Source organism: Salmo trutta, chromosome 18 (assembly GCF_901001165.1).
Source record: "Salmo trutta chromosome 18, fSalTru1.1, whole genome shotgun sequence".
NCBI classification, from domain to species: domain Eukaryota; kingdom Metazoa; phylum Chordata; class Actinopteri; order Salmoniformes; family Salmonidae; genus Salmo; species Salmo trutta.
Window position 1 is genome coordinate 27470674 of NC_042974.1, and position 130469 is coordinate 27601142.

At 42.9% G+C, this 130469-nt stretch overlaps 3 protein-coding genes and 2 long non-coding RNA genes across 8 annotated transcripts; 2 read left to right on the plus strand and 3 right to left on the minus strand.

The window, feature by feature from the left end:
• Positions 1–11933: 11933 nt before the first annotated feature.
• LOC115153100 (protein delta homolog 2) lies at positions 11934–42868 on the plus strand. Of its 3 annotated transcripts, XM_029698164.1 has the most exons (7): positions 19357–19513; positions 19660–19814; positions 23914–24006; positions 39039–39096; positions 39684–39814; positions 39913–40060; positions 40784–42868. In XM_029698164.1, the coding sequence occupies exons 2-7, from the start codon at positions 19724–19726 to the stop codon at positions 41604–41606; spliced, it is 1344 nt and encodes a 447-aa protein (XP_029554024.1). In that variant the 5' UTR covers positions 19357–19513; positions 19660–19723; the 3' UTR covers positions 41607–42868. The 3 variants fall into 3 exon arrangements, with proteins under 3 accessions (XP_029554025.1, XP_029554024.1, XP_029554023.1); XM_029698165.1 differs by lacking the exons at positions 19357–19513; positions 19660–19814 and adding an exon at positions 11934–12395; XM_029698163.1 differs by having other exon boundaries at positions 19357–19814.
• A 2571-nt stretch (positions 42869–45439) lies between these two features.
• LOC115153102 (uncharacterized) lies at positions 45440–46923 on the minus strand. The gene is made up of 2 exons (XR_003867639.1): positions 46762–46923; positions 45440–46640 (listed from the first exon to the last, which is right to left on the minus strand). It is a non-coding gene; the product is annotated as an uncharacterized LOC115153102 (long non-coding RNA).
• A 2325-nt stretch (positions 46924–49248) lies between these two features.
• LOC115153105 (uncharacterized) lies at positions 49249–57221 on the minus strand. Of its 2 annotated transcripts, XR_003867640.1 has the most exons (5): positions 57164–57198; positions 51661–51838; positions 51008–51107; positions 50761–50846; positions 49249–50585 (listed from the first exon to the last, which is right to left on the minus strand). It is a non-coding gene; the product is annotated as an uncharacterized LOC115153105 (long non-coding RNA). The 2 variants fall into 2 exon arrangements; XR_003867641.1 differs by lacking the exons at positions 51008–51107; positions 51661–51838 and having other exon boundaries at positions 57164–57221.
• A 6637-nt stretch (positions 57222–63858) lies between these two features.
• On the plus strand, positions 63859–66027 carry LOC115153104 (male-enhanced antigen 1-like). The gene is made up of 4 exons (XM_029698167.1): positions 63859–64029; positions 64605–64914; positions 65059–65155; positions 65314–66027. Exons 2-4 carry the CDS (start codon positions 64633–64635, stop codon positions 65475–65477), a joined length of 543 nt encoding a protein of 180 aa, XP_029554027.1. The 5' UTR covers positions 63859–64029; positions 64605–64632; the 3' UTR covers positions 65478–66027.
• Positions 66028–66858: 831 nt separating this feature from the next.
• LOC115153103 (serine/threonine-protein phosphatase 2A 56 kDa regulatory subunit delta isoform) lies at positions 66859–116348 on the minus strand. The gene is made up of 17 exons (XM_029698166.1): positions 116080–116348; positions 114108–114191; positions 97295–97472; positions 82304–82503; positions 76989–77099; positions 76773–76865; positions 74446–74576; positions 74037–74096; positions 73834–73942; positions 73662–73715; positions 73401–73571; positions 73000–73127; positions 72595–72696; positions 72346–72418; positions 70909–70947; positions 70666–70782; positions 66859–70266 (listed from the first exon to the last, which is right to left on the minus strand). The coding sequence occupies exons 1-17, from the start codon at positions 116104–116106 to the stop codon at positions 70129–70131; spliced, it is 1815 nt and encodes a 604-aa protein (XP_029554026.1). The 5' UTR covers positions 116107–116348; the 3' UTR covers positions 66859–70128.
• Between the last annotated feature and the right edge of the window lie 14121 nt (positions 116349–130469).

The following is a 130469-nucleotide window of genomic DNA, read 5'->3' on the forward strand; positions in this document are numbered from 1 at the left end:
CCCGTGTGCTGACGCTGTTCCTGTCTTGTTCTATGTCTGTTTCCGAATAAATGTCTGACTCCCTGTACCTGATTCTCCACATGTGTGGACAGCTCTACCATCAAGGGAAAATGTATCCCCCAGTTCTCTCAGAAACTGTTCACATTTGTGTGGGGGTGCATATGTCCACCATTGACACATCACATACTCACTTTGATACCATTTCTTGATGACCATCATTAGATTTGCATGAAATTTCTGTTTAGTGATCTTGACGATTCTTCATCTTAACACCATTCTCTTGAGTGTGCCAAAGGGCCATACCCTCAGAGCGCCAAACCAAACCATAAAAAGCCAAAAAGAGGTCACCCCTAAACCCCACAGACAGTGCAATCACATCGTTGATTGCCCTGAGGACACAATCCCCCTTAATAACTCATTATCCTTGCCTCAATTACCCACACTGCAATGGTGGGGGGGAGTAATTAGTAATCATTACACAACTGTTTGCCTGTTATCAGAACCCACTGCTAATCAGCAATCTGCTCCTAATTTGCCCTATATTGTCCCGTCTGATTAAGGTTCTGCTGCTGTGAGGCAGCTGGTTTTTGAGGACCCCTGGATTGGGTGTGATGCTCTATTTTTATAAATGACGATGACAAGGACCTTACAGTACCCTACCACCCCACCCCTGACCTGGTGGGCTGTAGATTATGTCCACTATCCTGGTATGGAAAGAAAGACAATGCCCAGCCCCAGCCTTACCCCAGCTGCTTTAGAAACAATGTGAAGCCCATCTCCACTCTCTGGAGCAATGGGAGCAATGGCAAGTATGTGCATTAGTTTAGTGAATCACTCCTGATTTTAGCAGCTGCTCTTGTCATTATGGTTTCTACGACACCGTTATTTTAGATTGTCTGCAGTGCTGTTTTCTGTCTAATGCTCATGTTATTGATGGAATAGCACTCTAGGGAGTAGACTACACGGAGTATTGGTGTAGTACAGGCCAGGGTGCTGCATGTGTCACAGCGTGTGTAGTGGTGGAAGATGACAGCGCGGGTAGAAGTGTAATCTCAGGGAAGTTCAGACTTCAAAGGCAGTGTCCCACGTCTGACTTGAAATAGCGACACATTTCAGCACCTCCTGCTACCACTGACTGAGCGGGTGCCTCCCCTGCTGTAGAGTGCAGCTGACCCATGAGACAGCGTCAGGAGCAAAAGAGCCAGAGAACTCTATGTCAAGAAAACACAACTCCAGTCCCACGTCTACGGGACAAATATAAAGGTCTCAAAAGTGTTTACGATTGAATCACATTTTTCACTGAGAGAATATTATTCAATACACACCCCATTATCCAGCTCTGTTTAATGTTTTTTTAACCCCATGACTTCCGAGATATTTGGTGGTACATGTATGCTTTGTGGTTGTGTTGTTTTTCACACATCAGGTGTTTATAGGAGTGGAGACGGAAATTGGTTTTCTCACTAGAGGATGTAGTGACAGTTAATTCTCAGTGTGTGATGAACACTGACTGAGTCACACCTGCTTCATCGTTCATTGGAGGCAACAACAGACCCTAACATCAAGACTATGATATCATCAGATCAATCAAGAACTGTCTTTTTTTTGGACATGTTTATGTTAAAAGGGAAATGTTGTATTTGTGTGGGTAAGCAGCTATGAGGAATAACTTGGCTGAATTTATTTATTAGGATTCAATGTCCTCAATTCATAGTATTATCAGTGTGAGAGATGATCAAGTGTAACGCCCTGGCCATAGAGAGGGGTTTTTTGTTCTTTATTTTGGTTAGGCCAGAGTGTTACATTGGGCGTGCGTTCTATGTTCCTTTTTCTATGTTTTTGTATTTCTTTGTTTTGGGCCGTGTGTGGCTCCCAATCAGGCACAGCTGAAGCTCATTGTTGCTGATTGGGAGTCACACATAAGGAGCATGTTTTTCCTTTGGGTTTTGTGGGTAATTGTTTCTGTTCGTGTTACTGTGTTAAACGTGACAGGACTGTTTTGGTTGTCTGTTTGTTGTTTTGTATTGTATAGTGTTCTTGCCGTAATTAAATATATGACGAACACTAACTCCACTGCATTTTGGTCTTCTTCCGACGACAGCCCTTACATCAAGCTGTCTACTGTATATGGTTTTGAGGGACCTGGAGAGTTCACTCGGTTGATGTTCTGTGTATCAACAGTGTCACCCTGCCCTTGTTCCAAACCTTTACCATCTGCATGACTGATACCCAGTCTTACAGGCGATCTTTGCCCCCTCCTTCAGAAGTCGTGTATCAGGTGTCCAGTTATTAAAGGAACTCATCGTCTGATGGTGACGCAGGCTTCTTGCTGCGGTGTCAATGGGGAGAAAACACGCATGAGAAGCACAGCAGCACCTCTCACCAGCCTGTCCACCTTGAAATCTGGCACCTCTTTTAAATAGCTGGAGGGGTATTTATAAAGAGAAACATCAGAGGTCTGACATGTGAACTGGCTGACAAGTGCATCTCCATGAAAAATGGCCTTGGTTTAATGTCTGAGGTAATGGTGGCTGGGCAGGAGGGTGATAGTGGCTCATCCTATACTGCACATGGCTGAAGGAAGGTAAAAGAATCAAGCAATATTGTATGTCACTTTAAACATACTCTTTTGGTGCTATGCGAAATCAATACCTCAGTAACTACAATACCGTAGACCATCAATTCATAAGCTGATCATAAATTAATATTAGGCTGATGCTATCTGTTCCAGGCCAGGGAGCATATGAAAGTAAACCCATGTCTAAGAGGTGAGTTACAGTACCCATTATATAGAAACAACACACTACGACCCTTACTAAAATGGTATTTTGTATGGTTTTAGAAGGTACATGCCTTGTACTATCATGTCAAACTATGGTGTTCTATGTCACACACTCTCTTTCAGACAGTCCCTGGATCCTCTTCCCAGTCACATTTAAAGCCCTCAGCTCTCTCTTGTTTGAAGTGGCCAGCACTCGGCAGTGTATGAAACCATACACTTGATGTATATCCTGTCGCTCTCCTGCTCCTTCGCCTATATCAGGTCTAACACATTCTCCAGTCCAATCAGTTTAGTAGGCTATTGTTCCCTGCTATAATGGGAACAGTGAGTTAAGGACAGGGATAGGGGTAACGACTAACTATTGTCATGTCCCAGTCATGGGATTGTACTGTATATTAGATTATTGACCACCTGTTGTCACAACCTTCCCCTCATAACCTTCCTAACCTAACCAACACAGTGCTAATCCCTGACCTACGCTATCAATTAATACGATTTGGAGGGCAAGAGCTGAGTAATGAAGGATTAGTCATTAGGCCTCAGGAGAAACCTGTTTCCACTTCTAAGCAGTGCATTGAATAGTTGTATGGAAAGCTGTCAATAAGCAACACTTCCTAATTGGTTTTCAGCTCTATATACAGTGCCTCATGTAACATTGATGTGCAATATCTCAAAAATATATATAATGAAGACCTCCCATATATACAATTGCACATGACTGAAAGTAAACGCTTGTCACGCCCTGACCTGAGAGAGACGGTTTATTTCTCTATTTTGTTAGGTCAGGGTGTGGGGTGGGCATTCTATGTTTTGTATTTCTTTGTGTTGGGCCGAGTGTGGTTCCTAATCAGAGGCAGCTGTCTATCGTTGTCTCTGATTAGGAATCATACTTAGGCAGCCCTTTTTTCCACCTTTAGTTGTGAGATCTTGTTTTTGTGTTGTGCCTGTGAGCACACCATTACTTCATGTTTCGTTTGCGTCTGTATTTGTTTTGGAGAGTTTCATTTATTAAAACATGTGGAACTCTATGCACGCTGCGCCTTGGTCTACTCATTTTGAAGATCGTGACAGAAGATCCCACCACCAAAGGACCAAGCAGCGTGGGCCGGATGACTGGACCTGGGAAGAAATCCTGGATGGGGCAGGACCCTGGACAAGGCCTGGGGAGTATCGTCGTCCGCAAGAGGAGATAGAGGCAGCAAAAGTGGAACGGCGATACTGGGAGGAACAGACAAGGAAACAACGGAAGCCCGAGAGGCAGCGGCAAAACATTTTTTTGGGGGGGCACACGGCGAGATTGGTGAAGTCGGGGTTGAGACCTGAGCCAACTACCCGTGCTTACCGTGGGGAGCGAGTGACCAAGCAAGCACTGTGTTATGCGGTGATGCGCACTGTGTCGCCAGTGTGCACTCACAGCCTGGTGCGCTCGGTGCAAGCTCCTCACTGTTGCCGTGCTAGACTTGGCCATCAGCCAGGAAGAAGTGTGCCGGCTCAGCGTTCCTGGTCTCCAGTGCGTCTCTTCGGCCCAGGTTATCCTGCGCCAGCTCTACGCACGGTACCCCCCGTTCACCAGCACAGCCCAGTTCATCCTGTGCCAGCGCTCCGCCCTTGCCGGGCTAAATTAAACATCCAGCCAGGATGGGTGGTGCCAGCCCTAAGCTCCAGACCTCCAGTGCGCATCCATGGCCCAGTATACCCTGTGCCTGCTCTGCGCACCCAGTCTCCTGTGCATCTCCCCAGTCCGGTGAGACCAGTTCCAGCTCCATGTAGGAAACCTCCAGTGATGATCTGTGGTCCGAAGCCTCATGTGATAATCCATGGCACGAAGCCTCCAGTGATGACCCATGGCCCGGAGCCTGTAGGGATGATCCATGGCACGAAGCCTCCAGTGATAATCCATAGCCCGGAGCCTGTAGGGATAATCCATGGCAAGAAGCCTGTAGGGATGATCCATGTCCCAGAGCCTGTAGAGCTGATCCATGGCACGAAGCCTCCAGTGATAATCCATGGCTCGGGGCCTCCAGTTATGATCCATGGCACAAAGCCTCCAGTGATGATCCATGGTACGGAGCCTGCAGCGACGGTCCCCAGTCCGGAACCTCCAGCGACGCTCCCCAGTCCGGAGCCTCCAGCGACGCTCCCCAGTCCGGAGCCTCCTGAGATGACCTGCAGCCCGGAGTCTTCAGCGGCGGCCTGCAGCCAGGAGTCTTCAGCGGTGGTCGGCAGTTCAGAGCCTCCGGCGATGATCCACGGTCTGGTTCCTCCGGCGACACAGAAGCGGGGGGGATCAGCGGGCGGTGTGGGGGCTACGCCCCGAACCAGAGCCGCCACCAAGTATAGATGCCCATCCGGACCCTCCCCTATAGGTTCAGGTTTGCGGCCAGGAGTCCGCACCTTTCAGGTCACGCCCTGACCTGAGAGAGATGGTTTATTTCTCTATTTTGTTAGGTCAGGGTGTGGGGTGGGCATTCTATGTTTTATATTTCTTTGTGTTGGGCCGAGTATGGTGTATGGTTCCTAATCAGAGGCAGCTGTCTATCGTTGTCTCTGATTAGGAATCATACTTAGGCAGCCCTTTTTTCCACCTTTAGTTGTGGGATCTTGTTTTTGTGTTGTGCCTGTGAGCACACCATTACTTCACGTTTCGTTTGCGTCTGTATTTGTTTTGGAGAGTTTCATTTATTAAAACATGTGGAACTCTATGCACGCTGCGCCTTGGTCTACTCATTTTGACGATCGTGACAACGTTGTTTTGAAACCTTTATTTCATGGACACTGCAGTTTCACTCCATCTTCTTATTCTCTGCACAGTTGCCTCCTTCTCTGTTAAAAAAAGGGGGACCCATGGCTCTCGACCTTTGCCTCTCTCTCTCGAGTCCATAGGGGATTTGCAGCGATGAGACAAGATTGTAACTACCAAAAGATATCACGAAATTGGGGAGAAAACGGTTAAAAAAGTCAAAAAAATATATATATACTAAATAAAAATAAATAAACATGAGCTGGCGCACACCCAGAAAAATATATTTTGTGTGGAGGTGCTGACTAACGCCGATTATAGCTTACGTAAGCTATAAAGAGAGTCTACTTCTCTGTTGATAACAGTAATTAAATAATGACATGTACATATAGCAAGTCTATAGAGATTTAACTAACAACAAGTAAAGTAACTCTAATATCACCTAACAAATTGAAGCTGGGTTCATAATTTTTTGTACAAACCACAGGCTCCAGCTAAGAGTAAGGCAGCGCTGCTAAATGCCCCTCAGAATTAATAAAAGAGAGTAGACGGATTAGGCCTGGAGATTATTAAAGAGAGAAAGGGTCTACCATCAAATGTAGGGATTAGACTTCTCACTTTATTGATATCGAGCCACTAACGGAAATTCCCATGACACTGCAGATAGTGCTCCGTATAGTGAGGTAAAATGGGACGTTTTCCTTCCAGCTGGAACGAACATAAGGAGGGGATAACCCTTTGATGACAAGAAATGTAGGGTTACTTGCGTAACCCCTGGTCTACGATAATATGAGTGAGATGTCTCATAATGGGATTCGCTCAGCAGATCACTGACAGCTCGAAGAACCAATCACACAACGTCTGTTGGAGACAGACAGGTCGAGCGGCGAATGAGGTGAGCCCCTCTTCTCCTTATAAGGCGCCACTTGCCCACCCACTGGTCATTCTCAAGCATGCCTCTCTTCCTTGCGCTCTTGCGAGCAGGGAAACGCGGTGAGACATCGCACTCATTTATCATAGAACCGGTGTTACGCAAGTAACCCTAAGTCCTATTTCAAATACTAGTTCCGATGTCTCATGATGGAATATGGCCAACTCCCGTATCGCAGACATGCTTTCCGAAGCCAGGGTAGTCCTAACAGCATCACCCCTCAGAGGCCCTGACATTGAGGACAGTATGCGCCAACAAAGGTGCAGTGACATCCAGTCAGGAAAACCTGATTATTATTTGTATGAGGGGTGACCCAACATGCCGCCTCGCAAATCTCTTATCCATACATCTGTTGGAATGAGCCCTCAGGCCCACCAGGGTCTGTAAACCCTTGCTATTATGAGCCAATATACACTGAACAAAAATATAAACAAAACATGGAACAATTTCAAAGATTTACCTGAGTTACAGTTCATATAAGGAAGTCAGTCAATTTAAATCAATTCATTAGGCCCTAATCTATGGATTTCACATGACTGGGAATACAGGTATTCATCTGTTGGTCACAGATACATTAAGAAAAAGGCAGGGGCGTGGATCAGAAAACCAGTCAGTATCTGGTATGACCATCATTTGCCTCATGCAGCGCGACACAGCTTTCCTTTGCATAGAGTTGATCAGGCTGTTTATTGTGGCCTGTGGAATTATGTCCCACTCCTCTTCAATAGATGTGCGAAGTTGCTGGATATTGGCAGGAAATGGAACACGCTGTCGCACACGTCGATCCAGAGCATCCCAAACATGCTCAGTGGGTGACATGTCTGGTGAGTGTGCAGGCCATGGAACAACTGGGACATTTTCAAGCTTCCAGGAATTGTGTACAGATCCTTGCGACATGGGGCTGTGCATTATCATGCTGAAATATGAGATGATGGTGGTGGATGAATGGCACGACAATGGGCCTCAGGATCTCGTCACGGTATCTCTGTATATTCAAATTGCCATTGATAAAATGCAATTCTGTTCATTGTCCGTAGTGTATGCCTGCCCATACAATAACCCCAGCACCATCATGGTGCACGCTGTTCACAACGTTGACATCAGCAAACTGCTCGCCCACGCGAAGCCATACACGTGGTCGGCGGTTGTGAGGCTGGTTGGACATACTGCCAAATTCTCTAAAAGGACATTGGAGGCAGCTTAATGTAGAGAAATAAACATTAAATTATTTGGCAACAGTGAGCTACCAACGGAGACTGAGGAGTAGAAAATTAATTGTACTTGAAGCAAAACTTTAGTTTCGGTCAGTACTCAACACTATCAAGCTGAGGTCCTATGTTCTGCAACGTTAACCTCACAGCTCTATGGAGAACATTCAGTAGAAAGAAAGTGATCTAGTCGTGCTGAGGAGAGCTTAATCTCTTCCACAGTGGGCCCCTTTCCCCTTTCCTTAAAGAGGAAAGGGGTTCACCTCATTCGCCACTCGACCTGTATGTCTTCAACAGACGTTGTGTGATTGGTTCTTCGAGCAGTCAGTGATCCTCTGAGCGAATCCCACATTAAAGTGAGTATTTGAAAAAGAACCAAACTGACCATGTATGTTCTGCATTTGGAATATCTAATGTGGACTTTGATTGCCAACCCAGGATATTTGCTTAGACCAGCAAACAGGAGAACGGCTGCATTTCCAAGAAGCTCAACAATGCACGCACTGCATCATGCTCAAGGCCAGTCTATTATCAATTCATTTCCTTTGTAGGAACAATTAGCCTCTCTGTAGGACTATTAATGAATGGAAATGAGTCCCTAACCTGCAGTGTTCTCTCTTAGTCTCTCCGGTCTCTGTGATGCCTGAATGATCTGGAAGGAGCTGTGTGCATCTTTAGTGAAACAATTCTCAGTAATTGCACACCATTGTAATTATGTTAATAATCGCTAGTGGTCATAGAGCACAGTTGAAAAAACTGTTGCCCTGCATGAGTGATCAGCCTGGTGGCAGCATCACAGACATTTCACCCTTAATAAGCAAGTTAGAGAAATGGTCTGAAATACATGTTCTGTGTATCCTTTAACAATGCCTCATAATAACAGCTAAGATCATTTTGAAATGTATCCAACAAATGAAGGCCTACATACAACTTTTAACTCACAATAATGTTATGGACGCACAATAACATTAACAATCTGCTCAATTTGCAAACCAGTAAATATAATCTCCATTTAAATACGGTTGATATTGGCATGATGCAATCCTGTCACTGTTGTCTCAGCACCCATCTCACTTCATTTGAATTACGCATAATAGGGTACTGAGGCACACATTGCATGTTGAAAGACCTCTGCCCCGCTGGGGAGCAAGGAGGTCCTGTTGCTCCTCCTGTTTGCACCAGCAGTAACCCAGCATGGCGTTTTCTAATCCAGATAAAACGCAGAGTTCTCTCCCACGCACCCGCTCAGCACCGTACAAACCCGGCTTATTGGTTTTATTCCATGAAGCACTTTTCTTATCACCTCTCGGGCAGGTATTAATAATGCAGCTTGGAGTGTGCTCATTGTGGCGTTGGGGGTGGATCGGGTGTCGACTCGAGACCCCTTATAGTAGAGGCCAACAGGGTGCAGGCTGTTCTTCTGTGTGTGTATACATTACTCCCGCTGTGCACTGCCCTAGTGACTATCTGTCCAACGTACACAAGTTATCTGTATTTGATCATGGCTGAAGACTGCATTGAAAGCTGATGTTATTCACTCTTTAGTCGTTATACAGCCCTAGGGGAGAAACAGTAGTATCAGAGAACAGTGAAAGTGAAGTGTTTTCCAAACAAAAGGCTGGCAATCTGTGTTTTACATACCATAGCTTATTGTGGTTTGAGGTACTTGTGAGACAGTTCTTAGCCAAGTGTGCATAGTACTGTTTACGGCATGTAAAGAACATTGAAAATCAAAAGACGGGAGAAGTCAAGATCGATCATTCTGATTTCAAACACAGCATCAGAATGAGTGGTTCTTGAGTGATAAGACTAGTTTGTTCTAATGATTCAGTTTCATTAACTGGATATACTGCTGTTCAGTCTTGTTGTCTCAAGGGAGGGTTTGTGGGCTCAACTGTTGCAGTCTTAAGAGGTCATCATGCAAGGCACTGTTTGTCCTAGGAGTAGAATGGCGCATGTCAAGGTGAAGAGGTCAAACACACGATGATCAGACCGTTTGTCTCCTTGTTTGGGGAGCGGTGTCTCCAGTTACCACGCCGACTGCTCTCTGGCCCGTCACTCAGGGCCCCAAATTATCCTCCTTCATTTTCACACACATACTGTATACAACTATGCATGTTCGTACACACACACTGAACAGAAGCAAACCTTCACCCTCATCTTCGATAACAGGATTTACTCAACAGCCCATCAACATGACTGTGTTTACCTCAGACGGTGCCTTAAAATACCATCCAAATAGCTTGCTTATATATTTTGCACACGTACAGCCTATTGTTCAAATGGCATTCCCACAGCCTCGGACCTCATAACGCAACCTTGCCCATAAAGAGATAGTTTGGTATGTTGGCAACGAAGCCGTTTATCTACGCCCCAAGAGTCAGATGAACTTGTGGATACCAAACGATCCCTTTAACCTCAACGTACCACACAGAGAGGCATGCACGCAAAGCATCCCGACACCCAGACCAAAGACACGCAGGCTCTTCAAAACCCCTCCAACTGGTAATGGTGAAAACTGTAAAGACATAATGCATGAGGCACTTGGGACAAGAGCTTAAGAGGACTTTAGTGCTTTTGGATATATGAGTTGAATCCATACAGTCAAGAGATTCTGGGTTTCTACAGCCATGGCACGTAAACATGCCATGTTAAAAAAAAAAATCGGAATGTATGTCGGCCATCCGGAGACCGAGGGCGGTTAGATGCCTGCTGGCCCTGCAATATTGTTCCCAAGCCCCAGCTGCTCCCAGGTCAAGGCTGCTGCTGGTGTGGAATGTTTGTGGTTTGCTCCTCCCGCCATTCAGCCCCATTCTCATCCCAAGATAAACAGACAAGCGTTTCGGGCCAGGTGGCTTTAGACGGGGGGGGGGGGGGGGGGGGGGCATATCCGTCCCCTCATATTCGGGAGTCATTCAATAGCTCCGCTATCAAGGTCTCTCCATGCTGACAGATAGCCCCTCGCGCCCCGCATTGTGTCCAGATTACTAGCGGTTAAGGGAGAAAGCATCTCACAGCTGCACCGCCTGGTTCAATGTGTTACCTTTCAACCCCCCTTAAATGGGCGGCTATTTCAAAGTCACCACTGGGCATGAGCAAATTTAGCGCTCCTCAGCCAACGTAACAATGAGCCCTGGGATTAGGTTACAACAAACAGGCCACATCCCCTGGGACACCATCCCGCCTCTGTCTCGGGCAGGGGACGGGCAACACATTTGCCAGAATGCAGCAGGGGGACACTGGCACGTCCGGCCCACCTCAAAGTGACAGGAGCGGAGCATCCCAGCAATGGAACGTTAATTCTCGCTCCCTGCTTGTAGCACACAGGGGGATGGAGGGTGTTAATGACTAGAGTGATATCTCCTTTCAAAACAAATATCTGGAAAGAGCAAAGAAGAACGAAAACTGGCCACTCGGACTTGTTGCATCAAAGTTGTTGGCCACTGTGTCTCAAGTGTCTTTCAGACAGTCAGGTGACTACTTCAGGCTGTGCATCTCTCTGAAGAGGACCTTACCTGAGCTCTCTGGGGCAACCGAATGTGAGTTCAGCTGCTCTCTCTCCGTCTATTCGGTTTCAGCTAACAGAGTGGTATGGTTGCACCTATCCAGGAGGGCTTACAGAGGGATCGGGACAAAGCGGATAGTCAGATGTCTGCCAGATTAAGAGGGCTTCGGGACCTCTGCTTTTTTTGGGGGAGTGACCCGTGTAATAAAAAGTGATTCCTGACATCAAGGCCAGTAAGACAAGCTTGAGTCTCTCTGTTGAGGTGATGCTGAGCACCTTTTTCCTTTCCTTGAATGAACACTGGACCTGGCTTTGGAAAATGTGACAGGTTTAAACTGAGGTTTCTCTGTGGTTTGGCGCTGACAGAAAAACACTTGCCGGGTGTTTTATGGACAATAAAATATCCACACAACCAGCTTAGCTATCTGATATTCCATACAGCCGCCAGAGCAGTCTGACACAGAATCAATCTGAGAACGTGGATGGGAAGAGTTTTAGGACTCTGTGCACAGGAAAGGAAGAGTGAGTGAGTGAGTGAGTGAGTGAGTGAGTGAGTGAGTGAGAGTTACAGGAGAGCGAATAGCGGAGTCAGTGAGTGAGCACTTATCGTCCGTCCTCGGGGACAGAAACCTTCCACCAGCGCAATCCAACAACTTCTGTTCAAAGACCCCGAGAGCTGGTGGCTGCTGTCTGTTTTCTCTCTCTCCTTCTCCTCTCAATTTCTTCCACTTGGAGGGGCAATAAATAGCCACAGGTGTGTGGAACTGCTATCTAATCTGAACTTCATTTAACACTGCTACAAACAAGATATCCGGCAAAGGCGATAGAAAAAAAGCTGTGACCCTCCCTCACTCTCTCTCTCGCTCTCTCTCTCTCAGCTCAATGAGGAAGTGAGTGTGTGGCCTGGAGAGTCAGGTCTGCACCCAGAGGAGAGGGTGAGGCGTGGAGCAGCCAGAGAGGGTGTGAAGTGGGGTGGACGTGCGTCTCCTTGTCGTCCAGCTAGAGGGGGAGCAGTGGCTTCTCCAGCCTGTCTGCAGCTCACCACACATTAAAATAACCCAACACCCACCAGAGGGAGGCTGCTGCCCAGTCGGTGTGAGGACTGGACACGCTTCAAGAGAGGAGCCCACCACCAGACTGATAGATTGGAGTGTAGAAGCACACTACAGGAGAGCTTTTCTATACTTTTACAGAGTGAAGGACTGAGAGGAGTTTATTTGCCAAACAAGGTAAGAACTGAAATCCTTTCACATAGAATACGAAGACATATTTAATGTAGATCATTGTGTTTTGCTTGCAAAAGTGTCTGTGGGCAAAAGGTTGAGAGTACTACTAAGTATATTAAAGGGAGAGTTCACCCAAATTACAAAATTGCGTACTGGTTTTCTGTACGCAGTCTATGGACAAGGTATGACAACAATCCAAGTTTATTTTACCTGGCCACTGTGTTAAATGCTAACCTTTTAGCATTTGTGACAACAATCCAATGCATGTCAATGGTACCTACAGTTGAAGTCGGAAGTTTACATACACTTGTATGTTTTTCAACCACTCCACAAACTTCTTGTTAACAAACTATAGTGTTGGTAAGTTGGTTAGGACATCTACTTTGTGCATGACACACGTAATTTTTCCAACAATTGTTTACAGACAGATTATTTCACTTATAATTCACTGTATCACAATTCCAGTGGCTCAGAAGATTACATCCACTAAGTTGACTGTGCCTTTAAACAGCTTGCAAAATTCCAGAAAATGATGCCATGGCTTTAGAAGCTTCTGATAGGCTAATTGACATCATTTGAGTCAATTGGAGGTGTACCTGTGGATGTATTTCAAGGCCTACCGTCAAACTATGTACCTCTTTGCTTGACATCTTGGGAAAATCAAAAGAAATCAGCCAAGACCTCAGAAAGGAAATTGTAGACCTCCACAAGTCTGGTTCATCCTTAGGAGGAATTTCCAAATGCCTGAAAGTACCACGTTCATCTGTACAAACAATAGTACGCAAGTATAAACACCATGGGACCATTCAGCCATCATACCGCTCAGGAAGGAGACGTGTTCTGTCACCTAGAGATGAACGTACTTTGGTGTGAAAAGTGCAAATCAATCCAAGAACAACAGCAAAGGACCTTGTGAAAATGCTGGAGGAAACAGGTACAAAAGTATCCATATCCACAGTAAAATCAGTCCTATATCGACATAACCTGAAAGGCAGCTCAGCAAGGAAGAAGCCACTGCTCCAAAACCGCCATAAAAAAAGCCACACTACGGTTTGCAAATGCACATGGGGACAAAGATCGTACTTTTTGTAGAAATGTCCTCTGGTCTGATGAAACAAAAATAGAACTGTTTGGCCATAATGACCATCCTTATGTTTGGAGGAAAAAGGGGGAGGCTTGCAAGCCGAAGAACACCATCCCAACCGTGAAGCACGGGGGTGGCAGCATCATGTTGTGGGGGTGCTTTGCGGCAGGAGAGACGGTGTACTTCACAAAATAGATGGCATCATGAGCAAGGAAAATTATGTGGATATATTGAAGCAATATCTCAAGACATCAGTCAGGATGTTAAAGCTTGGTCGCAAATGGGTCTTCCAAATGGACAATGACCCCAAGCATACTTCCAAAGTTGTGGCAAAATGGCTTAAGGACAACAAAGTCAAGGTATTGGAGTGGCCATCACAAAGCCCTGACCTCAATCCTATAGAAAATGTGTGGGCAGAACTTAAAAAGCGTGTGCGAGCAAGGAGGCCTACAAACCTGACTCAGTTACACCAGCTCTGTCAGGAAGAATGGGCCAAAATTCATCCAACTTATTTTGGGAAGCTTGTGGAAGGCTACCCGAAATGTTTGACCCAAGTTAAACAATTTAAAGGCAATGTTACCAAATACTAATTAAGTTTATGTAAACTTCTGACCCGCTGGGAATGTGATAAAAGAAATAAAAGCTGAAATAAATAATTCTCTCTATTGTTATTCTGACATTTCACATTCTTAAAATAAAGTGGTGATCCTAACTGACCTAAGACAGGGAATTTTTACGAGGATTAAATGTCAGGAATTGTGAAAAACTGAGTTTAAATGTATTTGGCTAAGGTGTACGTAAACTTCCGACTTCAACTGTATATTAACATGTTTGGCTTTATGTCCAAATCATCCTAAAGTATCTAGAAATTGATTGTGTGACTCAATTAAGATACTTGAAGATGATTTGGATGAAAATACTAATGAAAATACTAAAGTTTCAGGTATTTTACCCTGTTGAGACATGCTTTTTGTTCCTGGGGCCGAGTTATATTTTAAGCTCACTGACTTGCTCTGCTCACTTGGGATTCATTGTCCAGATCGAAAGCCACAGGCAAACAAATGTGGTGTCCATAACAAGGAGACTTCAGTGGCCAGTAAATCAGTTAATAAATACTTCCTAATCAAAAGGCAACAAGAGTCTATAATCTGCTTTCACTGGCCCTCATAATGCATTCTCTGCAACCAGACTAGGAGTCGGGGCGACACGGCTTAGTGTAGACAGGTGTGTGTGTAGCCTACAGATGCGCGTGTCTGTTTGGGTGTTTGTGAGAAGCGCTGGTGAGAGAAATACTTTGTATTTATGAGAAAGTACTTCATAGTTGTCTGCAGCAGCGGTTCCCTTTTCTGTTCCAGGGACAACCAAATCACATCAAAAGCTCCTTTGAGGACCACCATTCGTGGAGTCTCAGAATTCGTTTAACATAAAATACTGTATCTTGGTGATCAAATTTAGTACATTTTTCCAGTGAATGTAACAAATTAAAGGCATATTTTTTATTATTATTATAAACAATTTGCATTGTGAAAAGTATGTAAAACTCCTTATAATACCTACTACCAACTGTTATTATTGTTGGACGATTTTAGTTTATTTATTTTATCAACAAAGAAATGCAGACCACCTGCAGAACCCCCACAGGTTGGTAACCACTGGTCTACAGCATCCGTGAGGTAAGGACAGTTCCTGTTCTCACAGATCTTGCGTCAGCCCACTTGCTTTTGATTTAATGTCCTTTAATTAACAGCAACGTAGACATGCAGGGCACATCAACAGAAATCCTGTATAAGAGACACTCATTTGCCAAGGCTCTATCATGTTATATGCTGGCGGAAACAGTGCAGGGCTGGATATCCTCTATCCTCCTTCACCGTCACACCATCCCATCTCTCTGCCTCCTATGCTCTACAGATGCTTCCTAGTGATTTGTAGGAGCTGACAGAACCCAAGGCAGGGAGTATGTAACACACTTAGGGGTTGTTATTGGTAATATCAGTCCCAAAGGATTCTCGGGCTCAGTCATTGACATGTCAGATTCCAAGTCTGTAGGATATTACTATTACAGCTTTATGAAAATGAAGCAGGTGAAAGCGAAATGACTCATTGTGCACCACATGCCCTGCGATGAGGCAATATGCTGAAGACCCTTGTGGAGATTGGCCAGAAAGCCCTCTCTTTCGCACTGCCTCCCAAATGTTAGCAGCATCGGTCCTCTGTTGCCATAGCAGCCATTGACCCCTGTGAAGATCAACCAGTGTTCTGGTGGGGTTCCTAGTAACTGGATTATTCACTTCCAGGGCTCATAGCATGTGAGAGGCCTTCCAAGGCACTCCTGTTCTGATAAAAGGAGGACGAGCCACACTGCCCAAACAATAAAGACAAATATTCAGTTTACGCAAGAAGCCTTTTCCTCCCTCAGACGCTGTATTCTCTCTCCAAATCCAAAATAAAGGAAAAAAAGGTGGCAGTGCAGTGACTCATACTATAAAGCTGAGTAGAGTTACCTTTCACAACAGACCCGTGTGTAACAGGGCAGGTCTATGGAGTTAGAAATTACAAAGGAGAGGCAAACTCTTCATGTTCTGCCTTGTAGAGGAAATTGGCACTTGGGCCAATGGTAGTGCTCCAAGAGCATGTCACAAAGTATATACAGTTGAAGTCGGAAGTGTATATACACTTAGGTTGGAGTCATTAAAACTTTTGTGATACAGTGAATTATAAGTGAAATAATCTGTCTGTAAACAATTGTCGGAAAAATTACTTGTATCATGCACAAAGTAGATGTCCTAACCGACTTACCAAAACTATAGTTTGTTAACAAGACATTTGTGGAGCAAGGAAAGGAAGAAGCCACTTCCTCAGCAAGGAAGAAGCCACTGCTCCAAAACCGGCATAAAAAAGCCAGACTACGGTTTGCAACTGCACATGGGGACAAGATCGTACTTTTTGGAGAAATGTCCTCTGGTCTGATGAAACAAAAATAGAACTGTTTGGCCATAATGACCATCCTTATGTTTGGAAGAAAAAGGGGGAGGCTTGCAAGCCGAAGAACACCATCCCAACCGTGAAGCACGGGGGTGGCAGCATCATGTTGTGGGGGTGCTTTGCTGCAGGAGGGACTGGTGCACTTCACAAAATAGATGGCACCATGAGGTAGAAAAATGATGTGGATATATTGAAGCAGCATCTCAAGACATCTGTCAGGATGTTAAAGCTTGGTCGCAAATGGGTCTTCCAAATGGACAATGACCCCAAGCATATTTCCAAAGTTGTGGCAAAATGGCTTAAGGACAACAAAGCCAAGGTATTGGAGTGGCCATCACAAAGCCCTGACCTCAATCCTATAGAAAATTTGTGGGCAGACCTGAAAAAGTGTGTGCGAGCAAGGAGGCCTACAAACCTGACTCAGTTACACCAGCTCTGTCAGGAAGAATGGGCCAAAATTCACCCAACTTATTGTGGGAAGCTTGTGGAAGGCTACCCGAAACGTTTGACTCCAGTTAAACAATTTAAAGCCAATGCTACCATATACTAATTGAGTGTATGTAAACTTCTGACCCACTGGGATTGTGATGAAACAAAAAAAAGCTGAAATAAATCATTCTCTCACATTTCACATTCTTAAAATAAAGTGGTGATCCTAACTGACCTTAAACAGGGATTTCTTACTAGGATTAAATGTCAGGAATTGTGAAAAACTGAGTTTAAATGTATTTGGCTAAGGTGTATGTAAACTTCCGACTTCAACTGTAATTCCATAAACATTGATTTGTATTCAGTATTTTGGGGGGGACGTTACTGTTGCTTTTGTAATGCCTAGAGGATTTAGAGGCCTGACAAATTTCTTTCCATTTTCCTGAGCTTGACGCCATGTGTAACCAGAACACATCTTGATTTGAATAGCTCTGGGTACAACTTTAAAAGCCAGAGTAAACCAGAAAGATCAGAAAGATCATTCATCATGTACAAAGAACATATGGGAAAATGTATTCAATAAAGTCAAGTATTCTGGTGAAGTCGAGTTACATAACAGGACAAAAGCATGTGAAGGTCTATTCCAGTTTTCCCACTGGTGTTCTATCAGCCTAGTCTGAATGATTTAATTGTAATTCCAAGACAACTGTGGGAAAAGCACACAGACAGTAGCCGCTCAACTTAACATTTTAACCATTGATGATGTGAAGGTTCGTACTTCTCTCAGTGATACATTTTGTCCCAGAAATTTGCGCAAAACAATGTGATTTCAGTCAGATTCAAAGCGGGTAACAGCACAATATATTGGACACACATAACGCGTGTGTTTTCCTATCTCAGCTGATTAGGAATGACAACAAAATGACCATATTTTCATTTGGAGGCATTACACTGAGAAAAACAAAACAAATGACAACAAACTTTTGTAATCTCTCTTTTTATTGTGTGTAATGCATGCAAGTGTTCATTTAGCACTTTTCTAAATTGCAGTCATTGACATCAAATGTGTCTATTTTGAATCGAGGGGGTTTGGCAGGCTTATTAGAGAATAAAAGACTAACAGAAGCCATATACTCTCTGAAGAGAGCTACAGAGTGAATGCAATTACTTTTGTTTTTCATGTGGAGCAGATGCATCATAATCATGCTGTCTGAAAAGGGAGTCACTCAAATGTAGATATCAAAATGCCTGGTCGGATGGGTACAACAATAGGCATGCCATTATCCCAATATAAACACAATGTAGGCAGGCAGCAGAAAGCAGAACAGTTGAGTGCGCTTCTCCATTCATCTGAATTTGGAGGATATTATTTGTACACGGAGAGGGAGCCAGGACAACACTAACCCACTGAGCACAGATGTCAGTTCAACGTCTTGTTTTGATTTACATTTGGTTGAGTTTTCAACTCACATGAATTCAACAAAAAATGGCAGGTTGTCATTGGATTTAGGTCAAAAGTTGGGTGAAAAAAAGACAACAATTACCTTAAGTTGCTGACTTTTTGCAAATCCAATCAATTTTCGTCATTGCATAGATTTTTTGGGGTTGAAATGATGTGGAAACAACGTTGATTCAACAACTTTTTGCCCAGTGGGAAGGCTGTTTGGGTTGAGTGAAGTGGATGAAATTCATTGATGTGTCACAGGAGCTGTTGTGGGCTCCAGGAGTCAAATTCCATTTACAGCAGATGTGCAAGCTACACACCCAGGGTGACTGGCTTTATAATGTGGTTTATTTCATTTATATACAGGCTTTCAGGGCTTCTTACAAGTGAAATGGGACTGCAGCCACTTGTAAAAACATGCGCCTGTAACCATTGTCTCTTAAAAACAATGATTTGCCGTCGTTAGCTGGACTAAACAAGACAGTAAAGTTAACACGAACGGTGCAACAGAATTCTGATTGACATGGGAGGTAAAATACATATTTTGGCTAAATGTTCTTTCTTTCACAATATGCAGTAAAACACAAGTACAAAGACACACTGTCAACAGGCAGTCACGCATTTACAATAAACACACGCAGACGTACACTACGTGCACACACACACGCACGCACACATACACAGGCAGACGTACACGACATGTGCGCACACGCACGCACGCACGCACGCACGCACACACACACACACACACACACACACACACACACACACACACACACAGGCAGACGTACACTACGTGCGCACGCAAACACACACACATCAGCAGAAGGCAGTCATCCAGGCATGTAGGTGCCTGTTTTCTAAGGCACACAGTCGTGATATTGTGGAGATAATCCTCTGAAAAATGATCCTTTTCTTACTATCACTTGCAGTGGAACGTGTGGGCACAGCAACCGTCCAACCTCAGGAGCCTGATCTGTCGCTACAGCAACAGGCATCCACTGACAAGCTCCCCATTTCTAGGAGGTACAGAATACCAAGAAGCACACACAAGGGAGCTTGCTCGATACTCATCTCAAATGTGTTTCTCCAGTCTAGGAGGTTGAGATTTTGAGAAACAGCGACAGAAATCGATCACTGAATCCATGTTTGTGAGTCCATTGTCGAGTAGAAAGACAGGTGATTATTAGACGTGATGGCTGTCTAATGGATATAGACATTAATGGCGCCTGTCTCTTTAAGAGTTGGTCCTTGGCAGGTCTGTGCTGTTAAGTGGGGAGGTGGATCCCTGCCTGTCTTTATTCTGCCTCTTGTTTCTCTGACAGGCTTTTTGATCAACAAACTCCTCCGTGCTGCCTGCTCCTGAACGTGTGTCTGTGTAGCTCTAACATGTGTTTTTTACTGTTTGTGAGAGCACGTGTACCTACTCGCTCTACCCGAGGACTCTTATTCAGTGGTGAGGTGACCACCTTCAGCACAGGTGTGTAACATACGTACAATGTGTGTGTGTGTGTGTGTGTGTGTGTGTGTGTGTGTGTGTGTGTGTGTGTGTGTGTGTGTGTGTGTGTATACAATTCTAGGTAATTTTAACCTTCTTTAGGCAATATATTGTATCGTTTAGCAAATTAACCAGAATCAGAATTGCTGATTAGGGTTGTGGCATACAGTACATGAAAATGTGTGTAGGCATCTTGGTGAGTTATCTAATCTTGGTTAGATGGTGATTTTATGTTTATGCTAAATTGTGGCCTGCAATTTGCATATTTAAAGAACATTTTATCTTCTTTTTGTCTTAAAACTGAATTAAAAACATGTTTGCCACAAACCTACATGGAAAACGCACATTTCAAGTACAGTAATGTAATAAGTAAGATCGCAATGACTGAATGAAACAAAACCAAGTGCATCCTTATTTTGATTCGACGCCTACACAGTGTGGGTTTGATTGAATTCGACACAAAGTGGTGGAGTAATCAATGACTGTTAGCATTTGAAAATCAGCCTCGATGGTCTTGTTATGATTCAATTTACCATGTACGCAATATGGTCAACAATTATCAGTGTTGGATTACAGTCAGTATTCTGAATACTGCGAGGGATGTTCTTTCTGGATGTTTTATCCTCGACACTCCATTGGTGGTTCAGTGACATAAGGACGTACTTCCAAATAGCCTAACACAAATAGCACTTCCAATAAAGGGTTAATTGTGAAGAAAAAATATGATGGTGCCAAGAATATCACAGGAGATCCTAAACTCCCACCTCGGCTATTTCCTACAGACGCACCGTAACGACAATCAGTCATTTACAGTCGCCACAGTGATAGAGCAACATTTACCTAAGAATACTATATAGTGACAACAGGAGCGGGTGAGGGGAAGTACAGGTAAAGTGTTTTTGATTCCTGTGATCGTAAAAAATAGAATTTAATTCAACAGTTGATCACAAAACATTTATGTTGTAGCCAAAGGAGAAAAGGGACAGAAGGTAGGTCTTAATCAAGATAGCTGCACTCAAGTATCTACTTAAAGCAGGTAACAGAGTAATCTTGTGGAAGGTCTATTGCAGTCGGACCTGTATCTGATTGATGAAGAGCCAGGCTGAGACGTGCTGCCCGCTGTTAGAATGTGTCCCCTGCTCTAGCTGTGAGCCCACAGGAAATACCCTCACATCTCTCTGCCAGTCTCTATCAATGCACTGAGAGAGATGGGCCCTATCCAAATCCCTGTGGGAAACACATAGGGGACATTGAAAATGTATCTTCAGAAAGGAGAACAAGTGAGAAATGGAAGGATCTAATTGTCATAGATGTAGATTTTGTGTCAGAAAGGCCAGTACATTTGACGTACATTCCCGGTCAAAAGTTTTAGAACACCTACTCATTCAAGGGTTTTTCTTTATTTTTTACTATTTTCTACATTGTAGAATAATAGTGAATACATCAAAACTATGAAATAACAAATACGGAATCATGTAGTAACCAAAACAGTGTTAAACAAATCAAAATATATTTTATATTTGAAATTCTTCAAATAGCCACCCTTTTCCTTGATGACTGCTTTGCACACTATTGGCATTCTCTCAACCAGCTTTATGAGGTAGTCACCTAGAATGCATTTAAATTAACAGGTGTGCCTTCTTAAAAGTTAATTTGTGGAATTTATTTTCTTCTTAGTGCGTTTGAGCCAATCAGTTGTGTTGTGACAAGGTATACAGAAGATAGCCCTATTTGGTAAAAGACCAAGTCCATATTATGGCAAGAACAGCTAAAATAAGCAAAGAGAAACGACAGTCCATCATTACTTTAAGACTTGAAGGTCAGTCAATACAGAACATTTCAAGAACTTTGAAAGTTTCTTCAAGTGCAGTTGCAAAACCCATCAAGTGCTATGATGAAACTGGCTCTCATGAGGACTGCCACAAGAAAGGAAGACCCAGAGTTACCTCTGCTGCAGAGGATAAGTTCATTAGAGTTACACTGTCTGTGATTTATTTAGAATTCAAGGCACACTTAAGCAGCATGGCTACCACAGCATTCTGCAGCTATACGGCATCCCATCTGGTTTGGGCTTAGTGGGACTATCATTTGTTTTTCAACAGGACAATAACCCCACACACACACCTCCAGGCTGTGTAAGGGCTATTTGACCAAGAAGGAGAGTGATGGAGTGCTGCATCAGATGACCTGGCTTCCACAATCCCCCAACAACCAAATTGAAATGGTTTGGGATGAGTCTGACCAGAGCTCTAGTGGCTCCTGTGGTGGGCCGAGCGAATGGTGCGGCTGGCTTCCGGGTTAAGCGTGCAGTGCGTCAAGAAGCAGTGTGGCTTGGCAGGGTCATGTTTCAGAGGACGCATGGCTCTCAACCTTCGCCTCTCCCGAGTCCGTACAGGAGTTGCAGTGATGGGCAAGACTGTAACTACCAATTGGATATCTCGAAATTGGGGAGAAAAATGGGTAAAAAATGTAACAAAAAATAATAGGGCCCATGTTGGCTCTCATTAGCAGCTCACAAAGTTCCAATAGGCTATAGCGGGAACAGGGAAGGGGCCAGTTGTTGCCCAGCAGCCACATTCACAACGGCAATTCAATGGAATCCTAGAATGACAATTGGGAGATTACTGAGAAGTATATGAAAACTCCAGCCAAGTGTAAGGCTGAAAGGTATAGCTCCCGACCCCTTGCTCTTAGTTTGCTCCATTCCAGGGAAAGCTGGAAAGGTCAACTTGCCATTGCATAGAAAAGTGAGAACAGCACCTTCATCTGGATAAGACATTTAGATGGACCTGGATAGGGTCGAGTCAGCTGACTGCCAAGTGGATATCAAAAATGTTCAAGTGCTGTGTGGCGGCAATGCAAATGTGATATACCTGAGTCACTGCATACTCTAGCCATTTAAATGGTTTAGCAGACTGCTGTAAGCAAAGAGAACACGGTCACATGTCAGATTGGTAACTAATAGCAATGATACAACACGGTTGGAGGAGCAGGTTTATGCAGTAACCTTGGATGCAGTATCACTGCCATAATCTCAAGAAGACATAATGGTAAGTGGGTAGATTTGTATGTTGGGTAGCGCTGAGAGAGAGAGGTGGCACTGGAGTGGTGTGGTCTTGTTGTAAATGTCCAGTATTAAAGATTCACACAATGTTGTAAATTATTGAGTGAGTGTCAGTTGCCTGTCGAGGTGATCGGGTTTCTTTCAGTTTGATCTTTGGAGGAGTTGGAGGAGTGTTTCAGCACTCCTGACTTAACTCCTGACTAACAGCATGCTTAATTTTGATACTGAGCATGCAAAGACTGAGTAAGCAAAGCCCCTCTTCTGAGTTCTGGAACTACTGAGAAATAAAGCTAAGTAGTATGGGGAAAGAGATGATACTAAGTTTTGTTGGCATCAACCGTTGGAACTGTTTCTCTCCAGGACCAACACTTGTCCTTGAATGCCATCATGTCTGAGCTGATTTATAACTGGGACACCTGGTTAAGTGTCCTTTATCGAAACGATGACAGCAGAATAAGAGTTATGAGCCAAGATGTAATAAACCTGCAGGCCTCCGTGACGGAATGTCTCACTCCTGTTCTGTAACCTTCGGAGACCCCTTTGTGGCCACAAAGCATGTTTACCTTATGGTAGAGTTGGGACGATAAACCGACACCGACCATACTGATCACTTTTTGCAGGCATTTTGCTGATATCGTTCATTACGATAAGTAGCCTATACTAGAGAAATGTGAACTATACTACAGAAATGTGAACTTTGAAAGGAAATAAGGTTGCTAATATGGGTGGTTGTTAATGGGACAATTGATGGCTACAACCATCAAATTAGAAGTAGTAGTTTAAAGGATAAAAACTGTGGTGCACATTAATGTTATAAACGTATCGTTCTATTTATCGTTATCGCATCAATTCATACAATTTATTGTAATATGTATTTTTGTCCATATCGCCCAGCTCTACCTTATGGTAGAGATTTATGTCATGCCAAAGATAGATGTCCCTTCATTCGAGTCCTGTGTATCGGCACAAGGTTAACCTCCTAAAGCCTAAGGAGGAATCTTCTGTGCTCCATTTCAGATCTCCTTTGCACCATGCCTCTGAGAGACTCAGTCACGCTGCTGCTCTGGAGTTGCTGCGTAGTACTGCTTGTCCACCAATGCGAGGGTCAAGGTAAGGCATTTGCTGCATGTCAATCGGTGCCCTACATCCTATAGTACATACAGTGGGTTTCGAAATGATCTATATGCAAATAGACCATTGCCATATATGGATCTGTGCCATTCACTTTGAACTGGACTGTTTTTACAGCATGAGCGGTCATGAGTAGATGCACTTGTTTTGAGATCAAAACGAGAGCTAAATGTAGCGACGTGTGCACATTTGTACACATGTTCATATCCTTTGCTAGTTAGTGAGTTATTAACCCAGTTATAATTTGTAGTCCTCAATGATTGCTTCCAACAAGAGCACAAAACGTGTACATTTCTAGACAGCTTTGAAAAGTGAGTCAGGTAAAGTTGTATTTTTTATTTAGTTTTGTCTTAAAGGGGCATTGTTGCATTTTGAGACAGGCAATACGCAGTAGCCAATACGCAGAGGGTAGCATAATTTGACTGATTCTCTGTAATAATTGTATTGGAATAATGATGCATTTACTTTTTGTAAAGTGGTTTCATGCATCAAACAACACAACATTTTCAGTCACCTCCTTGTCTGAAGGACAAGTGGATAAACAGGTTAATGTCAAGCCCTGCATGTTTTTTTCAAACGTCACATGGGCCTACATTGAACATCACACATTGGCTGCTACTGTAGGCTGAATGAAAGAACAGCTGTTTCCATGTTAAAATATTATGGGATGCATTTTCTCCATTGTTTTTGATGGTAGGCCACTCTGGTAGGCCTACATTATGATCAAATAGTCCCAGTAGCCTACTTGACCACTGTTAAACTAACTTAAAGCAGGTACAACCTCAGTGTTCACAGTAAACGCGCCCGGAAGTTGCACAGAATATTCACAACGTTCAAGTTTGCATTCAGCAGACCTGAAATTAGCTCAGTGACAATTTTTTTTGAGAGAACATTGATTGTATGCTAAATCGATTGTCATTTAGCCACAAAATTACAAAAATATATATCTCAAAAAGATAGGGGTCAAAATGAATCACACCCGTTTTCAATACCTTTCAATACCTCACCTGCGAGGATAACGGCACTGAGCCTTTTTCTAGAATGTTTTATGAGTTTGAGAACACACTGGGAGGGATCTTAGACCATTCCTCCATACAGAATCCTTCCAGATCCTTGATATCCTTCGTCTGGACTGTCCTCTTCAATTCAAACCACAGGTTTTCAATGGGTTTGAAGCCTGGGATGGCCATTGCAAAATGTTGATTTTGTGGCCAATTAACCATTTCTTTAGCATACAATATAGCTCAGTATTTGAATTATTTATTTTATCTAGTAATTTTTTGCTCATCTTTATCAAGGATGTCAATAATTTCGAACCCCACGGAATATGTACTCCTAGACAGAGAGCCCTGGCAACTGTGCATGAGAGTGCATCTGATACTGTATGCTGGGTAACTATCAGGTTTAAGCCAAAGGATCAATACAATTCCTGCTGATAAAAGTAAACAAAACTCTGTTAAAAACATACATCAGAAGTAGTTTGATATAGAATTATTAAATACAACATTTAAATCAAAAGAAACAAGCACACTTTATCATTTAAAAAAAGAAAACCGTTGTGTGTAACAGCGAATGTGTAGACTCAATAAAACATTGTTTAAAGCACGAAGTACAGAGATTCTTAACTGCATTTCAATTTAAACTTTGAACATTTCTGTCTGTGCATGAAGAATCATGTTCTTGAATCAGTCATAATCTGCCCTCAGTACGGAGTGCAATATCACAAACAGAGATGCTTTTTCTCTCCTTCTCCCTTCGCTGTGAAATTCCTGTCTGGTTAAAGAATGTGATTCATTTTTGCGTCGCCCCCTGGGGTGAGAAGGGAAGCCGTGATGTGGTAGGAGGCATTGTGACAAAAGGTGTGACACGTGTGTCAGAAGACAGGAATGCCCTCTGTGTTACAGCAGTAGTCAATAGCCATGGGGTTTGCTTTAAGGATAAAGGGTCATAGAGCCTATCCTGGCCTGTCTACCTCTTCAGGCCTCGCCAAGAGCCTCGGAGCCATGGGATAAGGCAGTTGATGATCCCTGCTCGACCGTCCTACCTAAATATTTTTCTAGCAGCACAAGCAGCTGGAGTGCATACAGAGATTGAATGATCCTTCATTTCTCAAGGATCTGGTTACGATTCTCTCAGCTCCTTCAGACGCTGGTGCCCCCTCGCACATCCCTCCTCACCCCCTTCCTCCTTAATCTGGATTTAGGGCATGCGGGCGCGTGGGCTGGTGGCCGGCACGCGGCCCGTCTTGGGATCAAAATGGAGGAAACCAAAACCTGTGCTGCGTGTATAACTGGCACCAAAGCACTTGCTGAGGCATGGAGCAGGAGAGGATGGGGGGGGGATAAAGTTTCATGGCCAGGAGTAAATTTAGATCCCTCTGGTTTTAACATGAAGAGACTCAGTGAGGCCCGGTGTGTAAAGTACCCCTCCAGAGGAGCACTGGGCAGCTTGCAGGCCCTGAGGGCCAGACTGGGGAAGAAAACAGCACCTGTCCCCCCATGATTAGATGGTAAATCAGAAGCTCTTAAAGAACACTGCTCCAAACAAAGGACAGTGTGTTTAACAGTTGGTGGTCCAGTCATTATTTCCCATGATTATCTGGTGATACATAAGCTAGTGACAAGGCCCTGGTCCAAAGCCTGGATACATACGATATCACCACCCAGCATTCTATGAATGACAAGTTGACAACTGAATAAGTTACTACAATACTACAGTATACTGTATATACACAGTTGTCATTGTTAATATTCTGGCAATGTTTATACTGTATAGAATTTTTTGTTATCTTGCTCAATAATCAGTCAGCTGGGGGACTTCGTACTAATTAGTTTAGGACTATTTTTCCTTATTCCAAGTCTTCCGGGATGTATTCTGTTGCTGATTCTGAGCCCTGGGTCTAGTTGGGGCATGTGTGTCTTCATGGTTCCAGAATTAGCAGAGCTGGAGAGAACCTACTACAAACACACAAAGCCCACCACAGGGACAGGGAATGGGGCTGAACAGACAGGCTTCCCTGGCAGACAGTGCTTGGGACTAGTCTTCTCTGACTTGCTGCAGGGCCAGCAGCAGGAATGAGAGGCAGGCGGGAGGGTTGCTGTACTTTCCTGGACCTCTGAGAGCAGGCTGACTTGTCTCATCTGTCTGTCCACACTCTGCAGTGATCAGACGGCTGTTTGTCCGTCTACCCTGGCATGCTCATTCCCTCCCTACGGACATGTGCATGATATGTGCAGTATGGCTACCCAAGCCTTTAGCGCATGCCCATCCTGCATACTCCTTCTCCTCTCTGTCCCTCTCACTCTTCTCACTCATTGTGATGCTCACTGTGGTCCAACTCAAACTGCAGGCTAGTTCCACTTCCATCCCCTTAAATTCTCAATGTGTCTTTCTTCCTACCAGATATAACACACTTCACACAGCGCTTCAAGAGCCTTTGAAGTTTACTCTAATAAACCATGCAGCAAAAAGTTGTGGAAAAAAGGGCCTCCATGCAACTTTACCACTAGGAATGAGAAATTACAGAAATATTCTCTCATCTAAACCTGAGGTACTGGCAGCATGGGGTAAATGGCACCTGAAGGATTGTTGATGGTGTGTACTGTGACATCCTCCATGCCATTTAATGACACCGTACAGAACAAGCAAATGGCTGGGTCAGGGCTCAATTAAATTGTTCTTGCTTTGCGTACACAGTAGCATTTTAACATATTTCTTTCCGGTGGTCATATAAAATTGCTAAACGTTCCTAGATAGACACGGATATATAATGGCAGGTTTAATTAAATTCAGCCTTAAGTCATATAAGATGCGACAAGTGTGTTGTTATATTCAACGAAACATGCTTTTAAAAGAGCACAGTTTCATTTTTGCATGTCAAAAAACAGAAATTAGGTCTCTGAAAATAACAGCTTACTGCAATATTCCCATTGTCTGTGGGATTTAAAAAAAAAAATGTTTTTATAGCTTCCCTGTTTAGAATACATGAGCTAACGCATTTCATTGTTCAAGGTCCGCTTTGTTGCCACGGACACAGGGCTTACTGCAGCCAACTGTCGTGTTGTTTATGGAAAATGCCTGCAATTCCACATCAATCCAATGACTTTCTGCAGCATTGTATGCATTCACAACTGAAGGATATCTCAATTGTCTTACGGTACATATAACTGCCAAAGCTACACTATTCTAAATGTCGAGATGTGAAGACACAACAATAAGAAATATAGTCAGTTGAGCTGAGAAACTAAAGCTAACAGACTAGGCTATACGAGAAAATGTACTATTGTATATCAAAGAAAGAATTTGTATAAAGTACTGCTCAGGTAACGAAGAGAAGAGCTGTTTTACTGTAAGAACTCTGCTCTACAAATCTCTCTGTATAGTGACAGGGTTCGGGTACAGTACTACAGTGTGGGAGGCGAGACAAGGAGGGATTGTGAATTCCAGTGGTGTTTGGGCAGAGTATATGCGGGCGGAGACATGACCGTACGGCATTCCTCTCCTCCCACCGCACGCGCTCCCCTCGTGCGGCTCACCGCTACCACACGCACCCCACACACCCTACCTGGCAAGCCCCCATTATTTACTACAGCCAAGTACAGACAGTACATAGGTATGCCTAAGGCCGGCCAAATCAACTAGTAACAACAGCTGATGACAATAAGAGATTAATCACATATCCCTTTAGTAGTAAATGCTTGCCAGTTCATGGGGATGTTTAATAACTCAGCAATGCAGCTTAAGTTACCTTTCTGAAACCAATAGCATATAATTCATAGTCAGATACAATCATATAAAACCCCAAGTGAAATCAAAGTGTGTGACTCATCATGTGGGCATTCGTCTATCCGTCCCCACTCCCAAGGTTTCAAGTTTCAAGTTTTATTAGTCGAATGTACAGGATACACATGGTATACAATGTCCAACGAAGTGCTTATTGTAGGTTCCTTCTCGACAATGCAACGACAATAAGAAATAATAAAAGATAAGAATACAAACATGAAGTAAACGGCTCAGTAGAATAGAAGAAACATTTTAGCATAAGTATAATACAGGAAGGCACAGTTTACAGTACAATTGTCACGGCTGTCAGAATGATCGGACCAAAATGCAGCGTCTGTTTCGTTCCACATATTTATTTAGACTGTGAAACTTAATGCAATACAAAAATAAACTGAAGGACAAAACAACAAACCGTGACGCAGGAGAAACAAACACTACTCACAAAATATAATCACCCACAAAAACAGGTGGGACAAACATCAACTTAAATATGACCTCCAATTAGAGACAACGACAACCGGCTGCCTCTAATTGGAGGTCATGCCAAACAAAAACCAACATAGAAATACAAAACTAGAAACTGAACATAGAAATAGAAAAACAGACAAACACCCCCCGTCACGCCCTGACCTACTCTACCATAGAAAATAACAACTTACTATGGTCAGGACGTGACAGTACACCCCCCCCCCAAAGGTGCGGACTCCGACCGCACCTACAAAAAACAACAAACCCCCCCAAACAACAAACGCCCCCCCCCAAAAAAAAAAACACAAAGGGAGGGTAGGGTGGGTGACTAATGTCTATGGCGGCAGCGCTGGTTCCGGGCGTAGTACCGACACCATCCGCTGATCCCCCCGCTTCTGTATGTCCGGAGGAACCAGACCATGGATCATCGCCGGAGGCTTCGGACTGCCAACCGCCGCTGAAGACTCCGGGCTGCAGACCGCCGCTGAAGGCTCCAGGCTGCAGACCGCTGCTGGAGGCTCCGGGCTGAGGAGCGTCGCTGGAGGCTCCGGGCTGAGGAGCGTCGCTGGAGGCTCCGGACTGGGGATGCGCGGGGCTGGCATAGGAGGCGCCAGACTAGTAACACGCACCTCAGGGCGAGTGCGGGGAGCAGGAACAGGACACCCCGGACTGAGCAGGCACACTGGAGGTCTGAAGCGTGGGGCTGGCATAGCAGGCGCCAAACTAGTAACACGCGCCTCAAGGCGAGTGCAGGGAACAGGAACAGGACACCCCGGACTGGGCAGGCGCACTGGAGGCCTGATGGATGAGGCTGGCATAGGAGGCGCCAGACTAATAACACGCACCTCAGGGCGAGTATGGGGAGCAGGAACAGGATACTGGGCCGTGGAGGCGCACTGGAGATCTCGAGCGTAGAGCTGGCAAAACCCGTTCTGGCTGGATGCTCAACCTAGCTCGACTAATGCAAGAGTAAATGAGTGGGTGTGTGCGTGTGTTCTAAGGTGAGGAAAGTCAGTGCAGGTGGTTAGTCCAGTTTAAGTGTTCAGCAGTGATGGTTTGTAGATAGAAACTGTCTCTGAGCCTGTTGATATCAGACCTCATGCTCCAATACCATCTGCCCGACAGCAAGGGAGTGAACAGCTCATATCTACGATGATGATGCAGGACTTCCTCAGGCACTGTTTCAAGCGTATGTCCTGGATGGGTGGGTACACGGCCCCAGTGATGTACTGGGCTGTCTTCACTACCAGCTGGAGGTCCTTGCGGTCGTGACAAAGCAATTCCTGTACCAGGCCGTGATGCAACTGGTGAGGATGCTCTGTATAGTGCAGCGGTAGTATTTGGAGAGGACCCAGGGTGATATTCCGAATTTCTTCAGCAGTCTTAGGGAGCAGAGGCGCTGTTGCGCCCTCTTGACTAGAGTGGTGGTGTTGATGGTCCATGTCAAGTCATCGGTGACGTGGACACCAAGGAACTTAAAACTGCTGACTCTCTCTACTGCAGTCCCGTGGATGTGGATCGGGCGTGTTCCCTCCTCTGCTTCCTGAAGGCAAAAATCTATTCCTTTGTTTTGCTGATGTTGAGGAAGAGGTTGATGTCCTGGCACCACAATGCTAGTTCCCTTACCTCCTCCAGCTCGTCGTTGTTGGTTATCAGGCCTACAACCGTGGTGTCGTCAGCAAACTTGATGATGGAGTTGGCGTCGAGCAAAGCCACACAGCCGTGGGTGAACAGGGAGTACAGCAGAGGACTGAGGACACACCCCTGGAGAGTCAATGAGAAGAAGGTATTGTCTAGATGTCGCCAACGTAGAGAAGGGCGACATCTTACGAGTTCCAACCCATCGTTGCTATTTAGTGACTTTTTTCATGTTAATATTTATGTTTTTTTGTGCAGAAAGTTCATACTATTATCAAATATGACACCATGCACTTCTGGACATCAGATCGACAGTTACTATCCTCGATTTTGACTTCAAATCCGACTTGAGAAATGGGTCCTTGGCGCCCTCCAGCCAGTGTCTACACTCCTCTAATGCCAACTTCAATGCCAGGAGCTCCCAATCGCTAGTTCCCCTCTGCAGGAGACAGTTTCTTTGAGTAATACGCACATGGATACAATTTTTGTGGATTACCTTGTCGTTTGGACAGGAAAGCCCCCAGGCCCACTTCTGAAGCGTCCACCTCCACCACGAATGGCAGCATAGGATCTGGGTGTTTGAGCAACGGGCGGAGGTGAAACGTTCCTTCAGTAGGCGGAAGGCTTCGTTGGCTGCAGAACTCCACCCCAACTTATGGGGACCACCCTTGAGGAGAGAGGTAAGAGGATAGAGCTATAGGCGATAGAGCTAAAGTTATTGATGAAACGGCGGTAGAAGTTGGCAAACCCCAAAAACCGTTGTAACCCATTTATGGTGGTTGGGACTGGCCATGCTCTGACAGCATCTACCTTTTTACCGTCCATCATCACTCCTTGCGGGCTGATCTGGTAACCCACAAAAGAGACAGCTTCCTGATGGAATTGACACTTCTTTGCTTTGACATATAATTGGTTAGTATACCAGCGAGGTCGAGCGCCGGAGTGGGGGAGCGGGAGTAGACGTGACAGTATGGAACATTTCTGTGATCTTTTATTTCAGCTCATGAAACATGATACCAACACTTTACATGTTGAGTTTATATTTTTGTTCAGTGTAAATATATTTATAAACCTGGTGGTTTGAGCCCTGAATGCTGATTGGCTGATATATGGTCTGATATACCATGGCTACCACGGGTAAGACAAAACATTTATTTTTACTGCTCTAATTACATTGGTAACCAGTTTATAATAGCAATAAGACACCACGGAAGTTTGTGGTATATCAAATCAAATTGTATTAGTCACCTGCGCTGAACACAACAGGTGTAGACCTTACTTACTTACAAGCCCCTAACCAACAATACAGTTTTAAAAAATTGCCTTAAGAATAAGAAACAAAAGTAACAAGTAATTAAAGAGTAGCAGTAAAATAACAATAGCGAGACTATATACAGGGGGGTACCGGTACAGAGTCAATGTGCGGGGGCATCGGTTAGTTGAGGTAATATGTACATATAGGTAGAGTTATTAAAGTGACTATGCATAGATGATAACAACAGAGAGTAGCAGCGGTGTGAAAGAGGGGAAGGGGGGGGGCAATGCACATAGTCTGGGTAGCCATTTGATTAGGTGTTCAGGAGTCTTATGGCTTGGGGGTAGAAGCTGTTTAGAAGCCTCTTTACCCGAGACGTGGCACTCCGGTACCGCTTGCCATGCGGTAACAGAGAGAACAGTCTATGACAAGGGTGGCTGGAGTCTTTGACAATTTTTAGGGCCTTCCTCTGACACCGCCTGGTATAGAGGTCCCGGATGGCAGGAAGCTTGGCCCCAGTGATGTACTGGGCCATTCGCTCTACCCTCTGTAGTGCCTTGCGGTCGGAGGCCAAGCAGTTGCCATACCAGGGCAGTGATGCAGCCAGTCAGGATGCTCTCGATGGTGCAGCTTCAGAACCTTTTGAGGATCTGAGAACCCATGTCAAATCCTTTCAGTCTCCTGAGGGGGAATACGTTTTTTCGTGCCCTCTTCACGACTGTCTTGGTGTGCTTGGACCATGTTAGTTTGTTGGTGATGTGGACTCCAAGGAACTTGAAGCTCTCAACCTGCTCCACTGCAGCCCTGTTGATGAGAATGGGGGCGTGCTCGGTCCTCTTTTTCCTGTAATCCACAATCATCTCCTTTGTTCTGATCACGTTCAGGGAGAGGTTGTTGTCCTGGCACCACAACTCCTCCCTTTAGGCTGTCTCGTCGTTGTCGGTGATCAGGCCTACCACTGTTGTGTCTTCGGCAAACTTCATGATGGTGTTGGAGTCATGCCTGGCCGTGCAGTCATGAGTGAACAGGGAGTACAGGAGGGGACTGAGCACGCACCCCTGAGGGGGCCCTGTGTTGAGGATCAGCGTGGCAGATGTGTTGTTACCTACCCTTACCACCTGGGGACGGCCCGTCAGGAAATCCAGGATCCAGTTGCAGAGGGATGTGTTATAGTCCCAGGGTCCTTCGCTTATTGATGAGCTTTGAGGGCACTATGGTGTTGAACGCTGAGCTGTAGTCAATGAATAGCATTCTCACATAGGTGTTCCTTTTGTCCAGGTGGGAAAGGGCAGTGTGGAGTGCAATAGAGATTGCATCATCTGTGGATCTGTCGGGGTGGTATGCAATACGGCCAATATACCACAGCTAAGGGCTGTATCCAGGCACTCCGCGTTGTGTCGTGCATATGAATAGCCCTTAGCCGTGGTATATAGGCCATATAACAAACCCACATGTGTCTTATTGCTTAAATATACACAATATTTTGTTGCACCCTTTTGCCCTCAGAACAGCCTCAATTCGTTGGGGCATGGACTCTAGAAAGTGTCGAAAGCGTTCCACAGGGATGCTGGCCCATGTTGACTCCAATACTTCCGACAGTTGTGTCAAGTTGGCTGGATGTCCTTTTGGTGGTGGACCAGAAACTGTTCATTGTGAAAAACCCAGCAGCGTTGCAGTTCTTGACACACTCAAACTGGTGCACCTGGCACCTACTACCATACATCATTCAAAGGCAAATCTTTTGTCTTGCCCATTCACCCTCTGAATGGCACACATACACAATCCATGTCTCATTTGTCCCAAGTTTAAAAAATCCTTCATTAACCTGTCTCCTCCACTTCATCTACACTGATTGGATTTAAGAAGTGACATCAATAAGGGATCATAGCTTTCACCTGGATTCACCTGGTCAGTCCATGTCACGGAAAAATAGCTGGTATTCCTAATGTTTTGTACACCAGTGTGTGTGTGTATATGTATGTATATGTGTGTGTGTGTATATGTATGTATGTATGTATGTATGTATGTATGTATGTATGTATGTATGTATGTATGTATGTATGTATGTATGTATGTATGTATGTATGTATGTATATACACTGCTCAAAAAAATAAAGGGAACACTTAAACAACACAATGTAACTCCAAGTCAATCACACTTCTGTGAAATCAAACTGTCCACTTAGGAAGCAACACTGATTGACAATAAATTTCACATGCTGTTGTGCAAATGGAATAGACAACAGGTGGAAATTATAGGCAATTATCAAGACACCCCCAATAAAGGAGTGGTTCTGCAGGTGGGGACCACAGACCACTTCTCAGTTCCTATGCTTCCTGGCTGATGTTTTGGTCACTTTTGAATGCTGGCGGTGCTTTCACTCTAGTGGTAGCATGAGACGGAGTCTACAACCCACACAAGTGGCTCAGGTAGTGCAGCTCATCCAGGATGGCACATCAATGCGAGCTGTGGCAAGAAGGTTTGCTGTGTCTGTCAGCGTAGTGTCCAGGGCATGGAGGCGCTACCAGGAGACAGGCCAGTACATCAGGAGACGTGGAGGAGGCCGTAGGAGGGCAACAACCCAGCAGCAGGACCGCTACCTCCACCTTTGTGCAAGGAGGAGCAGGAGGAGCACTGCCAGAGCCCTGCAAAATGACCTCCAGCAGGCCACAAATGTGCATGTGTCTGCTCAAACGGTCAGAAACAGACTCCATGAGGGTGGTATGAAGGCCCGACATCCACAGGTGGGGGTTGTGCTTACAGCCCAACACCGTGCAGGACGTTTGGCATTTGCCAGAGAACACCAAGATTGGCAAATTTGCCACTGGCGCCCTGTGCTCTTCACAGATGAAAGCAGGTTCACCCTGAGCACGTGACAGACGTGACAGAGTCTAGAGACGCCATGGAGAACGTTCTGCTGCCTGCAACATCCTCCAGTATGACCGGTTTGGCGGTGGGTCAGTCATGGTGTGTGGTGGCATTTCTTTGGGGGGCCGCACAGCCCTCCATGTGCTCGCCAGAGGTAGCCTGACTGCCATTAGGTACCGAGATGAGATCCTCAGACCCCTAGTGAGGCCATATGCTGGTGCGGTTGGCCCTGGGTTCCTCCTAATGCAAGACAATGCTAGACCTCATGTGGCTGGAGTGTGTCAGCAGTTCCTGCAAGAGGAAGGCATTGATGCTATGGACTGGCCCGCCCGTTCCCAAGACCTGAATCCAATTGAGCACATCTGGGACATCCTGTCTCGCTCCATCCACCAACGCCACGTTGCACCACAGACTGTCCAGGAGTTGGCGGATGCTTTAGTCCAGGTCTGGGAGGAGATCTCAGGAGACCATCCGCCACCTCATCAGGAGCATGCCCAGGCGTTGTAGGGAGGTCATACAGGCACGTGGAGGCCACACACACTACTGAGCCTCATTTTGACTTGTTTTAAGGACATTACATCAAAGTTGGATCAGCCTGTAGTGTGGTTTTCCACTTTAATTTTGAGTGTGACTCCAAATCCAGACCTCCATGGGTTGATAAATTGGATTTCCATTGATTATTTTTGTGTGATTTTGTTGTCAGCACATTCAACTATGTAAATAAAAAAGTATTTAATAAGATTATTTCTTTCATTCAGATCTAGGATGTGTTGTTTAAGTGTTCCCTTTATTTTTTTGAGCAGTATATATACATACACACACACATACACACATACATACATACATACATACATACATACATACATACATACATACATACATACATACATACATACATACATACATACATACATACATACATACATACACACGCACACACACTACCGTTCAGAAGTTTGGGGTCACTTAGACATGTCCTTGCTTTTGAAAGAAAAACAATTTTTTTGTCCATTAAAATAAGAAATACAGTGTAGACATTGTTAATGTTGCAAATGACTATTGTAGCTGGAAACAGCAGATTTTTTAATGGAATATCTACATAGGCATACAGAGGCCCATTATCAGCAACCATCCCTCCTGTGTTCCAATGGCACGTTGTGCTAGCTAATCCAAGTTTAGCATTTTAAAAGGCTAATTGATCATTAGAAAACCCTTTTGGAATTATGTTAGTGTAACAGTGTAGGTTCCGTCCCTCTCTTCGCCCCAACCCGGGCTCGAATCAGGGACCCTTGCACACATCAACAACTGACACCCACCAAAGCATCGTTACCCATTGCGCCACAAACGGCGCGGCCCTTGCAACGCAAGGGGAAACCTTACTTCAAGTCTCAGAGCGAGTGACGTCACTGATTGAAACGCTATTAGCGCGCACCACCGCTAACTAACTAGCCATTTCACATCACACAAACTGTTTGTGCTGATTAAAGAAGCAATAAAACTGGCCTTCTTTAGACTAGTTGAGTATCTGGAGCATCAGCATTTGTGGGTTCGATTACAGGCTCAAAATGGCTAGAAACAAAGAACTTTCTTCTGAAACTCGTCAGTCTATTCAGTTCTGAGAAATTAAGGCTATTCCATGTGAGAAATTGCCAACAAACTGAAGATCTCGTACAATGCTGTGTACTACTCCATTCACAGAACAGCACAAACTGGCTCTAACCAGAATAGAAAGAGGAGTGGGAGACCCCGGTGCACAACTGAGCAAGAGGACAAGTACATTAGAGTGTCTAGTTTGAGAAACAGACACCCCACAAGTTCTCAACTGGCAGCTTCATTAAATAGTATCCACAAAACACCAGTCTCAACATCAACAGTGAAGAGGTGACTCCGGGATGTTGGCCCTCTAGACAGAGTTCCTCTGTCCAGTGTCTGTGTTCTTTTGCCCATCTTAATCTTTTATTTTTATTGGCGAATCTGAGATATGGACTTTTATTTGCAACTCTGCCTAGAAGGCCAGCATCCTGGAGTCGCCTCTTCACTGTTGAGGTTGAGACTGGTGTTTTGCGGGTACAATTTCCAGCTACAATAGTCATTTACAACATGAACAATGTCTACACTGTATTTCTGATCTATTTTATTTTATTTTAATAGACAAAAAAGTGCTTTTCTTTCATAAACAAGGACATTTCTAAGTGATATATATATATACACACACACACACACACACACACACACACACACACACACACACACACACACACACACACACACACATATACATACCAATCACGGCCGGTGGTAAAGGACCAAGTCCATATTATGGCAAAAACAGCTCAAATAAGCAAAGAGAAACGACAGTCCATCATTACTTTAAGACATGAAGGTCAGTCAATCCGGAACATTTCAAGAACTTTGAAAGTTTCTTCAAGTGCAGTCACGAAAACCATCAAGCACTATGATGAAAATGGCTCTCATGAGGACCGCCACAGGAAAGGAAGACCCAGAGTTACCTCTGCTGCAGAGGATAAGTTCATTAGAGTTACCAGCCTCAGAAATTGCAAGCCAAATAAATGTTTCACTGAGTTTAAGTAACAGACATCTCAACATCAACTGTTCAGAGGAGACTGTGTGAATCAGGCCTTCATGGTCGAATTGCTGCAAAGAAAGCACTACTAAAGGACACCAATAAGAAGAGACTTGTTTGGGACAAGAAACAAGAGTCCTTTGGTCTGGAGTCCAGTTTTGGTTCCAACCAGAATAGGTGAACGGATGATCTCTGCATGTGTGGTTCCCACCGTGAAGCATGGAGGAGGAGGTGTGATGGTGCTTTTCTGGTGACACTGTCAGTGATTTATTTAGAATTCAAGGCACACTTAACCAGCATGGTTATCAGAGCATTCTGCAGCAATACACCATCCCATCTGGTTTGCACTTAGTGGGACTATCATGTTTATTCAACAGGACAATGACCCAACACACCTCCAGGCTGTGTAAGGGCTATTTGACCAAGAAGGAGAGTGATGGAGTGCTGCATCAGATGACCTGGCCTCCACAATAACCCAACCTCAACCCAATTGAGATGGTTTGGGATGAGTTGGACCGCAGAGTGAAGGAAAAGCAACCAAAAAGGGCTCAGCACATGTGGGAACTCCTTCAAGAGTGTTGGAAAAGAATTCCAGGTGAAGCTGGTTGAGAGAATGCCAAGAGTGTGCAAAGCTGTCATCAAGGCAAAGGGTGGCTACTTTGAAGAATCTCACATATAAAATATATTTTGATTTGTTTAACACTTTTTTGGTTACTACCTGATTCCATATGCGTTATTTCATAGTGTTGATGTCTTCACTATTATTCTACAATGTAGAAAATAGTAAAAATAAAGAAAAACCCTTGAATGAGTAGGTGTGTCCAAACTTTTGACTGGTACTGTACATACACACAAAAAAATGTTTTAAAAAATGCTTAGGCGGCCCGGCTAAGGATTTCAACGGCAGACAAATCCATGATATTGTAAGGAAACACCACACACGTGGACAACCGTCCGCCTAGGGTTAGAGGTCATAGTGCCATTAACATCCCATCGAGCCCTGAAATCCCTCAAATACACAACCGGCTGTCATACAGACACGCTTATTCTGACTTGACAATTACTGAACCACCAGTATACTTCTCAGCAATTGTGGTAGAATTGTGAGGAATAAACTCCCTGAATTAAAACATTCTGTTGACCTGCCTATATTACAAATACTGTTGAAATACAGCACTGTCATGATCTCAATTAAGCTTTATAGTGCATAACATTTTGTTGTTTCCAGCTACTGCTGGAGGAATAAAGCTGTGGGGTATATGCTTACAAAAAGTTGAAATATTACAGATAAGAAGCATTCATCTGTTCAATGAATAGGCATATCTAATTAATGACAACTATTAAGTCTGAATGTCGGGGAATTACTGGTAAATCTTGGATCTGTCTCTGAAGCAAGTGTTTGCTTTCTCTTCCAGCTCTAAATTGCACGTGTAATGTGACCAACAGTCGGTGTGACGAGAATGCGGTGTGCAGGTGAGGTAAAACACGATGCTGAACGACATCTGAACAGTGATATGTATCTTACTAAAGCATGTTTCTAAAAATAGATATTTGAATATGTTGACAGGGTAAAAGATGGTACACTGGTAGTGATGACTCCATCGTATTTCAGATATGAATATGCTAACTATGTCAAGCATACAGTATATGACAATACCCTGCTGTAGACAGCTTGGCTGTCGAGACGTTGTTATTCAATTATTGCATCCGAGTTCCTAGAGAGTACGGTTCTCTTTTTCTTTTTCGAGCATATATGACAAACCTATAAAGCCATCGTTCAGGCCCACAATTTTCTGGTGTCATGCCTATGTCCTTATCACTCTCTAGAGAAGGTCACACTCAAAATATGAGTGTTTCTACAAAATAACTGATAAAGTACCGTACAGAGCAGGCCATTGCAGAAGTTATTTTGTTAAGTATGGGCGCCCTCCTGTGTCCATCGTGGAGCGGCTCCGCATTATTTGATAATGCCACTGTATATAAGAGAATATCTCCCTTATCATGAGGCTGTGTCGGCTACAGAGTTGAGACCTGATCTAATTAGCTGTGCTGTATTCCAGCTGTGACCCGGGTTGGGAGGGGCAGCAGTGCGGCGTCTGTGTGAGAATGCCAGGCTGTGTCCATGGATCATGTCACCAACCCTGGCAATGCACATGCGAGCCGGGATGGACGGGACGCTTCTGCGACAAAGGTGACAGAAAACATTTGTATGTATCCGACAATCCTAATCTTATTTGTTAAGTGAGTGGTAGCGCAGTACTTATTCACCACTTCTCTCCTCTGCTTCAGATATCCATGTGTGTACAAATGAGGCACCTTGCCAGAACGGTGCCACTTGTTACACAAACATTTCAGGGGAATACTCCTGCCTCTGCCCCAATGGATTTTACGGGAGGAACTGTGAGCACAAGACAGGACCCTGTCATAAGATCGGCAGGTGAGTTCTATGGAACAATTCTCTCTCTGGCCTACTGCTTCTGTCTTAATCAAAACAAATCACTGTGAACTACAAGTTCAATCCCAACCAGTGGCTCAACATACACGTTTATAGGAATGAGTGGACATTTCAGACTATCATACGGGAAACTAGCTGCACTGTGTGTGAATTTCGATAATCAGTATTTCTCTCAGAGCCTGTTCGATGAGTGTGTTTCAGTGTGTGTGTTAGTGTGTGTGTGTGTGTGTTTTGACTGTGGCATCCCAGCCGGCCCCCTGATGGCAGTCAAACACATGCAGACTGGCACTGGCCGTGTAGCAGCCTGTTCAATTTGTATCCACTGGAGAGCAATCATGTGAGTTAATGGGCTCATTGTCGGCCAAGTGAGTGGCCTCTAGTACTAACAAACACATTGTAGCAAGTTATCTACACTACAGCCTCCATGGAGTCCCCAAATCACTGGCTAAGCGGTTACCAGGGAAACCATGCAGGCCAAAGCGCAGACTCTGGGGTAGATTTGTCTTAACGTGCCAAATCAATGCCTGATTGAAGGTAAACAGTGATTCTCACAGAGCAAGCGCCACACATTTACTTACAAATCAGTTGGAGGCCCAGGTCCATATGAAAAGGCTTGGGTTGAGGAATCAATTCAGCATTGAAAATCTATTCAGTTATTCAGAACATTCCCTCTTGGTTTTTAGTGCTTCTGTTTTTATTTTTCAGGTCTCCATGTAAGAATAGAGGGCAGTGTGAGGACAGTAGTGGCTATGCACCAGAACTCTCCTGCCGCTGCCTGGCAGGCTTCAGTGGGCCGCGTTGCGAGACCAACATGGACGACTGCCTGATGCGTCCCTGTGCCAACGGTGCCACCTGCCTGGATGGCATCAACCGCTTCTCCTGCCTCTGTCCCGAGGGCTTCACGGGCCGGTTCTGCACCATCAACCTGGATGACTGTGCCAGTCAGCCCTGCCTCAACGGAGGGCGCTGCCTGGACCGCGCCAGCACCTTCCACTGCCTCTGCAAAGCTGGGTTCACTGGCAGGACCTGCGAAGTTCCCCTACGGAGCCCAGAGAGCCAGGCACCCATCAGGAGCTCCCATGGCTGGGCTGGGGGAGGAGAGGGCTGGGGCAGGGTGACTCAGGCCAGGCCAGACCAGATCACAACAGGGGGGAACCATTCTCAGGGCAGCAGTAACAGTAATAGTGGAGACAGGCTGCTGAAGATCTCTGTGAAGGAGGTGGTGACCCAGTGGGGGTCGTCTGGCCTGTCGGAGGTGCAGCTCATCACCTTGCTGGTGCTGGGGGGCATGACACTGGGTGTGGTGGCGCTCACAGCTAGCCTGGTGCTGAGGGGGCATTGGCAGGACCGCTGTGCCAGCTGCCAGTGCGGTCCCACCCCTCGCCTGCACCCACTGAGACAAAGAGACTGCCAGCCGACCCCGCAGAGCCACCTAGTCACAGTGGAGCAAGAGTGTAAGATCAGCTTCCTGCACACGCCCACGGCCCCCGAACTGGAGAAGAAGAAACTGAACACTGAGGTGATTTAGGCTAGATATACCATCTCCACAGCCCTGAACACAGGACAGGAGCAGAGAACAGACTGCTTTCAGCAGAGGGAAAGCCATGCTCTAAATCCCAGCCCTGCCTCCATGACTGATTGTCTTCAGTACTGACAGTCAAAATACAGACAACATACCAATCTAGGAATCGATACCTAGAAAGACGCAGGACCAAGAAGAGACCAGTGGGTATGTTCAAGGAGAAATGGTAGGAGAACGTGTTTGACACTCCTAACAAAAAGAGCATGGTCCTAATATGATGGATTATTGCTTGACCACAGGGGTAAGAGGTGCATAACGATAAAGTATACTCAAGTTTTTTGGTGACATTTGTCACGGACAATTAATGTGTAATTTGTCCATTCTCCAATTCTGCTGTTGCGGTTACTTGGCATGAACTGCATGTAAGATAGGCGTACTGACAAGACAGCTTTGGAATGTTAGCCGAGACAATGCCCTTGCCATGTCAACCAAATTGGTGTACCGGTATTTGTCAATGCTGTTGTAGTCACAATATTAGGCCAAAATGTTAGACTTGAATGCAGATGTGCAATCCGCCCATATATTTCCAAATGGGCTCAGACATCACAGCCTCTGAACAAATTCCCTGCTTACAGCTCTGCAGCGTGCAGAATTCAGACAGAAACAAATATTACCTGAGTTCATGTCATGTTTCAACACTGTACTTTTTATATGATTGGCTAAAGAACTGCAGCATATACTTTGTTAAATTATGATTGTATTATTTTGTAAAAAGTAATGTCTATTATGTCAACATTGAAACCTAATTGAGATCTGCTATTGCTGTATGATGGTTACAGATGTAGGATCTTAATTTGAGCCAGTTTGCTACAGTAGGAAAATAATCCTGCAGCATCAAGAAATGTGAATTATTATGTGGATTATAATTAATGGACATTTTTGTAAGGGAAAATGAAGTCTGAAATTACTAAATGGAAATTAAACTTCAGACGCCTATTTAAACTTAAAATACACACGTTTTACATGTCCTGCGTTGCAGCAAAATTCCCCAAAAACAGGGTAATCAAGTTCCCTTCCATTTCCTAAATTAAGATCCTAAATCTGTAATAGCTAATAAGAATATGGATTTGCGCAACTGTATTTTGAAGTTGTAAATGTAATTTATTGTCTGCAATTTATTTGTGGAATGTGTACGTGTTCTTTTTTGCAATGAGTCTTATTTTTTTATACTGGATTGTGTGCAATAAAGTTGTGAACTATTTCCTGTACACAGTGCTGGTATAACTGCCCAAATGCTTCCACTTCAGTGTAGATATGATACAGACAACAGGTAACAGTTACAGAAGATCTAAGAACACGTACCTGTCTTTATCCCTAAATTACATGACCACAGCGTGACAGCTCAATTCAATCAAGCAATTGGAAACCACAAATGTATTGTCCATTTACCTTTGACACAAACCAGGTTTCCATCCAACCCTTTTATGGGAGTAAAGTACATGTAGGATTAAAAAAAATGTCACAACAGGCCTGATGGAAACAGCTCATTTTGTCGGTAAACTTTCCAAATGTCGACAAAACTAAAACGCTAGACAAGGTGGGATGCTGTGTGGTCCTCTCACTACAACTCAGGAAAGCATACAGTTTTTTAGGTTACAGATGAAACAAGTGAAGATGAACTTCACAGGGTGGTGAAAGTGCACGGTAGTAAGCTTGATGCTCCTTTCCAATAAATAGCGATGGTTTTATTCTGGTGACATGATGATCGATGCTTGGCTAAGGTTTGACAAAGAAAAATCTCGCTCTTTTTGTCCACAACGATCTCATCATGAGTAGGTTATACCCGCACTGTATCTGCGAGCTGTTGCCTAGAGCGCACGTGCCAAGACCACTATATATCTTTTTTTTTTTAAGTGACAAAACCATCAGTAGAGTTGAAAATGCGATTTAACATTTAACTTGTGTTTTTATTCGGTACATGGGAATTTAACCGCAAAAGTGATTTTATGTGCACTGCAATATTAACGCACAGCCTTTTATACACAAGTCAATTTGATGGAAACTTTTCTGCTGGGAAAGTGCGCATACTGTTTTTGTAGATTTTAGAATATTCACATGAAAATCTGTCGCCAATTGGATGGAAATCTAGCTACTGTCCCTTTGCTACGAAGTGTTAAATATAAAAACAGAACTCTGAAACTCTATTTTCCAGGAGACGACCACCAATGGTTCAGACTCAGCTCTTCATGCCACTACTGTAATAGGTGACCTGCAGTCGTTTTTACATCATTTTCAAGACTTACCCGTGTAGCTTCCGTGAATCTCAGCGCTCTTATCCCACCATCAACATTTCCTCAACTCCCAAACACCTTAATTTGCCAAATCATGCCTGGCGGAGGTGAAATGTGACCTGACCCCACCCTGGCATAATATCCAACAGAGGAAGTTATGGAGATCCCAAGAATAACCTGAAACTAGAGTCCTCACTTCCTGTAGGAAAGAGCTCCAGACAGTTTCCCTCCTCAGGTTCACCACACAAGAGAGTGAGAGCTACTCTGTAACATGCATGTCATTGCAACACAAGTTACTGTAAGATAGCATTGTTGCAACACACCAAAATGAATATAATTTTACCAATTGAAAAGTCAGGGATCGGACCGTACAAAAAATATATATATATAAAAAAATGGAACAACATGAGAATCCCTAAACTAGCAGCTGCACAAGGTAGTGGAGTTGTCCTTACTCTCATTGAGGATCACTGACCTAAGGCCAGATATTCTGTGCCTAATCACCGCCGATGAGGATTTATCCCTGAAGCAGATGGTTTGCTACGTGAGCCTAATGGTGTGCCTCCAACTGGGTACAGCCTCATCACTGTGCTCTGTCAACTGGTGCTGATGTGAAACAAATGGGAACTGTTTACTGATGGTCCATAAACAGCCATGGCATTCAGATCCCATAAAATATGAGCGAGTGAACCTGAGAAGACCAATCAAGTTGTTTTAGGAGAGAGGTGCAACATCCCTCCTTGGCTGATATTACTCCTCTAAGGCCTGTTATTGGCAGCAATGAAAATGAATGTCTTAACTTTGTAATAAACACAAACAGTTATGATACTCAAGACTGCCAGAGACAGGCCTAGTGTGAACCAAAAACTATTTATTCTTTCTCTAAAGCCGGCTGGTTCCTTGGTCACCTGTCACAGTTTAGGGATGAAACAAGGACTTGGAGAGGATTATGATACAGTTTCAGAGGTGATGGAAGTGCAGAGTACTGACAACTCGGTCTGTGTGGGCAACAACGCTTGTGCCACAATGGCAGCTGCCTCTTTAGGGACATATGGCAGAAATGTATTCCCCTGTGTAGAAAGGCCTCTGCCATCCTTCCACAGCTCCGCTGCCTGTTAACATTCAAGTCAAGGTGGCACCACTCCACTATTCAATCTATCCTTATAGGAATACAGAGCTCTAAGGTAGTAGACTAAATAGAGCCCAAGCTTGAAATACTGAATGAATCATTCACCTGCTCTGGTACTAAACACATTTTCTTGTTGTGTCAATGAGAAATAGCTCACAAAGTCAATGTGTCAACCATCTGTCCATTTTAGGATATCATGAATTTTTCTACGAAAGAGCCCTGCTTGGTTTTTAAAAGGGAGCAAGTGACACCCAGTGGACAAAGAGGTAGCCGCATCTACTGATTACAACAACGAGCATACCACAACGAGCAAACCACAACGAGCAAAAAAGCCCATGCGCCATGGATGTGAGCTTTATGATTTAGGTTTACAAGCCTTCAAACAAAGTGACATGAAATCAGTAAAAAGACAAAACATGTACTTACAGTATGTAGAACATATATTCATAGTACGTCATATGTATAACATCTCTACAAAAACCTTGATTCATAACAATTTTTGAGAAACCATTGAGAGACAACAAAGTGGGAATTATAACTATATATTTTCTTATACTTTGACGGCAACTTAGACGTGCAGTTTGACTGTCTCAGACTTTGGCGAGTCTGTTTAAGTACTCTTCCAGGGTGCCTTCCACCTCCTCCTCATTGTAGTCTCGCACCCGTCATCGGCCCCTCTGATCATGCCGCTGGACATGAAGATATGTCTTCTATCATACATGGTCAAATCAACATAAAGTTGTGACTGTTTCAAATGTGTGATTGTTTAACTGTTTACAGCTTGCCGTGATATTTATTATATCATTAAATTACACATAATGATGCTAATTTTAAATCAACGACGCACCAAATACTAATCGTTACTGGTTACTAGGTATTTTTTCTCAAAGTCTTACTGTAATCTTACATTTTCCAGAAGGAGGGTCGGGCAAAGACAGAGGATCTTCTTGTGCATGTCCAGTGCCCTTCCCAGCTCGTACCCAAATCCAAGAGAGGGCTGTGTCACTTAAGCTATTATCACTCACATTAGAGAAGAGTGAAGTTTAGCTTGCTTTGAACCATTTACTTGCAACTGAATGATAGAGCCAAACTTTGCTATTCTGAAATAAATCTCTTTAAATTAATACTGACAGAGTAGATTACTAATGCATGCACATTCAATAAAAATAAAAAAGACAGACATTGAAATATTTTCATTTTAGGCAAACTTGTCCTCACCACCAGACATCACAAGCCATTCCATATCTTGTTGTGGATCAACTTCTCTCCGTTCTACACAGCATCCTCACTTAGGACGATCTGGGCGCAAGGTTCGAACAAATGTTGACAAGTTCATAACCACCACAGTACACAGTTAAGTCATAATGCAATAAATTTGTCAAAAAATACTTAACTGTCCAGAAAACAACAAGCAAGTTGAGCTCAAGCTGGTAGCAAACTACACAAATCCTTACAGGAAAATAAAGAATACATTTCTGTCAGACATTTGTGGCATAGATAATTAAGATGTCTTATCTACATAATATGCTTATATGATTGAACTGTTTAACTCTTGTCATTAGAATGTATCCCTTCGGACTCTGGCGTTGGCAGTTCCTCCCTCATATGGGCCTCAGTCACCTGGGGCCCAGAGAGGGGAGAAGTCAGGCTTGTCTATCACATGTCCATGGTGCTATGCAGAATATCAGAAAGAGAAGAGGACAGGAGGGAACATTGTCTTCATATGTGAATGTATCTTTACCCATTTTAAACCATGTGATTCATGGGGAACCAATTAGTTGTCTCCACAATGTCTGTGCGCCATTCACTCCCTCTTTTGGACTTGGGGGAGATGTGGTGGTTAATTTCTTTACTATCAAAATAGGAGAGACAAACTTATCACACAAGTCACAGTTAGCCCCGAGACAAAAGTACAAAGGCATTTTATAGCCAAGATACACCCCTTTCAACCTACATGACGAACAACAGATGTATAAATGGGTCACAAGGTTAAGATTTGTATGAAAGATACTGTCTGCTGTGAATTATAAGTATCTGCTGTGTCAACAGTTTTCTTTCATTGTACAGACCAGGGTATGGCCCAGGGGTCATCTCTCCCTGGTACCATATAGAACAGAAACATTAACTCATGCTCTGGAATGCGGTCTCTTTAGGTTTTATCACCCAAAAGACATTGTAAATCTCCTGTCAGTGTTATCTCCCAGAGGCCCATCCTCAATAGAACACACACAGATGAGCGTTCTAACAACCCCTTATTCTGTTGCATAAAGCAATCATTTGATGCAATAAAAGTATTATAACAATCTTGCAATTTTCCACCATAGAGATAAATTCTGAGACAAGATGTGTGGGGGAGTGTCTGGAACCATTGTACGTCATCTCGGATGTTGCACCTATCCTGGGATAGTGTATTTTTATCTCATCCATTTATTTATATATTCTTATTCCATTCCTTTACTTAGATTTGTGTGTATTAGGGTTCTGTTGTGGAATTGTTAGATTACTTGTTAGATCCTGCTGTACTGTCAGAACTAGAAGCATATTCATTTCGCTACACTCGCAATAACATCTGCTAACCATGTGTATGTGACCAATACAATTTCACGACTGCCTTGGTGTGTTTGGACCATGATAGTTTGTTGGTGATGTGGACAACAAGGAACTAGAAACTCTCGACCCGCTTCACTACAGCCCCGTCGATGTTAAATGGGGGCCTGTTCTGCCCGCCTTTTCCTGTAGTCCACGATCAGCTCCTTGGTCTTGCTCACATTGAGGGAGAGGTTGTTGTCCTGGCACCACACTGCCAGGTCTCTGACCTACTCCCTATAGGCTGTCTCATCGTTGTCGGTGATCAGGCCTACAACTGTTCTGTCGTCAGCAAACTTAATGATGGTGTTGGAGTCGTGTTTGGCCACGCAGTCGTGGGTGAACAGCGAGTACAGGAGGGGACTAAACACATATCCCTGAGTGGCCCCAGTGTTGAGGATCAGCGTGGCACACGTGTTGTTGCTTACTCTTACCACCTGGGGGGGGGGGGGCTCGGGCATCCAGGATGATGCTGTTGATGTGAGCCATGACCAGCTTTTCAAAGCACTTCATGGCTACCGACGGGAGTGCTACAGGGCGGTAATCATTTAGGCAGGTTGCCTTTGCCTCCTTGGGCACAGGGACTATGGTGGTCTGCTTGAAACATGTAGGTATTACAGACTCAGTCAGGGAGAGGTTGAAAATGTCAGTGAAGACACTTGCCAGTTGGTATGTGCATGCTTTGAGTACACGTCCTGATAAACCCTTCTGGCACTGCGGCTTTGTGAATGTTGACCTATTTAAAGGCCTAGCTGACATCGAATACCGAGAGCGTTATCACACAGTCGTCCGGAACAGTTGGTGCTCTCATGCTTGCTTCAGTGTTGCTTGCCTCGAAGCGAGTATAAAAGGCATTTAGCTCATCTGGTAGTCCCACGTCACTGGGCAGCTCGCAGCTGGGTTTCCCTTTGTAGTCTAATGGTTTGCAAGCCCTGCCATATCTGACGAGCGTTAGAGCTGATGTAGTACGATTCAATCGTAGTCCTGTATTGACGCTTTGCCTGTTTGATTGTCCGTCGGTGGGCATAGCGGGATTTCTTATAATCTTCCGGATTAGAGTCCCGCTCCTTGAAAGCGGCAGCTCTACCCTTTAGCTCAGTGCGTATGTTGCCTGTAATCCTGTACGCGTCTCTGTGTGTGGAGTAAAGATGGTCTAGAGTTGTTTTCCCTCTGGTTGCACATTTAACATGCTGGTAAAAATTAAGTAAAACAGATGAGTTTTCCTGCATTAAAGTCCCCGGGCAATAGGAGCACCGCCTCTGGGTGAGCATTTTTCTGTTTATTTATGGCCATATACTGTTCATTGAGTGCGGTCTTAGTGCCAGCATTGGTTTGTGGTGGTATGTAGACAGCTCAGAAAATTCAGATGAAAACTCTCTTGGTAAATAGTGTGGTCTACAGCTTATCATGAGATACTCTACCTCAGGCGAGCAAAACCTAGAGACTTCCTTAGATTTTGTGCACCAGCTGTTTACAAATATACATAGACCGCCACCCCTTGTCTTACCAGAGGCTGCTGTTCAGTCCTGCCGAAAAAGCTTAAAACCCGCTACCCGTATATTTTTCTTGTCGTCTTTCAGCCACGACTTGGTGAAACATAAGATACAGTTTTTAATGTCCTGTTGGTAGTATATACACTTGATCATAATTCGTCTATTTTATTATCGATTGATTGTACATTGGCTAATAGGACGGATGGTGAAGGTAGATTACCATTTCGGCGGCGGATACTAACAAGGCACCTGGATCTTCGTCCACGATACCTCCGTCTCTTTCTCTTGCGAATTACGGGGATGAGGGCCTTGTGGGGCGTCTGAAGTAAATCGTTCCCGTCAGACCTGTTGAAGAAAAAGTATTCCTCCAGTATGGGGTGAGTAATCGCTGTTTTGATATCTAGAAGCTCTTTTTGGTCATAAGACACAGTGGCAGAAACATTATGTACAAAATAACTTACAAATAACGCGAAAAAAACATTCACAACCGCACAATTGGTTACAGGATTGTAAAACGGCAGCCATCTCCTTCGGCACCATTTTTTGTCACAGAGAGTGATTAAAAAAAACTCTCGACCAGTGCGTATGTTGACTGTAAAAACTCTCGACCAGTCCTAAACCAATTTAGAACCTGACCGCAGAGGCCAACCCATCACTCCAGTCTGTCCAGAAGGACATCATGGTCAATAGTGTCAAATGCGGCACTTAAATCCAAGAGTACAAGGACAGGGATTTATTTGGCATCTGTGTTGGCTCTAAGATCATTTACCACTTTAACTAAGGCTGTCTCTGTGCTGTGGTGGGCCCGAAAACCATATTGGAATTTTCCAACAACAAAAAAAATCAAATACAGTTGGCACTTAAATCATTTTGCTGTTCGAAATCAAATTTCTCCAGAATTGTGCTTAAGAATATAAGGTTGGAGATTGGCTGAACATGGACAAAAGCTGAAGAATCTAGGTTTCTTTTCTTCAGAAGGCGTTTCATCATAGCAGTTTTTAGGGAGTGATTAACAAGGGAGTGATTAACAAAAGCTTACACTTCTTCAGATATGCATTAAAAACTGGTGGGGATAGGATTGAGAAGGCAGGTTGAAAGCTCAAGTTGTGATATCACTTTCCTGAGCATGTCCGTATCAACCAGGGAAAATAAATCCATAGTGCTTTTGCGTGGTAGGCTAGGACACATATCAAACTTCACATCAGGTCTTGCTTGACTGATAAAATAACAAACATTAGGCGGGTTATCTCTGAAATATGCCGCAAACTTAAAAGTTCACATAGGTTTGCGGGGGTAGGATTTATCAGGTCATCAATTTGTAGTAACCAAACACTTGTTTGGTTACTACAGGCTTTTTGGACCGTGAAGACCTCTATCTAGTCTGTTGTCCCCTGCAGAAATTGGACAGTTTGACGAGCTGAGCTGGTGATCCCTCTTCTCTGCGTCTGGGGGCATAGTGTGCATAAACAGGGCACATATCATCAGCCTGAGGAAGGAGGAGAATATGGTCAGAGGGAGAGTTACTGGGTGAAAAGGGGTTTCCCTAGCCAATTGTGTCAAAATATATTGGATGGGAATTCTGACTAGACGACGCCATTGTAAGTCAAACACTTGTGCAACTAGAGAGATATATAACACATGCATACATTCACTATGTTTACCTTCTGAGCTGCCTTGTGGACAGGGTTGAAGGCTCACTTGTCTGTGGCATTCACACATTCATTGAACTTGATCAGGAGGCCATGTGCTGTCGAAGAGACAGAGAGAAGAGAAGACAGAAGAGACACAAGTGACAGAGAGGAGAGGAGAGGAGCGAGAGAGAGAGAGGGGACATGACACTCACGCCAATGAGGAAGTATGGTAAAAATCATCCCTCTTTGCAGGGCTTCCTCCTGGGCGGCATCCTACCGTTGTCTCTGTATTCTCCATTCTTATTGCAGATAAGATAACAACCAATTAAAGGCCGCCAGGTGGGTAGGGCTGACATGCTGCGTCCGAGTCAGGTCACCTGAATATAACGAACTATATCAAAACGCAGCACACCCAGTGGCACACAATAACATTAACACTGGAGCAGTATTTAGAGTTCAATTCACACTCAATGTCCAATAACTACTCGTGATGAATAGTTATGTTGCAGCTGCGACAGTCACACCATACAGTAAGTAGTCCTGCAGAAGGGAGAGGGAAAGGGCACACGCACACAGGTGATTATCTGAGTATTTTAAAATAAATGAATGGTCTGTCTTGGTTTGAAGCCCCCTCACCACGTCAAGGTAAAGGCCATGAGTGGGTGGTTAGTAGACAAAAACAAAATGTTAGTTAAGAACCACAAGAGGTTGGTGAGGGGAGGACGGCTCAAAATAATGGCTGGAATGGAGTAAATGGAATGGTATTGAACACATGGAAACCATGTGGGTGATGTGTTTGATACCATTCATTTAACTCCAGCCATTACTAGGAGCCCATCCTCCAATGTGTCACCGGCCTCCTGTGTTAAGAACATTGATGTGGCAAAGCGATTCATCAAATCAAATGTTTCCAGTCTGTCTCCTACTGACCTCAAGTTACACTTGAGTGTTCTGGGTGATTCCATCACAGTGTAGTTGTGTTCAGGAACATATGGGGAATCCAGAGCGGCATAACCACGATCAATAGTCTGACGCCACACTTTACTCACATACGTCCACCTTCACAGCTATATCATTGTGATGTAGGCCAACATCTGTATTAAATAGGCTAGAAAAGGAAGCAATCCTTTTTGTTATTAGTTGCATAGCTGTTTCAATTTATACTAAACATTTCACAAAGAAAGGCCAACCTACCTGGTGACAAATTAAACAAACAGTGAAATGGTTACCAGTACAAGTGTCTTCAGAAAGTATTCATAGCCCTTGATTTATTCCACATTTTGTTGTGTTACAGCCTGAATTCAAAATGGATTACATAGATTTTGTCTCACCCATTTACACACAATACCTCATAGTTAAAAGGTGAAGGCATGTTTTTAGAAATGTTTGCAAAAAAAACATAGAATTTCCGTAAGTATTCACAAAAAAATCTAATCAAATTGTATTGGTCACACACATTTAACAGACGTTATTGCAGGTGTAGCAAAATGCTTGTGTTCATAGCTCCAACAGTGCAGTGGTATCTAACAATTCACACAAATCTAAAAGTAAAAGAATAGAATTAAGAAATATATAAATATTAGATTGCTCAATGTTGGAATGGCATTGACTAAAATACAGTAGAATACAGTATATACATATGAGATGACTAAAGCAGTATGTAAACATTATTCAAGTGACTAGTGTTCCATTATTAAAGTGGCCAGTGATTCTAATTATATGTAAATAGGGCAGCAGCCTCTAATGTGCTAGTGATGGCTATTTAACAGTCTGATGGCCTTGAGATAGAAGCTGTTTTTCAGTCTCTAGGTCCCAGCTTTGATGCACCTGTACTGACCTCGCTTTCTGGATGATAGCGGGGTGAACAGGCCGTGGCTCGGGTGGTTGATGTCCTTGATGATCTTTTTGGCCTTCCTGTGACATCGGATGCTGTAGGTGTCCTGGAGGGCAGGTAGTTGACCCCCTGTGATGCGTTTGGCAGACTGCACTACCCTCTGGTGAACCCTGCGGTTGCGGGCGATGCAGTTGTTGTATCAGGCGGTGATACAGCCCCACAGGTTGCTCTCAATTGTGCATTTGTAAAAGTTGGTGAGGGTGTTAGGTACCAAGACAAATTTCTTTAGCCTCCTAAGGTTGAAGAGGCGCTGTTGCACCTTCTTCACCTCACTGTCTGTGTGGGTGGACCCTTTCAGATCGTCAGTGACGTGTACGCCGAGGAACCTCAGCTTTCCGCCTTCTCCACTGCGGTCCCGTCGATGTGGATAGGGGCGTGCTCCCTCTGCTGTGTCCTGAAGTCCACGATCAGCTCCTTTTGTTTTGTTAACCTCTCTCGGGTATGTGGGACAAAATCGTCCCACCTAGTCAACAGCCAGTGGAATCGAGTGGCGCGATATTCAAAAACCTTAAAAATGCTATTACTTCAATTTCTCAAACATATGACTATTTTTACACCATTTTAAAGACAATACTCTCGTTAATCTAACCACATTGTCCGATTTCAAAAAGGCTTTACAACGAAAGCAAAACATTAGATTATGTCAGGAGAGTACCCAGCCAGAAATAATCACACACCCATTTTTCAAGCTAGCATATAATGTCACAAAAACCCAAACCACAGCTAAATGCAGCACTAACCTTTGATGATCTTCATCAGATGACACTCCTAGGACATTATGTTATACAATACATGCATGTTTTGTTCAATCAAGTTCATATTTATATCAAAAACCAGCTTTTTACATTAGCATGTGACGTTCAGAACTAGCAAACATACCGAAAACCTCCGGTGAATTTACTAAATTACTCACGATAAACGTTCACAAAAAACCTAACAATTATTTTAAGAATTATAGATACAGAACTCCTTTATGCAATCGCAGTGTCAGATTTTAAAATAGCTTTTCGGCAAAAGCACATTTTGCAATATTCTGTGTAGATAGCTCCGCCATCACGGGCTAGCTAATTTGACACCCACCAAGTTTGGCGTTCACTAAACTCAGAATTACTATAAGAAAAATTGGATTACCTTTGCTGTTCTTCGTCAGAATGCACTCCCAGGACTTCTACTTCATCCACAAATGTTGTTTTGGTTCAAAATAATCCATAGTTATGTTCAAATATCCTCTGTTTTGTTCTTGCGTTCAAGACACTATCCGAACGGTGACGCGCGGACGCCTGTCGTGACAAAAAAAATCAAAATATTCCATTACCGTACTTCGAAGCATGTCAAACGCTGTTTAAAATAATTTTTTATGCGATTTTTCTCGTAAAATAGCGATAATATTCCAACCGGGAGACGTCGTTTTCATTCAAAGACTGAAAATGTAAAATGGACTCTTCACGTGCACGCGCGCCCCCGTTTCATTGTTCTCAGATCGACCACTATCCAAATGCGCTACTGTTTTTCAGCCAGGGACTGCAGAGGCATCATTCAACGTTCTGGCGCCTTCTGAGAGCCTATGGGAGTCTTAGAAAATGTCACGTTACAGCAGAGATCCTCTGTTTTCAATAAAGAGGGTATAGAAGGCCAAGAAATGGTCAGAGAGGGCACTTCCTGTACAGAATCTTCTCAGGTTTTGGCCTGCCATATGAGTTCTGTTATACTCACAGACACCATTCAAACAGTTTTAGAAATTTTAGGGTGTTTTCTATCCAAATCAAACAAGTATATGCATATTCTAGTTTCTGGGCAGGAGTAATAACCAGATTAAATCGGTACGTTTTTTATCCGGATGTGAAAATACTGCCCCCTACCCTAGAGAGGTTAACGTTGAGTGAGAAGTTATTTTCCTGGCACCATTCTCCCAGGGCCCTCACCTCCTCCATGTAGGCTGTCTCGTCATTGTTGGTCATCAGGCCTATTACTGTAGTGTCGTCTGCACACTTGATGATTGAGTTGGAGCTGTGCGTGTCCACGCAGTCATGGGTGAACAGGGAGTACTGGAGGGGGCTGAGAATGCACCCTTGTGGGGCCCCAGTGTTGAGGGTCAGCGAAGTGGAGATGTTATTTCCTACTTTCACCACCTAGGGGCAGCCCGTCAGGAAGTCCAAGAACCAGTTGTACAGGGCGGGGTTGAGACCCAGGGTCTTCAGCTTAATGATGAGCTTGAAGGGTACTATGGTGTTGAATACTAAGCTATAGTCAATGAACAGCATTCTTTCATAGGTATTCCTCTTGTCCAGATGGGATAGGGCAGTGTGCAGTGCGATGGCGATTGCATCGTCTGTGAATCTATTGGGGCGGTAAACAAATTGAAGTGGATCTAGGGTGTCAGGTAAGGTAGAGGTGATATGATCCTTAACTAGCCTCTCAAAGCACTTCATGATGACAAAAGTGAGTGCTACAGGGCGATAGTCATTTAGTTCAGTTACTTTCATTTGCTTTCTTGGGTACAGGAACAATGGTGGACACCTTGAAGCAAGTGAGGACAGCAGACTGGGATAGGGAGGGATTGAATATGTCGGTAAACACTCCAGCCAGCTGGTCTGCGCATGCTCTGAGGACACGACTAGGGATGCCGTCTGGACCAGCAGCCTTGCGAGGGTTAACACGCTTAAATGTCTTACTTACATCGGCCACAGAGAAGGAGAGCCCACTGTCCTTGGTAGTGGGTCACGTCAGTGGCACTGTGTTATCCTCAAAGAAGGTGTTTGTCTTGCTTCCAGACAAGCTATCTGTGTCCGCGACGTGGCTGGTTTTCCCTTTGTATTCCGTGATTGTCTGTAGACCCCGCCACATACGTCTCATGTCTGAGCTGTTGAATTGCGACTCTACTGACGTTTTGCCTGTTTGGTTGCCTTACCGGGGGAATAACTACATCGTTTGTATTCGGCCATATTCCCTGTCAGCCCTGGTTAAATTCGGTGGTTCGCGCTTTCAGTTTTGCGCGAATGCTGCCATCTATCCACGGTTTCTGGTTTGAGTCAATACAATACACCTGAGTCAATACATGTTAGCGATTTACAGCTGTGAGTCTTTCTGAGTATGTCTCCAAGGGCTTTGTACACCTGGATTGAACAATATTTTCACATTCTTTTAAAAATTGCTGATTGTTGATCATTGCTATACAACCATTTTCAAGCAGTCAAAACAGTAACTAGGCCACTCAGAAACATTCAATGTCTTGGTAAGCAACTCCAGTGTATATTTGGACTTCTGTTTTAGGTTATTGTCCTGATGAAAGGTGAATTTGTCTACCAGTCTCTGTTGGAAAGCAGACAGAACCAGGTTTTCCTCAAGGATTTTTTTGTGCTTAGCTCTTTTCCATTTATTTTTATCCCCCCCCAAAAAACTCTGTAGTTATTGTCGATGACAAGCATACCCATAACATGATGCAGCCATAACCATGCTTGAAAATACGAAGAGTGGTATTCAGTGATGTGTTGGATTTTCCCCAAACATAAAGCTTTGTTTTCAGGACATAAAATACATTTTTTAGCCAATTTTTGGCAGTTTTACTTTAGTGCCTTATTGCAAACAAGATGCATGTTTTAGAATATTTTTATTCTGTACAGGCTTCCTTCTTTTCTCTGTCAATTAGGTTAGTATTGTGGAGTAATTACAATGTTGTTGATTTATCCTCAGTTTTTAAAGTCACCATTGGCCTCATGGTGAAATCCCTAAGCGGTATCCTTCTTCTCCGGCAACTGATTTAGGAAAGACACCTGTATCTTTGGACTGGGTGTATTTTTACACCATCCAAAGTGTAATAATTTCACAATGCTCAAAGGGTTATTCAATGTCTGTTTTCATCTACCAATAGTTGCCCTTCTTTGCGAGGCATTGAAAAATCTACCTGGTCTTTGTGGTTGAAATTCACTACTCGACTGAGGGACCTTATAGATAATTGTATGTCTGGGATACAGAGATGGAAATAATGTTAAACTCAATTATTGCACAGAGTGAGTCCATGCAACGTATTATGTGACTTGTTAAGCCAATTATTACTCCTGAACTTATTTAGGCTTGCCTTAACAAAGGGGTTGAATACTTATTGTAGCAAGACAATTCTAAAACAATTTCACTTTAGAATTAGGGGGTATTGTGTGTATGCCAGTAACACAAAATCTTAATTTAAATCTATTTTAAATTCAGTCTGTAACTAGGGCTGGGCGATATATCGAATTAATGTTTTTGTCCTATATTCCAAATGCCTGTATCGCAAGAGTCAAGGTTTTGTTATTTTCTGTTTATGTCAGCTTGCTTCTGTTGGGCCGGCAGGCATCCTAGTGGTTAGAGCGTTGGACTAGTAACTGAAATGTTGCAAGATCGAATCCTTGAGCTGTCAAGGTAAAAATCTGTCGTTCTGCCACTGAACAAGGCAGTTCTTAACTGACTTGCCTAGTTAAATAAAGGTTTAAAAAAATAAAAAAATACACATCCCCTGCGATATTACATAATTTATGCAGCAGTATACAAGTCATTTCTACTCACTGTTGTTGTGCTGTGCTCTCGAATGTGGCGCGGCGGTCCTTCTTGTGGGCAAACTTTGTGATTAACCTGGCATTCTCTGGATTGATGGTGCTTTCAAGACAACTGGGAACTTGTAAAAAAACAAGATCGAATCATGACATCAGTGATCTTCATGACGGCGCTCTAAAAAAGAGGTCCGAGTTCCCGACCTGGAATTCCGAGATGGATGACCGTTCTAACCGTTCAGTACGAGCTTGTTTTTTTACAAGTTCATAGTTGTCTTGAACTCACTGAAGTCTGAGATTTCCCAGTTCCGAGTTTCCAGTTGCTTTGAACACGGCAGAAGTCATGCTGGATTGACAGCATGGCCAATGTATAAAATATTTTCTGGCTCGTGGTGTTGTGTGTAAATGTTTATACTTTTAAGCTTGGAAAAGAGAGACTCCTTCAGACATATGTTTTAAATCCTTAAACCCTGCTTGTCTGGCTTACTAGCTAAGATTGTGAAAGTATGACGTTGACATGATCAGTCCAATCAAAGCTACTGTAGCTATAACGTGATTTGACCTCATTTATCTGTGGCCAATGACCTTGCGCCTTCTTGGACGGGCACTTCTAATGTAAATCTATGGCAGCACCCACGGGGGCTTGAACTGCCTAGCTCTCCCTGTAGATTTGGCAGTGATGTGGTGTCCCAATAAGCAACAGAACACTGAGCCAATCACAGCGCAACTAGAGAACATTACCAACCCCTACGCTCTGTATTTTCCGCTGGCTGCTCCACCACCACAGAAAGCACTGAGCTAGGCTGAAACGCCTCCATTTTGGAGCCGCCTTAAGAAAGAGATCATGTTTGTATGCGGCTTTATTAACTCAAGAAAAATTATTATTATATTGTTTGCAAATTGATGTGACACAAATGAATGCCAAAATAACAGGCAAAAATAACAATATATATATACTGCTCAAAAAAATAAAGGGATCACTTAAACAACACAATGTAACTCCAAGTCAATCACACTTCTGTGAAATCAAACTGTCCACTTAGGAAGCAACACTGATTGACAATAAATGTCACATGCTGTTGTGCAAATGGAATAGACAACAGGTGGAAATTATAGGCAATTAGCAAGACACCCCCAATAAAGGAGTGGTTCTGCAGGTGGTAACCACAGACCACTTCTCAGTTCCTATGCTTCCTGGCTGATGTTTTGGTCACTTTTGAATGCTGGCGGTGCTTTCACTCTAGTGGTAGCATGAGACGGAGTCTACAACCCACACAAGTGGCTCAGGTAGTACAGCTCATCCAGGATGGCACATCAATGCGAGCTGTGGCAAGAAGGTTTGCTGTGTCTGTCAGCGTAGTGTCCAGAGCATGGAGGCGCTACCAGGAGACAGGCCAGTACATCAGGAGACGTGGAGGAGGCCGTAGGAGGGCAACAACCCAGCAGCAGGACCGCTACCTCCGCCTTTGTGCAAGGAGGAGCAGGAGGAGCACTGCCAGAGCCCTGCAAAATGACCTCCAGCAGGCCACAAATGTGCATGTGTCTGCTCAAACGGTCAGAAACAGACTCCATGAGGGTGGTATGAGGGCCCGACGTCCACAGGTGGGGGTTGTGCTTACAGCCCAACACCGTGCAGGACGTTTGGTAAATTCGCCACTGGCGCCCTGTGCTCTTCACAGATGAAGCAGGATCACACTGAGCACATGTGACAGACGTGACAGAGTCTGGAGACGCCGTGGAGAACGTTCTGCTGCCTGCAACATCCTCCAGCATGACCGGTTTGGCGGTGGGTCAGTCATGGTGTGGGGTGGCATTTCTTTGGGGGGCCGCACAGCCCTCCATGTGCTCGCCAGAGGTAGCCTGACTGCCATTAGGTACCGAGATGAGATCCTCAGACCCCTTGTGAGACCATATGCTGGTGCGGTTGGCCCTGGGTTCCTCCTAATGCAAGACAATGCTAGACCTCATGTGGCTGGAGTGTGTCAGCAGTTCCTGCAAGAGGAAGGCATTGATGCTATGGACTGGCCCGCCCGTTCCCCAGACCTGAGTCCAATTGAGCACATCTGGGACATCATGTCTCGCTCCATCCACCAACGCCACGTTGCACCACAGACTGTCCAGGAGTTGGCAGATGCTTTAGTCCAAGTCTGGGAGGAGATCCCTCAGGAGACCATCCGCCACCTCATCAGGAGCATGCCCAGGCGTTGTAGGGAGGTCATACAGGCACGTGGAGGCCACACACACTACTGAGCCTCATTTTGACTTGTTTTAAGGACATTACATCAAAGTTGGATCAGCCTGTAGTGTGGGTTTCCACTTTAATTTTGAGTGTGACTCCAAATCCAGACCTCCATGGGTTGATAAATTGGATTTCCATTGATTATTTTTGTGTGATTTTGTTGTCAGCACATTCAACTATGTAAAGAAAAAAGTATTTAATAAGATTATTTCATTCATTCAGATCTAGGATGTGTTATTTTAGTGTTCCCTTTATTTTTTTGAGCAGTGTATATAAACTCAGCAAAAAAAGAAATGTCCTCTCACTGTCAACTGCATTTATTTTCAGCAAACTTAACATGTGTAAATATTTGTTGAATCTTGTTATGTTCATACAACTGAGACATGTGACTAACAGCAATGGCATAATGCGTCCCTGAACAAAGGGGGGGGCACAAGCTGCATTAAGTACTGCAGTGCACCTCCTCCTCATGGACTGCACCAGTTTTGCCAGTTCTTGCTGTGAGATGTTACCCCACTCTTCCACCAAGGCACCTGCAAGTTCCCGGACATTTCTGGGGGGGAAATGGCCCTAGCCCTCCGATCCAACAGGTCCCAGACATGCTCAATGGGAGATCCGGGCTCTTCGCCCAATCACCCCTGGTGAGACAAAACCGACTCGTCAGTGAAGAGCACTTTTTGCCAGTCCTGTCTGGTCCAGCGATGGTGAGTTTGTGCCCATAGGCGACATTGTTGCCAGTGATGTCTGGTGACAACCTGCCTTACAACAGGCCTAGAAGCCCTCAGTCCTGCCTCTCTCAGCCTATTGCGGACAGTCTGAGCACTGATGGAGGGATTGTGCGTTCCTGGTGTAACTCGGGCAGTTATTGCTGCCATCCTGTACCTGTCCTGCAGGTGTGATGTTTGGCTGTACCGATCCTGTGCAGGTGTTGTTACACGTGTTCTGCCACTGCGAGGACGATCAGCTGTCCGTCCTGTCTCCCTGTAGCGCTGTCTTAGGTGTCTCACAGTACGGACATAGCAATTTATTTCCCTGGCCACATCTGCAGTCCTCATGCCTTCTTGCAGCATGCCTAAGGCACATTCATGCAGATGAGCAGGGACCCTGGGTCTCTTTCTTCTGGTGTTTTTCAGAGTCAGTAGAAAGGCCTCTTTAGTGTCCTAAGTTTTCATAACTGTGACCTTAATTGCCTACCGTCTGTAAGCTGTTAGTGTCTTACCGAGTGGATGTTCATTAATTGTTTATGGTTCATTGAACACGCATGGGAAACAGTGTTTAAACCCTTTACAATGAAGATCTGTGAAGTTATTTGGATTTTTACGAATTATCTTTGAAAGACAGGGTCCAGAAAAAGGGACGTTTCTTTTTTCGCTGAGTTTAAATATTATAATTTTTTGCAAAACAAGCCCTGAATGACGGGTCGCCTCTGATTGTATAAATGTGCAATAAGCATAAAACAATTATATAAGGAATTGGAAACTCATTCGCATTCTGAGAAATAAGGTAGGCCACTTGATTTCAACATCTGAACAAAGTGGACAGGCTAACATGCTTTTCAAACAGTTGGAAACAGACAGAAGGGTGTGTTCATACTGTTCAACCTTGTTAGCTTGCAAATAGATCCAAGTTGGCTAAACTTGAAATATAAAGATTAGCTGGCTAATCACTAGCACGTGGGCTTGAGATATTGTTGATGAGACCGGTGTTAATTTTCTATAGCCTCATGCCTGCTACAAGAAGTTATCATTATTAGTGAATGTGCATTATGCATGATTCTACACTGAATAAAAATATAAACGCAACATGCAAAGTGGTGGTCACATGTTTCATGAGTTGAAATAAAAGATTCCAGAAATGTTCCATATGCACAAAATGCTGATTTCTCTCAAATTTTGTGCACAAATTTGTTTACATCCCTGTTTGAGAACATTTCTCCTTCGCCAAGATAATCCATCCACCCGACAGGTGTGGCATATCAGCAAACTTATTAAACAGCAGGATCATTACAGAGGTGCACCTTGTGCTGGGGACAATAAAAGGCCACTCTAAAATGTGCAGTTTTGTCACGCAACACAATGCCACAGATGTCTCAAGTTGAGGGAGTGTGCAATTGGCATGCTGACTGCAGGAATGTCCACCAGAACTGTTGCCAGATAATTACATGTTAATTTCTCTACCATAAGCCACCTTCAATGTCCTTTTAGAGAATAGGGAGTATGTCCAACAGGCCTGACAACGTCAGACCACGTCTATGGCGTCGTGTGAGCGAGCGGTTTGCTGATGTCAACGTTGTGAACAAAGTGCCCCATGGTGGCGGTGGGGTTATGGTATGGGCAGGCATAAGGTACAGACAATGAACACAATTGCATTTTATCCTTAGCAATTTGAATGCACAGAAATACCGTGACGAGTTCCTGAGGCCCATTTCTTTTAAGGTATCTGTGACCAACAGATGCATATCTGTATTCCCAGTCACATGAAATCCATAGATTAGGGCCTAATACATTTTTTTCAATTGACTGATATTCCTCATATGAACTGTAACTCAGTAAAGTCTTTGAAATTGTTGCATTTTGTGTTTATATTTTTGTTCAGTATAGTTACATTTGTAACAAAAAGGGTATTTTCATAGACAGACTTGAAGGCCAGATCAGTGATTATTGCAACAACAGAAAAAGCAGGTTAAACTATTTTGATAAAATAATTAGTGGGTCTTATGGTTGTGGGAGGCTTATATTTAGCCTAGGTATAACTTCACAAGCCTTGAATTCATTAGATTATTGCTGACCGTTTGAAATTCAGTGTATTTGACCTTTAATCGTACAACACTTATTTCGAGTAAACATAACAAATAAAATAAAAACAAGGTACTGTATGATTTTTAGGCCTTATCGCCCTGCCCTACCTGTAACACAACAAAATGTGGAAAAAGTCAAGGGTTGTGAATACTTTCTGAAGGCAGTGTCCAAACATAAAATAATGAAACAAGAGTGCGCATTCTTCAAGTGTAAGAGGTTCTTAATTGACACCAAAAGGCCTATACTAAAAGGCCTATTCTACACCCATTTGAAGAGGAAAAAAAGCCCCCCACCACATCATTTGTGACCAAGTTTTAATCTGATTTGTCTCAAATAACTTTCCTGTTAGGCAATGTAGACACAATGATCAATGTAGCTAACTACACTCAGCCCAAGTGTCATTATTAATATTAACGAGCTAGCTAGATAGGAAGATATTAATGGTGTTTACATCGCAAGCTTGTGAACGCTGTCGATATTTAGATAATGCAAATTTGAAGTAGGCTACCAGCTAACGTTTTCTAGCTAGCCAGCTATCCTCAATGACATGGAATGTGGACTAACCAAGTTAGCTACCTATAGCAAATCACAAGGCAAACTGACAAGATAGCTAAAACCAACTTCATATTCAAGATGAAGTAGCTAACTAATTAGTTATTTATTACTAAAATCATAACTACAAATCAATTACCAATTTACTTGAACTGTTAATGTAATGATATTTTAATCCATTCACTTTAGTCAGTCTTTGGCAGCATTCCAAAAACGTATACGACACACCCTATCCCCTCAACCCTCAAATGAAGTGGACACTTCTGATGACGTTTCCATGACGTCTGACGCGTATACACTAACAGGGAAAGGGAGGAAGGAATGATTTTTAAATGGACCGCCCTTGCCCGGAAATTCGTCACTCGTTTATCCCGCGATGATCGTGTTTTCAGCCACCCGTAGCTTGTGGGTGCTTTATATGCGCTACAGTCAATTATGTTTGCGTGTCTACTTATATTAACTATATAATTATTAATATACGCCGACTGTATGACAGCTAGCAAATTAATTAGTTAACTAACGTTAGCCTGCCTAGCTGGAACTTCTGAAGAATGAAAATGTTTTATTTCTACAATTTCCAAAAACTAACCAAACAAAAACATATTTACTTTGACGAGACGTGTTTGTGCCGTCATGTGCATTAGTAGTACAGTTTCTAACCGTTTTACTTACACTTGTATGTTGATTTATCCATATTGAGGTTTTAAGTTTCGGCAGACTTTTGTTAGCGGATGTACAATTGTTGCGAATTGAATTATGGGGCGTATTAGGCCCGAAGTGAACATAATTGTACACTCGCAAACTCCATTAAAAACGAAGGCTGAGGGGCTTACGTTGCAGACTTCCTTTGTTTGGACCGACGTCCAAGATGGTAACCCCCAAGGGCATAAGGCGAGGGGAAATGGACGAGAGTGTGTCTTTAATGAGTTTGAAACGCAGCCAAGGTCACAGGATGAATGTACAATGTTAACTTCGGCTGTGAGTGCTGGGGGAAAAAATTATTGATATATTGGTACAAAGGTGATAACAAAACTGTCGTTTTGGTAATTTTGAAAATTACCCTATGGGGACGTCAATTGGAATTGTCTTTCTGGGCTCGGCGTCAGTTAAACTGCAGTACCGCCAGTCTCCTATGGGTACCTGGGATGGCGTACTTCCCAACCGGAACCCTGGCCCCAAAACGTGATGACTTCAAATCCGCTTCGATTTCCGTTTCATTGACATACGGGAACAGCAACCACAACAGTAGCTGGCTGGTGGCCCAAAACATTGAGAAAAATCTAACTTTCAAAGGTTAGTGAAATGGGGGTTTATAATAATCTCACCTGCATGTGGTGTGTCCCTCATCGGGAAGTCTGTCTGTCATCCTATATGAGCTAGCTAGCCAGCCGGTTAGCTAATGACGTCTAATAAAAGCTGTCGTCTTTAGCTTGCAGTCTAACTAAATCAGTCTTATTTAGCTATTCGATAACAGCAGGTAGATGGAGATGGATCGAGAGAACTTAGATTAGCATCTGTATCCATGCTCGTGCATGATTCCCTTCGAGTCAATAAATAGCCTCAGGTCCGGATTTTTATGGAACAGAAGGTGCACTTGCCCTTTAACATGGTCGCAGGTTGAAGATCCGTTCCGGCTGTTCCTTCAGTAGTTTCGGGTGCTTTGGTTGATATAATTTGATTTAAGTTTCATACAGCAGCAAAACCATAGCTAGTTAAGTTAGTCTAGTAGTCACAAACTTTAATACAAGCCACACGTCCCTTAGTTCCATTAAATATCCATTGCAAAATTACAAGCCGCAGGCAGACAGTAAGTACTGTATATCACTGCTGTGCAGTGTCACAATAACACTCTACCCCACCACATTCAGGGCTCCAGCCTGAGTCTGACCACCGTGGATGGAAGTGGAGATTGCGTTCGAGATGGGTCCTGAGAGAATCTTACCGAACTCGGAGGAGGAGCTAGGTCAGGAGCGGCCGTCGGACGCCGGGGTGCCTGAGGTGGGCGGGGGGTGGAGTGGAGAGGACGAGGGGGGTGTGGGAGACGAGGATGATAATGGAGGTTACTATTACCAGCCACTAAACCAGGACCCTGATGGACTAAATGCTGCACCAGGGGACCATCCTGAATATATGCCCCCAGTAACAGAGCAACTGCAAGAAGTCCAGGAGAGAATAGAGGTATTGAACCCTATATCCTCAATATGATGAGTTTAGTTTTTCAATGAGTGTCATGTGTTTATCTCTATAAAGACAAGTCAGTGAAATGTTACCTGTCATGTTGCTTGTCAAGACATTTATCAAACTTGATTGATTTCTCCACAGTCGATGGGCTTGCATCTTCCCCAGCCCCCTCCCCCAGACAGTGATGAGGACCCAGAAGGAGCACAGTGCAGCACAGTCTCCATCCCCATGGATGAAGGTGAGGACGCAGCCTTGCTTAGTTTATCCACAGTACCCCTACATTCAGGGGGATACTCATACTGCCTTAGGATTGATCGTAGCTCTTAGAATCATGAAGTTTAATTTAATGCTCTCTGAATGTAGTGCCTTGTACTGATGTCCATTCCTCTCTTTCAGACCACGTGGAGCTGGTGAAGAGGACCATGGCAGCGGTGGCCCTGCCCTCTCTGGCCATCCCGGCCTGGGCTCAGGAGATCTCAGACGACCAGTGGAAGGACATGGTCCAGCAGACGCTCCAGACTCGCATAAGCTCAGAAGGCCTGAGGCTAGAGCGCAAATAAGACTGAATTGCCTCCTTCCTTCAGTCTGTAACTCTGCCCTGCATTTCACCAACACACTTACCCCAGGGGAGTCTGCGCCGAGGTCCTCTCTGAGCAGGTCTTAGGTGTCTCACTTCTCAAAAGATTGAACTCCTCTACGTCCAAGTCTTATTAGATGAATATTTGTTTTTCAAAGTAGGCTCTTGGTACCTACTACACCTAACCTGCTGCTTAAGGTCATTTGTAGGGTTTAAGGTGAAGGAGTTCAAATGAGTATAGTATATTTTGTCTCTCAGATCAGGCAAACTCTTACTGTTTCTGCTCTGGAAGAACTTGAATCAGTGCACTGGAGTACATATGAGGCTGAATGACAGATAAAGCCAGTTGGCCTTGAGTACAGAAGCACTATTATTCCCCCCCCCCAAAAAAAGCTTCCTGAGACATTCCAGTGTATAGTCATACCATCCTTTCCAACACCAGATCGCCTTTGTTTTGTTTTTTAATGTGATTCTTTCTATTGGTTGTGATTACCATATTATAATACTATTAAATCAGTCTTTGTTGAACGTAATATACACGCTGTCCAGTTTTAGGTACACCACCCCGTTCACGAAAATTGATCGTTTCTACAGTGAGTCATGTGGCTGGGGTTTGCTATATAAAGCAGGCAGACAGGCATTCAGTTACTGTTCGATTGGGCAAAACGAGTGACCTAAGGTGACTTAGGGCGTTGTATGTTCGTCAGTTCCAGTATCTCAGAAACTGCTGCCCTCATGGGCTTTTCACGCATAAGTGTTTTGGGCTTACTGAGAATGGAGCGACAGTCCTGTGTGCGAAAACATCTCGGAACACACAACTCGCTGATCCTTGTCAAGGATGGGCTATTGCAGCTGACGACCTAACCGGGTTCTACTATCAGCTAAAAACAAGAAGTGGCTCCAGTGGGCATGCAATCACCAACACTGGACAATTGGTGAGTGGAAGAATATTGCCTGCTCCGACGAAACCTGGTTCCTGTTGCATCATGCTGATGGCAGTCAGGATTTGGTGTAAGCATAAGTCCATCCTGCCTGGTGTCAATGGTAAAGGCTGGTGGCAGTGGTGTGCCGCCATCCAATCTGAAGCAACTGCATGATGCTATAGCGTCAGCATGGACCAACTTCCCTGTGGTACGTTTCCAACTCGTAGAATCCAACCCCAGAAGAATTCAGGCTGTTCTGGAGGGAAACAGGGCTCCGACCCGGTACTAGATGGGTGTACCTAATAAATCGTCCGGTGAGTATATGGCCATAAATTAACAATGGACATTTCCCAGTATTTCTTGTACCATTAATTCTGCATAGGGTCATTAGTTAATTCAATCAATGGATATTGTTTGAGGATAACAGATTCCCAAACTCAATGGATGTCCACTATTTTTTACTTTATTTTTGTTCTGTACATACATGAACATCTGTACAAAATATGACTTTCATACTATGTAATGCTCTACCTAATTAAAGTACAACATATGTACATATGACCTGGAAAGCAGCTTAAGATTAGTGTCCGATCTGGGCAGGAGGGGGGGGGGGGGGGGGGAGTGGTGTAGAGAGAGACCCTTTGTTTAAGAATGTCCTCTTCAGTTTGTGTGTGGCTGCTGGACAAACTGAGCCGTTTCCTGTCATCACTCAACACCCAGCCATGGCATTGTAGTGCCCTGGTACAATGCTATTTATCTCTTGTAGTCTGGAATGTCTCAACAGCTACCTTTTGGAAGCATGGTCAATAGGAATGCATGTGCCTTGCTCAGTCAGGTGAGAGAAGAGTAATACATTATTTCTATTAAGAATGGATATTTAAAACTATATTGCGACTTATTGATATACTTGTTTAAATACAAATGTCTCACGCACAGGTAACATTTTCAAACCTCACCAGAAGACAATTTAGAGCATAGGTCTTCGGTGCAGACAAGACTTGGCAAATCCAATCTGAGTTGATGAGATTTTTATTCCACCGAGGGAGAATGTAGAGGTTATCGCCACTGTGATTACAAAAAAAGTGTATTTTTATGTAAGTATAAACAGATTTACATGTTAGGAATCCAACTCAGATGATATAAAAAGCAGCTCCAAATAGCTTGGATTTAGACAGTAATAATGTTAGAGCAAAGGTCATGTTGAGGGAGGGAATTCTTTGGCAGCCAGCCTCTAACTAAGCATGTGTGAGATGACAACTCACTTTGCCCAGCAGCCTTAGGAGTGAGTAATTCCCCACTGTTGGGAGTGATTGACAGACAACTCAATAGACGAGACCATACGACAAAGAAATTACCTCACGCAGCAAGTGGAAGAAAACAAACCAGAAACAAAAGGAGGGAGGAGGAGTAAGGGGGGGTGAGTGGTAAAGCGATAAGTGGGATAAACCTACAGGACAAGGGGGTGGTAGGGGTGCAACCCTAAGCAATATACATTACAATATACAGTACACATTTGCAACAGTAACCGCAGCCTTTCCTTTTCCCCATATGTGCTAGTAAAGCAATTATATTTATTTTTTATCTCTAGATAGTCCTATGAGGAGGATTGTTTTGCGCACTTCCATACACCATTCAAGTGCATGAGTTTGTTTCTTCAACTAAAAATATTGCTTAGGCTAGGAAAGAGACCTATAGAATCAAGCCGGTTTAGAGGAGAAAGGGGAATAGGATATTTTGTAGAGATTCCCTACACTTGAACTGGAATAAACCTTTCCTTTCCACAATGAGGCTACCTCAACAGAGGTGCATTTTCATCAATAAGAAACATAAATCCACAAACATATAAGATAGAAAGGCCAGAAGATGGCTACAGAGGAATAACTAAAGAGGCAGAGGGGATGTTACCCATTGGGACAAACATTAATAAACACAATATAATTATGAAGGAAGGAATGGATAACAATCATAACAGACAGAGCCTGACAGAGCAGTGAGAAGGTTATCTTTAAGGACACTGAGAAAAGGATGGACGGACACTGCAGCAGCTTATGGTTACCTTTCCTAAAGACCAACATCTTGAGAACAATATTACCTGGACATCCGATCTTATTCTTATTGTGTTACTTTTGATTTTAGCCTACTTGGTAAACATTTTCTTCTTGAACTGCAGTGTTTGTTAAGGGCTTGTAAGTAAGCATTTCACGGTAAAGTCTACACTTGTTGTATTCGGCGCATGTGGCAAATAAAGTTTGATTTGATTTAACTGAATTCTTTTGAGGTTTCTTTTTGACACAGCGACATGATTTGTTTTTGAGCTACACCTCTAGTTATAAAAATACAGTAAACATTTTTCAACGGGAGCTCTATTATTGTTTTCTCATTGATTCTGACATATGCCGAGGGCCAGCCCGAGCCTTTTGGGGGAACTAGGCGAGATTTTAGTAGGGCAGAGAGAAATGTGCAATTTTACAGCTAATTTCCTGCAATTCTACACATTTTGTCATGACTTATGCCATGTTAATATGATATCTATAGTTAGGGGGGCCCCCTTGAGGTCAGGGCCCCTAGGCAAGTGCCCTTCATGCCTGGTCTGTAATTTGGATAGCTGGGTAGACGAATTTACCAATCTAAAAAATGTTTGCGGACATGGGCTAATTGAGTGACTGACATAAGCGGAAAACTGCCAATGCACAACCAAATATCTCAATTGCACCTTGTGTATTCTACTATTCTAACACTCAACAGTAAATTGAGACCCGGACTGACTGCCCTGCATACACCAATTATCTAGGCTTACAATCATGCTATTAGCTTACGACTAATGAACAGGGAGAATGTCATTCAACAGATGCTGTAAGGCCATGATTTAATGACGCAAAGAGGTGACTTCATGAAGCTACAACTACAGTACTAAAGAGTGAGAAACTGTTTCATGGAAGAGACTGACATACAGTAATTAAATTAAGATAAAGGCAGCCATCTTGATTCCTAGTCCTCTCATTTCATTGCTTTGCCTTGTAAGCTTTGTGTCCCAGACTTCGCTTCCCCAAAATGTACTATGTTGCCTGGACATGAACTGACAGCGAGGTATTTTTTTTTTTTACAGAGCAGAACCACTACTTCCATCAGACATCCAGCTAGACTAGAGCATGGCCCTATTATCCACCAAACCAATCAGATAACCCCCACCCCCTCACTCCAGACAAGCTAGCGGGACCACCACTCACTCGACTGCCGTCTATAGGTAATGCTTTGGTCGTTCCCTTTCAGCACAGCAGATCACAGTAAGAGGGAGGAACATGAGGACAACCAAAACCAATCCGAAAGGAAACAGAAACAAAACAAAGAAACATGCGTCACGGATGCTTACACTTAATACTACAGTTGTATAATGGTTGTCCTCATGCAACCTAACAAATCGGCCCACTGTAGTCAAGTATACGTGAGTATTTGGAAGTTGGAACAATTTGTGTGTATATCTGTATGTTCCTATATGTGCGTATAGGAGTGTGTGTGTTCTTGTCTAACTCTGATGGCCCTGGTTTTCTGCAGATGGGGCTCTCCGGCAGAGATGGAGGAGTGGAGGGGGAGGAGAAGCGGAGGCGAAGAGGGGGCTGTCAGGTGTACAGTAGGCGACTGTTTGGACGAGAGACGGACAGGAGGGGGGGGGGTTGGGGGGAGTTAGGCATGGAGGGTGCCACTGCTCCCTGGTCAGAGGGCCTCTTCGTTGGCCGTCAGGTACTCCTCTGCTCGCTTGTGTTGCTCCAGGGCTTTTATAGTGTACACGTCCTGCGGCAGCTCCGACTTCCGCCGCATCAACACCTTGTCTTTCTTGATGTCCTTCATCCCCTATGGAAGAATATATACGTAGAGCAAAGTGAGACTGTTAGTTCAAGGCCATATGAAACTTCTGAAACGGACAGACGGGGACTGGTGAATTCTGAAACTGACATGAGTTGAAGAATTAGTTTACAACTTTAAAAACGTAGAAAGACAAAAAGAAATGAACATGTGAAACGAAAGTATTGATTTTTCTTGATTGATTGATTGCTGGTAGGTGTATTAATACTAGGCTGAGACAACAGCCTGCAGGGTGTACTGCATGTGGCTACGGGGGGTGTGAGTACATACCTGTGGTTCAACAAATGAAGGCCTTGACGATTCATTGGTTAGTAAGTAGGTGTGTTAGTAAGTTACTAGGCTGGGAAAAAAAGCCTGCAGGTGGGCGTACGTAGAGAGTAGTTGTACCTGTGTGGCCTCTGTCTCGACAGTCTTCTTCAGCAGCTGAATGTCCTCAGCAGTGGGCGTCTCCGTCTCCATGGAGTACAAGGGCACCCCTCCCGGACTCTCATTGTACATCATGTACTGGAAAATCACAGATAGAAACAAATGAGTTGGATCTGGTCTGGATACCGACTGTGAAACACACCCACGAATGTACCAAGGTCAACGTCAGACAGCATATTGAATTCAGTAAGAAAAGAAGCAGACCTCTTCTTGTGGGTGGAGACCAGGTCGGAGTTTGGTAACCTGCAGATAAAGCATAGGTTAAAAGACAGATATTTCCTCTCACAGTCAAGACACTAGGCAGATTTCCATTGACCCAGGTTTATTTGACAAACGCAATGTCGCAACAACAAAGAAACATTGCGACGTGTAATGCAAACAGCAGCTATCGGAGAAATGTTCTATCCGTTGTTTTCATTTGTCAAACTTTCCTTATTGCGACAAATGATGGAAAGTGTTTTGCAAATAAATGATGATTGCTGAATCATTTTTGAAGGGACGCAGGGCACGTCAGCACGTGATTATAAAGCTCCACTCCACATTTATTTTCTAAATGCCTACTGCTTTCTAAATCTATATTTCAACTCAAAAAATGATGTTTCCATGCAGGACAACGATTGTCTTGACTTTCAAGAATGCCCGAATTGCTTTGCCTTGCTTTTCTGATTGGCAGGATGCAAGTTTCACCATTTAATTATATCAGATCTACAGTAGTGGAAGTCTCACCATGCCACGGACCGATGCCATACGTTGGCACATTAGAATTATTAGAATATGGCAAATATTAGTCAGTTCTTGCATTCTATCCATGCTGGCTTTTGCGGGCTACGTGACATGAAACAGATAGGTGGGAGGGCATACAGGCTGTTGCCAATTTATTAATTGCCTAAATGGATAATAGAAACACTTCAACCATCATTTTGTATTTGAAAATCTGGGTTTTTGCTGATTTTGTTGTTGTGGGGGTGACGTCATTACATCCAGCTGTTTTTAATAAACACAAAACAGCTAAATGGAAACACCGCAGCAGGCAATTGTGGCATCTATTTTCTATGCGAACTTTCGAAAATGTTAATGGAAACACAGCTCCCGACACACACGCCTATCTGGGATACATTCACTAAAGCCCAATTCCTCTTAATTAAATATTCAGCTCTTTGTTCCTGAGCCCTTGGAGCTGGGAATCAGTCACGAGAGATGATCAATGGTGATAATTAGATGTGTCTGGAACAAAAGGACTTTAGAAAGTCAAATTAATTCAAGCATAACCCTGTTTAAAACCCCCCAAAATCCCCTCCTCCACCTCTTACTGTACAGACAATTTCACACAACCATAGCAACATAATTACTGAGGACTGGAGGTTTTTTTTCTCCCTTTCGGTTGCTCCTGGCGACAATGATATTATGGAATGTATTTGGAGAATAATGAGACAGGAAGCGTGTTGCTAGGGACCATTCATTTGATACTACATACAACACACTTAAAAAAATGATGCAGTGTCCATCTACAAATGTGTAATGTGGAAATAAATAGCATAGCCTGGTTTCCTGAGCCTACTCCCTGGAACAGTGTGATGGGAATTTTCCATAATGCATGGGGATGGGGATGTGGTGTTTTTGGCATCCTGCAGTAGGGATCACCTGAGGGTTATGCTTGGCCAGCTCCTCGATCTTGTGCCAGACCTCCTCACGCTCCTTCAGCTTGTACTTCTCTCTGAAAACACATCAGCAACAAAAACTACTTTGAGTCGGAGCCAACCAGGAAATTAGCTGGCTAGGCATTTTACTGTGCTTTGAGGGAGAGGATCAATAGTTCTACATGGGAATAAAGGGAAGATGCTGATTTAATAGAGGACCATGCAGATCTCCGAGCACACCCAGTGGACTCACTTCTGTTTCTCAGCCTTGTACTGCTGGGTGCAGTCATCAAACAGCTTCTGGTTCATCTCCATGAAGAGCTTCAGGGCGTTGTAGATCAGCCCATGGATTGTCCTAGACATAGGAAGGGCATTTAACACAATGCAATATGTGCAGGTTAACATCCAATGAATCATTGAAATGCATCTTTCAGAGAGTGCTGGACATCCACTTTTTTCCTGGATTATATTGAAAACGATCCAGTATCCCATTTTTAGGGGGAGAAAAATATTTCTACACAAAGCGCATTATCTGTTCTTCCATTACAACAATGAATTGATTTCTTCTCTCAAAATGCGAACCCAGCTATGACAAATAGGCACATCAGTTTAGCAGGAGGATTGATCTTTAAAATTGACTTGGATGCAGGGGTCATACTTGTTCCAGTGGCTCTTGGAGTTCTTGTAGAGAGCAGGGAACATGATGGGGAGGATCTTGGCGGCGTTGTCACTGATCAGACTCATGATGTACTCGTTGTTCCAGTAGTACAGCGCCCTCTCTGCCACCTTGAGCACCCAAAAAAGGAGGCCATCAGACAATACGCCCCTTGTAATCTACCAAGGCAGTCTTCTTCCATTGTGGGTACGGTATAGTTCCTGCGCTTGTTCACTCTGTTCACGACAGAATATCACACATGATTCTAAGACAAATTACTTTCAATTGGCATGATGTTATTTTTTCCTTCCTGAAGGCAATGCCATATTCTGTTATGTTTGGGCCAGTGAAGCTGAATGAGTAAACACAGCAGTGTGAGTTAGCATGAGGCAGGTGTAGTGTACCTGGAAGTGTGGACTGGAAACACACTTGGCCAGCTGTCTGAACAGCGGCTCCATGACCTTGACGAACTCAGACGGCTCGATGACGTCCAGGATCTCCTCCAGCTCGTTGAGGAACATCACCTCTTTGGGGCTGTGGGTCTTAGGCCAGAACTTCAGCAAGCCCATGATCACCTGGGGGGTCAAATCATTTACACAATATTAACTCTGTATAAAACCATATATTTGGCTGACAATTCCCATTTGAAGACATGCCAAACTCACTGGTTCAGTTAGACTGCTGTCCTTTTCCAAGAACTGCACGACGCAATACGCCAGCTGTGGAGAGAGATAGACAAGTTGTGCGAGTGGGAGCATTTCAGCAGGAGCTGATATAGGAGAGTCATGTCTGACCCACACACTCTGAGGGAGGGGGCCTTTCAGAGCACTATGGTACCTGTGGGTGGTAGACGCTGAGTGACTTCACTTTGTGAAGCGGCAGCAGCACTCGAATCAAGAACATTTTGTGCTCCTCTTTCAATGGCAGGGCAAAGCCGTTGATTATGCTGGGGATAAGGGAAGACTTGTTTAAGATTCATCTTTTTTTTTTTTTTTGTAAAAGAGATTATGTGTTGACGGGATAGTTCACCGTGCACTCACCTTCCTAAGATTTCTAAGAGCTCGGCGATTCCATTGTGATGCTCGGTTTCATATATAAACCTGCAATATGAGAGCAGGCCAAGGTCAACTAAAATGGCACAGACAACAGATATACTGACACATTTTCTACATACAACCTCATCATTTGACAACCTTGCGGGTCTTCTGTGTTGCAGTTACATTATATATTCTCCACAAGAACTGACAGACTCTCTCAAACACTGAATAGATTTCAATGGCGAGACAGACACATAGAAATAGAATAACTAAAAACAGGCCCCCCCCCCCCCAAACAAGTCAACGTCCTGTGTCAGGTGGACCGCCAGCCACATGGAGTGTACCTGTAATTCCATTTCTATGGACCGACATACCTGGGGTGGAAGGAGGTATAAAAATCCATCTCTCTCACCTGTAGAATATGTTGTTGATCTGTCTGCGGATGTAGGCCCGGAGACCCAGGAACTTGCCGTAGATCCTGTGGAGGATGGTCTTCAGGAAGTCCCGCTCCCTGGGGTCTTCACTGTCAAACAGCTCCAGTAGCTGTGGGGAGGAAGGGGGGAGGAACATCAATGCACCGGTATTCAAACATCAATGCACCGGTATTCGAGAAACTAGCACTGTATTCAATACAAAAGATACAAATGGGATGCTTGCAATTGTAGGAGTAAAAATACTTGTAAATCAGGCAAAGGTCGAAAATACTCATGATCAGACAAAACACACGCGACTTTCATTGACCAACACGCTGAAGTGTTCAAGACAACGTAGCACACAGTATCAGGTGGTGCGGTGAAAACAAAATTAGATTGCTATGAGATTTCATAGCGGCTGGGTTTCCCCATAACACAATGTGTGTTTGGAGCCCAGGCCGGCACTCAAAGTGAGTAGGCCGACTAAAGTCCTTATTAATATCCATTCCCAGCAGCGGTGGATGGGAAGCATCATGTGATCAGATGGAGCAGAGTGATCCCTGCTAATTCCCTCTCAGCTCTCATGTCTCTCTACTGTGTGGGAGTGAGACAGAGGCTGGCCAGGGTATGAGTAAACACACAGACACATAGACATTCTACACACACATCACTAGATGGCTACCACCCGGTTCCTCAACCCTGCACCTTTGAGGCTGCTGCCCTATGTACATAGAATCACTAGTAACTTTAATAAATGGAACACTAGTCACTTTAATAAATGTTTACATACTGCTTTACTCATTTCTAAAATGTGAATGCTCTATTATATTCTACTGTATTTTAGTCAATGCCACTCCGACATTGCTCGTCCTAATATTTAGATATTTCTTGTATCGTTGTGAACTATAAATACTACTGCACTGTTGGAGCTAGCCTTTCGCTACACCCGCAATAACATCTGCTAAATATGTGTGACCACTAAAATGTGATTTGATTTCACACACACGTAAACAGCATCATTCCTGACTGCCTGGGCGCTAGGATTTTACTCATACTGCCAAGTAGTGGCAGATTTTGTCATTGATAAGCGCCTAAATTGGAACACAGTGGCTGTACAGTAACATGTTATAAATGACGTCAGAGCTCAGGCTCTGCGCGTCACAGTGCGGTGTGTGCTTTGACTGACAGCCGTTCTGAACCTGAGCCCAGCACGCGACAAGTAGTTCCCATCCCTCCCGTTAAATTGGACAACTTTTGCAAATCTTTTGTTGTTGAAGTGAGGGAAATGCTGTAAATTAAGAGGACTCAATGGACTTTGAAAGATGAGACCTTGAGGATTACAATAAATACCGCTTTGATGTCATACAAGCGAGCCAAATGCTCTTCACATTTCCATATCATAAAACTCATGTCGTAACGTTTTCGATCACCATGCTTGACGTACAGTTTACAAGATGACATGGCGTCATACCCTGAGTAGTTCTGAACGGAATGAGTCCGTTTGTCTACTGTGAAGAAAATTTGCCGCAGAACACACACCTGAATGCACACATGACTTTTGCTTCTATTCGCACCAAAATTACAATCGGTTTCTCTGAATTGTCTTTTGAAAGCCTAACACTGTAAGATCTAGTCATGTTGGCAATAGAACAAGCTTTTAAACGATGCCCACCTGACCCAGATCGCCGTTTTTGGATTACGTAAACAACAACAGTGATGGCGGGGATACAGGGTTGTGTTCCAAACAAAACAATATAAGTGTACTTGCTCTAGTTCCTCAACGGCATAGCTAGGAGAGCTCAAAAAAGCACCTTATAGTTGAAGACTCTTCTTTATGTCATAAAAGTGCATTGAAATAGCTTAGGAACTGTGCACACTTTGGAGAGGTGCTTGGACACCTGGAGACACCAGTTAGTCCTCTCACTCAAGCCCTTGTCCATTTTTTGTCTTATGTTGCACCTACCCAACATTTCCTAGGAATAGTCTTATGTTACTGAATGTATCCAGAGTATTTTCAGATTTTGTTATCAACAAATGTGGCAAAAAGTGCGGTAAATGTAAAATGCACATAAAATCAACAGTGTAATATTTGGATTCCCTGTTCCTGTTGTGTGCTCAACTTTTGTCTAATAATTTCCCCATAATCTCCAAACTGTTCCGTTTCAATTGATACCATGCATATGTATTTCATATTTATTTTGTAAAAAACATTTCAATTTAGCCCCATCCATATAGGTCAAGTCCCACGAGTGTAAAGGGTTAGCTATTTCAACAGCTCAGCAGTTACAGGGAGCACAGTTTGTGTTGTAACCAGAGGGATACTTACAGACAGTACAAACTTTTGGTCAATGTATTTTTTGGCGACATTAGGCTGGAAATCAGGGGACTCCAGGAATCGTAAGAAGAATTCATAAACCAGCTGGAGAGAAGAAGCAAAAGAGGACAAACGTTGGTGTGATTTGAGGCTGACAATACTGCATGGAAATAACTTTTTTCTAGTTTTAAAATTCTAAATTCAAGAAGAAGAAAAAAAAAAAGTCACCTGTAGGTGTGGCCAAGCAGCCTCCAGTGTGGGCTCGTCCTCTTCTGGGTCAAACTCAGCCCCCGTGGGGTTGGAGGATGGTGGTAGGGTCCTGAACAGGTTGATGGAAAACTGAACAAGGCAGAGGAGAGGTTGTCAGTCAACATGGCAACAATCAACAACGCTAAAGCTATCATCCGAAAACACAGCACAATCCATCTGATAGTCTTATACCACACAAAAGGAATGGCATTCATTGGACCAGAGCACAAATCATTTGACAAACGGGTGGTGTCGAGAGAGGACCCAAGTGGGCCCTGGTAAAAGCTGTTTAGGTTAGCCCTGTTTATCTCTCTTGGGTAGGGGCAGTATTTTGACGTCCGGATGTAAAGCGTGCCCGTAGTAAACTGCCTGCTACTCAGTCCCAGAAGGTAGGATATGCATATTATTAGTAGATTTGGATAGAAAACACTGAAGTTTCTAAAACTGTTTGAATGATGTCTGTGAGTATAACAGAACTCATATGGCAGGCAAAACCCTGAGAAAAAAATCCAACCAGGAAGTGTGGAAATCTGAGGTTTGTAGATTTTCAAGTGATTCCCTATCCAATATACAGTGTCTGTGGGGTCATTTTGCACTTCCTACGGCTTCCACTAGATGTCAACAGTCTTTAGAACGTTGTTTCATGCTTCTACTGTGAATGGGGAGAGAATAAGAGGTCTTGGAATCAGATGACTGAGAAAATGACATGAGCTCAGTGGCGCGCGCTCCCGTGAGAGTTAGCTGTGTTCCTTTTCCTTTTTGAAGACAAAGGAATCGTCCGGTTGGAATATTATGGAAGATTTATGATAAAAACATCCTAAAGATTGATTCTATACATCGTTTGACATGTTTCTACGAACTGTAATATAACTTTTTTGACTTTTCGTCTGAGCTTACTGCGCGAGCACAGTGCATTTGGATTACTCGACTGAACGCGCGAACAAAAGGGAGGTATTTGGACATAAATATGGACTTTATCGAAACAAATGAACATTTATTGTGGAACTGGGATTCCTGGGAGTGCATTCCGATGAAGATCAAAGGTAAGTGAATATTTATAATGCTATTTCTGAGTTTTGTTGACTCCACAAAATGGCGTGTTTGGTTTTGTGACTGAGCGCTGTACTCAGATTATTGCAAAGTGTGCTTTCGCTGTAAATCTTTTTTGAAATCTGACACAGCGGTTGCATTTAGGAGAAGTGTATCTATAATTCTTTGAATAACAGTTGTATATTTTATCAATGTTTATGATGAGTATTTCTGGAAATGGATGTGCTCCTTCACCGGAAGTTTTGGGAGGCAAAACATTTCTGAACATTAAACGCCAATGTAAAATGGGGTTTTTGGATATAAATATGAACTTTATCGAGCAAAACATACATGTATTGTGTAACATGAAGTCCTATGAGTGCCATCTGATGAAGATCAAAGGTTAGTGATTCATTTTAGCTGTATTTCTGATTTTTGTGACGCCTCTCCTTGCTTGGAAAATGGCTGTGTGGTTTTTCTTGTCTAGGTGCTGTCCTAACATAATCTAATGCTATGCTTTGAAATCAGACAGTGTGGTTGGATTAACGAGAAGATTATGTTTAAAATGGTGTATAATACTTGTATGTGTGAGAAATTTGAATTATGAGATTTTTGTTGTTTTGAATTTGGCGCCCTGCAATTTCACTGGCTGTTGGCGAGGTGGGACGCTACCATCCCACATACCCTAGAGAAGTTAACACTGCCACTGGGAGAGCTGCAGCTGAGCAGCATCCTTCTGCCAGCATCCCTGCAGCTGACATAAAAGCAACACTTCCCCAGCACCTACTTCCAGGTCTGGGCCTGAGGCTGCCACCACACAGAGCCCCTCTGGCACTGAGGAAAGAGAGATGCTGGAAATAGCCTGCCTGGATCCACAGCTCCAGAGCCGCACCTCAACATCATTACAGAACACTCACAACGGGAGAGAGAGGGAGAGACGACAGCAGAACGATGAAAGGGAGAAGGTGGTGGATAATTGATCATTCCCCAGCGCACACTTATTACTCGTTGAGCACAGCGCAAAAATGTGTCACAAGCGGAGAGGGAGAGAGTGCCTCAGAGGTAGACAGGGTTCTAACTTCTCTAGCTCCACAATGAGATAGGGTGCAGGCCAGGCAGCAGGCTGTTAGCCAGCCTGTACCACCCAAAATTGCCCTCCCTGGAAGCCTGTGTTTCAGACATAAGGAAGTGGGTGGCGGCAAATGTTTTACTTTTAAACTGGGACAAAACTGAGATACTAGTTCTAGGTCCCAAGAAACAAAGAGATCTCGTGTTGGATCTGACAATTCATCTTGATGGTTGTACACTCAAATTAAACTGTGAAGGACCTCGGCGTTACTCTGGACCCTGATCTCTCTTTTGACAAACATATCAAGACTGTTTCAAGGACAGCTTTTTTCCATCTACGTAACATTGCAAAAATCAGAAACTTTGTCCAAAAATGATGCAGAAAAATGTATCCATACTTTTGTCACTTCTAGATTAGACTACTGCAATGCTCTACTTTCCGGCTAACGGGATAAAGCACTAAATAAACTTCAGTTAGTGCTAAACACGGCTGCTAGAATCTTGACTAGAACCAAAAAATGTGATCATATTACTCCTGTGCTAGCCTCAGGCTTCCTGTTAAGGCTACGGCTGATTTCAAGGTTTTACTGCTAAGCTACAAAGCATTACATGGGCTTGCTCCTACCTATCTTTCCAATTTGGTCCTGCCGTACATACCTACACGTACACTACGGTCACAAGAAGCATGCCTCATTGTCCCTAGAATTTCTAAGCAAACAGCTGGAGGCAGGGCTTTTTCCTATAGAGCTCCATTTTATGGAATGGTCTGCCTATCCCTGTGAGAGGCGCTGACTCGGTCTCGACCTTTAAGTCTTTATTGAAGACTCATCTCTTCAGTAGGTCCTATGATTGAGTGTAGTCTGGCCCAGGGTTGTGAAGGTGAACGGAAAGGCACTGGAGCAACGAACCGCCCTTGCTGTCTCTGCCTGGCCGGTTCCCCTCTCTCCACTGGGATTCTCTGCCTCTAACCCTATTACAGGGGCTGAGTCACTGGCTTACTGGTGCTCTTCCATGTCGTCCCTAGGAGGGGTGCGTCACTTGAGTGGGTTGAGTCACTGATGTGATCATCTTGTCCGGGTTGGCGCCCCCCCTCGGGTTCGTGCCGTGGGGGAGATCGTTGTGGGCTATACTCTGCCTTGTCTGAGGGTAGTAAGTGGTTTGAAAATATCACTCTAGTGGTGTGGGGGCTGTGTTTTGGCAAAATGGGTGGGGTTATATCCTGCCTGGTTGGCCCTGTCCGGGGGTATCGTCGGACGCGGCCACAGTGTCTCCCGACCCCTCCTGTCTCAGCCTCCATTATTTATGCAGCAATAGTTTGTGTCGGGGGGCTAGGGTCAGTCTGTTATATCTGGAGTATTTCTACGGTCTTATCCATTGTCTTGTGTGAATTGAAGTATGCTCTCTCTAATTCTCTCTCTCTCTCCCCCCGTCTGAGGACCTGAGCCCTAGGACCATGCCTCAGGACTACCTGGCTGATTGACTCCTTGCTGTCCCAAGTCCACCTGATCGTGCTGCTGCTCCAGTTTCAAATGTTCTGCCTGCAGCTACGGAACCCTGACCTGTTTACCGGACGTGCTACCTTGTCCCGGACCTGCTGTTTTCGACTCTTTCTCTCCACCGCACCTGCTGTCTCGAACTCTGAATGATCGGCTATGAAAAGCCAACTGACATTTACTCTTGAGGTGCTGACCTGTTGGACCCTCTACAACCACTGTGATTATTATTATCTGACGCTGCTGGTCATCTATGAATGTTGAACATCTTGGCCATGTACTGTTATAATCTCCACCCGGCACAGCCAGAAGAGGACTGGCCACCCCTCCGAGCCTGGTTCCTCTCTAGGTTTCTTCCTAGGTTCCCACCTTTCTAGGGAGTTTTTCCTAGACACTGTGCTTCTACATCTGCATTGCTTGCTGTTTGGGGTTTTAGGCTGGGTTTCTGTATAGCACTTTGTGACATCGGCTGATGCAAAAAGGGCTTTATAAATACATTAGATTTACTGAGGGGAGGAGTAAACTACAAGGGGAAGGAGGGATGTAGAAAATACCTCAGTAGGGAGGGGAGAGGGAGAATACCCCAGGAGGTAGGATAAAATACCCCAGCAGGGAGGAGTTAGGAAAGAATACTCCAGGAGGCAGGAGAGAGGGTAGGTGTAACTCAGAGGGGAGGAGAGAGTAAGAGTGTATGACAAGGGGAGGAGAGAGGGAGAGATGCCAGGCTTAAAGGCTTCCGGAGGGATTTGGCTCGATCTGACTCATCACCAAAATAAATAATGGACTTTGGAAGCTCCTCAAGGGTTTGATGAATCCTGAGCGAGGCCAGGCAGAAGTTATTACAAAGTCAGGATGTAGCATGGTGAGGTGACAGCATGTTTACACCCACATGTGATTAAATGTTGGCCCTTCCACACTGTCAAAGTGTACAGTGTATTCGGAAAGTATTCAGACCCGTTCCTTTTTTCACATTTTGTTACGTTACAGCCTTATTTACAATGGATTAAATACATTTTTCCCCCTCATCAATTTACACACAATACTCCATAATGACAAAGCAAAAACAGGTTTAGACATTTTTGCAAATTAATACCAAATAAAAATGAAACGGAAATATCACATGTACATAAGTATTAAGACTCTTTACTCAGTACTTTGTTGAAGCACCGCTTTACAGCCTTGAGTCTTCTTGGGTATGACGCTACAAGCTTGGCACACCTGTATTTGGTAAGATTCTCATTCTTCTCTGCAGATCATCTCAAGCTCTGTCAGGTTGGATGGGGACTTACCCCGATCAAACATCTCTGGAGAGACCTGAAAATAGCTGTGCAGCGACCATCCCCATCCAACCTGACAAAGCTTGAGATGATCTGCAGAGAAACATGGGAGAAACTCTCCAAATACAGGTGTGCCAAGCTTGTAGCGTCATAACCAAGAAGACTCAAGGCTGCAATCAACAAAGTACTGAGTAAAGGGTCTGAATACTTATGTAAAACATTTCTAAAAAACAGTTTTTGCTTTGTCATTATGGGGTATTGTGTGTAGTCAAAAAAAAAATGTAATCAATTTTAGAATAAGGCTGTAACGTAACAAAATGTGGAAAAAGTCAAGGGGTCTGAATACTTTCCGAATGCTCTTGTGACTGTGGTGTGACTGCTTGCATGTTCACTAGAGTTTGTGTGTGTGTGTGTGTTCTCTTCTTACCATGATGACACCCTCGGGATAGATGGACTCGGTGACCACGTCGCGGTTGTGCGTGATGTACTCCACCATCTCATTCAGACCAGCACGCTTCACCTCCTTGTACTTCAGGTCACTTAGGGGGTCCGTGACAAAGTCAAAGAGTACGCAGCACTGGCGCAGCTTCTGCACAAACAGCTCTTCCCGGTCGATAAGAGGTGCATCTGAGGATGAGAGAGAGAGAGAGAGAGAGCAGGGGGTGAGATCAATGGTATGCTGCATGTCTGGGGGTTAGGCTAGATCAGGGCTCTCCAACCCTGTTCCTCGAGAGCTACCGTCGTGTAGGTTCACTCCAACCCTAATTTAGCACGTCTGATTCTAATAATTAGCTGGTTGAAAAGCTAATTCAGGTTAGTTACAACTGGGGTTGGATCGAAAACCGACAGGAGGGTAGCGCTCCAGGAATGGGGTTGGTGATAGCTAGTGATTCTTAACTTCAGAAAACATTATACACTTGGTCTGTCATTTTGTGATCCCAACATTTTGTCCATGGCTAACATTGAGGATAAAGTGTCATATACACCCCCCCCCCTCCCCCTCTCCTGGACAATGAACATCAAGGTCTCCTGTAGTCGTCAGCCCCTTCACGGACCTGAGAGAAATGCCACGTCTCTACTAACGCAGAGGGCCCCACACTGTACCATGGAGGAATTCAGTCTATCTAGAGATGGGATGTCAAATTCATTCCATGGAGGGCCTAGTGTCTGCTGGCTTTTTGTTTTTCCTTTCAATTAAGACCTAGACAACCAGGTGAAGGGAGTTCTTTACTAATTAGTGACCTCCATTAATCAATCGAGTACAAGGGAGGAGCGAAAACCCGCAGACACTCGGCCCTCCGTAGAATAAGTTAGACACGTGATCTAGAGTGTGTGACTAGTGTGTTGCATAATGGTAGCCCTTCACACTTAAAAAAATTAAATAAAAATGCAGATTTGGGCACTGATAAGCACCGAAATTGGAATGCGGAGCTGTACAGTAACATGCTATAAATGAAGTTCGAGGTCAGGCTCTGCGCTTCAAGGGTTTTGACTGACAGCCGTTCTGAACTTGAAAACCGCACGCGACAAGAAGTTGCCCTTCACATTTCCATATCATGAAACTCATGTCATATCCTGTGTCAACATTTATGATCACTATGTTTGATGTACAGTTACAAGATGACATGGTATAATACCCTGGGTTGTTTTGAACAGAATGAGCCCGTTTAGCTAAAGTGAAAAAAGTTTGCCACGGAACACACACCTGAATGCACTCATGACTCCTACACACACCAGAATGATGATCAGTTTCTCTGAATTGCCTTGTGAAAGCCCAACACCGTAAGATCGTATTTTATAACGTCGCTAAATCATGTTGGCAATAGAGCAAGCTGTCAAATCATGCCCACCTTACCCAAGAACACATGGGCTTGCTCTAGTTCCTAAAAAGCACAACTGGGAGAGCTCAAAGAAGCGTTTTACAGTTAGACTCTTCTTTGAGTCATAAAAGTGCACTGAAATGACCTATGAACTGTACACCAGTTTAGTCCTCTCACACAAACCCTTGTCATTTCTTGTGTTGCACCTAGACCACATTTTCCATTACTGAATGTATCCAGGGTATTTTCCATTACTGAATGTATCCAGGGTATTTTCCATTACTGAATGTATCCAGGGTATTTTCCATTACTGAATGTATCCAGGGTATTTTCCATTACTGAATGTATCCAGGGTATTTTCACAATTCGTGATCAACAAATGAGTACAGTAAATAAAAAATGCACATAAAATCAACAGTGTAATGTTTGGATTCAGCCTTGTGAACTGTTGTGTCTTCAACTTTGGTCTAATAGTTTTCCCATAATCTCACTTTGAATTGCTAACATGCTTACGTGTTTCATACAGTATTTCTTCTGTAAGAAACATTTCAATTCAGCCCTAGCCATTTAGGCCAGAGTTTCCCAAACTAGGGTTTGTGACCCCATGTGTCGCCTGCAGGGCCTAAAATTAACATTTTGGTCCACCAGCCACTGTGGCAGGTAGACTCAAAAATCTATTAGCCAGATATTTTACCAGACAAAATATTTCTTTGCCATAATTACATAAAAAAACAGATGACTATGCTTTGTAATGTTTCTAAAACAAGAAATGTATTAGTAAGAAGTAATGTGGCATATTGCTCAATTTCATTTGTGACTGGAGTCTTTTAATCAAAATATCAGAGACAAAATGTTCAGCCCTTTAAGGGTGGGAGGTTACCGTGGTAACGGGGGTCAGGAAGTCAGTTGTTCATTTTCTCAAAATCTAAAGGCACAACCTAGATTTAGTTCAACATGTTATTACAGCTACCTCGTGAAAGACACGTTTTCATTTTCATCAAAAAAAGCTTTATTTCGAAGGCAGTAGCGGTTTGTTGGTAAAAAAATAAAAAATGAATTTAAAATAATTTACTAGGGATCCTAAGTCCTGTTCTCGCCATGCCATTACTGACCCCTGAAGTAGACGCCCCAGAACCCTATTTACATGTCTGATGAAGACAATGATAATACAGAACGCTGAGGTGAAAACATTGACTCAAATGGTGCAGCATGTCCATAGGCCATGCCCACGATGCAGGTTCTGAAAAATGGTGCTCCCAAGGTTGAGTTATGGGCCACTGCCATCATGGTGCAATTCATTATGTGAAGGTTTGAAACTCAATGACAACGGGTAATTTACAATTGTAATGTACTAAGTGTAAGAACATCTAACCTTTTCCCTCATGTTAATGCTTGTTTGATGAAAATGCTTGGAAGTCATTTTCCTTTAGGTTGAAACGGGGAGGAAATGTGGTGGAAAATTACAAATTAGACAAGCTACGCTGTTTTTTACTTAGAGAACTATCTCTTGTTATATGCTTATGTTTGTTTCTAACCAGATACAAACTTGTCTTTGGGTGACTTAATCATAAGACTGGGCGTACAGCTAAGAACCGTTTGGGTGCAACCGTATCATGTGACACACCCCGTGTTTTACTATCTGTTAACTGCCATGTATAGAAAGAGGTTGTACTTTTTCTATAAAAGCCGAGAGCCAACTCTGTTCGTTGGGCCCTTAACTCTGCACCATTGAGTGATTGTTAACCGCTCCATTTTTGCAAATCTTATAAAGTTGTTGTTTGAAGAATATACAGTCCCTCTTCCTTTTGGTTAGAATTTCCACAACAATCCGCCCATAAGGCCCTACAGAGGGTGGTGCGTACGCCCAGTACATCACTGGGGCCAAGCTTCCTGCCATCCAGGACCTATATACTAGGCGGTGTCAGAGGAAGGCCCAAAAAATTGTCAAAGACTCCAGTCACCCAAGTCATAGACTGTTCTCTCCGCTTCCGCACGCCAAGTGGTACCGGAGCTCCAAGTCTAGGACCAAAAGGCTCCTTAACAGCTTCTTCCCCCAAGCCATAAGACTGCTTAACAAATGAATTACAAAAATGTATCAAATGGCCACCCAGACAAATTACATTGACCCACCCCTTTTATTTTTACAGTCTTGCTACTCGCTGTTAATTATCTATGCATAGTCACTTTACCCCTACCTACATGTAGAAATTACCTTGACTAACCTGTACCCCCGCACATTGACTTGGTACCGGTACCCCTTGAATATAGCCTCGTTATTGTTAGTGTTTTTCTATTACATTTTTTACTTTAATTTATTTAGTAAATATTTTCTTAACTATTTCTTGAACTGCATTGTTGGTTAAGGGCTTGTAAGTAAGCATTTCACGGTAAGGTCTACACTTGTTGTATTCAGCACGTGACAAATAAAATGTGATTTGATTTTAAGTAGAAAAACATGTTGATTCACCCTACTTGTAGAGAAACGTCAACGCCATCCTCCTCTCTTTCATGTTGATGACACGGTCTATCACTGTCATACCATACACACTTAAAAATGTTTGATGTCTGATGTCTACCTGGCTAAAATGCTTGCTCGCTAGACTAACTTCCGTTCATGGGTAACATTAGCTAGTTAACATTAGCCTTCTACATCAACCTACATATGGAACTTCCATCCTCTAAAGGCCAGGGGAACAACAACGTATGAATTAAATGGTTGGATCAGAATTGCCGTTATAATCATTGGCCAGTTTGGAAAATTAAGTAAATCCCTAACGGCCAATTTTTAGCTACCTGGTTAACTAGCCACTGGAGGACAACACAACAAGATGCAACAACTCAAGTTTTTCTGTCAAGTGACTAATGCTGTCAATGGGATTTGAAAGGAGTGACGCCAAATCCAAGCTGACTTCCTTTGACACTTTCTTTTGGTGCGCCAGGACCCTTCACAGCTGAGCTCGCTCAGTTTAGCTCAAAGCAGATAAAAATAATTGCCTATACATGTTTTGACAAAGGAGGCCAGATGTTCGCTGGCTTCACTTACCTTAAATGCTACAGGCTGCAACAAATGTCAAACTCGTTTAGACTAGGCAGCATCAGATAGATGGCCAAAAAGTAGAGAGACAGAGGGGCGCCATTTCGCTAGCTCTTGATACTTTCTCCGGGGAGATACCGTGCATTCGGAAAGTTTTAATAAAAAAAAAAATTATTTCACCTTTATTTAACCAGCTGGCCAGTTGAGAACAAGTTCTCATTTACAACTGCGACCTGGCCAAGATAAAGCAAAGCAGTGCGACAAAAAACAACAGAGTTACACATGGGATAAACAAAAGTACAGTCAATAACACAATAGAAAAATCTATAACAGTGTGTGTGTGCAAATGGAGTAAGGAGGTAAGGCCATAGTAGCGAAGTAATTACAATTTAGCAAATTAATTCAGACACATTTACTTTTTCCTCATTTTGTTACGTTATAGCCTTATTCTAAAATTGATGTTTTTTTTTACCTCAATCTACACACAAATCCCCATAATGACAAAGGGAAAACAACTTTTAGAAATGTTCGCAACTGTATAAAAAAACAATAACAGAAATACCTTATTTACATAAGTATTCAGACACTTTGCTACGAGACTCGAAATTGAGCTCAGGTGCATCCTGTTTCCATTGTTCATCCTTGAGATGTTTCTACAACTTGATAGGAGTCCACCTCTGGTAAATTCAATTGGTTGGACATGATTTGGAAAGACATACACCTGTCTATATAAGGTCCCACAGTTGACAGTGCATGTCAGAGCAAAAAACAAGCCATGAGGTCGAAGGAATTGTCCGTAGAGCTCAGAGACAAGATTGTGCCGAGGCACGGATCTGGGGAAGGGTACCAAAACATTTCGGCAGCATTGAAGGTCCCCAAGAACACAGTGGCCTCCATCATTCTTAAATGGAAGAAGTTTGGAAACACCAAGACTCTTCCTAGAGCTGGCCGCCCAGCCAAACTGAGCAATCAGTGGAGGACGGCCTTGGTCAGGGAGAAACTGATGGTCACTCTGACAGAGGTACAGAGTTCCTCTGTGGCAATGGGAGAACCGTCCCGAAGGGCAACCATCTCTGCAGCACTCCACCAATCAGGCCTTTATGGTAGAGTGGTCAGACGGAAGCAAATCTTCAGTAAAAAAGGTACATGACAGACCGCTTGGAGTTTGCCAAAAGGAACCTAAAGACTCTCAGACCATGAGAAACAAGATTCTCTGGTCTGATGAAACCAAGAGTGTACTCTTTGGCCTGAATGCCAAGCGTCACGTCTGGAGGAAACATGGCACCATCCCTATTGTGAAGCATGGTGGTTGCAGCATCATATTCTGTAGATTATACGATAAAATATAATCTATGGCCGGATTGAAATGTACTTTTTTCAAAGCTACAATCATTTGACAGGCCTAACATGAATGATTGTCCCTCTTTCTTCAAATTAAAGGCCTCGTCTATGATAGGCCTATTTATATTTGTATGAATATTTTGCTATAGCCTATAGGCCAGGGATGATCAACTAGATTCAGCCGCGGGATGATTTTGTCTTGAGAGAATGGTCGGGGTGCCACAAAATAATTATAAATAATTTGTAGACTGCAAATTGAAAACAAGAAGCCCAAACAGATATAACGTTTGACTAAAACATAATAATTTAAATCCTTGCTTACATTTGTATACAATCACACGTCTTTCTATTATGCGTAGGAATACTTCAACAGATTTCTGGAATTAAAATCACTTGGAGCTGATTTCCTGGTGTTTTTTACCGTTTTAAAATGTTTAAATAAGTAGACTTTTGACGGATCAGGAACGCTTGGGGGGGCCAAACATGGAAACCCTGCTATAGGCTATTGGATACAGTCAGGTAATGAACACATTATACATAAACATTTCATTTGATTACAATTATTTCTTGTCAATAATTATTGAATTAGAAAAACAAATATTCTACTTTATTGCCCTATATATACACACACACACACACATCACAAATGAAGTTTTACCCTGTAGATGATAGGGATTGGATTGCACTTTTTCCAGTGCTGCATTCACTTGACAAACCTAACTTGAATGATTATATACAGTAGCCTATCAAGTGTGGTCTATGATAGGCCTTTTCATATTAGCTAATATTTTGTTAACGCTTAGTTAGGCAATACATTTAAGTAATTAACTGATTATACATTTAGTAAATTTGTTAATAATGCTGCTATTTGTTTGGTTATCAGTAAAAAGTTCAGAAAAAAAACCTGACAAGATAGTGCCTATGATTATAATAATTAACATTATCCACATTCTTCTTCCAAATAACACAGGAAGGATTTCCTAGCGTAGGTTTTCACTTGGATTAATATAACTCTTGAAGCACACATTAGACCCAGAGCTTGCACAGGTGCGTATTACAATGTGGTAAAGTACTTATTGATTCCTTCTTCACTATTTATGAAAAACTCTCTCACTTGGTATCAATTTGGAGTCCATTTTGTTTTAGGGGGGGATTTATTTGTCAATTTTTTTGATCACCTCACTTTTCTAGAAAATAAATCAATCAATTAAAGAGTAAATAAACTTTGTTCCAGCTTTAGCAACCTAGCTAAATGTTTTGAGTTCCCATTTCCTCAGGTGGTGAAAAATATAGCCTATAGCCCAATATACACAAAGATGTCGTCAAATTCTCCAAAGAGCCAAAAATAAATATGATCATTCTGGATCCTATTTTGACAGGTTGCACATCAAAATATCAAATCATGCATTCCCTGGATATGTTAGATGAAATTGCATACTATTTTTGCGTTGTATTTATTGTCCATATAGCAAAAACATTGTCAATTTATCACAATATGGATTTTTCCCATATCGCCCAGCTCTAACACAAAATACACACGCGCGCACGGGCTCTGGGGAGGAATGTAGCGTAACGTAACGTAATGTAACCTCTGGCCTATATGGGCTGAGATCTCAGGTGCTCGGTGAGATCAGCAGTATGGATCAGTTATTGTATCATAAGTAACACTAGTTCACTCCCTATTCTTTCACAGAATTCTCTGAAACGCATAATGCACTCCAAGTGGCTAGCTAAAACAACCAATAGGACCTATCATTTATTCTCTGCATGCATTTGCGTCCAAGCTTCAAATCCTCTGTGATCTTTGAAATACAACTGTAGACTTTAATATGCATGCCATGGGAAGCTGCGATCTACTCTTCACTAAAACATATAATTAAACATACAATTATAATCTGTGTTATCCTATAGCACTTCAACACTTGGCAGCACACAGTTCATCCAATAGGGTTAATCCCAATTCCCAGAATATCCGAATTTTAACATTCCCAGATAAACCGAGCTGCTGCCGAGGTCGACGGGTCACATACCCAAGACGTTCAACAGAATGTGCTGATCACGAGCCAAGGGGAATAGAGAGGGAGAGGGAGTGTCTGTAGGGACATGTGTAACACAGCCTCAGGCACTAGACAGACACACACAGCAGCGCAGAGCCACTGGACAATAATCACTGTCTGTTGGGAAAAATAGTCCTAATGCAAAACCCATGGCTGAATCGCCCTGGCGAGGAACAGCAAACAAACACTGACCTTTCTCTGTGAGATTACTGTCATAACACTGCAGTGTAACGCAGATGTTTGTGATCAATAAAGAAAATCAATAGCGCTTATGAAGGGCTAAAGCGACACATGACGCTACAGCAATAAAGTCTCTACTGTACATGCATTATCACCATTTCTTTGACTACAGCTATAAGTGAATTCATCACAAGCCCGAGGCAGAAGCGTGTGACCGATGTTGACTGCACATTGTGTATGGAACAGGGAAATGTCTGCAGCCACATCCAAACAACAAATCTTAGACTGAGAAACAAGCATCTACTACAGGGTTAAAACAGAATAATAAAAAAAATACATTTATTTTTAAAAAATTGACATTTTTTCTCAGTTTAACTATTGCGAGGTAGAATACACAAGGTGCAATTTCAAAATGTGGTTTTGCAGTCACTGATCGACACTCCATTAGCCTGTCTGCTAACATTTTTTAGATTGGTAAATTAGTCTAGCAGCCAGCTAATTTACCAATCTAATCTTGTAGTAATCAAGGTCAAATTAGAGGAAATGTGGCCCCTCATGATGAGTACAGATTTTTTGTGGCCCCAACTCCAAAGTTTCCCATCCCTGATCTACTACAAACCACACTTACACATTTTAGTATTTGTTTTTGTTTTCTAAAAAGAGACACCGTGGGCTTTTACTATAGCCTATGCACTTATTCTATTTGCTGGTTAACAAATCATTTTCATATCAAATTCAATTGCGGTGGCATTTATCTTGAACTAAAATCATAATTCAACAAAATATGTACATCTTCAGGTATTTGTCAAAAATACTAAGTTGTAGAGTGAATGTGAGAGAGAGAAGCGGCTCTGCCTAGTCTGCCTGCATTAGGGTTGAATGGCGGGAAACCCGGTTACCCACTCCCTTTTCCCGGGATAAATAACTGCGAAAAAACTGTAAATTATAATAAATTATTTATATTAACAGCATGGCGTGAAATGGAACTGTTAAATTATATGCGATGTCCAAATCTGCCTTCTCTACGGCCTTTGCATGACGATTCAAAGCTCAGCGTCAAGACAGACAGCCCATCTCAGTATGGAGCACAGTTCACAATGCATGTAGACCTATCATCTCATCGTGGTAACTTCTTTCGTGACAGACAGACCTACATTTGCTGCAACATAGCCTATGCTACAGTAACAAAGACCGAATGCTGTTCTAATTTACCCATCCCCATCTGGCTTTCGGGGGTCACATTTTTTCATTCCAGCTGCAGAGCGCTCTCTCGCAGTTTCTCTCGCTCCCCATCAACTCCATTCAAATCGCATCCAAAACAGATAATCCTGTTCTAGATTGATATATAGCCCGAATATATACAGTACCAGTCAAAAGTTTGGACATACCCACACATTCAAGGGTTTCTCTTTATTTGTACTATTTTGAACATTGTAGAATAATAGTGAAGATACACTATAAAATAACACTATAAAATAACACATGGAATCATGTAGTAACCAAAAAAAAGTGTTAAACATCTGAAAATATATTTGATATGTTTTAGATTCTTCTAAGTAACCACCCTTTGCCTTGACAGCTTTGCACACTCTTGGCATTCTCTCAACCAGCTTCACCTGGAATGCTTTTACAAGAGTCTTGAAGGAGTTCCCACATATGCAGAGTACTTGTTGGCTGCTTTTCCATCACTCTGCGATCCAACTCATCCCAAACCATCTCAATTGGGTTGAGGCCAGGTCATCTGAATGAGTAGGTGTGTCCAAACTTTTTACTGGTACTGTATGTCCTTGTCTACCTTTCAGGTAATAGATTCAATGCAGTATTAGCTAATTAATGATGGTTTATTCATAATAAGCATCTAACTTATAGCCTCTGTCTCTTGCGCAATATGCAAGCACCTGTGCTCCGCTGGCCTCTCCTTAAAAAAAAAAACGCTCCTAAGCTCTTGGAGTCCCATGCAGGAAATATCTTGCTGGACATAATTTTTTAGCATTTCTTACACCAATAGACTATTCGAAGAGGGACGCAAGCTCTTTATTGCGGAATGTTAAATACAGCAGCCAATAGAACTCAGGTAATTTGAAAGAAGAGCGAACGCACGATGTCGGTAGGCTATAGCAGTTATTTATTCAGACCAATAACCATTCAATCTTCGTGAAGAGAAGTGAAAGCTTTCTGCATCTAATTCTAGTCCTATATTATTCAAGGATGTCATTAGAATGATGAAGATAAGGACAACGAAAAATATTTCATTTAACTGTGGAAAGCGAGGAAGGAAAGAAGCAACAATAAAGAAAGAGGCGGTAGGCTAATAACATTAGGGGAACTATTATGAAAGGTATATATGCGTCAGCCTACTAAATTATACAAATATGCGCTATTATATTTAAAAATGTTAATCTAATTCGCTCGCCTATACTTGTAACTTAGTAAGATGCATGTGCTGCACCAGAATTGCATGTTCTCTTCTGCTTTATCATAGTTAGAAGAAAAAAATTTAAAAATAAAGAGCAGCAGTAAAATAACAAGAGAGAGGATATTAAAGAGCAGCAGTAAAATAACAATAGAGAGGATATATACATGGGGTACTGGTACAGAGTCAATGTGCAGGTGCACCGATTAGTCAAGGTAATTGAGCTAATAAGTACATATGTAGGTAGTTATTAAAATGACCGTGCAAAAAATAGAGAGTAGCAGCAGCGTAAAGGGGGGGGGGGGGGGAATTCAAATAGTCTGGGTAGCCATTTGATTAGATGTTCAGGAGTCTTATGGTTTGGGGGGTAGAAGCTGTTTAGAAGCCTCTTGGGCCTAGACTAGAGAGAACAGTCTATGACTTGGGTGGCTGGAGTCTTTGACAATTTTTAGGCCTTCCTCTGACACCGCCTGGTATAGAGGTCCTGGATGGCAGGAAGCTTGGCCCCAGTGATGTACTGGGCCGTACGCACTACCCTCTGTAGTGCCTTGCGGTTGGATTGGCTGAGCAGTTGCCATACCAGGCAGTGATGCAACCAGTCAGCATGCTCTCGATGGTGCATCTGTTGAACCTTTTGAGGATCTCAGGACCCATGCCAAATCTTTTCAGTTTCCTGCGGGGGAATAGGTTTTTTTGTGTCCTCTTCACAGCTGTCTTGGTGTGCTTGGACCATGTTAGTTTGTTGGTGATGTGGACACCAAGGAACTTGAAGCTCTCAACCTGTTCCACTACAGCCCCATCGATGAGAATGGGGGCGTGCTCAGTCTTCCTTTTCCTGTAGTCCACAATCATCTCCTTTGTCTTGATCACGTTGAGGGAGAGGTTGTTGTCCTGGCACTACACAGCAAGGTCTCTGACCTCCTCCCTATAGGCTGTCTCGTTGTCGGTGACCAGGTCTACCACTGTTGTCAACGGCTAACTTAATGATGGTGTTGGAGTCGTGCCTGGCCATGCAGTCATGAGTAAACAGGGAGTACAGGAGGGGACTGAGCACGCACCGGAGGGGCCTCCGTGTTGAGGATCAGCGTAGCGCATGTGTTGTTACCTACCCTTACCACCTGGTGGCGGCCCATCAGGAAATCCAGGATCCAGTTGCAGAGGGAGGTGTTTAGTCCCAGGGTCCTTCGCTTATTGATGAGCTTTGAGGGTGTTGAACGCTAAGCTGTAGTCAATGAATAGCATTCTCACATAGGTGTTCCTTTTGTCCAGGTGTGAAAGGGCAGTGTGGAGTGCAATCAAGAGATATGAGACAGGGACGGAGGTTCACCTGCCAGCAGGAAAATGACCCTAAGCATACTGCTAAAGCAACACTTGAGTGGTTTAAGGGGAAACATGTAAACGTCTTGGAATGGCCTAGTCAAATCCCAGACCTCAATCCAATTGAGAATCTGTGGTATGACTTAAAAATTGCTGTACACCAGCGGAACCCATCCAACTTGAAGGAGCTGGAGCAGTTTTGCCTTGAAGAATGGGCAAAAATCCCAGTGGCCAGATGTGCCAAGCTTATAGAGACATACCCCAAGAGACTTGCAGCTGTAATTTCTGCAAAAGGTGGCTCTACAAAGTATTGACTTCGGGGGGGGGGGGGGGGGGGGGGGGGGTGAATAGTTATGCACGCTCAAGTTTCCTGTTTTTTTGTCTTATTTCTGATTTGTTTCACCCCAAAAGATATTTTGCATCTTCAAAGTGGTAGGCATGTTGTGTAAATCAAATGATACAAACCCCCAAAAATCTATTTTAATTACAGGTTGTAAGGCAACAAAATAGGAAAAATGCCAAGGGGGTGAATACTTTCGCAAGCCACTGTATATGCTTTATAATGCGAGAAACACCAGCTTACCCAGGAGAAAAGTGATTTATTCTCAAGATGGAACATTTGTAAAATACCGGGAAAATATTAAACCCTAGTCTGCATGGTGTGTTATGGCGAGGTTTCACTGTCCTACTTAGTGCAGACAGACACTTTCACTGCTGATCCACAACCTGTATTGCAATATTTTTCGATGGCAAAAAATGAATACACGAAGCAGACAACTTTTTGGTCCTTTAAAACCCTGCTGTATGTAAAACAAAAAAAAGTATGTACTATGCTATATCTTGGGAAATAAATAAATGTGACTATGGATGGCAGCATAATGATGTTTGTTTCCAACATTAGGGCTGTCTTCCTAAAGAAGCGAAATCTCCTTCGTGTTTTGTTTCCTTGCCACGGTACTAACGAGTATCGCGATACTGGCATCGCCCCGATCCTATCCAATTAATGCCGGCAATGTGTCATGTGGTACCTCTGCTGTGCCTCTGTCTGGCCAGACAAGGGGAGACTCTCAATGAGAGGAGAGCCCAGAGCCACAACAGGAGGGAGAGCGAAAGAGAGCAAAATGGATGTGGTCATTGAGAACCTGGGTTTTACAGTAGCTTATGTGCCAGCACCTTGGACTTTGCCTGTAATAAGTAACCAAGCTTAACATAAAGGCAATAAGGCATCCATCTTCATTTAATCAATACCATACCTTATGAGTTATACAAGTTGAAAAGGCATTTCTGACTCTCAAATCCCATTGTTTTCCAATAATAACCAACTTCTTACACAATAACCTAGCATTTCATGAACATTCTGGTGAAAATAGGCTGACGTACAGTGCCTTCAGAAAGTATTCATACACCTTGACGTATTCCACATTTTGTTGTGTTACAGACAGAATTCAAAACGGATAAAAAAAAAAAAATTAATCTCACCCATCTACACACAATACCCCATAATGACAAGTGAAAACATGTTTTTAGAAATATTTGTGAATTTATTGAAAATGAAAATACAGAAATCTCTTATTTACATGAGTCTTCATACCCGAGTCAATACATGTTAGAATTACCTTTGGCAGCGATTACAGCTGCAAGTCTTTCTGAGTAAGTCTCTAAGAGCTCTCCACACTTGGATTGTACATTATTTCAAACTCTGGAAAGTTGGTTGTTGATCATTGCAATACAGCCATCGATTTTGCCATAGATTTTCAACCAGATTTAAGTCAAATCTGTAACTAGGCCACTAAGAAACATTAATTGTTTTCTTGGTAAGCAACTCCAGTGTATATTTGGCCTACTGAAAGGTGAATGTGTCTCTCAGCGTCTGTTGGAAAGCAGACAGAGCCATGTTTTCCTCTAGTGCTTAGCTCTAATAAAAAAAGTTTTATCCTAAAAACACCCTAGTCCTTGCCAATGACAAGCATACCCATAACATGATGCAGCCACCACCATGCTTGAAAATATGTAGAGTGGTATTCAGTGAGGTTGTATTTGCCACAAACATTATGCTTTCTATTCAGGACATAAAGTAACATTTTTTGCCAATTTTTTTTGCAGTTTTACTTTAGTGCCTTATTGGAAACAGGATGCACATTTTAGAATGTATTTTTATTCTGTACAGGCTTCCTTCTTCTCCCTCTGTTAATTAGGTTAGTATTGTTGAGTAACTACAATGTTGTTGATCCATCCTTAGTTCTCTTATCACAGCTAATAAACTTTGTAAAATTTTTAAAGTAACTATTGGCCTCAAGGTGAAATCCCTGAGCAGTTTCCTTCCTCTCCAGCAACTGAGTTAGGAAGGACGCCTGTATCTTTGCAGTGACTTGGTGCATTGACACACCACCCAAAGTGTAAAATTCAATGTCTGCTGCTTCTTTTTTCTCCCCCTTTTACCAATATGTACCCTTTGAGAGGAATTGGATAACCTCCCTGGTCTTTGTGGTTGTATCTGCTCGACTGAGAAACCTTACAGATAATTGTATGTGTGGGGTATTATTTTACTCCTTAACTTATTTAGGCTTGCCATAAGAAAGGTGTTGAATACTTATCGACTCAAGACATTTCAGCTTTACATTTTTTATTAATTTATTTTAAAAAAATCTCAAAATATAATTACATTATGGGGTATTGTGTGTAGGACAGTGACAAAAAAAACTCCATTTAATCAATTTTAAATTCAGGCTGTAACACAACAAAATGTGTCCAAAGTTAAGGGATGTGAATACTTTCTGAAGGCACTATCCGTGTGATTAACTCGAGGGAAGACATACAGTCCTGCCTTTTGAAGTACTGGTATGAAAGGGCCTACATCCATGTACATCATATTCCATGACTGATGCAAGTGGTAGGGATCTGACAAAAACATGCAGATAAAAGCTATTGCCAGTAGGTATTCATAGAGATGCTAAATTATCAACATTGCTTATGTGTACCTCCCTGATCATCAAAGCCACCACAGGTGGAACAATAAGTTCTGGATGGAGTGAGGGGAGAGGATGTAGGATATGTGGGTGTCTATGAATAGGACATTGTGTCCCCAAGCTTGCACTTGTACACTTCCCATCATGAATTTAGAAATGGTGGAAACCTCCTCCAGACAATGTTTAGACCAAGCCAACGCTTTTAAATCTGTGAAGGGAACAGCACAATTGAGGAGAAAGGTGGAGAATCAGGATGCAGCCAGAGAAGCTGGTGGGTTAGTTGGTGATACCTTTGAGGGCAGGAAGTTTCTGCAGCTCGCGGTTCTTGGCGAGGTTGAATCGTGACGAACTCTGGCGACGCTCCTTCTTGACGATCTGGGGACCGCTAGAGTACTTGATCTTGTTGAGCTGAGTGGGTGGAGGGGTGCTGTTGCTGGGACGCTTGCTGGCAGTCTGCTGCTGCGCCGCCTGTGGACAAGACACACAAAAATCACAATGAACTCGTTGAAGTATGTTGAGGCTTGGAAAAGTTTAAACCACTGAAAATGAAATGCAAGATAGAGGTTAATGCCAACTAAATGCATTATATTGTCCTCCTGAAACTTTAAGTAAAACATCACTGCCATTTCTTGGGAGTGACATTTACTATCAAAGTAGCTCAATCTAGTAGATAAAAAAAAAAACATATCTGCTATAGTGTTTCTCACTAGCTGCGTGCCCATATTACAGTCACCATGCAGAGAACAGTACATGACTCCACAGAGACTCATTGGCTTGGTCTAATGATGCCATTATCCTGGGGTTCTAAAGCGAGCACACAGAGAGACGACTTGAACATGTGACTGGTCATGCTGTTGAGAATGAGAGAGTGATGAACTAGAGTGTCAAATAAGACTCATGGGAGGGCTTTTATTCTGTCAAATGCTTCAAACACTACAATTCCATGTCCAAAAGGTGTAACGTTTCTCTACAGCTGTCCTCTGGGACATTATAGATTAGAAGGAATACAGTAGTATAGTCAATGATGTTCCGATTTAATTAAATCAAATTTGTTCTGCTTTCTTCATGTCCATGATTCCATGAATAGAAGTTAATCTTAAACCTCAAGGGCACTGCAGAAACTCCCCTGACATAACTGCAGTCCTGCTTGAGGATTGTATTGAACTTACAGAAGTAAAATCTTAATTTGACCAGTATTGTCACAACAAAAGAATCCTGCAGCGACAGAACGTTTAATCCAGACTTTGAAATTATGCTTCATCTGTGGTTAGGCTATTAGCTGGCCAAAATTAGGCTTCATAAAGAGTACAATGCTGTGTCTTAGTGCAGGTTCGGTGAATTTATGTAATTCCTGCGGTGCAAGACAATTCTCCGCGACAACAGAGTGATCAAATTAAGATCCCACAACTGTACATGTGTGGAATCACAGGCCAGAAGAAGGGATTTGTTTTTTACATCACTATTATTTTCCCCTCTATAATGCCCAGGTCATAAAATGTACTTTTTGGTCCACCAGCCACTGTGGCAGGTAGATTCAAAAAATTGACCAGCCACTGAGATTTTTTCTCCCGATAACGTTTCACAAACAAAATCACACAAGAAAACAGTTGAGCATGCTTGTAATGTTTCTAAAACAATAAATGTATTACTAGTAGAAGTAATGTGGTATATTGTTTAACCCTTGTGTGGTGTTCAGGTCTGTGGGAGCCATTTTCAATATTTACTAAAAGAAAAAAGATACAATTAATTATTTTTTCAACCCGAGACTCATTAGCCTTGGCTCATTTTCTGTGAAGAACATGTAAAAGAACACATTTGATTAGGTGCTCTCTGTGCACCCACTACACATTTATATTACATACGTGGTGTTCGGTTCCACTGGACCCGAGAGTAATAAAAGTTTGGAAAAGTGTGTGTGTAGGTGAAAACAAGTAAAAATTAAACAAAAAAGGTTTGCTGTGTGCCTTCACTATGACTTCCTCCTCCCTGGGCCTGCTGTTTCAACATAGGTTCTTGGTGTTGTCCGTTTCCCTGCCCTCTCACGCTTTTCTCGCACTCTTTACCCTTTGTAGTGTGTGAAACTACACAATGTCTAGCGGGAACCTGCACAATGTTATTACAATACATTTTCCCACACTCTACCCCAGCCAGGTGCAAATTGGGGGAGGGACACAACAAATAAATAGTTTTGCATGTGTGGCTCTTTACCACAATCAATCAGTATGGCAAAAATAATCTCTGCTCAGAGGGCCTTAGAAATCATTTTTGCAGAGAGAGAAGCTAGTGTGGAAAGAGTTTTCCAAATATGAAGATCATGTCTCTGTCAATTCAGAGTCTGACAGTGAGTTGGAAGAAGAGAATGACATTGACCCTCAGCCAGCCCCAGGACCAGCCCGTCAGCAGCCAGCCCCAGGACCAGCCCGTCAGCAGCCAGCCCCAGGACCAGCCCGTCAGCAGCCAGCCCCAGGACCAGCCCGTCAGCAGCCAGCCCCAGGACCAGCCCGTCAGCAGCCAGCCCCAGGACCAGCCCGTCAGCAGCCAGCCCCAGGACCAGCCCGTCAGCAGCCAGCCCCAGGACCAGCCAGCCCCAGGACCAGCCCGTCAGCAGCCAGCCCCAGGACCAGCCCGTCAGCAACTAGCTCATCAGCAGCCTGCAGGAGGACAAATATATGGACGCCCAAAACATTGTGAAATTGAAATGGTCTTCTTGCCCAAGGAATGAGCCACCCCGCATGGCTGCCAATGTGATAAGGATGCAACCAGGGCCGACGCAGATGGCGGTTACTCATGTGCAGGACAAAGTCTTCATTTGAACTGTTCATCCCAGACACCATCCAGAAAATCCTTCTGGACTGCACTAATTTGGAGGCAAGGCATGTTTTTGAAGAGAGATGGAAGGAGATGGACCAAACTCATTTGGGGTTCTTGTCCTTGCTGGTGTTTTCAGGTCCTTGCTGGGAATCCACAGAATCCCTGTGGCATGCAGAAACTGGCAGAGAACTTTCCGTGCAACAATGTCTCTGGAAAACTTCCGCTTTATTTCCAGGATTATCCGCTTCGATAACTGAGACACCAGACCAGCTCGGCAGCAGAGAGACAAGCTAGCTGCAATCAGGTCAGTGTGAGACCAGTGGGTGGACCACCTTCTCCTGTTTTACAACCTTGGGCCCAACGTTACTGTTGAAGAGCAGCTTATACCATTTAGGGGCCGCTGCCCCTTCAGGCAGTACATACCGTCTAAACCCACAAAATATGGAAACAAGATCTGGGCTGCCTGTGATGCTGCTTCATCATATGCATGGAATTTGCAAGTCTATACAGGGAAGCCAGATGGAGGAGCCGCTGAGAAGAACCAAGGGATGCGGGTTGTCCTGGACGTGACACAGGGACTCTGTGGCCACAATATCACATGCAATAACTTTTTTACTTTGCGCAAGCTGGGACAGGAGCTCCTCAAGAGGAAGCTGATGATGGAAGGAACATAACGAAAAAACAAGCCAGAGCTGTTGAATACACGGAACAGGCCTATCAATTCCTCTAAGTTTGTGTTCACGGCCGAACACGTCCCTAGTGTCCTACGTGCCAAAGAAAGGCAAAAATGTGGTACTCATGAGTACGCTGTATAGGGATGGGAGAATCTGTAGCCAGAAACATCCAAAAAAACAGATATCATAATGGATTACAATGACACAAAAGAAGGGGTGGACAATTTAGACAAGCTGGTGACTGGCTACAGCTAGAAAAGAAGAACCCTATGCTGGACACTTGTGATATTCTTCAACATCTTGGACATCTCGGTGTACAATGTTTTTGTCATCTGTATGGCGTTGAACCCAGATTGGGACAGATGGATGTGTGTTTAATGGGGCTCATTTACCATTTCCATAAAATACTGTATGTAAAATGTGTTATTCCAATGTTCAGTTGGAAACGATACATGATTTATCCCACCCATGCCTTGATTACAATTGATTTGTTTAGAAAAAAATCACACAGAGCTTTTATTGATAAATGTGATCTAGCAGAGGTAAACGGCAAATATTAACCATGTATGCTGTCTATATTGCTTGTAAATGATATATGTCAACATTTAAGTATTTTTAGGTAAATTGTTATGGCTGTATTGCTTTAAAAACTCAATAACGTTGTGTCCATCAGACCCGCGAACATTGGGTGAACCTGAGTCTTTTAACCAAAACGTCACAGACGAGACAAAAACATTAACCTGCCCCTTTAAAGGGCGGGAGGTTACCATGGTAGCGCGACTAGAGGTATGTTTGTGACTGCACTATTGAGTCTGAATATTTCACTCTCACCCCCAGGCAGGCACTGTTGCAGCGCAAGGTGGAATAGGCTATATAGGACTCGTAGTTATTTGACTTTGTGCGATTAATTTACCAGCTATGAAGCGAAGTGGCGAAATACTTTGAAAACAGCAACTGACGTATTTATTTTACTATAAAATGTATTCATACTTTTAAAAAATGTAATTAACAAATACAAGTGAAATGCTCACGTTTTGGATCCCTGACCACCCGCCAACGTGGCTGGTGAAATAGACATCTTACCCAAAAATCGACCTGCATTTGGCTTGTAACAGGTGTTCATTTTAACCCAATATTGGGAATTGAATTTAGGCCCTGATAATGCGTCTTGGAAATTGTAGTTCTATGCTAACCTAAAATTCTCTATCCGCATATAATTCTTAGACAAGCTTGTCATTGGATATGCAGGTGCTCTTGTAAATAGAAGGGGGAAAAGTAAATAGGTTTACTGCTCTCATATGGTCCATGCTGACTGACTGGTCCAGAAACAAGTGGACAACCACATCTTTCTACTGCATTTGGACTCGATTATGCATGAGTAACACAGGGCTCCATTCAGGAGTAACATCAGCAGCTCCTTTGTAATATTAAAACAGTTATGTGGCAGTTAAACTGTAAGTCTCTTGGCTTTACAAACCATTTGCAAGGCCCTTGTTCCCATAAAGGCCAGTTCTCCATCCCTTACATCCTTGCTAAGCCTGCCCAGTGGTTGTGCCGTGAGTGTTAAACTCTCTCTCTCTGCCATCAGGCTCAGGCTTACAGGGGCATTTCCTGTCTAGTTGAGACCAGGAGAGATTCCCTGAGGAAGTTACCTCTATGCTTAAAAAGATCATTCCATTTAATAAATTCACTGTAGTATCCTGTTGAAATAGAAACGCATTCAGTTTCAAAAAGGTCCCATGTTGCAGCTAAAAGCGGTCTCAATAGTTGAGTCAAATGACACTCCAGTCGAAAGGTCTGGATATAAATAAAAAAAGTTAATGTACTGTAAAAAGGTGCAGGTAACGTTACTCAAGCAACTGCAGAACTCTCATTGAAGTACAGTAAAAAGGGATCTGTACTATTGATTAGCTTCTGAAACGGCTTCCCCCTTCTTACGAGACCATGGGAACGGATCAATCCAGAAGTGAATAATAACACCACAATCAAAGGGCGGTTCTTCATACTCAAGAAAGTGTAAAATACCTATCCAACTAAGCAACACGTTATATATTGGCCTGCAAAGATCAAGTATGGTAATTAAGCCAGATTTATACATTTTCAATTACAACTGTGCATGGTTTCATTTAGGCCTACATCTATTGATTTATCGTTATCATGACCAGACAGACATGTAGACAAATTCTAAACAGCAAATACAACAATAATGGTATAAGCACTGGGTCTGTCTTCCAATACTCCAACAAGGCATCCTTTTCCTCAGCTCCTTACTCACATTACCTTTTGACAGGTGGAGATACTGGATACGTTTTCACTATGGACCTATCAAGATCAATGATGCAGACAGAAAGGAAATGGAAAAAAGGTTGCCTTCTAAACAGTTGTCCCAGCCTTTATCATTGCATACTGTATAATGTTTGAGAGTGCAAAGTCTGCATGCAGTGCATTCACACATCTGGGCATGTTTTTGAAAACCTGGGTAGTGATTGTTGTATGTTACGGACCATTCCCATCAGACACAGGTTGGCGCTTGCCCAAGGCATGGCAGAGATGGCCTGAATAGGCGGGTTTGCATGACTGAGCCGATCTCAAAATAGACCCAATCAATAGCCTTTCACCCCACGCAAAGTCAAACCCTAAGCGCCCTGAGTTTCCTGTCATCAATACCGTTCTCTGGACTGTGGGATGTTTTGAAAGCGCAAACACTATCGTTTGTTAAGGTACACACGCTTATACGAGAGGTTAACAAACCACAGCGACTAATGGAGTGTATCCAGTGTCTAGCCAATGTTAATGAGGTGTAAAGTTCCAGGACATGGTGATACAATACTTGCTTATACTATACAGCCGTGTTTTTCAAACCTTTTCCTGCGCACCCAAGTTTGTGCTCACATTTTTCTTCTAAACGAGCACTAACACATGATTCAACTTATCAACTAATTACTAAGCCCTGGATTTGTTGAATCAGGAAGTTGATTAGTTCAATTGGGTGTGGGTCATCCTATATGATTGCAATCACTTTCTGACTGCACCCCTTTTGATTTGAACGAAACCTTTGCCCATTGTGGAAGTGGTCAGAAGATGACTTTTTGGAACTGAATGACAAAACATTCAGGAGATGAGTGCTCAAAGTTGACCCATTTTGTATACCCCACCCTACCATGAGACGCCCATGTCTTAATCACTGAAAAAGATAAATGGTTGAGTTTGATATCATTTGAAAGCTTACAAAAACAGGTTTGTCAAACTATTCTATGATTTCTTGAGAATGTTTATTTTTATATATGTAATTTTTTAAGCTTTAACATCAACTATCTAAAAATCTCAATTGGTTAAGGTAGGGTGATTGTAGAGGCCAGGTCATCTGATGCAGCACTCTATCACTCATTCTTGGTCAAATAGCCCTTACACAGCCTGGAGGTGTGTTTTAGGTCATTGTCCTGTTGAAAAACAAATGATAGTCCCACTAAGCCCAAACCAGATGGGATGGTGTATCGCTGCAGAATGCTCTGGTAGCCATGCTGGTTAAGTGTGCCTTGAATTCTAAATAAATCACAGACAGTGTCGCCAGCAAAGCACCCCCACACCTCCTCCTCCATGCTTAACGGTGTGAACCACACATGCGGAGATCATCCGTTCACCTACTCTGCGTCTCACAAAGACACGGCGGTTGGAACCCAAAATCTCAAATTTGGACGCATCAGACCAAAGGACAAGTTTCCTCCGGTCTATTGCTCGTGTTTCTTGGCCCAAGTAAGTCTCTTTTTCTTATTGGTGTCCTTTAGTAGTGGTTTCTTTGCCGCAATCCAACCGTGAAGGGTTGATTCACGCAGTCTCCTCTGAACAGTTGATGTTGAGATGTGTCTGTTATTTGAACTCTGTGAAGCACTTATTTGGGCTGCAATCTGAGGCTGGTAACTCTAATGAACTTATCCTCTGCAGCAGAGGTAACTCTGGGTCTTCCTTTCCTGTGGCAGTCCTCATGAGAGCCAATTTCATCATAGCGCTTGATGGGTTTTGCGACTGCACACAAGAAACGTTAAAAGTTAACTGATCGTCTTAAAGTATTGATGGACTGTCGTTTCTCTTTGCTTATTTGAGCTGTTCTTTCCATATTATGGCCTTGGTATTTTACTAAATAGGGCTATAATCTGTATACCACCACTACCTTGTCACAACACAACTGACTGGTTCAAATGCATTAAAAAGGAAATAAATTCCACAAAATAACAAGACACACCTGTTAATTGAAATGCATTCCAGGTGACCTCCTCATGAAGCTGGTTGAGAGAATGCCAAGAGTGTGCAAAGCTGTCATCAAGGCAAAGGGTGGCTACTTTGAAGAATCTCAAATATAAAATATAGTTTGATTAGTTTAACACCTTTTTGGTTACTACATGATTCCATGTGTGTTATTTGATAGTTTTGATGTTGTCACTATTATTCTACAATGTAGAAAATTGTTTCAAAAAATAAAGTAAACCCTGGAATAAGTAGGTTTTCAAACTTTGACTGATACTGTATGTGACCTGTTTCATTTGAACATTTTCTTTTTTTGCCTTTTTTAAAATCAAAATGTGTTTTTATGCAGAAATGCCTTCTGGAAAATGTTGACTTTCATGTGCCTTAATAACACACTTGTATGCCATCTGTAAATACAAATCCAATTGTTAAATTACGAGCCTAGTAGGTTTAGCCACAGAAAAATACAGGATCCTTCTCGCTAGCCATGATCGCTGATATAATGGAGGGGTTGGACATGCTGACAGAGTCAGTTCAGATTGGTCTGCGTTGTAACATGCTTCTGTCTATAACATGAGCTGCTCAGTATATGTGTATAATCCTGTCTTCCGCAGCTTTTTTTGAAGATATCATGAAGACCTGAAAAAAAGTTTTGCTACTGCTCTCAACATTGCTGCCTTAAGTTAATAGCAATTCGACAAAGATCATCCGGAAAAAGTTGTGATGGACTACTTTTTGGAGGATGATCGTGCCATGCTGACTTTGAAAAGGAAATCAGACAATGAAGAAATCCTTGATTTAGGGAAATCCATTTTAATTCAACCAGACATTGTAGAGTCTTCTGATGACAATGGTGGGAAGAAACGGTGTCGTTGTCACGGTAGAAGTTGACCGAGATTTGAAATCAGTGGAATGCCCGGTGGAAGCAGAGAGATGATTGCAAAATGCGGAGAGTCCAAAAAGAGAACACAGTAATAATAAGGATGTTGTAGTCTGGAGACAGGTGTTTCATACATCTTCAAACTAAGGGAAACCATGGCATCCATGTCAGAGAGAGAGAAACTTTCGTCCATGTATACGGGTAAGAGTCTAGCTACATTTTCAGATATAGGTTTCAAATTTAATCATAAAGTCGTTTTCATTGAAAATGAAAGTGCCCTGTTAGCTAGCTAACGTTACGTGTATGATCTGTGTAGTAATATTATTTGCATCTCAGAAAGACATTTTCATTGCTAGTTATAGCTTAATGTTAGCTAGCTAGCTAACATTGAATCTAATTGGTTAGCTTTAGCTACCTGCAGATTTATGCATGGTAGTATTGCCGCGTTCAAAACAACTGGGAACTCTGAAATATACGAGGTCAAATCATGACGTCAGTAATCTTCAGGTCGGAAAGTCAGATGTCAGATGACCGTTCAAAGCGATTTTTCCAAGTTGGAGCTAGTTTTTTTCTTCTAATTCCCAGTTCTTTTGAACTCGGCATTAGAGTTGGGATTATGGTTCATTGTTAGCTAGCTAGGTACAGTTGAAATCGTAAGTTTACATACACCTTAGCCAAATACATTTAAACTCAGTTTCACAATTGCCGACATTTAAACCTAGTAAAAATTCCCTGTCTTAGGTCAGTTAGGATCACCACTAATTTAAGAATGTGAAATGTTAGAATAATATTAGAGAGAATGATTTATTTCAGCTTTTATTTCTTTCATCACATTCTCAGCGGATCAGAAGTTTACATACACTCAATTAGTATTTGGTAGCATTGCCTTTAAATTGTTTAACTTGGGTCAAACGTTGCGGGTAGCCTTCCACAAGCTTCCCACAATAAGTTGGATGAATTTTGGCCCATTCCTCCTGACAGAGCTGGTGTAACTGAGTCAGGTTTGCAGGCCTCCTTGGTCGCATATGCTTTTTCAGTTCTGCAAACACATTTTCTATAGGATTGAGGTCAGGGCTTTGTGATGGCCACTAATACCTTGACTTTGTTGTCCTTAAGCCATTTTGCCACAACTTTGGAAGTATGCTTGGGGTCATTGTCCATTTGGAAAACCCATTTGCGACCAAGCTTTAACTTCCTAACTGATGTCTTGAGATGTTGCTTCAATATATCCACATAATTTTCCTGCCTCATGATGCCATCTATTATGTGAAGTGCACTAGTCCCTCCTGCAGCAAAGCACCCATAGAACATGATGCTGCCACCCCCGTACTTCATGGTTGGGATGGTGTTCTTCGGCTTGCAAGCACCCCCCCGCCTTTTTTCTCTAAACATAACGATGGTCATTATGGCCAAACGGTTATATTTTTGTTTCATCAGACCAGAGGACATTTCTCCAAAAAGTACGATATTTATCCCCATGTGCAGTTGCAAACCGTAGTCTGGATTTTTTATGGCGGTTTTGGAGCAGTGGCTTCTTCCTTGCTGAGCGGCCTTTCAGGTTATGTCGATATAGGACTCGTTTTACTGTGGATATAGATACTTTTGTACCTGTTTCCTCCAGCATCTTCACAAGGTCCTTTGCTGTTCTGGGATTGATATGCACTTTTCGCACCAAAGTACGTTCATCTCTAGGAGACAGAACGCATCTCCTTCCTGAGCGGTATGACGGCTGCGTGGTCCCATGGTGTTTATACTTGCATACTATTGTTTGTACAGATGAACATGGTACCTTCAGGCGTTTGAAAATTGCGCCCAAGGATGAACCAGACTTGTGGAGGTCTACAATTTTTTCTGGGGTCTTGGCTGATTTCTTTTGATTTCCCCATGTTGTCAAGCAAAGGCACTGAGTTTGAAGGTAGGCCTTGAAATACATCCACAAATACACCTCCAATTGACTCAAATGATGTCAATTAGCCTAACAGAAGCTTCTAAAGCCATGACATCATTGTCTGGAATTTTCCAAGCTGTTTAAAGGCACAGTCAACTTAGTGGATGTAAACTTCTGACCCACTGGAATTATGATACAGTGAATTATAAGTGAAATAATCTGTCTGTAAACAATTGTTGGAAAAATTACTTTTGTCATGCACAAAGTAGATGTCCTAACCGACTTGCCGAAACTATAGTTGTTAACAAGAAATTTGTGGAGTGGATGAAAAATGAGATTTAATGACTCCAACCTAAGTGTATGTAAACTTCCGACTTCAACTGTACATATCCTAACAAAAGACTCCACTATGCAAGTAACCATTTCACTGTACCGTTTAAACCTTCTGTATCCTGCGCATGTGACAAATAAACCTAGATTTTATTTGATGTTGTGTGTGTGTGTTTACGAGAGACGGTAATGTGAAGAACAACATTACCTGCACCAAAGTCAGATTAGGACAACGGCCAAGGACTAGACAAAGTGTATTTTTACTACTACTTTTGGTACAACTTTCACAACTTTTAGTCTTGAAATCTTTGGTTGTTTTCTACACTGTGAATCCTCAAAGAGATGGGTGGGGCTAAGGCTTAAGCGGGTGTGAACGATGCTGAATGGGTAGAGCATGAACCTGCAGGAGTGGGTCACTGCTTTGTTGTTTGCAGAGAATGTCAGGGTGTTGTCCAAGGTCACGCAAAGGTTCTTTGCACTCTGGGAGGGCAACACTGTGGAGTTGTCAATCGTGATGGAGAGGCCTTTGAGCGGGCAGTCCTTCCCCAGGAGGAAGAGCAGTTCAGTCTTGTCGAGGTCGAGCTTGAGGTGGTGGGCCGACATCCACGTTGCGATATCTGCCAGGCACGCAGAGATGCGTATTTCCACCTGGGTGTCAGAAGGGGGGAAGGAGAAAAGTAGTTGAGTGTCATCCGCATAGCAATGATAAGAGAGACCATGTGAGGATAAGACGGAGCCGAGTGACCTGGTGTATAGAGAGAAGAGGAGGAGAGGGCCTAGAACCGAGCCCTGGGGGACACCTGTAGTGAGAGTATGTGGTGCAGACACAGATCCTCTCCACGTCACCTGGTAGGAGCAGCCTGCCAGGTAGGATGCAATCCAAGAGTGTGCAGAGCCTGAGACGCCCAGCCCTGAGAGGGTGGAGAGGAGGATCTGATGGGCCACGGTGTTGAAGGCAGAGGATAGATCTAGGAGGATGAGAACAGAGGAGAGACAGTCAGCTTTGGCAGTACGGAGAGCCTCCGTGACACAGAGAAGAGCAGTCTCGGTTGAGTGACCCGTCTTGAAGCCTGACTGGTTAGGGTCATGAAGTTTGTTTTGAGGGAGATAATGAAAAAGTTGAGAGAGCACGCTCTAGTGTTTTGGAAAGAAAAGAAAGAAGGGATACAGGTCTATCGTTTTTGATGTCAGATGAGTCGAGTGTTGGTTTCTTGAAGAGGGAAGCAACTCAGGCAACTTTGAAATCAGAGGGGATGCAGCCAGTGGTCAGGGAGTTGATGAGGGAAGTGAGGAATGGGAGAAGGTCTCCAGAGTTGGTCTGGAGAAGGGAGGAGGGGATGGGGTCGAGCGGGCTGGTTGTCGGGCGGCCAAACCTCACTCGTCGCAAGATGTCATCTGGAGAGAGAGGGGAGGAAAGAGGTCAAGGCGTAGGGGAGTTCTGTGTGAGTGAGACCAGTGGACTCAGTAGTCTGAGTGAATGAGTAGCGTATAGCCTACAGAAATGTTGCGCAAGATGAGCTCATGGGCTCTCATGAAGTGTATGATTAGATTTAATACATTTGCATTGATGTCAGGGTGATTAGAGCAAGTTTGGTAGGTTACTAATGACCATCAGCAGAGCTTGGAGAAGCCTAATTACCATGACTAAACGGTCCCAGGGAATTTGACTGCCGTCATGACTCGTGACCACGGGTGTGGCGGTAATATGGTCCCCGTAACAGCCCTAGCTGGAACTGTCAGTGAAAAGTAGAGCGGCCCAGTCAGGCATATCGCAGTATTTCTAAATTAAATTACTGGAAAACATTGTTTGGAAAGCAAATGGCTACTGTAAAGAGAAGACAATGAAAATACTAATCTGTCTTTTAGTTATCAAAATTCTCAACTTAAATTGGGCCTATAGCCTATCTCACTGGTACCAGTGGAGCGCGCACATTCACTCTTTATCGTTGGGTCAGTGTCACTTAAAAGTTTGTTTTTGGACAATAATGGACAGCATTTTTATTGCTCCGTTTGTCACTGTCAGCAGAGTAGGCTAACTTGTAATTTGTCGTATTCAAAAATATTATGCCTCCAGTCACATAGTGTAGTAGAATTGCATGAAATATGTTTTGCCAGTGCAAAGAAGAAATGTATCGGATATAGCCTACAATACGCTGTACGCGCTCAGCAATGAAGACTTTTTTACAATTGAGTTATACGATTAGACTGAATTATGACCAATCTACTCTTCACATTACGAGTAGTAGGCCATCTTACATAAGTCTGCAAATCCGATGAGGCATGGAATGTTTTATTATAAAAGGTGCATTTTTATGGTGAAAATTTGATTCTCCTAACTTGAAACTTATGTGCCACCTATGAGTAGGTTAGTGATTATGCTGTTCGTTACTTGTTTTGTTGGCTGAGGAAAATTAAATTGTGGACAGTTATTCTAACATCTTCAAAGTGCATGGTAATGACATGTCATTGCATTCTTGACTTGCATGTTCTGTAAAGATGACTTGCATGTTCTGTAAAGATGAATTACCATAATCTAAATGTGATTTCTGTCATTCTGAGCAGCGTGGGTGGACACCCTAATCAGGTTACACACCTAACGCATATGGGTCCGGTACATTTTTCAAATGTCTGGTCAATTATAATGCTGCCGGTCAAATGTCCGGTGCCATATTTTCATAACGGAAACCCTGGTCTCATGGTAGGGTGGGGTATGCAAAATGGGTCAACTTTGAGTACCTCTATGTCCTGAATGTTCTGTCATTCAGGTCACTTTTTTTGACCACTTCTACCATGGGCAAACATGTATGGAAGGTTTCGTTCAAATCAAAAGGGGTGCAGTTAGAAAGTGATTTAAATTATATGGTGTGTTAGGGCTGCACTGAGAAAGAATTATTAAAAAAACACTGCAAGATCAAAGTAATATACACTGCCTTCGGAAAGTATTCAGACCCCTTCATTTTTCCACATTTTGTTATGTTAAAAGCCTTATTCTAAAATTGATTAAATAATCAAATAAATCCTCAGCAATCTAAACACAATACCCCATAATGACAAAGCAAAAAGTTGTATTTTATTTTAGCAAATGTTTTCAAAATAAAAACAAATACCTTATTTACATAAGTAGACCCTTTGCTATGAGACTCAAAATTGAGCTCAGGTCCATCCTGTTTCCATTGATCATTCTTGAGATGTTTCTACAACTTCATTGGAGTCCACCTGCGGTAAATTAAATTGATTGGACATGATTTGGAAAGGCACAGACCTGTCTATATAAGGTCCCACAGTTGACAGTGCATCACTGAGCAAAAACCAAGCCATGAGGTCAAAGGAATTGTCCGTAGAGCTCCGAGACAGGATTGTGTCAAGGCACAGATCCGGGGAAGGGTACCAAAACATTTATGCAGCATTGAAAGTCCCCAAGAACACAGAGGCCTCCATCATTCTTAAATGGAAGAAGTTTGGAACCAATAAAGACTCTTCCTAGAGATGGCCCAACTGAGCAATCCGTGGAGTAGGGCCTTGGTCAGGGAGGTGACCAAGAACCCGATTGTCCCTCTGACAGCGCTCTAGAGTTCCTCTGTGATGGGAGAACCTTCCAGAAAAACAACCATCTCTGCAGCACTCTACCAATCAGGCCTTTATGGTAGAGTGGCCAGACGGAAGCCACTCCTCAGTAAAAGGCACATGACAGCCCGCTTGGAGTTTGCCAAAAGGCACCTAAAGAATCTCAGACCATGAGAAACAAGTTTCTCTGGTCTGATGAAAGCAAGATTAAACTATTTGGCCTGAATGCCAAGCATTACATCTGGAGGAAACCTGACACCATCCCTACAGTGAAGCATGGTGGTGCAGGTGTGCCAAGCTTGTAGCATCATACCCAAGAAGACTCTATGCTGTAATCGCTGCCAAAGGTGCTTCAACAAAGTACTGAGTAAAGGGTCTGGATATTTACGTAAATGTGATATTTCTGTTTATGTAATAAAAGTGCATCATTTTCTATAAACCTGTTTTTGCTTAGTCATTATGGGGTATTGAGTGTAAATTGGGGGGAAACTATTTAAATTAATTTTAGAATAAGGCTGTAATGTTGCAAAATGTGGAAAAAGTCAAGGGGTCTGAATACTTTCCGAAGGCACTGTATCTAGTTGAAACTCTAACAGTTACATTTGTTTCTGTAGGGACCCAGGTGGCCATAAAGCATGTGCCTACATTGTTATCTAAATGTAAATGTTATCTAGGAGTTATCTGTGGGCACTATATCCTAGAGACCTGCTGTCACAACAGCGATCGTTTGCACACTGAGTGCAAGGCCATTTGAAACACTTAGAGGCAAACAGGTCAGTGTTTGTCTACAAAGATGAATGATCTTATTTATCTGGCTATACCAAATCAGATATAAACAGTCAGATCAATTATATTCTGAGGTAGCTGAACTTGCACTGCCTCTTCTGCACAGTTTTTCCATCTCAGAGCATGTTGGCTAACCACAACAACACAAGAGTTCAGATTAGAGGTCGACCGATTAATCGGAATGGCTGATTAATTAGGACCGATTTCAAGTTTTCACAACAATCGGTAATCAGCACTTTTGGATGCCGATTATATTGCAATCCATGAGGAGACTGCGTGGCAGGCTGACCACCTGTTACACGAATGCAGGTGGCAAGGAGCCATGATAAGTTGCTAGCTAGCATTAAACTTATCTTATAATAAACAATCAATCAATCATAATCACTAGTTAACTACACATGGTTGATGATATTACTAGTTTAACTAGCTTGTCCTGCGTTGCATATAATCAATGCGGTGCCTGAAATTGTGTCGCTTCTCTTGCGTTCAGTTCAAGCAGAGTCAGGGTATATGCAGCAGGTTGGGTCGCCTGGCTCGTTGCGAACTGTGTGAAGACCATTTCTTCCTAATAAAGACCATTTAGACTTATGGGTGGCAACCCTTCGATAAAATACGGAACGGTTCCGTATTTCACTGAAAGAATAAACGTTTTGTTTTCAAAAGGATAGTTTCCGGATTTGACCATATTAATGACCTAAGACACGTATTCCCGTGTTTATTATATTCTAATTAAGTCTATGATTTGATAGAGCAGTCATTCAAACTGCACTTTTCTCCATTTGCCAGCAGCTTTTCGCAATGCTTGAAGCACAGCGCAGTTTATGACATCAAGCCTATCAACTCCCGAGATTAGGCTGGCAATACTAAAGTGCCTATAAGAACATCAAATAGTCAAAGGAATATGAAATACAAATGGTATGGAGAGAAATAGTCCTATAATTCCTATAATAACTAAAACATCTGACCTGGGAATATTGAAGACTCATGTTAAAAGGAACCACCAGCTTTCATACGTTCATATTCTGAGCAAGGAACTTAAACATGAGCTTTTTTACAAATTTAACATGTTTCATTATTTATTTGATACTAAATTGATTTTATTTATGTATTATATTAAGTTAAAATAAAAGTGTTCATTCAGTATTGTTGGAATCGCCATTACCACACACAATACACACACACACACACACACAAAAAAAAAGTCATCCGATTAATCGGTATCGGCGTTGAAAAATCATAATCGGTCGACCTCTAGTTCAGATTCAAGGATGTTTATTTAGATTTATCAAACAAAATTTAAAATAGGCAGGTCTAACTTCTACTTTGACAGGACACTCTATTGGGCCGTAAACAATGGAGAAGTTACAGCCTCTATGGCGGTCTATGCAAAGAGCTCAGCTGCATACAGAGAGGTCTGTCCACAGAGGACAGTCACTCCATTCCTGATAAAACGGCTGGAGTCTGGATCCAACACAAGCGCCATAATAAATAGCCCCCCTTAACAATGTTCCAAAGGAACTCAACTGTGAACTCAACCAGCAGGCATATACGGCTGAACAGACATCGGCCATGTGCCATTATGCAAAGGCCTAACATTATGTTTAGCTCCTCTCCGTTATGTTGGCCTAACCAAGATGAAGGAAAAATATTGACACTGATGCAATATTATCCATGTAGCATTGAAGAAAAGAAACAAGATTAAGAAACAGGAAATAGGGTGTCAAATAAAATTCCGTTGGGTGCATACATAGGCCCCTGATCCAAATAGACAGTTTATAATACCTCAAAATAAACCCTAATTATAAGTTGATAGACATGAATAAATCTGAAAAATCCATCTTCACAAATAAACTGCAGGCTACAAATGAAAAAAGAAATACTGCCAAACAACCATTTGGATCTGTCATGTTAATCAAATAATATCTTACCTCATCTGCATTTTCAGTTCCTGTGTCTTTCCCACTAGTGGCATTACTGTTTTTAGTGCTGCTTTTGGCAGATTTGGTTGGTTCCTGTGAATGACAAGAAGCCATAGTTATCTTACCGTATTCACTACAAACAACTGTTGTAGGACCATACTCAACTCACATCCTCTGTTCTATTAACTCTATCTGAGTTATTGTACACTACACATAAATGTCATTTCCGTGAACAATTACCGTAATTGAGCTACCTTAAAAAAAAAACTGTTGGAATGCATTATTGTGGCCTTGACTGTCGCATTTCTATGACAGACTGTATGGAACTAGACTTAAATGACCCCTTAGTGGAAAAAGACAGAAATTACAGTCTGGTCAAATTAAGCACAAGCGAGAGACGATCTTAAAACATTGTAGCAAGCTATTTGACAAGAGTGTATTATCTTATGAAGAACGAGACTAAACTAAATTGAACTTGAAACTATCATCTTGATAATCGTAAGTTTATTAAAGAATGTAGTTAACTCACTATCAGCGAGAACTGCCTAGCCTCACGCTCGTGCATGTTTGCAGTTCATATTCATTAAACAATACGCCATTTCTAAAACAAAAAATCAACATTATTTTACGACATCAACAGATTTGAGAATATAAATCATGTAAAAAGTTAAAACGCATTGTTGCTGTACAGGCTAGTGTATCGGTAGCTCTCAAGAACCCAAGTAGGGTATAGCCAGTTTACAGGCGGCCCTCCTTGTGTTGTGATCACAGCTGGCTCCCTCATGAATAGCTACATATTGTATGCCACATACGTGATAACCATGTTTGCATTACTGGTCAGCTTATACAAAACGCATTCCATAGATGTTTCAATTTACCTGCTCTTGGCGATAGTCTTCGTACTCGATTCGGGAAAAAAAAGGTATCTTATAAAATGTCCGCGTCCAGTTGCAGGTGGTTCTACAAAAACCAGACAAAACTCAACGGTATTACACCCATTTGGTCACATTGTGTGATGCACTGTGATCTACATGTGGCCGCGTCGCATAGAAAGATGAGTTCCTGCAAAGATGATGGAAAATAAATGTGTGGTAGCTAAAATGGCAAGGAACCTCCTGGCGCGGTACAAAACATGGAGTTTTGTCTGGTTTTTGTAGAACCACCTGCAACTGGACACAAACATCTCAGGTACATTTCCCCCGAATCGAGAACCAAGACAGTATCGCCATGAGCAGGTTAGTTGAAACATCTAATTGCGGCGTTTTCTATAAACTAACCTGTAACGCCCAGTAATGGAAACATAGTTATCACATCTGTTTTACAATCACAACACTTTGTCTAAATTTAAATTAAAGTACACCTCACATCCGATACGGTTTGGGAAATCTTTGGAATTTAACATTCATATAAGCGTGAAAGAATCTTTAAATGACTAAAGATACACATAGTGTGCAGTTTAGCAAAGTTGCACCTGACTTTTCTTTTCCTCTCACCACCTCGGCTATGAAATACCTTGCCCTCTCAATTCCACTGCGACCATTCCACATGTCCTGTGTTCCTCAAAATACATATGGGTGTAACTTTCCTAAACTGTGTATACACTAAGTGTATCTTTTGTATTTTAACTGTGAGGCGTATTTGCGTTTAGACAGAGCATGTGGGCAGCGTCGAAACATCGGCGAAATCCCCTCAGGCGGCAAACAGCTTTGTCAATAGACGGTATAACGTTAAGATTTACCGTCTATTTTAATAGGCTTGTCTATCGTTATTAAATGAATTTAAGAATGTAATGTAAACAATGGTAAGATCACATATGTTGTTGGCTGCTGATGTCTTTGCATAGTCTGAAAATGCATCTGCTCTGCTAGGCCTTACGATAATAGTACATCTAGTTGGCGTATTATAATACAATTACGAGATACGGTCTACTTCCTCTGAATATTTGGCAACAATATTTGTATTGTTGCGATCAGTACGTTACCTTTTCCTTTTTAGTTTTATTCGGCATGTTGTGGCTGTTGATCTTTTTCACGGTGACTCCGTGACAGATTTCCCCGGGACTCGATCGCTGCCACTCGGTTACCTTCAGCTCCCTGCGCCCTTCTAGGCCAAGAAAAATATAATTGGCCAGCCACACGTTATACTGCCTAGTGACGGGCCACTGTAATTATTTCATTGGGTGGTTATAGGATGGGCGGATTGTACTCCTCGTCTAGGCTGGAGGCGTTGAATGACGCACTTTTGCCCTAGCAACAATTCATGAATGAAGCTCTTCTTCTTCTTCAGTATTATGGTGGTCCGCAAACAAATGTTATAGGTTAATGCCGCCACCTACTGTACAATCCATTATACTTGGTGATACAAAAAAGGGAAAATTGAATTAATGCCTAGTACCACACATGTAGCACTATATTGGATCATTGGATCATTGGCTCAAACATTGGATCAAACATTTCTGCAGCATTGAAGGTCCCCAAGAACACAGTGGCCTCCATCATTCTTAAATGGAAGAATTTTGGAACCACCAAGACTCTTCCTAGAGCTGACCGCCCAGCCAAACTGAGCAATCAGTGGAGTAGGGGCTTTGTCAGGGAGGTGACCAAGAACCCGATGGTCACTCTGACCGAGCTACAGGGTTCCTCTGTGGAGATGGTTATCCTTCTGGAAGGTTCTCCCATCTCTGCAGCACTCAACCAATCAGGCATTTAGGGTAGAGTGGCCAGACGGAAGCCACTCCTCAGTAAAAGGCACATGACAGCCCGCTTGGAGTTTGTCAAAAGGCACCTAAAGGACTCTTAGATCATGAGAAATAAGATTCTCTGGTGTGATGAAACCAAGATTGAAGTCTTTGGCCTGAACGCCAAGCGTCATGTCTGGAGGAAACCTGGCTACGGTGAAGCATAGAGGAGGCAGCATCATTCTGTGGAGATGCTTTTCAGCGGCAGGGACTGGGAGACTAGTCAGGATCAACGCAAAGATGAACAGAGCAAAGTACATACATAGAGATCCTTGATGAAAACCCACTCCAGAGCGCTCAGGACCTCAGACTGGGGCAAAGGTTCACCTTCCAACAGGACAATGACCCTACGCACACAGCCAAGACAACACAGAAGTGGCTTCGGGACAAGTCACTGAATTTCCTTGAGTGGCCCATCCACAGCCCGGACTTGAACCCAATCGAACATCTCTGGCGAGACCTGAAAATAGCTGTGCAGCAACACTCCCCATCCAACCTGGCAGAGCTTGAGAGGATCTGCAGAGAAGAATGGGAGAAACTTCGCAAATACAGGTGTGCCAAGCTTGTAGCAGCATACACAGGAAGACTCAAGGCTGTAATCGCTGCCAAAGGTGGTTCAACAAAATACTGAGTAAAGGGTCTGAATACTTATGTAAATGTGACATTTCATTTTATATATATATATATATATATATATATATATATATATATATATAAAACTGTTTTTGCTTTGTCATTATGGGGTACATTGTGTAGATTGATCAGGATTTTTTTTAAATCCATTTTACAATAAGGCTCTAACGTAACAAAATGTTGAAAAACTGAAGGGGTCTGAATACTTTCCGAATGCACTGTAAGTATCATGATAATATCATATTGTGAGGTCCCTGGCAATTCCCAGACCTAGTAGTTAAGGTTATGTAACCTTATTTAGTCCTACCTGCTATGGTGGGTTTTAAATGAATTGGTATTCACGTTTGTTTTTTAGGTAGAATTACTGTCATGGGCATCCCGAGTGGCGCAGCGATCTAAGGCACTGTATCGCAGGGGTTCGATCCCAGGCTGTGACCGGGAGTACCATAGGGCAGCGCACAATTGGACCAGCGTTGTCTGGGTTAGGAAAGGGTTTGGCCAGGGGGGGGGGGGGGGGGGGGGCTTACCTTGCTCATCGCGCTCTAGCGACTCCTTGTGGCGGGCCAGGCGCCTGCAGGCTGACTTCGCCTCTCCCGAGCCCGTTGGGAAGTTGCAGCAATGAGACAAGATCGTAATCACGAAATTGGGGAGAAAAAGGGGGTAAAAATAATTACTGTTATTGATGCCAAATTGCAAACCTTATTTGCACCTTCTGTATTCCAAAACCAATGGGTGTGCCTGAGTCTTATCACCTCTCAACTTGGTAAACTATTTCAACCTCGAACACTATTGTTCTGGTTCAGTCATTGCAGGAAGTCCTGAAGAGCAGGAGTTTGAAGGCTTTTGTTCCAGCCCAGCTCTAACACTTGATCAACATAGTCCATTGACCATAACATTGACCATAATGTCAGGGGGATGAGGGGGATTCATTTTGATGGTATTGATATATAACTCATGCTCCACTCTCAAGTTGGACTTGTTGACTGATGCCAAGGCGGCGGTTGCTAAGAAGAAAGGAGCAGCTGCGAAACAGAAGATTGCAGCCAAGGCAGCACTGGCCCACACCTGCCTTGTCTGTCGGGTGAGTAGTATTGGTTGGTAATGTATGTGCCTTTTAGGGTCCTCTCCATGTGTAGGGTATTGTTCTGGCCTGTGTGGTACAGTTTTTCATATTTGTGGTAGTTTGTTGCATCGTATTGTTTAGTTTATAATTTGTGTCAACTTTGAATTCAATCTAAGCCACAGATTTCCTCCATTTTGTACTTGACCTTTATAGACGCAGACCTGAAGACACTCAAGCAGCACTTTGAGAGCAAGCATCCCATGTCTCCAATGGTCCCAGTACCGGTTGATGTGCAGACATAAGTGAACACACACTCAAATGGACCTATAGCTGGGGTAGATTCTTCCATCATTCGCACATAGTAGATATTGTGTAAAGCACCATGTTGTCAACAAAATGCTGTCCTCAATGCTTAAGTTGTATTGTCTATGGCTTAATTTGTGGAAATGCTGTGATCACGCATTGCCTTTAATGTTGTGATTCACAGACACATGGTGACCACGATTTGAATGCTTACAACTGAGACGGAATGACGTGACCCCGTGAATGACTGGACATGGGCTGGATATTTGTGACAACAACCTAAAAGGGGTACCTCCACCCATTTTCCCTATACTGCTTCCTTCACTTATTATTCTCCTGATTTGATAACATTTAGACTCAATAACATGTTTCAAGGTGCTTAAACATGGGCGGTGGAAAGCGGCAATTGAACCACGAGAATATCCGCCCACCGTGTGTTCCACCAGTGATCCAGGTTGTTGTCAGCTTGAATGTTGTCATTAAAACATTGTTTGATTAGTTGACAAGATGAACTCTGCTCATTGGTCAACCATGCACGGCGGCAGCTCAGGACTTAAGCTAATGACATCTTTTGGTGCCTCGAGCTCCGAGCCAGCTTCGCCGCTCATGGGAGCAAGCACCACAAACAGGGCCGCTTGCAAAACTGCTTGCGTTTTGCCGCCAACCGCTCTACTCCAATTGAAGTCTGTAACCCTTGCCACTTACCGCGGCCTTGTACCTTTTTGTGGTGTACTGTTTTTGCTACCTTCAGACTGAATGCAGTGGTAAATGTGTTGCTCACAATTGACAGCCGCAATATGGACCTGTTAAATTGACAAGGGTGTTGATATAGTTGAGTTTAGGCATGGCTTCTTGTTTTGAGTCTGTTAAGTTTGTTTCTCATTGACCTAGTATTTTGACCTAGTATTTTCTATCAAATCAAATGTATTTATAAAGCCCTTCTTACATCAGCTGATATATTAAAGTGCTGTACAGAAACCCAGCCTAAAACCCCAAACGGCAAGCAATGCAGGTGTAGAAGCACGGTGGCTAGGAAAAACTCCCTAGAAAGGCCAGAACCTAGGAAGAAACCTAGAGCGGAACCAGGCTATGAGGGGTGGCCAGTCCTCTTCTGGCTGTGCCTGGTGGAGATTATAACAGAACATGGCCAAGATGTTCAAATGTTCATAGATGACCAGCAGGGTCAAATAATAATAATCACAGTGGTTGTCGAGGGTGCAACAGGTCAGCACCTCAGGAGTAAATGTCAGTTGGCTTTTCATAGCCGATCATTCAGTGTATCTCTACTGCCCCTGCTGTCGCTAGAGAGTTGAAAACAGCAGGTCTGGGACAGATAGCACGTCCGGTGAACAGGTCAGGGTTCCATAGCCGCAGGCAGAATAGTTGAAACTGGAGCAGCAGCATGGCCAGGTGGACTGGGGACAGCAAGGAGTCATCAGGCCAGGTAGTCCTGAGGCATGGTCCTCAGGACTATATATCAAACCTATATATCTGTCACGACTCCCTCCGAAGTCGGTCCCTCTCCTTGTTCGGGCGACGTTCGGCGGTCGACGTCACCGGTCTTCTAGCCATCGCCGATCCACCTTTTCATTTTCCATTTGTTTTGTCTTGTCTTCCCACACACCTGGTTTCAATCCCATCAATTACATGTTGTGTATTTAACCCTCTGTTCCCCACATGTCCTTGTCCGGTATTGTTTATTGTAAGTGCTTGTGCATGTTATGTTCTGGTGTGCGTCGGGTTGTGTACCCATTTCTTATTGTTCTGTAATCCGGTGGGTTTTTATTATTAAACTGAGCTGTTGGAACCACAGTTTTTGCTCTCCTGCGTCTGACTTCTCTGCCGCCAGTACGCACCCCTTACAATATCAAACCTACAGTACCTTACACATCCAGTTGTTTCTCCATTTGTAAGTCACCCACCAAAAATCACAATATGCTGTTTTACATGTTGTGTTATTTGTGCTGTTCTAATTCCTAAAATGGAAAAAGCAGAAGAATCTGTCCGCTATCGGTTAGTAATAATAGTTCATATGGTGCTCTTCGATGTGCCAGGTTTGTGGAATTGATTAATAAATCATATAATCTTTACAGATGTTTACAGTTGTGACCTGTCATTCAGGGCAGGTGGGTTTTGAGCCTGTTATTCTGACATTAATACAGTACGTGTCACGTATCAGTTTGCAAACAATGAAAAAAATAAATGAAAATCATTGAGTTAATAAAGCCGCATACGAACATTCTCTTTTTTTGCTTTCTTGATTAAGGCAGCACCAAAATGGAGGTGTTCTGTGGTGGTGGGGCAGTCAGCGGAAAATACGGAGAGTAGAGGTTGGTAATGTTCTCTAGTTGCGCTGTGATTGGCTCAGTGTTCTGTCACTCATGGGGACACTACGTCACCGCAAAGCCTATGGGGAGAGCTTGAAAATTGAAGACCCTTGGGTGCTGCCATAGAGTTACATTAGAAGTGCCCATCCAAGAAGGCTCAAGGTCATTAGCCACAGATAAAATTACGTCAAATAACGTTATATCTACAGTGGCTTTGATTTGACTGATCATGTCAACATTATACTTTCAAAATCTTAGCTAGCGAACTAGCAGTCGGTGGTCATCAGCCATTGGACATAAACATTACACAAGTTGGAAATCCGCAAATTCAACAATGAGTGGTTTGGAAGGAATCAGTGGCTAACCGCAAGCATTGCAAAGCAATCACAAGCCTTCTATTCAGTGGAGTGGATGTATGGTCTGGGTTTAAGGGTCTCTTTTCCAACCTTAAAAGGATAAACATTCAACATTGGTAAGGCTGTCAATCCAGCATGACTTCTACCGCTTTCAAAACAACTGGAAACTCAGAACTGGGAAATCTCAGACTTCAGTGAGTTCAAGACAACTGGGAACTCTGGGGGGAAAAAAAGAGCTCAGACTGGGAAAATACGTTTTGAATGGTCATTCAACTCGGAATTCCAAGACGGGAACTCTGGCCTCTTTCTAGAGCTCCGACCTGAAGATCACTAACGTCATGATTCAACACTGTTTTTTTCTGAGTTCCCTAGAGGAAAACCTGGTTGTCTGCTTTTCACCAGACACTGGGAGATTGTCACACTCATCGTAAGGATGGTACCAAACTGCTTCAGGTATGTGAATCATCTTCTTGTTTTTTTGAAAGAACATGAACACTGAACAAAAGACCGACGAAAACAGTCCTGTAAGGTACACTGACTATACACGGAGAAAACCACCCACAAAACACAAGCTGAAAACCCCTACTTAAATATGGCCTCCAATTAGAGGCAACGAAGAACAGCTGCCTCCAATTGAAGGCCAAACCAAAACCCTGAACATAGAAATAGAACAACAAGATAACAACATAGAAATAGATGACATAGAACAGCGCCCACAAAACCCAACAACACAAAACAAACACACCCCTGCCACGTCCTGACCAACTACAATAACAAAATGACCCCTTTACTGGTCAGGACGTGACAGAGATGCACCTTTCAGCAGGACAATAACCTAAAATACAATGCATTAGCAATTTTAGCATTTAAATCTTGGTGGGGCAAAATCCCAGAAAATGTTTTAGATGCATGCCAGCAAAGCCATTACACAACACAACACTAAACAATACATTAATTGCGCTATAACATTGAAAACCGGGCCCACAAACTGTTAGGGCCTACATAAAGCTGTCTCAAGAGCAGAGTTCCAACAACACCTTACCACTGCTACACCTGGCTATCAGCGGAGCCTTGTCTGGCAGCGAAACAGTTAATTCAGACTCAATTAATGCCTTTCTAAAAAACATAGCTGATATGGCTGACTTTCTTAAACAAATGTAGTTTCTACTGACAATTGAGATGTACAAACTATGGCATAAGGGGACAACAAGCAGATGAGGCAATCCGTAAATTCGATTAAGACATTAATGAGCGAGCTAGGATGGACGTAGTCAATATAACTACTTGTTCAGCACTTTGAAATGTACAACGAAAGAATTCAGATCATGGGCTGTTCTTACAGTATTCTCCCTGTACACCAAGTCAGAACAGTAGGATAAATAAAGGGGGCATATAAGCAGACAATGAAAGCTCTTTCTCTAAAACATGCTATAGGCTACATGTGCGCTACCAAGTCAGAACGGTAGGCTAAATTATGAGGGGATAAGGCACCAAATTATTAGGGTGAGGCACATGGGCTACTAACAGCTTACGACACAACATACACTTAGTATTACTTTCTTAGCTACAGAATACATCTCCCTGGCATATTACATCATTTATGCAGCAGCATACAAGACATTTTTGGACTCACCTTGTTGTGCTCACTTGAACAGGAAGGTGGCGTGGCTACTTCGTGAGCAAATTTTGAAAACAAACTTTGTCATCAAAGTCTGGCATTCTCTGGATTTATGGTGCTTTCAAGACAACTAGGAACTAAAAAAAACAAGGTTGAATCATGACGTCAGTGATCTTCCGGTCGGAGCTCTAGAAAGCGGCCCGAGTTCCTGACTTGGAATTCTGAGTTGGATGACCGTTCAAGATGTATTTTCCCAGTCGGAGCTCATTTTTTTCTGAGTTCCCAATTATCTGAGAATTCCCAGTTCTGAGTTTCCAGTTGTTTTGAACACATAAGAAGTCATGCTGGATTGACAGCATGGCCAATGTTGAATGCTTATCCTTTTAAGCTTGGAAAAAATACCCTTAAACCCAGACTTGGACAACACACCCACTACACTGAGTAGCAGGCTAGTGATTACTTTGCAATGCTTAGCCACTGATTCCTTCCAAACCACTCAATGTTGAATTTGTGATATCCAACTTGTTGTGTAATGTCCAATGGCCGATGAGCACCGATACGTTTAATCTATCTAATTTCCCTTTATATGACAAGGATTGAAAAGGATTTTCCAGTAGATTGTCAACTTGATTCATGATGATGACTGCTAGCTTGCTAGCTAAGATTTTGAAAGTATGATGTTGACATGATCAATCTAATCAAAGCTACTGTAGATATAACATGATTTGACGTAATTTTATCTGTGGCTAATGACCTTGAGCCTTCTTGGATGGGCACTTCTAATGTAACTCTATGGCAGCACCCAAGGGTCTTCAATTTTCTAGCTCTCCTCGTCGACGTTACGCTGACATAATGTCCCCGTGAGTGACAGAACACAGAGCCAATCACAGTGCAACTAGAGAACATTACCAACCCCTACGCTCTGTATTTTCCGCTGGCTGCTCCACCACCACAGCAAGCACTGAGCTAGGCTGAAACACCTGCATTTTGGAGCTGCCTTACTCAAGATGGCAAATAAGAGACCATTTTGTATGCAGTTTTATAAACTCAATGATTATTTATTTTTTAACATTGTTTGCAAACTGATATGTGACACGTGTTAATGCCAAAATAACATGCAAAACAGGCAACAAAAATAAATAAATGACGGGTCGCCACTGACACAAGGGCAAAAATAAAGTTGAAGTGGGAAGTTTACATCCACTTAGGTTGGAGTCATTGAAAATAGTTTTTCAACCACTCAACAAATTTCTTGTTAACAAACTATAGTTTTGGCAAGTCGGTTAGGACTTCTACTTTGTGCATGACACAAGTAATTTTTTCCAACAATTGTTTACAGACAGATTATTTCACTTATAATTCACTATATCACAATTCCAGTGGGTCAGAAGTTTACATACACTAAGTTGATTGTGCCTTTAAACAGCTTGGAAAATTCCAGAAAATTATGTCATGGCTTTAGAAGCTTCTGTTAGGCTAATTGACATCATTTGAGTCAATTGGAGGTGTACTTGTGGATGTATTTCAAGGCCTACCTTCAAACTCAGTGCCTCTTTGCTTGACATCATGGGAAAATCAAAAGAAATCAGCCAAGAAATCAGAAATCAGACCCAAAAAAATGCAGACCTCCACAAGTCTGGTTCATCCTTGGGAGCAATTTCCAAACGCCTGAAGGTACCACATTCATCTGTACAACAATAGCATGCAAGTATAAACACCATGGGACCACGCAGGCGTCATACCGCTCAGGAAGGAGACGTGCTCTGTCTCCAAGAGATAAACATACTTTGGTGCGAAAAGTGCAAATCAATCCCAGAACAACAGCAAAGGACCTTGTGAAGATGCTGGAGGAAACAGGTAAGAAAGTATCTATATCCACAGTAAAACAAGTCCTATATCGACATAACTTGAAAGGCCGCACAGCAAGGAAGAAGCCACTGCTCCAAATCCGCCATAATAAAGGCAGACTATGGTTTGCAACTGCACATGGGGACAAAGATCGTACTTTTTGTAGAAATGTCCTCTGGTCTGTTGAAACAAAAATATAACTGTTTGGCCATAATGACCATCGTTATGTTTGAAGGAAAAAGGGGAGGCTTGTAAGCCGAAGAACAGCATCCCAACTGTGAAGCACGGGGTGGCAGCATCATGTTGTATGGGTTGCTTTGCTGCAGGAGGGACTGGTGCACTTCACAAAATAGATGGCATCACGAGGTAGGAAAATGATGTGGATACATTCAAGCAACATCTCAAGACATCAGTCAGGAAGTTAAAGCTTGGTCGCAAATGGGTCTTCCAAATGGACATTGACCCCAAGCATACTTCCAAAGTTGTGGCAAAATGGCTTAAGGACAACAAAGTCAAGGTATTGGAGTGGTCATCACAAAGCCCTGACCTCAATCCTATAGAAAATTTGTGGGCAGAACTGAAAAGGCATGTGCGAGCAAGGAAGCCTAAAAACCTGACTCAGTTACACCAGCTCTATCAGGAGGAATGAGCCAAAATTCACCCAACTTATTGTGGGAAGCTTGTGGAAGGCTACCCAAAACGTTTGACCCAAGTTAAACAATTTAAAGGCAATGCTACCAAATACTAATTGAGTGTATGTAAACTTCTGACCCGCTGGGAATGTGATGAAAGAAATAAAAGCTGAAATAAATCATTCTCTCTACTATTATTCTGACATTTCACATTCTTAAAATAAAGTGGTGATCCTAACTGACCTAAGACAGTACATTTTTACTAGGATTAAATGTCAGGAATTGTGAAAAACTGATTTTAAATGTATTTGGCTAAGGTGTATGTAAACTTCCGACTTCAACTGTACGCTGGAGTTGCTTACCAAGAAGAAAGTGAATGTTCCTGAGTGGCCAAGTTACAGTTTTAACTTGAATCTACATAAAAATATATGGCAAGACCTGAAAATGGTTGTCTAGCAATCATCAACAACCAATTTGACAGAGCTTGAAGAATTTTGAAAAGAATAATGAGCACATGTTGCACACTCCACTGTGGAAAACGCTTAGAAGCGTATCCAGAAAGGCACAGAGCTGTAATCGCTACCAAAGGTGCTTCTACAAAGTATTGACTCAGGGGTGGGAATACTTATGTAACTGATTATTTCTGTAATTCACTGGAAATAGATTTGCTAACATTTCAACAACAAAAATGGCACCTTGTCATTTGTGTGTATTGTGTGTAAATGAATGAGAAAAAACATACAGTACCAGTCCAAAGTTTGGACACACCTACTCATTCCTGGGTTTTTCTGTATTTTTACTATTTTCTACATCAAAACTATGAAATAACAAACATGGAATCATGTAGTAACCAAAAAAGTGTTAAACAAATCAAAATATATTTTATATTTAAGATTCTTCAAAGTAGCCACCATTTGCCTTGATGACAGCTTTGCACACTCTTGGCATTCTCTCAACCAGCTTCATGAGGTAGTCACCTGGAATTTATTTCAATTAACATGTGTGCCTTGTTAAAAGTTAAATTGTGGAATTTATTTCCTTCTTAATGCTTTTGAGACAATCAGTTGTGTTGTGACAAGGTAGGGGTGGTATACAGAAGAAAAGACCAAGTCCATATTATGGTAAGAACAGCTCAAATAAGCAAAGAGAAACGACAGTCCGTCATTACTTTCAGACATGAAGGTCACTCAATACGGAAAATGTCAAGAACTTTGAAAGTTTCTTCAAGTGCAGTCGCAAAAACCATCAAGTGCTATGATGAAACTGGCTCTCATGAGGACCGCCACAGGAAAGGGAGACCCAGAGTTACCTCTGCTGCAGAGGATAAGTTCATTAGAGTTACCAGCCTCAGAAATTGCAGGCCAAATAAATACTTCATTGAGTTCAAGTAACAGACACATCTCAACATCAACGGTTCAGAGGAAACTGTGTGAATCAGGCCTTCATGGAACCGCTACTTCAAAGAAACCACTACTAAAGGACACCAATAACAAGACAAGACTTGCTTGAGCCAAGAAACACAAGCAATGGACATTAGACCGGTGGAAATCTGTCCTTTGGTCTGATGAGTCCAAATTTGAGATTTTCTCTTTTTGAGATGCAGAGTAGGTGAACGGATTATCTCTGCATGTGTGGTTCCCACCGTGAAGGATGGAGGAGATGGTGTGATGGTGTGGGGGTGCTTTGCTGGTGATACTGCCAGTGATTTATTTAGAATTCAAGGCACACTTAACCAGCATGGCTACTACAGTACTCTGCAGCGATACGCCATGCCATCTGGTTTGGGCTTAGTGGGACTATCATTTGTTTTTCAACAGGACAATGACCCAAAACACACCTCCAGGCTGTGTATGGGCTATTTGACTAAGAAGAAGAGTGATGGAGTGCTGCATCAGATGACCTGGGCTCTCCAATTGAGATGGTTTGGGATGAGTTGGACCGCAGAGTGAAGGAAAAGCAGCCAACAAGTGCCCAGCATATGTGGGAACTCCTTCAAGACTATTGGAAAAGCATTCCAGGTGAAGCTCGTTGAGAGAATGCCAAGATTGTACAAAGCTGTCATCATATGTATTTTGATTTGTTTAACACTTTTTTTGGTTACTACATGATTCCATATGTGTTATTTCATAGTTTTGATGTTTTCACTATTATTCTACAATGTAGAAAATTGTAAAAAATACAAATAAACTCTTGAATGAGTAGGTGTGTCCAAACTTTTGACAGGTACTGAATATTTAATCCATTTTGAATTCAGGATGTAACACAAGAAAATGTGGAATAAGTCAAACAGTATGAATACTTAGAGAAGGCACTGTACTTGATGGGAACGTCCATCATGACAATTTATTTAATATGTGTTGTTCATGACATACAAATACTCAGACTTTGCAAAGCATTGGAAGCCATTTGTGCTGAGATACTCCAATGTATTCAAGGGGAATTTAGCCACCCTCAAGTCTGTCATGATAAAAGCACTTCATCCAAGACAAATCTGTTATTCTGTCAAATAAAATAGTTTTAATGTCATATTCTGAGTCAAAATAGTCCTACTGAGAAATCTGGATGCTTTAAACCACCTCACATTCTGTAGTGTTCTATTGAACACAACAAACTTTACTTACTGACAATGTGATACACATCATACAACTATAGTGAAGTTAGAGATTTCAACAATTTAGTCAGACATTAACAAATTCATCAAATGTTTTAGAAAGTATGTGTATTTGTGTGTCATAAGAAACATGAATCAACTTCAATACACTGTCATCATGGATTCCAAGTATACATACTGTATGCAGGCAGCTCTGGAATGGAAAATAATCCATACTAGCTTCAATTCATAATCTCAAGAATAGTATGTTGTTCTGAAATGGAGGATTAAAGTTGACTATCCATTACCTTTATTCTAAACAATATTGTGTCTATAGGAAGATTTGGGGTTTACCAAAGTAATCCCATACTGTATATGAGGAAAGTTTGGGATGTATATTGGAAATTTGTGCATATCTGTGCAGCACACCCCTGGAAATAAGGCGCAAACAAGGTTTCAGACCGTAGCAAGCTATGCAGCCTACAAAACTATAACCACAATTTATGTAACCACTTACTACAATGTACTTTTACTTGTCAGAAAAACTACTGGTAAAAGGCTTAGGGGTCTCGGGGTCTGTAGTCTCAATGCACTTGACCAGCGCCACTTACTGGACATATTCCATACTTCCTTTGGGGCTAAAGAGGAATCACATGTACGTGCATGGGAAAGGATGTCAAAATGTGCCTAATTTGTAAAAAGTTCGTAAGCATGTTATTGGTATTGAACAGTATCCTTTTTTCCCCACACGTGACATTATCAGTATGACAATGGGTTTGCCTTCAAAATATTTTATTTGCCAAATGAAATGACATTGGTTTGTGCAAGGTTTAAAACAAATACATACAGGTAAATAAACCAAACATTTGAGGCCATGTTTCCGAAGACCAGACCATGAGCAATTATTCACATATGGTATCATTGGTGATAGTTAAACACAGTCAGTGTTATAAATGAATAGAAATGGGCATTTCAGTACAGCTGAATAATTCAGTGGCAGTAGACCGTATTATGAGACAAAGCACAGCAACATCCTCTGATATCCTGTCCCTTGATTAGCATAGCAAGTACATCAATTCACTTTATGTATAGGTTGTATTGCCTTAAATTCTATCCACCTTCCACAGCACATTTACAGGAACATCATATCTTCATTGTTTTGATGCAAGTCGCCTTACCTTTTCTGAAGTGAAGACTGATGTCCCAGCAGGCTTTGTTGAAAATTACATTTAGTAGAAACCTCAGATGTTTTTTGCCAAACATCTGATCTCAAGGCCAATCACTGGCACTCAGAATTATATAATTCTTAAAGTAGCATACAGCATAACTAGACTGCTCTATCCTTTGCTATGTTACTTATATAGGTTCTGCAGAAGAAAAAATAAATAAGAAAAATAAATCGCTGTCAGGTCAGACTAATTGGACACAATGACATCCATCATTATTTACAGTGCCTGTGTAAAGTATTCAGACCCCTTGACTTTCCACATTGTTATGTTAAAGCCTTATTCTAAAACTTATTAAATATTATTTGTTTTAGCAATCTACACAATACCCCATAATGAAAACAGGTTAACATATTTTTACAAATGTATATAAAAAAAAGAAATACCTTATTTATATAAGTATTCAGACCCTTTGCTATGATACGAAACTGAGCTCAGGTGCATCCTGTTTCATTTGTCATCCTTGGGATGTTGCTACAACTTGGAGTCCACTTGGGGTAAATGCAATTGATTGGACATAATTTGGAAAGGCTCACACTTGTCTATATAAAAAGGTCCCACAGTTGACACTGCATGTCAGAGCAAAAACCAAGCCATGAGGTCGAAGGAAATGTCCGTATAGCTCTGAGACAGGATTGTGTCGAGACCCAGATCTGGGGATGGGTATCAAAACATTTCTGCAGCATTGAAGGTCCCCAAGAACACAATGGACTCCATCTTTCTTAAATGTAAGAAGTTTGGAACCACCAAGACTCTTGATAGAGCTGGCTTGGTCAGGTGGGTGACCAAGAACCCGATGGTCACTGACAGAGCTCTAGAGTTCATGTGTGGAGATGGGAGAACCTTCCAGAAGGACAACCATCTCTGCAGTACTCTACCAATCAGGCCTTTATGGTAGAGTGGCCAGACGGAAGCCACATGACAGCCTGCTTGGAGTTTGCCAAAAGGCACCTAAAGGACTCTCAAACCCTGAGAAACAAGATTCTCTGGTCTGATGAAACCAAGATTGAACTCTTTGGCCCGAATGCCAAGCATCAC

What these genes read in the sequence shown, in the direction of transcription:
- LOC115153103 (XM_029698166.1), bottom strand. Translation starts at nt 116,106, where the DNA reads ATGCCGAATAAAACTAAAAAGGAAAAG. An exon ending in GAAACTTCCTGCCCTCAAAG is followed by an intron (nt 82,504 to 97,294) that starts GTATCACCAACT and finishes TCTCATCCTCAG; the next exon opens with ATGCACCTCTTATCGACCGG. An exon ending in TACAAGGCTGAGAAACAGAA is followed by an intron (nt 72,419 to 72,594) that starts GTGAGTCCACTG and finishes ATGTGTTTTCAG; the next exon opens with AGAGAAGTACAAGCTGAAGG.
- LOC115153100 (XM_029698163.1), top strand. Translation starts at nt 19,724, where the DNA reads ATGTGTTTTTTACTGTTTGTGAGAGCACGTGTACCTACTCGCTCTACC. An exon ending in GGTGACCACCTTCAGCACAG is followed by an intron (nt 19,815 to 23,913) that starts GTGTGTAACATA and finishes GCTCCATTTCAG; the next exon opens with ATCTCCTTTGCACCATGCCT. An exon ending in CCCTGTCATAAGATCGGCAG is followed by an intron (nt 40,061 to 40,783) that starts GTGAGTTCTATG and finishes TTTATTTTTCAG; the next exon opens with GTCTCCATGTAAGAATAGAG.
- LOC115153104 (XM_029698167.1), top strand. Translation starts at nt 64,633, where the DNA reads ATGGAAGTGGAGATTGCGTTCGAGATGGGTCCTGAGAGAATCTTACCG. An exon ending in AAGTCCAGGAGAGAATAGAG is followed by an intron (nt 64,915 to 65,058) that starts GTATTGAACCCT and finishes ATTTCTCCACAG; the next exon opens with TCGATGGGCTTGCATCTTCC. An exon ending in CTCCATCCCCATGGATGAAG is followed by an intron (nt 65,156 to 65,313) that starts GTGAGGACGCAG and finishes CCTCTCTTTCAG; the next exon opens with ACCACGTGGAGCTGGTGAAG.